At 35.7% G+C, this 129866-nt stretch overlaps 1 protein-coding gene across 1 annotated transcript; it reads left to right on the top strand.

Annotated features, from left to right (window-relative positions):
* Positions 1 to 14389: 14389 nt before the first annotated feature.
* On the top strand, positions 14390 to 90263 carry LOC132553446 (acetylcholine receptor subunit alpha-1-B-like). The gene is made up of 8 exons (XM_060217691.1): positions 14390 to 14801; positions 48085 to 48311; positions 62538 to 62647; positions 63105 to 63562; positions 74349 to 74435; positions 78251 to 78369; positions 84786 to 85206; positions 88695 to 90263. Exons 1-8 carry the CDS (start codon positions 14744 to 14746, stop codon positions 88739 to 88741), a joined length of 1527 nt encoding a protein of 508 aa, XP_060073674.1. The 5' UTR covers positions 14390 to 14743; the 3' UTR covers positions 88742 to 90263.
* The last annotated feature ends 39603 nt before the right edge of the window (positions 90264 to 129866 follow it).

The following is a 129866-nucleotide window of genomic DNA, read 5'->3' on the forward strand; positions in this document are numbered from 1 at the left end:
ACTGAACTGTACTATTCTGTATTGTGCTGTACTGCTCTTCGCTACTCTTTACTGTACTGTACTGTTCTGTACTGCACTGTACTGCACTGTACTGTACTGAACTATACTGAACTGTACTATACTGTACTATACTGTCCTGCACTGTACTGCATTGTTCTATACTGTACTATACTGCACTGTACTGTACTGTACTGAACTATACTGTACTATACTATACTGTGCTGTGCTGTACTTTCCTGTACTGTGCTTTACTATACTGTAATGTACTTTGCTCTACCTGCATCTACATTGCTTTACTGTTATGTACTCTACTTTGATATAGCAGGCTATGTTACGCTATGTTGGACAATACTTTAGCATTTCATTATATGATATGCTACATTCCATTACCCTTATACTGTACTGTACTATACTCATTGGTTTCCAATCACTATCTTTTCCATTGAAAACGATCTTTCACAATGGCGAGTTTGTGTCGATTACGAAAATCGCGAAAGCAAATCGCATTCGAAAGAAAGGAATACAAAATAAGTTAGTGTACAGTATATTGGTGCTTTGTTTATGTACAGTCTTTGTTATGCGTTTCGGAGCTTGATAATTTCCGTCCATAAACCTTGTACTTCATGAATAAGTTCCAGATTAATATTTTCTTTGACTACAGAATCCAAACCGAGGCCTTGTCCTCATTTCGGGAGCTTTCAAGTCCTAGATATATGAGAGCACTAGTGCTGGCTTTGCTCTTTTACAGACATCTTATTTAACATTAATCAGAAGAAAGGAAATCCGGAAAAAAGATGGTTGTTTTTATTTTATATTTAGCTTCTTTTTCGATTGAGATCGCGCGGTGAAGAGGGTTTGAGTGCATTCTTTGGACCAATACAGATGACTGTAACGGTAAGTAAACCTCCATTAAATGATCGAATTTCCGGCGGAAGTGCTGGTCGCGTCACTAGAATCAGACAGATGGAAGAAATGGTCGATTTCTTCATAGCAGGCATTAACGTTTAGTTACCAGGCCTGGCTTGGATAGAAAGTCTTCTGTAAATTGTTGGGTATACATACTTGGCATAGCACTTTCTTTCCGACAAAATCCTTATTCGGTTCTTAAAGAATTCTACATTCTACTAAAGACTCTAAAATAATTAGCCCCATGATGTCGTTTTGTAACTTTGATATATTAGATCAATTATATGTTTAATATGGACAAAAATTAAATTGAAAATCCAAACTGGTAGGTAGAAATAATTTAATCAGCCTAAACAAACCAAGATTTACATGTCGGGTGTCGTCTATGAAGAGGAAGACGCTGGCTCTTCCGGGATACATGATCTTGTTTTCCTTATATTCTATCTGTCTTGTATCCACGATTTGCTCAAGATAAATCGAAGTTCACTTTAAGTGATTATTTTGCTTACTCAGTTAGGTGTTTTCTCGTTAGAACCAATCGGAATAGCCAGAATGAAAATAAAACTTACATCAAAAAATGAGATTTTCCTTTCCATTTTTTATTTCGACCATAAAATAAAATATAATTGAAATGTAACTTGTATCACTTTATCAGAAACTGATTTGACGTTTTTTTTTTATTGCTACAGCTAATTTGTTACCAACAGTCCACAACCTGATAATTTTCTTACAAATTTTTCACATTTTTGATGATTCACAAGTATTACACAATGGCGTTAAACCCCGGTTTTTCAATACCTGTTAGGATTTCAAAAGTTTTCTATATGTAAACCGTTAACGATATTTTACAGGTGCGAAACCAATTAAATCAACCTATATCATTCCTACTTCAAGCCCTTGTGCATCTCTCCTCTGGTTATGTCATCGTGCCATCTTGTTTTCTGACCGGTAACCACTGGTCAGCTGATACGTACATCAGTCATATGTACTACGGCGACAGGTGACCGTTTATTCTAAATCCACGAGTAATAATCAGATCTACATACTTACTAGTAGCGTCATTGATACATATGTACTGTACAGTCAGCCAATTGACATGGATAATGCCCTGTCGAAAGGCATTCTAGGCATGTAGTAATGATGTTTATAAATGAGACTAAAAACAACAAAAAGGAGGGTATATTGTTGTTATCTATGAAAACACTTGTTTATAAATCGTCTTGATGGGAAAACGACAAAAATCATAATTGGTGACATTTGCTTGTCTGATATATTGGTTGGTTTGAAATCAATGATAAAGCAGTCGCTCTCTACACATACAATACACTTCTTCGTCCTAGAGATCAATAAGCTGATGGCATTGCTGCATCGCCCCGTCTAGATTTTGACTTTTTTTTATCACTTTGAATTTTACTGAGTCACCTCATAGGCTTTCAAAATTTAGACCCTTATCACCACTGACGAGTCCTAGAAGGACGAAACAGCTGTGTGATGCATCACCACTGACGAGTCCTAGAAGGACGAAACAGCTGTGTGATGCAACACCACTGACGAGTCCTAGAAGGACGAAACAGCTGTGTGATGCATCACCACTGACGAGTCCTAGAAGGACGAAACAGCTGTGTGATGCATCACCACTGACGAGTCCTAGAAGGACGAAACAGCTGTGTGATGCATCACCACTGACGAGTCCTAGAAGGACGAAACAGCTGTGTGATGCATCACCACTGACGAGTCCTAGAAGGACGAAACAGCTGTGTGATGCATCACCACTGACGAGTCCTAGAAGGACGAAACAGCTGTGTGATGCAGCTTAATTCGTTGTTTGGCTCTACTGTATCTTACTCTAAATTATGAAAAAGTGCTTTTCACTTGTGTGTCGTTTGTACAATCTCTTATAGCTACTCTTACAGGTATTTTTACAAGCAGTACTACATCAGTCGAAATCGTTGAAGAACATTGTAACGTTACTGTTTCAATTGTGTGGGAGTAAAGAATGTTTGAAAATCCTAATCGTAAATCAATGGGGTATTCAAGGGAAATCCCCGTGATTAAATGTTAATTCAAAAATAATTTTATCATAATTGATATGTTTTATGAAAATAAATATTACACAACATGCCTAGTGGCCTTAACGGCCACCTGAGATAAGCAACATTTATTATAAAGGTTAAATTGTAAGTAGCTTTCAAGTGTCATGAAAGAGAAATTGTGACATTGATGATAGTAAGCCAGAGTAGATACTGGCATACTATAAAAACTGTCATCCTATACTAATATTTTTTAAAAGTTATTTCAATGGGAAATAAACAATGTTATGCTCAAAAATGTCTTTTTTCTGTAAAAAATACATTTAACTGCCTCCCTAGGAAGAAATGTGAGACTGATTTTGGTAATTGAAGCATCCATCCACGAAGAACATTTGATTCTACCATACCTGGGTATTGAGAAGAAGATTTTTGAGGTTTAAGTCAATCTGACCCTTTCACCCCGCCCCCTCAGGCCCTGCGGGGTAGAACCGTACAATTCACTATTTTGGTTCATCTTAGGGTAGAAAAGGTTCTGCAAAGTTTCATTGAAATCGGTTCAGAGGTCTTTGAGAAGAAGTAAAAATATTAAATTGTTTACAGAGGCACGTCGCACGACTCTAGAAGTGATTGTCATACATCACAATTCTCAGGTGACCTAACAAGCAGGCAAATTTCTAAATACCCATCTGTGAAAAATATTTGTTTGAATGGAGGATATATTTTATACAAACAAACAAACAAACAAACAAACAAATAACCAACGTAACATCACTTAAAGAAAAAAAAAGAGGATCAAGTGACCAAACATCACGTGATACACGAGTTTTGTTGTGTTTACATGAAATACAGTGTGTTTGGCGGCCCTTGTTACGGATTTCTCAGCGTGGTTTTTATTACAGACCTAGACGGTCACTTCGTCGATACTCCTGATTGTACTGTCATTCGGTAATATTCACACTCAATCATCTGGAATGGAAACAATATCTATTTCAATTGAATAGGTCTCGATGGCTCACAAAACAATATCCATTTACGGTGTTTTCGTAATTACTTCACCCGATCAAATAGCAAGTTATGTAATGTAAGTGTTGGTACTATTCAGAGCCGTTTACAGATACGCCTGATGCGTGACTACACCCTAAAATATTGCCAGGATGCCGACATCGTGCTATGCGGAAAAGGTCTCTTGTTCATAAGTACATGCTTAACACGTCCATATTTCTGTGTAACGATCACCTTTATATCGATATTCATGTCCTGAAATAGACGCTGGGATGAAAACCAGATTTTTGATATTCATGGTCAAATACCTATCTGACCAAACGCATTTGATACACTTCAGTCGGTATAGTAGCCAGAGGTTCTGGTATGGGATGCCAATAATAAGGGTTGATAGCTGATAGTCCCTCTGCTGCCAACTCACTCTGCATGTACGGCGAAATGAGGTTAAATGGTAGGTGTTGGCGTATGCACCGCACCAGAACCTAACAACATGTGTAAGATAATTGTCATACAGATGCTTTCCAGAATTCATTAAGTTTCCAAAAGGAAAGTGTCTTTTGTTATTACATCAGTTACACAAACATTATTTGCAATGCGCAAAGGACCATGTTACACGTACTTTTAAATGCACTATTTGTCAAAAAGATACATTTTTGCTGACTAATAGATATTAACGCATTGTATTATTAATTTGCAAGTGTAGAAATCCAGAAAAGAAAGTACAGACGAAAAATGGATATAGAAGGTTTCCATAACATAGTCTTACTAACAGAGTTACGCTAAATCAATACTCATCAGAATGAAATTTACACTACATCACCTTAGGCTAGTGGAATTCACGAAATCTCTTCGTCATAAAACTACCAAAATTATACCAAAGTTTCCCGTTAACGTTTTCTTCAAAGCATACTTTGAATGCCTTCATATGCTTTTCACTTCATAAAATGACCTGTTACATACAAAGACAAGGCGTATGTTTATAAGTGAGGTTTGAATTATCAGACAAGTTGTAGCACTTTGTTAAAATTTCTCGTGTGTGTCATGCATAAGCCTCAGCATGATAGTAAATAATCAAAGGATATGAAAACTAGACATTTCATAAAAAAAAGTCAAATATGGTAGATTTTGATCTAGTGCCAAGATTTCTTTATTTTTCGGGAAACATTTTGTAAATTATGTAAGTGGTATACCCCACGCTGTAATTCGGTCGAATAAATGTACGGTTTACAATCTACACATGTACTAGATAGTCTTTTTTTTTAATCGGATATGAAAGTTACGAAATTTATAGAAGTATTGGACTTTTGCACCACCCAACCTTATTCTTTTCTTTGATAACTTGTGATTTTTACGAGTCCCCTCTTAGGCATCAAAATTTAGGCCCTTAGCATCACACGAGTCCTTGAAGGATGAAACTGCTGTATGATGTAACATCACTGACGAGTTCTAGAAGGATGAAACAGCTGTATGATGTAACATCATTGACGAGTTCTTAAAGGACGAAACAGCTGTATGATGTAGCATCACTGACGAGTCCTAGAAGGACGAAACAGCTGTATGATGTAGCATCACTGCCGAGTCCTAGAAGGACGAAACAGCTGTATGATGTAGCATCACTGACGAGTCCTAGAAGGACGAAACAGCTGTATGATGTATCATCATTGACGAGTTCTTAAAGGACGAAACAGCTGTATGATGTAACATTGACGAGTCCTTAAAGGACGAAACAGCTGTATGATGTAGCATCATTGACGAGTCCTTAAAGGATGAAACAGCTGTATGATGTAACATTATTGACGAGTCCTTAAAGGACGAAACAGCTGTATGATGTCACATTGGCGAGTCTTTAAATGACGAAACAGCTGTATGATGTCACATTGGCGAATCCTTAAATGACGAAACAGCTGTATGATGTCACATTGGCGAGTCCTTAAATGATGAAACAGCTGTATGATGCAACATTGACGAGTCCTTAAATGACGAAACAGCTGTATGATGTCACATTGGCGAGTTCTTAAAGGACGAAACAGCTGTATGATGTCACATTGGCGAGTCCTTAAATGACGAAACAGCTGTATGATGTCACATTGGCGAGTCCTTAAATGACGAAACAGCTGTATGATGTCACATTGGCGAGTCCTTAAATGACGAAACAGCTGTATGATGTCACATTGGCGAGTCCTTAAATGACGAAACAGCTGTATGATGTCACATTGACGAGTCCTTAAATGACGAAACAGCTGAATGATGTCACATTGGCGAGTCCTTAAATGACGAAACAGCTGTATGATGTCACATTGGCGAGTCTTTAAATGACGAAACAGCTGTATGATGTCACATTGGCGAGTCCTTAAATGACGAAACAGCTGTATGATGTCACATTGGCGAGTCCTTAAATGACGAAACAGCTGTATGATGTCACATTGGCGAGTCCTTAAATGACGAAACAGCTGTATGATGTCACATTGGCGAGTCCTTAAATGACGAAACAGCTGTATCGTTCAGATAAATTCATTGTTTGGCTCTATTGTTTCTAATTCTTAATGTGTATCAAGAGGTGCTATTTACTTTAACTTATGTCCATTTAATGAAATATTCAGGACACACACATCCTCACTATATAAATGCCCAATATTTAAAACACCAAGTCAAAATGCACTTATTACAAAATCAATTATTACAACGTAGCTAGAATACGGGAAAACATCCGACACCCCACAACCCATTCCACGGTGGCCATCTTTAATGTTTGACCCCAAGAACGTTAGGGCGACTTAATAAAAAAAAGTACACATGAACTGAAAGAAAAAGCTATGATAAGCCAATCAGACTTTTTAACTTACACTTACAGAGAGGACATTAACAGATGAATCAATTCTAGGTGTTTATCTGTCTCCTGAATTCAGGGAAGTATTCACATCTAAGTAATAGTTTAGAGACTGTTCCACATACAGGTGCCAGAATATGAGAAAAACTTCTTACCTGATGGAGACTGTTATGTGCCTCCTGAAATTATAAACATATTATTCAAGTTTAACTTTGTATTGTAAACATGCAGGAGAGATCTTGTGTAACATTAAAAAAAATCACAGTACACATCATGAAATAAAGCGGTATTTGTGGACATCAAAAGCTGATTAAAAGATGAAACATAATCACCATCAACAAATTGCAATGCACGCTCCTACATTATCCGTTTTTCTTGTGCTTTCAAACTCGTAATATTCCAAACGATTCAGCAAAGTTAAAAACCGGACATAATCAGAGAATTTTTAACGTTATTCCTATTCCAATAATCAGAAATACTTTCAATTACATGGTATGCAGCTACTCGTTGTGTAATAACAACGGTTAATATAATGATGTTACATTAAGCGTTGTTACAACATTAAGAGTTGAAACAGTGGTACCGTTGTGGTTAGTTGCTGCACGAACCACTAATTATTTGGTGTGTATGCATGTCTTAAAACGTCTGTGGTGATTAACAGATTGAATACCATTGTCAGTGTTTCAATGTTTGCCTCTAGTCTACATGCATCTTCATTCCTATCACCTGGTACACAAGAACAACACCAGCGAGGAGTTTGCTGTAATTGATCACGTTACTCATTATCCCCTTTACATAATCTAATGAACAAAGGAAGGGCGCTCAGGAACATTTTCTAACCAAGAAATAATATTTGATTTATGTTACACTAGAAATCACGTTATTTTAAATAATTACCAGTTTTTCTTTGTCTTTTCTTTTTTTGTTTGAATATTTTTGTCAAAATTATTTCGAATAATGTAGTCTTATTTTTTTGTACTTTTAAGAGGAACACTCAATATCGAGCAAAAAGAAAGGGTCTTTAATTAGCTTTTGTTTTTTTTATTTCATCTGTGATTTTATGATATGTTTTATTCTTGCGAGCTTTAGCGAGACGAGTGTCATAAAATCTCAAACGAAATGAAACTAGATTTAAGATTCTTTTTTATCACATTAACTCGGAAAATAACATTTCGACGGGCTTAAATAGTGTGTAGGAAAAAACCGATCGGAGGCATCCATTTTGTTGGACCACTTTTAATTAATGGCAAAACGTCATTTTCAATATTATGACGTCACAATCGCTGTCTGTCTGTCTCATGGAATGAAAAACGCTAAAGGGTATATAACACTAGTGAAATCTATACAAATCTTATATGCAAATAAAAGCACTGGGATATTTTGTTATAAAATATGTAATCCCAAATCCGACAAAATATAAATACTAAAAAGTTACACAGAGGGTCTGAGAATTACCAGGCAAGGTTATCGGTTCGAGCAAGGCAAGCTCATGTGCTCAAAGAGCAAAGTATGTGATAATTTTCAATATCTAATATTCAAAACATCATTTTCCCCATACACTTGCAAGATTATGGACAAATTTAATAAATCATGTCATTCTTAGTTTCTAGACTTTATATGATTGATTGTGTCGTACATTAACTGGTAGGGATTGGTGATATTCTAGCTGTTTCAAAGACTTAAAAACTCTATTTAGATAATCATACAAGCAAATATAGTTTTGCCATGAACTAAGGAAACAATCACTTTTACTTATCCGTAGTCGGAATATTATAGGTGGGTGCACTGTTATTATCAAGGAAAGGAAATTTCATAATCACACATCATGAACACATTATGTAGTTGACCGATCTTTGTTGGCATATCCAATAAAAAATTCGAAATTAATGAAACACTTTTGTCATAAATTTACAAAATAACATTTGTTAACTGAACATTTTTTGACATTTTGAAAATTTGAATTTTTGCAAAAAAATTTTAAGTAAATAACATAGATGTGTAACGAGATCTTCGTTATCGTATCATTTGCCAAAATATAATAGATTCTTTTTCATCCGCCTTCTGCTCTTGTTCTTTATGATGTGCTGAAATCGCATTTCTTGGTATAATTACATTTATATTTATATATCGACAGCCAGTAAATCGTTGATGTGGGTTTCCTGTTCGTTGCCTAGTGGGATACATAACCGTCCTTCTTTCGAATACAGATATCCAATATATACGCAATGATACAGACATTATATGTTTAAATCCTCAAATATATGTTTTATACCGACCTGCAGCTGAATAAAAATTCCATGTGAACAACCGGCCTTCACCGTAATTATCTGAATACCGGTGGCTTCTCTTGGGGACACCGGTGTAAAAGGTTAATAAGATTCCCTGATAAGGTATCTCCGAACAAGATTTGAATTTTTGGTTGTTGGTGTTGAACGAAATTCTCAGTGGTGAGCTAAAACAGCAATGCTATCTTTCTTAAACTTCAGTTTTTGTGTAAACACTAGTTCCATGGCTTCCATTAAGTGATGTCATCTCGGCAAGACAAGACAGTGCTCACAAGCGAGTATTAGTCTAAAATGAATGTTGCTTTCATTATTACTTTGAAATGCGGTTTAATACAATACTGCCATTGACATATAGAAATTAATAACTATTTGAGAACGTATCGTTACTGACTTGGGTTTACCACTCTTATCGAAGAAGCCGAGGACGCGTTCCCTTCCGGAACAAATGGTCTTATTCTCCTTGTTCTTTTTCATTTTCTTTCGTTTGGTATACTTAGCATTTTCTTTTAACGTGAACTGCTATGATATTGAATGTAGCTTTATAAAATAAGAACTTTGAAAAAACCTTCCTCGAGGTTTAAGTCGATACCATATAGTACGAGCCATCACAGAAGGACGATACAGTATGTCGAAGAAAAAGTTCTATTCCTTCCATGTAAGAAATTTTCTATACTATACTATACTATACTATACAATGACGTTCTATTAACCTTTACGACAAAAGAACATTTAACGAAAAATCCAAGTGTCGAAATAAGAAGGTTTCAATGTTTATGTCGAACTGGATGGTACATCTAAATACAAGAAACAACCACAAAAAAACATGACATTTTGTTATCACTGATTCATCCGACAATTTGCTCCAATGAGTTAAGGTGGCTTAAACAATTGTGCTTTCGGGTTTTTTCTCGGCTGCTTGGAACCGAAATCAGGACTATTTGTTTTAAAAACAAAATTCATAAAAATGAATATTAGTTGGAACTGCTTCAAATTGATTACTAAAACGTTGTAGAGAATGGAATAATCCACAATCATTTAAAGTGATCTTTCTATGTTACCTGATGCTTTAAATACTGTTTGCTGTTTTCTTCACAGTGCTTTTGAGAGAGAGAGAGAGAGAGAGAGAGAGAGAGAGAGAGAGAGAGAGAGAGAGAGAGAGAGAGAGAGAGAGAGAGAGAGAGAGAGAGAGAGAGAGAGAGATACATATGCGAATACGTGTATGAAAAGAAGTCACTAATACGTCGAAGTCAGTTAAAATGTTTGATCGCAACTTTAAAACGGTTAGCATGATGATATAACGCCCATAAAGAAAAATCAACTAAAAGGTATGATATCCCGAGTTTAGCCTTAATGATTTTATGCTAAAAATTATTTGTCTATCTCTCATACTCATAATCTGATTTTGCAACTGTATCTATTTAATTTGGTTTCAGATCGTGGTTGATTTATATGAATATGAGGCAATGCTATATGGTGTCATCTTACGGTTCATTTTTTCAGTAAACGATTAAACAAAATTTGGTAATAAAATATAATCAAAATTGTATAGAGAAGTATCATTATGTGAATATATATCACCGGTTTTCTAAAGACATTTAAATCTTTATTAAAAAAAGATCAAGAATAAGAGAAATAGACTGTAGGTGTAATTTTGATGGAAAGTATACACTCAGCGATAAAGGTAATTTTCTGCAGTTGTTTGCCTTTATGTCAATAGTCATAAGGAACCATTCAAATCGAGTGTTCCGGAATCCACTTAACACTTGAATTACTTGAAGAACAAACGGATTTATGTGCGGTAGTTTTGCTTTTGTTGTAGGAATGCTCTTAAGGGTCACAACTGTTGACTTTGATTTTGTGGTCCTAAATCATCGCTACTGCAAGATGCGGAACAAATTTTGTTAGTATGTATGTATCCGTATAAAGTGTAAAGACAATGCTAATTCACAATTATTAATACACTGCAATAAGAATTTGCGTGATCACCTTTTAAACAATATTTGCTATCTGATTAACTACACAACTCTAGAAAGTATCAGCATGGCAACATAATCATAATTCAAACTCAAATTCAATAAAGATAGGGCTAAATATGAACAAAAGAAAGATTTACACGGAGACTCATGAAAAAGTACAAGGAAAATAAAAGCAGGTGTTTCGGAAAAGTCTACATGTAAATAGAACCAATATAGAATTACAGATTTAGGAAGATCATATAGACTCTCTGCAACATCTGCTAACAACAACGTTTATACAATTCAATATCAAACATAACGGTTTTATCATAATTTGGACATGAAAGATTCATTAATTTAACTCAAGTCCCGGTTCTGACCTCATTTTATGTGATTGTATTAGATAAATATCATTCATTTAGATTTAGATATGATTTCTGTCCTTTGAGTTTGTTTGAAAATTAACAATATTCCGAGTTGATGTCATCATGTGCCATCACGTCAAACTTTTATTTATACACAATAATTATACATGTATATACGTTTCGCCTTTCTTTAGAGAAGCCAATGAACAAAAAACATCTACGAAACAGACCAAAATGTTACCGAGGAGGACCAAGCATTGGCGAGAAGCTATCCCATAATTTCGATTACTGAATCTAGACCAGGTTGATTTGATGAAACATGATTTTATTTCACTCTCCACTACGCTTCCCTACCAACTCAGCTTAAAACCAAATAAAAAAACGAGTTTTCGTCAGGAGAGGAAGATTACAAAGATTGAAATTGAACCAAAACTCAAGGGAGAACATTAAACTGGAGATAATCTTGTTGCTCTCTCAATATAGACTTGTTCGACAAGACTTGTTCCCTTTGACCCAATCACAAGATCGTAAGAGACGAGGAAACATAAAAAAATCTTTGTAGTTTCTCTTTTCATGGACTATTTTGTATTTCGTTTTATTTTGCTCCTTGAATAAAGCATTCGACTAAGTACAGTAGGCTTTGGGTCCTGTTCCAAAGCTTTGACAAACCGAAGTTATTACAAATATCATTGAGGTGTTCTCGTCAGCCCGTTGCCAATATGATATAGCAGAAAGGGTTTGATGTATCTTGTCGAAGCTATGAAATCCCTGTGATCGTTCACTGTTAAGAGCCCGCTAGTAACCCAATATCCATGGACACCGGTAAATGCATGATATTTGCGTTTTCTTTAAAAAATGACCAGACATTTATTGGTTCAGGTAAAGTAATCCTCAGCTATTTTCCAGGCGAAGAAACTGCGAGTTGTTGCTAAAAAATCAAATATTGTAAATCTAATCAACTAACATCCAACAGCTTTTTAAAAAATTTGTTATGACAGACACGCCTTCTATTTTAAAGTGATTATGTCTTTGATAAAGACAGGTGCCAGATCATCATCAGCATGTCTGAGTGAGTCTTGTGGCCAAAGAAACCAAAAATGCAGTGTGGTTGACGTCTTTTGCATCTTGTTTCGTGCTAACACGCTTTTTATTGGCATTTCTATTAGTTTTATTCGAAAGTTGAAGTTTGGAATCTACTCACGTCTAGAGCACACCGCCGTATAATTTAAGGCACTACAATTCTTTTCTGAATTCAAAATAACCTATGAATCATTATTCTAAAACTGGAAAGACTTTTGACTTGCTTATTTCAGTATAATGTCGGAAACAAACATTATACAAAAGACATACATATGAACAGTACCTTCCAATACAAATTATGAATAAGAACAGCAACACGTAGATGTCTCTTCCTTCTGGGACTCTTGTGAGGCCTAAATTAGCCGAAATAAATGTTAAACAAACAAGATGTAGAATCACACTAATTCCAAAGACATTTCGTAGTAGTCAAAATAGAAATCAAACGAACGTCAAGTACATTTGTATTTTCTAAGCTCTGACACTATTCTAATAAATGAAACGCTGAATGCAAGTTACGGCAAGCTGCGGGACTAAAAGTCTACTAGCAGTGTCTATCATCTGCAAACTGTTCGCTATAGCCATTCTAAATAATATAAGTCCAGTGGTTTCGCAGCATTTAAAACACATAATGTACTATGGGAACATATTTTGGTCCCGTCACTCAGCCCCCTGTGACATCCTAGGGTCAGCCACTAGCAACGTTTAGATTATGATTCCTTGTGGTAGGGACGATCGCTGTTAAGTTATTTTTGGTAACGTCATGGGCGTTTTAAAACATTTTATATCACGATCTGCCGAAGTTTAGGTTTGACATTTCTTAACTTAATACTTAATTCTTGGTATTATCTTTCATTTTCTAATAACTCGATCAATGATGTTATCTCCTTTTTTATTTCCTCCCTTACTCCCCTCCCTCTCCCCACCCCCACCCCACCCTCCCCCACCCCCTTACTCCGTTCGAATATGAATTTCTATCAAAATCTTATTTTTAGAATATTATATATTCATGCTTAAAAATTAAGTTGCTTACTGAGTAGACGAAGAATGACCCAAATTAGCACATCTCCATTAAACGTGTTTATAATCAGCATAATTTACATTGTACAGTGATGTAGGGTATTTGCTATATTTCCGTCTTTAAAAATAAATGACAGCCGCAAATCCAGTTTTTGTTTATTTCTAAACTGATATCTTGTTTGAATTATTGACCATTGACGTTTCACACTGTACGAGACATATCTGGGTTGGATGAATACACCCTCATGGAATATTCAATAGAAAGCACTGTTTTAAAATGCTTGACTGCATATCTCTATATCAAATTCAACAACCAAGACATATTCATAATTGTGTATTGTGTCTGTGTATGCTTAAGCGCTAAAATTGTGTCTTTGACTGTGATCTGTGATTATAATATGGATTGATATAACATCGGTAAGTAGTAGTGTAAATGTCAATTAAATGAGATTAATCAGTACAGATAAGTTTGCGGTTTATCAATCTGATGTTTTAAACTAATTTGTGTTTTAGTAATCGATGTTGCAATACTATAGAAGGTGTTTCAGAAGCTTCAACGGATAGAAGACAATATTTGAATGGTTAAGAATAACTTTACAACAATAGATTCGACGGTTTGGACGCTGAAGGCGTTTTGTGCTACTCCTGGGAGCGCATGCCAGAAAGCAGACGACCAAATCCGTCTAGATCCGTGTTCCGATTGGGCCATTTGAAGTCGTCATGATGCTGCCAAAATACGATGCCAACCAGTGAGAATGAAGGCGTAATACAATAAAATTGTATATCGCTACCGTGAAGGTAGCTTAAGCATTACCAGGGAGGAGTAAGCACTGCCAGTGAAGGTTTCTGTGTAAATTTCTTATACCGGATCGGTGTATTATTAATATATATTATCTGACCTTTGATGAGTAGAAACTCGATACAGACAAATGTGTCTATTGTGACGCTTTTCATTTTGTGTTCAACCTTAGCTTTTCTGGAAAAGACACGTGTTACGGTCAATTAAAGCACCTAGGCATTAGTACATAGCAAGATAGAGTCGATTTTTCGTAGGAACACCAGCAACCAATGAAAGCGAGATTCCTGTGAACACTACGGGAAACAGCCATAGCTGCCTGGCTCTATACCTTGTATGCTGCCTCACCTAACTAGAGGCATGGCAGTAAACCTTTAATATTTCAGTAGCTCTGCTTGCTACATACTCTAAGCATGCGTTAAGAAAAAGAACATGTGGCATATAAAGCGAGTTTCCGGGTGTTAGTGTGAAAAACTGAGAATGCCTTCAATATGTGGCATCGACTGGAGTGTCTTCAATCTTCTTCTTTTCCTGATCGGTAAGTTTGACTTTTCTCAACTTTTAATATTTGCAGTATTACGATATTTTGAAATATCTATACTTTTAGTGACATCGAAACAAACTATATACGTTTTTATTCATGCTCTACTTTAAGCAGTTTCCTACACACTGATGGCTATTATTGCTGTGAATCACAACTACTTTATCTTGGTCTCATTAGCCAGCTATTTGTTTTTATCTTCAATAACGCAATATTGATTAATTGGACTTTGAAGTCTGTGAAATGATAATATTTTCTACAGTTCTGCTCGACATCCTCGTCTCATGCGAGAGAACTAGGGTCGTTACCAATATAGCAATATACAGCGGCAAACCACAAAGGATTTTATCAGTAGAAAAATGAATATTTTACGTCTGTCTTCATGAAAACAATGAAGGTGCACGTGTTTAACCGAAATGTATTTCACAAAAGATAGGTTTATTACCTCGAAGAATGAAACTTTATTTATTGGAAAATATGATTTAATAGTTGTCCGGAATCGAGATGGGAAACGTTACGCTGCAATAAACTGGCACTGCCTCAGTAATATACAGACTACAGTGAGTAAGAGATCGGTGTAATTACATTCTACATTAACTCGAAACTCCTATCGGTCAAGGCCTGTGTGCAGATCCTGGCTATTATATAGACGGGAAACACCCGAATTTGAACTAGATACTCTACGAATCAATATATTGAACGGTAGATTTAACCTACTGTGCTCCGTGTTTATTGCTCCGATTGTTCTACTCTTTCAATGAGCAAAACCACCAATTTAATACATTGTGTGAAACAGAGCCATTTCACGTCGCTACGGATGCAGGCATTCAATGAAACTGACATCAGTCATTAGTTTCCAATGTGTCTGTATCCTACATTCATTGAGAACACATAATGTTTACGTTACACCATCCCTATTTACCTTATCAAGTAAAGGAACACAACAGTAAAATATAATTCAAGGTCTGGATTAAACTCTAGGACTACTCTCATCTAATTCAGTGTATAAATTACGCGTGCTGTATAAGGAAAACATCAATGACAGGGGCGGGATGCACTTTGTCCGTTTAATTTTGACCTTTGGTGGCTGTGTCTCGTTTAATGGTGATGCATATGTCTTATCTGTGGAATACTACCTTTGTTAGAGCCATTAATGATGGGAAGGCATTTTATTTGTTAATGCAGTTCGCTTCTCAACGTAACGTCAGCGGTCACAATTACACAGAGGGAGAAAATCTTTGAAATGTCGGTCGCGCATTTGCGTGACTGTTATTCGACTGCATGTGATTTTCTCGTTCACAGATTCTGTTAACTTGATCTTAGATATCAAAATCCCAATAAAACATTCCCTTTTTTATCGCATTGTTCTCCAACAATAAAAATAAACATGAAAACAAACCATTTTAGAGCAATATTTACAACTCTGGAAACAGAATCCCGTAGAGAACAATCGCCGACTTCCTATATAATAGCCGACAAGGTTTTACAAAACGAACGTGATTTGAAGTTTTCAACAATACCAAAATACGTCATAAAATGTCAAACTATTTTTTAAAGATCTTTTAAAGTCTTTGACGTCTTATGATATTCGAAATGTATTTCCTGTGGTTTCTAAAGTTAATACCATATGTAAATACACTTAAACAGACAACAGTTGTATTTGACAAAGAACAGATAAGACAAGGTACTTGTTCAGTTAGATGGAATGGCAATTCACTAAATTTAAACATCTGGACAGATAATATTTATCACATTTTGATGAACCTAATTGGACCCAATCATAGGGAAATATGTGATCAATATAATTATATATCTTCAAACATGAAATAATTCAACACAAAATAAATTATCTTATTGAATCGCAGAATTATGTGAATCCAAACAACAAACTTACTTTAAACATTTAAGAAGATAAGTTATCTTGAAATGAAAATAGTTCCAAATAATTTCAAAATGTTAAAGAGTGTTATACCGAACACTTTGCCGTTATGACTATGAATATCATGATCCGACAGATTCAATATATATAGGATCTGAACATCGGATTTGATTCACAACATATGACCTAGTAATATCAGTTCTTTACTCAAAAATATTGACTACTTGGAAAATCAGGGTGTTATACTGCTGGTTTGCTATACAGTAAAATCCCGATAAATCGAACTCCTTAATTCGCGTAATGTAAGGTATTCGAGTAATCTAAGGTTAGCAATTAAACCCTCAGGTAATCCTCACCTTTGGAGTTGATCAAATGTAGTCACTTTTAAAAATATGTTTATGAAAATATTTAGGTTTAATCTAGATTTGTTATTGATAGCAAGCAAATGTACTTGGAAAACGTGAAAATGTGAGCTCTCCCTTCTTAATTTTGAAACTGACCTAATTAGAAACAAACAAGAATAAAAACAATTAACATGCAGTGTGACTTTTATTCAAATCATATCATTAGAAGTCAGATACATAAGGGAACTCTTTTTTCATAACGCTACAGATAAATTTAAACAAAAAACTTAGATATTCAACCATCCTCTACATTGATGAATGTCATTTTGGAAAAAAATAAGTCAAACACTACAAAGTTTCATCATGTCACTTCCAAAATTTTATTCCCGTAGTCATTTTCATTGCTGGAGAGAAATAAACTCCAAACTGATTTACACATAATTTCAACAAGGACATCTGCTTTATACATCTGAAGTGAAGAAAGTGTTAGTGTTAGAAAGTATTCTGTATTGAGGACCATGTAACTGATATAAAAGCATTAGTATATCAAACTGTACACAAATTAAAAATTGACCTTATAGACGTAGGATATAAAAGATGGAATTCCATCAACACAGTGCTTTATCGGTAAAGCGGCGTTAGTTGAACTGATGTAAACACAACATTATTATTTATGTATCTGCACACTACGCCCAGAAACGACACAACAATGAATATGAATGAAAAAGGCCACCCTTACAGAGAGGGTGACTTTGTATTTATTTATGAAATTAAAAACATTTCTTACAGTTACATAAACTATAAAATTAACAAAAAATTTTATTTTTTTGGTAGTTATGATAAAAATCCAATGTGGACAAAAAAAAAAAAAAAAAAAAACAACCGCCACAATTGCTTATGACAAATAACGTTACTATAGAACAGATAATAGGGTGAAAGCGGGTTGGTAAATTTGCATAACAAATGCAAATCCACTCCACTAAATGAAATACGTGTTGCTACAATTAAAGATGGCTGCTTAATCAGAGGGGTCTCAACATCCCCGCGAAAGTAACTGGCCAATCAGATGACCGATGGCCCTCTAATTCAAGGGACAGAACTCTTAGTTATTTTTGGAAAGAAATAAAGGGAAATAACTAGTGTTTCTGATACATAAATAAATCTAATGCCTTAGCTGCCTTTTATGTATCTGCACACTACGACAAGAAACGACACAACAATGAGTATGAATGAAAAAGGCCACCCTTACAGAGAGGGTGACTTTATTTATGGAAATTAAAAAACATATCTTGCAGTTACATAAACCATAAAGTAAGCAAAAAACATTTTTTTACAGTAGTTAAAATAAAAAGCCAATGTGGGGTTAACAAAAAACCGCCACAAAGACATGACAAAATGTCTTCCCCGCAAAGACACAACGGTATTATTTACATCGGCGCATGCAGCAACATATGTCAGTGATTATAAGCATATGGTAACCAGATATGAAGAGGCCCTGCTGATTAGAATTACTTCAGTCGAAAATAAACTAAATCTTATTTATAACATATGTAGATCATAACGATGAAGGTCACTGATTGCCATCTTGTTTAACTGATGTAGTTTCAATAAAAATTATCCACGCATTCCAAGCATCAAGACCGCATTTTATTTCATATCTGATGATTTGTTTCCACTAACTGTTGAACGAACTACTCGCACTGTCATACATATGTATTAAATATGGTCGTAATCAAGCATGACGCATAAAAACGCCATAGGCGATAGTACTATCGCTTTGCACTAAGACTAAGTAACACCAATACATATCCAGATCAGCGTGTTCAATAATTTATTTCGAACCGTACGAGTTGAGTTAATTAGGACTCATCCGATGTGAAATACATGATTTTGATGTAATTATACATAATGATTGATCTACGCACACACGGAGTTATAGCTTATCGCGTAGGTTATTGGCCTTGAACAAAACGGTCGCGGTTCGAATACCTAGTAGGACATAGAAAGAGAACTACAAGCCAGACCGCGTTGTTACATCCTAGTAATTCTTCCTCATTACGATCCCCGATGGATTGATCTGTTTTTTTATATATATTTACATTTAGAGTACGCGAAAAATAGTTGCCTACATAGAACAAATCTGAATATTGATCAAATCTCAGCGCATCACTATTATATGAATTAAACACTTGATTTGATATTCGATATGTGCATGTATTAACCGATGTATTAGGATAACCATAATACCTTTCTTTATTGAAACTACCATAAGTAACATGTTTTACGTTCTTTACAATATAAAGATTAATCTTACAAAAACTGTCCGAGATATAAATGATCTTATCCAACATTTACGACAAGGCTAATATGATAAGTAATCACATTCCATTTTCATCATATAAATTACCAGCATTTTATTCAAAAGCTACATGTGTTGTATCATTTCCCCAGACACGGAGTCAGGTTTGCAGTCTCTAGACTATGACGTCACAATTTGGGTGTGAAGCTTATTCGGAACTATCCGCAGTCACTGGCCCCGATTACACTAAGCTTAAGGCTGGCTAGCAACAATTACACGTTATAACCAATACAGACCGCATACCCTTTACAAAACCGTAAATGGCAACTTGCCTACTTTTTGCCTTGACTAGCCATCAAGTACAGACAAAGAACCATCTCACTATGAATTATACAACTTCTGAGCAGTGAAACCTTGACTACTAAGATATTTGGCATCCGACACGCCGAGGTTAATCGTTATTTTCCATAATAAGGATATTTCTATGTGTGGTTGAAAGGTCATTCGTTGTTACACTATGATATTCGTATAACACATCACCTGACTGGCCTTGCAATGAAAGTTAACCTAACTGAATTAGCATTTTTATTGTTATCTATGCATGAAAGACCTCTTCAAAGCTACACCGAACATTTTCCTATGAGAACATGTCCGTACAGATGGTTACAGACACCAATATGTTAATGAAGTTATTGTCATTAATTTTAAATTCCAATTGTTCGTCGAGTCCTCTATGGTACTAAATTTATAGATTATTTTTGTAGAGTCTTCTGTGTATAAGATAATTGTACATATTGCGTGTTCAGAAATGTATTAGATATCATTAAGAGCTACTTAGCAATATAAAATAGCAGAGAACACTTTAGGTACAAAAACATATATATGAAAAACAATACAAGTACACACAAATGAAAAGCACCTTTCAATACTTAGTATATGATAAAATATAGCCAAACAATAAATGGTACTGCTTAAGAATGCTGCTCCGGCCTTCAGGAACTCCTTAGTAATCAACAGCACTCATTCAACACAATCAAACACGCACTACAAAATAGCGATAGAAATATTAATGGCTAAAAATGAAATATGAACAAAGCGATTTCATCAATAAAAAGGTATATATATGAGCAAATAGATATATAAAGCATATTAATCGGACAGAAAGTATCAATTTAAACATAGACTGTGTATATAAAAATCAATCAATATTTTTGTCGCCACGAATGGTCCAAATGTAATTCAAATATAAATCTGTGAAATTTTTGGATATATCAGAAAGCTTTGAAACTTTTAATACACGGTACAGCTCATTCACCCTCCTTCGCACTTCCCGCGCATGCTCTAATATCAATACTTACCTATATGAGATAATCCATTTAAAATTCAATGCTAACTTCGAATATATTTTATTGACGAGCTGACGATAATGGAAATCAACTTCAAAAGTGGAAACACTTGACATATGGCATTTTGGTATATCATCATAACCTTTTGTGCAACTGTATGTTACAGAAATACGTCAAAGGTGAAAATTATTTGAACAAATACTTTCGCTCGTACAAATATATACATATTTGACGATATTGTCAAAAGTGCTATCAGATCCTGGCTGCTGTACTTGTACATTACAAGTACACAGACGATTCATCTCTATATCTTTGTTATAATTTGGTTCAGAATCGGATTAATTCAATTTTGTAAAACGGATAGCCTGAAGCGGATCGTTAACTTGTTTTTAAACATTTCATAAATAATAACATATAATATCTTCATTGATTTTTGTTCTCTTCGCAATATTGTGATTACAGATGAAGACAAACGAGGTTTAACAGTCCTATAAAGCAAATATCCTAGTCATTTATCTGCGTTGTGTTGAAGAATATGTAACATGACAAATATCACGATCCTAATGACTTACCCAAACATCATACATCACCAGCAATTTAGCTGTACATAGACCAGAAAATAAAACTTAAATGCGTTAGATAAGATAAATAGAGATTGGTTAATTCGTTGTAGTAGACATGATAAATTATTTGACAGTTTCGGTGTTAAAACATATCAAATGAATCTCTTTGTTCTAAAACAGAGTTATGAACGTGTTAGGAGTTAGAATAACATTGGAAATGTCACATACAAAGTACTACATATATATAACATTTACTATATACTATCAGAGACATACGTCTCTGATACTATATATATGTGTGATATTTGGACAATATAAGACAACTGACCAAGAAAATACAACGTCTGTCCTATATGGACCTCGAACTCATGCTCTACGTCTACAACAGCTTGAAACCACACCACCCTGATATCTCTCAAGAAGGATTTGTGATATTGTGAATGTCAAACAATAGATTTAACACAAAGGCACATCTTTTCTGATTTTGATATCAAGTTGATCACGCAATCCGAACCCATTTCTCATAAAGGAAAGCGCTGTGAGGTTACTAAGTTTTCTGTGGTGTATTTTCGATATTTTTTGTGCATAATCTTATTCATCGAATATACAAAAAAAGACATGACAGTTATTTAAAAATATATGAGATGAGAGTCACACGATCATTATTTTACAGTATGTTGGCAACTGGCAACAACATATTACTAGAGCTGATACTATAAAAAGTGGTATCTTTCTATTCTTTTCATAATATAGGGTAAACAAATGGATAATGATATATTGATGTGTTGCGCAATTCTAATAAAATAGGTCACCAGTATCAATCATAAGAAAACATATTGTAAAGACAAAATCTTATCCAATCATTGTTATGTTATGAATTCAATATCGATTAAATGCTTATTTATATTTCAATTTGAGGTAACAGGGTTGAGAAAAAAAAAATAGACAGGAAGTTCATAATATGACAGATGAAAAGATTAATTATTGCAATAAAATATGAATTTCCTGATGATTCAGAAAACATGTTTTTTCTTTTTTAAAAAAAATCATTCTTTGTGTGATCAGTTTGAATCATTACCCGTATAACACATTTTTTTTTTGTGTCTTGAGACAAAGATTGAATTTTACCATCAAGCTGACAGAGCTTCGCGCAGTTGATTTTAACCTGTTATTTATCATGTATCAAATAAACCATCAAATACTCTAATTAGCTTCAAATATTACTTTTAATACCAAATTCATGTGCAAATATTGGATATGAAGATTTATCTGAAAATACTGTTTATTTTGAGGAGTAATTTATCTCATGAAATTTCACAGAATGGAATACATTTGCAACACGTATTGACAATAAATGGCTCTTCGCCCACACGTTACGTCAGTGGAAAATAACTGTCTCTAGAGTAGTCTAAACTGCTAGTGTACACTTAACAAGTTATTTCGCTATCAGCTCACGATCATGATATGATACACACCATCCATGATATACAAAGAGCCCGTGTTCACTTTAGATATGCTATCTCTTCGTGCGAAACAAATTTGTAGATAACCTTTCGAGTTAGCTAAGAGACAGAAGGCAAAATATTGTAAAACATAAACGTTTTAATCCCTTTGACCTTATCATTTTTGGCGGACTTCATAGAATTTCTAGAATAAAACCTTCTCCCAGAGATGAGCCATGATAATCAAGATTACAGGAAAAATGAACACTCTGAGCATAGTTGAAGTGATTTTAAAACACACACCTAGATAAGGGTATGCCAAACTTTGTTCCTGCTTATATCGTCGTTATATCAAAACCAATGACTAAACCAGTATTTTCGTCTTCCATGGATTCTGTTGGATGATATGCCAATTGTCCCTTTTTTTAAATGTACTTGAACTCTTATTTCTTTATTTTTCTTGGTTTGATGGATTTATTCAAACGATGTTTTCGCAATAAATTGTCTAATGACGTACCGTTTGTGAGTGGCCATAGTTATCTAAATTACGTAACAAAGGCGACATGAACAGTGAACAAATAGATATCACTTCGAATCAACAGAAAACTGAGCAAATATCACCACGAATCAACAGAAAACAGCAAATAGATATCACCACGAATCTACGGAAAACTGAGCAAATATCACCACGAATCAACAGAAATCTGAGCAAATAGATATCACCATGAATCAACAGAATGTTTTCCTCAAATCGGAAAGGAAACAAAAAGAAACATTATTTAAAAACAAACCATTTGATCAAACTTCACACGATACTTGAAGTGCAATAATTTCATATCATATCAAACTTTTTATAAAAGACTATTAAGATTGAGTGTTTTTATCGTTTCTTGATCAAAGTGTATCTTAATTACTTCATCACCTTGATAAGTCTTAAAACAATACTGTCTTACTTTGAAAACTATGACGTCATGATGATATCTTGATTATGTCGTTTCGTGTTTGTATCTTATAGGACAAAACTCTAAAATTAATCAGAATAGTTGATATCTGTCCTCCTTATCAACACATAAAACATCTTAAACACATACACATTAACTATTCTGTATTTACCATGCCTACAAGTATTGCTATATATAACATTGAACCTACCCGAATTACAACATCTGTTAAGGAATTACAGGTAAGAACACACCACATATAGTCCAATGACAACCTTTTGTTAAAGGGTCATTTGTATTAAAAGACAGACAACATTTAGAATTTTCTGCTAGTAAGATACCATCTTTAGTAAATTTGCAACTGCAACAAGATAAAACTTTGTAAGGAGTGACGATTTTTATGATGATATTCCACTGTTGGCCTTTACGAAGAGCAAAACCGTATCAAGAGAGAAGTGCCTATTTTTAAACACCTTTATTTAGAAACCACCTTTGTTTTGAACCCAACTTTATTTTAAAATCAGCTTGATTAAAATTTCGCTTTATGATTATATAGAGTAAACAATGGTAACAGACCACGTGCAGAGACAGAACAAGTGAATCGGGGGATCACATATTTTAACACAAAAACTGTATAACAAGGCAACGCCACCCGTATTTAGAAACCGTTTTGAAAACACAATCGTGTACCTCTTCAACATACATGTGAGCTGAAATCTAATGTTAGACCGAAGAGTGCATTAAGAAAATAATACTTTTTTTACAACACAAAGAAAATATGTATTTTGAAATAAAAATGACTTCCTTCAATCCAGACGTGATCTATAGACTTCGGCTCAATCTACAAAACACAAAATACAATAACGCTCTAATACCAATTTCTATAGCAAGATTGGTCTGTCAGGCGAGACCTATGAGTAATATTTTCGCCTGATTTAGTGAATAACGCCTGATCGGATATAGTGTTGTATTACAGCAGTTCACAGAGGTCACGAAGTCATAAAGTATCTCATTCGGACACATACAAGTGAGGAAATCGTGTTGCTTCATATGTTCTTGGAAGAAAGGGATAATGCATGTTTCAATTCTGACATTGGAGAAGTTATTTACAGTCCATCAGTTACATGACCGAGATGAAACAGAATGTTATTGAGTTAATATCTATTTGTAGACATGTTTATGTACGAAATTCATATCGTGTATTTCACCATTGGTAAAATCTTTCTTTGTTCTAAATGATAATAAAACATTTGCATTTTTTAGAAATATGAGTATTAGAATGTCCAAACGGCATATCTATTTATAATCAACTTTCTTTCCTCAAAACGCTTTTGAAATTGTGTTGATATTTTCACTGTCATTCACACTGTTTTCTCCACTTACAGCTTTCCTCTGTACTTATCGGAACAAGCACCGACATTTTCTCGTTCCACATATGCAGCGCCATTTCGTAGACGACACTTCTTATATCCTCTCGAAACAAGAACCGATTTTACCTCTTACCTCATTCACACTACCTCACCCACCAACGATCTTCCTCGTTTTTTACCTGAATATAAACAGGTGTTTACTCGTACCCCATTCACACTGCCCCGCAACTAACGACTTTCTCGTATCTTATCGGCATATATGTATCGATATTTCCCCGTACCTCATTCACAATGGCCCCTACTAACCATTGTCCGCGTATCTTATCGGCACATATATCGATATTTCCTCGTACCTCATTTAAAATGGCCCCTACTAACGATTGTCCACGTATCTTATCGGCACATATATCGATATTTCCTCGTGCTTCATTCACAATGGCCCCTTCTAACAACATTCCGCGTATCTTATCGAACAATATATCGACATTTCCAAGTACCTCATTCATACTGACCTGTCTACTCACGTTCTTCGTATCTTATCGGGTCATGTATCAATATTTCCTCGTACCCCATTCACACTGGTCCCCTACTAAGGACTTTCTTATTATCTTATAGGGTCATGTATCGATATTCCTCAATCACATTGGCTTTCTTACAAACGACTTTCCTCCTATTTGATCTTAAACGCCCCGGTTTCTCTTGTAAAAATCCCAACCTTAAGAATCTTTCTCTTCATTCTCCTACTTTTTGTTTGTTTGTGATATAAGGAGGCGGTTGTTAAAGAATGTAAATATTTGTGAATGGTCATTTGTCCATCTTTGACAGTTATGAGGGATAGGGGTGGAAATCAAAAAGGTATGCTATTAAGACAATACTGAGTCACATGAAGCATCATTCGGTGTGCAGTTACATATCTTAGAAACAAATAATTGTGTACCTATTACCAATTCGTCCTTCCTACTCACTCGAAATTATTTTAATTTAGAAAACAGACCTTATAGATAACCTTAACCTGACATTGTGAATGAAGGATGTCCCAGACGTGATTCCAGCTTTATAAGTCTGTCCATCTGTCAACATACCGTGTTTTCATCACGACAATATAGACTAATCACGTCAAAGTCTCTAGGAGTTATATATTCTTGAAATAAAGTATTTCGATCTGTTCCATAATTGATCGACGTCAGTTAAATTGGATTCTTTTTGTTTTCTACCTACATTAGGCGTCCTTATGTTCAACAATCTGTCTTGCCTTCCATCAGGTTTTTAGATTCATGTGGCCTTAAGTTTCTTTCTCTCCCCACCATACAATATTGCCAGTCAGGACATTTGTGACACAATGGAACACTTGATGTGAAAAGAAATATAGGTCCACACGCTTTAAATCAACCTGCACAGCATATATATATATACTTTTACAACACTGTTTTGATATAACTTTCTTTCAAACCCAAATTAAGGAAGACTATTTACTGGAAAGCCTGAATGAGCACCAATAAAGAAATGAAATCAAGTCTGAAGATTGGTCGTTACCTTTTTAATGATATACAGTAATATATCTCACTTGAAGAATTTCTAACACACATGGGAAATATAGAGCTGGTTTTCTTTCAAGTTTCCTAATTACAGATGTATCAGGAACCATAAACCTCCAAGTGGAAAAGATATAAAATAGCGAGACTTTGAGTTTTCAATATACATTGCTTATCTGCTTGTTAGGTCCCAGAGCAGACATCACTGTATAACTCGTCTTCGTAAACTTAATCGATTCTATTGAATTATACTTGACGTATCAAATCTTACTGTAATTCAGATTAATGACTCGATAAACTTCCAAATTTCTATAATATTTCAGAGTATGTCTGCTTTGGTGAGGTGGTGTTTAGAGGCTTGACGCCATGGCGTTGAGCCTAAGAATCATACGTACATTCTATATCCCCACGGCACCATCCTTCATTCTAGCGTCACTGTCGATAGTTCCTCGATAAAACATTCTCGTTGTTTCTTCAAACGTGCACCACATTACAGGAGGATTGTTTGTTGTATAATTTCGCAGCTAAATCCCACATTTTAAACCCCTGTAATTCAGTTTCCCAAGAGTAACTATTTCGCTGCGACTCTCTGGCTTTGCTTGCAAATCTCTTCTATTCTCCCTCTTTTGTCTTCCATAGGAAATATGAAAAATAAATAACAGAAAAAATTATGTGTTCCTTAGTATATAATTATTTTCAACTTCTTTTGTGAGTGGAAGGTGGATAATAGTCAGATAAGTTAACTAGACATATCTAAACCGAAGTGTTTTTTTTTGTATTTTTCATTTTTTTAGATACCGTACTTGCCACTGATAGTGGGAAAACACCTTCATTAAATACGTCATTAGAAAAGACTATACCAATTTAATATATAAATAGATTTTTTGTAAATCCCATCGCCCCACATTATTACTTTGTGCAATATGACGTCACTACACATTTCTATTGTAAAATCAATTATTTTGGAGGAGTTCTATCTTAACTTTTTAAATGTTGACATCGATTATAGCACTAGTGATTTTCGCGATTTATTTATGAAAAAGTGCCAACGTGAAAAACTACGAAATTTTAGTCCCACTAAAAGATATAATTTAACAGTATGTAGAAGTCTTGTTTTTAGTTTATTTCGACAAAGATGTTGTCAACAACATTTATTTGAATCTTAAGTCACAGTTATCTTTGAAATAAGTGTATGTTGAGCGTTTCTATAGAAAGTATTACAGATGTGATATTGATCCTTCAGTTACTGGGTTGCCAGTTGGTACATGTATTAATGTACCCTTTTCGTGCAGAGAGCTATTAAGTACAATATATGTACAGCGATAAGTGATGAACCGTAACAGCAGAGATATTAGGAACATCATCATTTACAATCTATTTTATATTCATGTTACGTCCTCCATCGCTCACCAAATGTAGATTTGGTTTGAATATACAAATATATGCCCAAACAGAAAGTAAGATATCAAGCATGATTAAGTATATACACAGAGTACTCCCCAAGGAGTCGGTTTATGCGTGTGATGTGCATCTTATCTCTGATAGCTAAGTGATTTGATGCAAGACTCGCTGTCATTTTCACAATCTAGCCAGTATCAATTGATATATGGTTTAATTCGTTTTGAAATTTCTTTTCTGAAAGTCTTCATCTTTCATAAATCTTGTCAACCAACGAAATATCGACCGGCAGATTTCTCTATCCGTTCTTTATCCATATGTATCTTTCCTTCTCCTCCTCGGTGTCTTTGTTCCTCTTTGTCCTTCTCTTTGGTTTTGGATCTCTCATTCCCCATTTTTGTCTTTATCTCGTTTTTCCTTCTTCCTCCAGTTTTTTCTGTCTCCGTTTCACTCTGCTCCACTCTGTCTGTCTGTCTATCTGTCTGTCTGTCTGTGTCTGTCGGTCTATCTGTATTTGTCTCTGCTTCACTTTATCTGCCTCTATCTATCTTTATTTGTCTATTTGTCTACCAAATTTTATCAGTCTTCTGTCTATCATTGTTTCTCTCCCTACTTGGCTCTCAGTCTACTGCGCTCTCACTTTCCCCTTCTCTGTCTTTATCTCTACTTCCCTGTCTTATTTTGGTATATAATACTTTGTCTGAACGATCTTTTGTACAAATATTTATAAGCCGGAACGTTGTATTTACATTATTAATAAGACGAAATGAGCTCAACTAAATCATTATTTATATGCTAAATGTCTGTTAACACACGTCGCGTGCTATTGGGCCATCGATATTAGCAACACCAGCCGATACGGTGTATTGTTGAGGCTATCTGTCCCCGGAACACACTCCCCCACTGAAAACAACCTAATTGGAATTAAACGTAAAATACATTACCTTACCGTGGTGAAGGAAGATTCCCGCCAAATTTTCGATTATGTTCCTGACAAATGATGTGTTTCCACCAAACAGCACCACGTGCTTTGCTTGAGAAACCATACATATCTCTCAGGTATTTGACATTTAAAGCACTTTTCATAGGCACCTACCACTGTTATCAATTAAATCATACTTAACAGCTGATACTTGTATATGTACCCTAGTTTAAACCATACCTGATGGAAGCTGAAAGGGGTATGGTCTTTAGATCCCAACTGTTCATTACTTCATCACTAAGATTTTTTTAACAGTGTTACCGATACCACTCATCAGAAACACGTTGTAATTCTTTAACCACAATAAGTGACTACTAATATCTCGGCAAATTTGAGAACATACGCCAAGGAAACTAGACTCGTGAAAATAAGTTATATAATCAACAAAAAATGCCATTAATTTTCCCACATGTATTTTACAAACGACACGTCGTATTTCAGAACCCGGTGTCCTACTTAGAATGAATGTAAGAGCGTAAAAGAGCTTTAAACAAAGTACTTAAGTTATATTCTTTGGCGATAAAAGGAAGAAAGGTTCCGACCTAGCGTGCTCGTTCGAGCGATCCATGCCCATGGGTCGAAGAAAAATTCCCAACACTGCCCAAGAATATTTATTATCTTTCAGAAGCAATATGCATCCAGTAGACAAATGTATTTTTTTATTGTGTCATTGAATCTATCATCTGAGGATTTGAATGTCTTCACGACCAAAGCAATAAACTTCCCTGTCCCCGTGAGGCCTGTGGTGCCTTGTTTCTGTATGTTGGTATGGTTCTTCGTCTTTCTTACAGATGAGGTTGTATGAAGACTCAGATAACACATAAGAGAAATCATCTTCATCTTTGTATCGGGAACTAGTTGTCGGGTCTCTGACATCCCTATGGAAAAAGTCAAGACCAAAACTATAGAATTTTTCAAGTCTTACATTAGTTGCCTCAAAAGGAAATACCGTGTTATCATTGATCAGGCAACATGGAACACGTACATGCATGTCCTTGTCACGTCTCATTTAGTCCATGCTGATAATTCACATCTATCCACAATAGAGAGAACAGAATTATTGACCTTGTCAAAAAAAACGGGAACACTACTATTGAAAGTTTTTTTTATATCAACCCGCAAAAATATCAGCCATTTTGCTAGTATGATATTTTTTGCCGGAATACTGACGGACTAATTTCGTAATTGCTTTCTCCTCCAGAAAAAAACTTTAGAGACCTATAATTGCATACGCTTGTCTTTCAAATACAACTATTTCCGTAATTATACTTTTAACATGTAGAATAAAACAAACTACGCCCTGTACTAGCGCAAGCTCAGTCTACTTTCAATACCGACAATAAAATGACAGAATTGCCAAACGAGCCAATTGGAACATTTATTGTATCGTTACTGAAAACCTCACATTGCAATGTTATTACATACTAATGGTGTGCAGTATGAATAGACACAAAGAGCCAACTACCATGATTGTCATAAGATACTGTTTCTTTCACGAGTCTCAACATCCCACGTAATTAATACCTTTTCGTTTGTGTATTTGTTACCAGACTACACTAGAAAAATGTCTGTATGAAATATAAAGGAAAGTTGGACTCGTTAGCTTGGTACAAAGCGCTGCGATTGCTTCAGAACCAGAAGACGATACAATCAAACTCTATCGACCTTTGATTTTGTCGTGCTACAAAGAAACCATGTCAGGAGAATGATAATGTAGACCTGCCCATGGTTAAGACGCTGTTATTGCGTTCATCTTCGGCGCTGACAAGCGATATAACTATCTCATTAGATCTAATCAGTAATTACAAAATCTTATGTTCATACATTTGATGTCAGGGATACTATATTTATCAGATATTCGAATTTATGCTTGATGTTTTACCGTGATATAGTGTCTCTTGGTAAAGCACGTATATATATATATATATATATATATAAACATTATTTCTTGTTTTTAGGTTTTTTTTTTTTTTTAATCTTAATAGTCATTTACGTCATCAAAATCGCTCTTTCTTGATCCTCATTTTGGCAGGATATTATGGACTTGTGTACAGGTTCAAACGCAATATCTGATTGATATCAAACCAAAATTTTAGATAAACAGTGTAATTTATATACCGAAACTAATTAAAGCTGTCAATTTCCTTTACACTTATTGCCAGTGAATTTCCACTTTAGATTTTCTACAAAAACACCGGTCTTTGAAGTTAATTGTATAACATTCTATTTGTGTGTAAAATTTTCACGATTCTATGATATTTCTGATTCTCCGTAAATGCTAGATTCATTTCTTCAAGAAATGCATCGAGCGAAAGCTTCTTGTGTTTGTTCAGGTAGAAAAAATAACCCACCCATGTATTTTCATTTCTGTAATTGTGATTTTATAGTGAGCCGTGCAATAATTTACGGGCGACTTGAAATGGATATATAATGTTGTATTGTGTATGAATGTCCCTGAACGCCAGGTTTAAGTAGCGGTGCAGGTACCCCCATTGATAATAACTTCTCGCATATCTTCATAGCTATAATATGCTCGCGGGTATTCCAATATCTGAAAATGAAATATTTCCGTTAAAAATTTTGATGCCAGTAGCAATATGGCAACTGCATATTTTAAATAAGATGAAAAAAAAAAAATGAAATCCGCCATTTCTTATCGAAACTGCTATACTATAGTGTAAATGTTAACGCGAACAAACTTCGCAAAGAGAATGATCAAATTACATGTTGGATCAAGATCGTTTTGGTAGAAACTCATGCAATATGCGAGCACTCCAAATAAGGACTTAACACATGATATGAACTTACGTCACTTGAGTTTGTTTGGTCCGAATTCGATTGTATCTACATTTTGGTCATAAACGTCGTCTCAGTTTATAGATTAATACGTTTTCAGAATTATATAAACAGTTACGGTTTCAAACTTTCATGTTCAGTGTTCGGTATTTCAGTGCAGAAACACAAGATATGTATAAGCCCACTCAATTAGCATTCTCCTATCACCGACATCGTCTTCAAAGAACCTTGAATGTTTGAACTGATGAACAATCAACAATTACATGTATCCGTGCCTGGTAATCGTCAGATATTGATGTATTTTGTGTCTGTACTTAAACAAAATGTTTTCAACACGAAACACTATATTAAGAACAAGAAACTCTTTAAAACGGTTCTTTGGATTAGTCATGCATAATCTGGCCTTGCTGAAATCATTACATTCATACTGCAGTCTAAAAGTACTCGCATCTGTTGTGACGTCACCAATATATGTGAAGTACATATGACGTCATTGAAGAATAAAAAAATGACATGATGAACTAATTTCACAATTACTGAAAACAGACAAAATATTTTTTGTTATACGAATTGTCATTACGATGACAGTAAAACTGATATCATCTTCTGTGTTCAAAAAATAGGATTTCGATGTGATATAACTGTGGAAGCGATCATTACATCATTTTCATAAGTTACTGGGTTCATCTTGCTCATGGAATCTCTCATACAACAAAGACAGTAAGCTCAGCCAGAGTACATTTAATTAACTTTCACTGTACCATTTCCATGAAATGGCATATCTACAAAGTTTTACCTACTTTGAAAAAGTAACCCCACAAATAAGCAGACAACATGAAAACATTGATGAGCCTACAGTACTTCGTTATAGATCAGGAACCTGTGGGCCAGACTAATGAAGAATTCTACATCCGATTTCAAGACGTTAAGCGAGGTCTGGTATCATTGGAATGGACGTTTAATGAAAAATGGACGTCCTGTGCCAATATCCAATATATATCTTCCATTTAAATATACTGCTGTCAAATAAACTTAATTTAACTATGATTCGCCAAGATATTACCATTTCTCCTCTTCCGTATCGGAAAATTGATCTTAATGAAATCAGTGAACATCCACGTATAAATGATCCGGAGTTAATTTGATCAGAAAATTCGGCGCCTTTCAGCAAGCATGTTAGATTTTTTTTTTATCTTTTTTTTTTTTTTGTTTTTTGTTTGCTTTTTTCGCCGTCTTCCATTTTGCAAACTACAATACTTCCGGTGGCCTATAACTGCCTTTGCATCTCTGTTCTTCGTCATTGTAGGACAGATTCTGCGCCGTTATAATTTCCGTTTCAGTTTTTATTATATGCCTTGTCATGAATGTGATATAAAAATCGATGAACTGTTAGCGAAGATCCGACATATCCTCGAGGTGTATACCAAAGTGTTGTTTATAGTTATTTAGGCTTGGTTACGTATCGGTTACTAAATAAGCCACCATTTGTGGTGATTAGCGGAATCAGACGAGCGATAGACAGAGTATTCCACCGATGGCCAAGTGGTGCTACAACTCATGTCTCCAGTCATCGGTCAAGCGAAGATGACCCAAGCAATTAACATCCCTTGGGAGACCGTCATCCAAGCTTCCGGTAGCCATGGCATTTCCATATGTACCAGGGTTCGTGACAATCTGATATGTCCGATATTTGATGGAGAAATTCTTATCACTTATGTTAGCAAAGAACAACTGTAAAATCATATATTAAGTTTTAAATCTATACTTATACATACATATTGAACTACCCAACGTAGACAAATTGTGTGCACTAAAAATGATCAACGGATCGTATATATTTAATTGTGTTTGTAAATCTAACACATTCCTCAGAGGAGATCAGTATCAACAAAATTGGTGAAATTTGGCCTTGTAACCTTGTGCAGGAAACAAATGTACTCTCTCTACTGGTATAGAAACCCACCAATAACAGACTACCATTTAACTCTCCCTGATTCATGCTGCAAAAGAGATCACAGTACTTTAGTGAGATAGTTCCCCGTCAATGGGATTCGAAGTATTTGTGTTAAAAGCGATCCGGGGACTCGCGATCGGATTTATTTTTCAATTTTCTTGAAGTTTAACTTCACATAAATACATTTATATAGTGAACGCTAGATATATCGGGATAGATATCAGCTTTGAACATCTCTGTAACCTTTGTAGAAATGCGCACAATGCGCCATCTTTGTCGGAGAGTCGCCAACATCTCTCCACAGCTGTTAATTGAACTTTTATCACTCAACATTGCGGAATGTTGATATGTCCCTAGAACACCGAGCTTCCTGTGGACCGGCATGTATAGGTAATGGTTAATTAGATATAAGACATATTACGTCTCCCAGTATTTCCATTAGGAGTCATACATTCCCGGAACACCTTTAGCATACACAATGAAAAAAACATCCAATATCACATTTCCCGAGCAAATCCATTACATGTATGTTAATATTTCATTCGTTTTGCTGTTGATGTATAAAGCAGGAAACATACAGTGAAATAACTACTGAAATATTAAGTGAATCTACAGACAGGTTGACCGTCAAACGTGTTAAAAACGCCATGACACGGCACACAAATCAATAATAAAGATGACTTGACAATTTAAGTTGTGAAATAAAAAAAATGATGATGATGAATAGATAAAGAATAATTACATATACATTTGTATCATATTTAACGTCACATGATGTGTCACGTGTATACGCAGTGCTCTGATATGGTAGGTCGAAAAGCTTTCGTACTTCTGAACATCATACGACTGAACGCATTACTAGACGAACAGAAATAACAAAAGAGCGATAGGATACATTATTTAGATAGCTCCCGTTACTTATTCATCTTAACAACGATACTTAATGGACACATAATCTATAATTCAGTATTATTTATCTGACTAAACTAAAGACACTGAATTTCTACGCTAGCAACATTTGTTAGCATTGGTGTGTAACAAATAAAAATTTTCGTACAGAGGTCGATCAGGAACATTATTCGAAAACCCTAGGATATCAAGTAAATATATATCTAACGTGATGGTCCATCTACTGGTTCAAGTGACTGAAGTCAGTGGTCGGTGTCCCCTATGTCCATGGATTATCAGTTAGTGTGTATAATTAGCCCAATATGTCGATTTTTGTGTGAATAAGTAGATAATGAACTATAAGCTGTGTCTGTATATACCAGTATTCACATTCAAACAGTCATATGTACGGAAGGATTACAATTCTAAAATTAACTTGAGACCATATTAAAGAATCAGGCCTATTTAAGCATAACTCTAGATGTTCCCACTAATGAATGGTTCTATTAGCTTCAAACAGTATCCCTTATCCATTTGAAGCAAATGTTTTGGAAACGTTGAACTACCGAAGCTTGTAAAACATCCCAACTTGTTCTGTTTTTAAAATCAACCGAATACTCGTTAATGCATTAAAAGGATATCTCACAACAGTGTATGCCATAAACACAATTTTGCTTGATAAAGAACTTTGAAAGACTCCATTAAGTTTAATGATTCGGCTCGAGAATGCAGTATTACACCGAGTTTGAGCAGTCTTCATCAGATACTGTTCGAGGCTAATGCCCGTGTAGCCATACAAGGTCGATAGTTTTGAAACACATGTAAACGAGAAACAAGGTAACACACAGCTCTTCGTTCGACCATACCATCGTATGCTACAGGTTTAGAGTATGCATATTAATACGTCCACAGCTACGATAAAATGGAATGCTTATCAGTAAACAAATTAATACTTCATATCATATTATTCTACCAGCAGTGTATATGTGGTTCTGGACCATTATGCTTTCAGTTTAAACACAAACATTATATATTTATTTGACAAGGAGAAAATCCCATCGGGCTTATCATGAAAGCATTACACCTGGTACTCGTCAAAATTAGCACGTCATTCTCCAAACTACATCTCTGTTATATTGTTGTCAATAATAGATTATAAATATTTAATCATTGTTAACTATACCTGTGGACCATCAAAAGCGAACTCGTCTCGGACCTGATCAGAAAAGCTGAGTGAAATATACAAGTTGTATGTTTGTGGGAGCGTATATTTTTATTACCATGGTTTAGAAATATGAAAAGACGTAGTTATTATGAAAAACTGCCACTTGTCGGAGTAATGGTAAGATTTCGTCTTCGACAATCGAAGGATGTTTTTTCTGTTGCATAACAGACACAGTTCAATTCTAGTCACATTGGGGAAATATGAAGAAGGCCTTTATGCGACAGTCGAAAGGCATTTGCATTTCGAAAAAAAGTGTGTAGTTTGGGATAAAATTGCGTTATGTCTTAGTTCTTAAGAACATGAACAGTTCAAGTTTTGTATACAAATTCTATAAATGATCGGTCTAAGTTTTCGTTACCAGACATTTTGATGTCAACAATTTTCTTAGGATTAAAAGATTATCAAAAAAATAAATAAATAAATAAATAAAAATAAACCTTCATAAATACTTATACTTTCCATAAGGTTTTGACAAAATACATTTAGATAGCCATTTCACTATCAGTAACTACAGAAATTTTCGTGAATGGTTTTATTTTCACATTATCTGCCATTTCCTTGTCATGTTAACAATAAGAATTAACATTAATTCTAGAACGAGTAGATTCCGAGAGTACGAATTTTGCTTTGTTTGTTTGTTAACTCTGTTTGCATGTTTATTTGCTTTTGAAAAACTGCTGAATTTAAATCCCCACAAGATGTCAGATTTTACAGTAATCAGAAGTAAAAACACAAAAGTGGAGATTTATTAACATCACAATTCAATCAATGTGGCATTTGTTTTCTTTGGATATTTGAATAATTCAAAGAATACTCATGAAAGCGGAGGCATGTTGGAATACTATTACTCTTAGTATTTATAATTTCTCAATTAATCAAAATTAATTATGTCAATTTGCAGCGCAGTAAAACCACCCCTACAGACGATAGCGTTTATTCCTACAGGAATAATCATAGCTTCTACATGGCCCTAACTACACTCATAGAAGGCAGACAACGAGCTATTTTCCTGGAACCACGGCCGTGTAGTTTATATGACCAACTTTGCCCAATTACGTATAAAGATGTTGTTTTCCAACGAGTTTTCCACGCGAATTCCCTAGAAATGTATGGTTGTACACATCCCCCAAGACGAAATTGCACCAATAAGACTTGTAGCACGCTGTCTCCTCTTTTAAAAAGCCTGAAATTAAGACATCATTTGACATAAGAGATACTAGGAAGCTTTGTATCTTTTCAAGCATGAGAGGATCGATTCCAAATTTCAGCATGACGGAGCCATTATGGATAATCAGCCATTCATTTCTGTTACAAAGATGCACCAAATTGTTAATATAGAAAAACATTTTGTCAGTAAACGCTGTCCAGTGGGGTCCCAATGAAGCTTAGTGATACCAATGGAGAGAAAATTGCTTGGCTCACTCGCCTCTAAACGCAATTTTCGTAGATAGGCTTGCTTTATAAGTCAGTCACCTTTCGTCGTCTTTCACTGACTGTCATTTCCTTTCGAGTGGTATTCAGGGTTTGTCCTGATTAATACGCCTTAATTGAGGCTTGGTAGATTCCCGTACAAGCCAGACTTCTGTGTTTTTTTGTATTATCCCGTCTCAGCATCACATTCGTGGTGAGAATTTCATCTTCTTTCAGCAGACTATCAGAATTTGCTCCATCACATTTCTCCGTCTAATTACCGCCTTCCTCAATATATGAAGCTGTTGTGAATAGACATATTTATCATGCGTCCGCACCTTGTCCTCTTCTCTAAAACCACTTACCTGCATCTTATCGGCCGTAATTATTTTCTGGTCTAGTGAGGTTCCTTTCCTTGCAGGAATGCATGTAGAATCTAGATCGTCATTATTATTTCGTGTTGTCCTTGATACTTGTAAAAATCTCTGTACGTTGACAGAATTACAAAAAAGGATATCTTTTCTGAAAGCACTATCTGTTCACAGTTATGGATTTGGCGTATTTACAACATGGCGGTGTGTGACTGAGGATAATTAACTTAATTACGGCTTCCATTGTGAAGATAAGGCTCTCGCTATACGCCAGATATCAGATCTCGCGATAACTTACGACAAAAGTCATAATACGTTTTTTTCTTTTGAAACTATTATGAAATCTTGCTACGGCAATGAAATAATCACTTTCGCTGCTTCACAAATCGATAGACATATTGCAAAGAATTACTACAAACGATATGTTTATGGACTTGATGCTATTATTGCGATGCAGTCTGATGTACGGTGTAAGAAAGCAATGCAGATATATCCCAAACGTTTTGTAATTAAACTCAGAAACTGCTCTGCTGAGAATGCAGTTTTGATTCCTTGCACGCCATACATTTAACTTCTGTTTGATATTGTACATCTCTCCCGTTCTCTTGATACTCCATGATTTTGGTTCATGAAGAATTGTAGCGGTATATCGGTTTTGTCACGAACAAATGTTTCCGCCATAAATAATTGGCCTAAAGATATTGATATTATACCATTGGGCTTGTATTAATGTAATACTACTGACAACATAATTTTTTATGTGGTGACACTTATTGGAGCTGTAATTGACTGAAGGTTTTGATTGTTTTCGTTGTGACGTTATAACCTTATGATGTCATATGTAGTATGACGTCACTAAGGAATATATATTGACCGAAAATGCGTCCAATTTATACTATATACCTGTTAACTCAAAATCTACGATCCTTTGATAGTTCAGTTCTTAATTTTCTGATGCGCTATATTTAGACGGTTTAATTTTCGTATTTACTTGACCAATGTCGTCTGACCAAAGTGACCACAGTGAAGATATTTTTATGCTAAAAATAGTTTTGAAATTCATTAGAATAAGTTCTTAAATGGTACAGAACAGCCAAAATTTGGTTTTCTTTGTGGAATATCCCTATAATATTTCCAAAATGAGATGGACTTGGCGTTGATCTTATAGTACATAGTATGACTGTGTATGTAGTCCATTTTAAAGTAAGGCAGGTAGGCCGTTTTATAAGAAAATAAACATGTATAGCGATATTCGTTTCACATCGCGGTTACTCAAACAGGTATAAATGATATAAGTGTCACTTATCAACTTTATGTCGAATGTTTTTATGTTACTTATTTACATCGCTTGTAGAATATATAACACAGCTCGTAAAAGATTGGAGTGTGACGATGACTACACGGTCACCTTCATCTTATATCACAGTCAGTAGAAGATTGGAGTGTGACGATGACTACACGGTCACCTTCATCTTATATCACAGTCAGTAGAAGATTGGAGTGTCACGATGACTACACGGTCACCTTCATCTTATATCACAGTCAGTAGAAGATTGGAGTGTCACGATGACGACACTGTCACCTTCATCTTATAACACAACCAGTGGACGATTTGAGTGTGAAGTTTCCATGTCTACACTGTCACCTTCCTCTTATAACACAGCCAGTAGACGATTGGAGCGTGACGATGACTACGCGGTCACCTTCATCTTATAACACAGCCAGTAGACGATTTGAGTGTGAAGTTTCCATGTCTACACTGTCACCTTCATCTTATAACACAGCCAGTAGACGATTGGAGTGTGACGATGACTACGCGGTCACCTTCATCTTATAACACAGCCAGTAGACGATTTGAGTGTGAAGTTTCCATGTCTACACTGTCACCTTCATCTTATAACACAGCCAGTAGACGATTTGACTGTGAAGTTTCCACGTCTACACTGTCACCTTCATCTTATAACACAGCCAGTAGAAGATTAGAATGTGACGTTTCGATGACTACGTGGTCACCTTCATCTGAAAAATGACAAATGTGGAGCTTCTAGCACTGACGTACGTAGTGTACGGCTGTTATTGTATTGCAATCCTTTGTACACTAAGGTCGAAAAAGCTGTGACGAGATGGTGAACAGATTATAGAGGGCAACAACGTTCTGTTGACAATTCGGCTACTCATTTGTACACCATCTCGTACGCTACGTACGCGAGTGCTAGAGCGATCCACATTGGTCGTTTTTCTGATGAAGGTTACCATGTGGTCACCCGAAACGAGACAGTCTAATATTCTACTTGTTGTGTTATAAGAACTTTTATTCTATTGACATTACCAACCTGACGAAAATGTAAAAAAAAAACCTCACTTATTTCGCTTGGTCTAACTTGAGTAGGGAGCATTCTGGGTATAATGCCATATTGTTTCCGGAAGACGGAAGATACGTGTAGATAAAATATATGTAATTGCTTCTTGCATGAAAATACCGACAATAAACACCAAGAAACACATCATCATGAGACATGACGTCAGCAATATTGTTTTATTATTGTTATCATATTACATGACGCATACCAAAAGAAAAAGTAACCTTTACGTAAGATTCATAATAAGTATTTGATATTTGAACCCCTTTTATGAATTTTATGAACCTGGCGTTTACAGTGAATATTACCTGAAATGTAAATCGGTTCTTTTTCAAGACATCATTAGCAGCTAATTGCTTTTTGTGTTTTTAATATTACGCAATATTTATGAGTTTGTGCCATAACGTGACGCCAATTTACTGCGTAAGCGGAGTTCTGCGACAATATATCATTACTTCTGACTTTACATAGTAAAAAAACTGACATTTACATCAAAATACCAGTCATTGTTTCTATGCAATTATGAAACCTTTTTATGAAGCCGGACAACGCCATATTTAAAGACAAAAATCACGTTGTCAACACATCAATGAATCTATGATGTTCTTTCTTTCAAACGTTCAATATTACAGATATCGTTCTACCTGTATTGAAATTGACATTGCCAGCCCTGAAAGGTAAACCTATATGTTTTTTTCTGGGGTCAAGACGATGGATGGGCATATCAACGTAAGGTACTAGTTTATGAATGGAGGCCGCCATGTCTGTTTGCTATACGAGTGTCTACTTGGGACACCCATACTCTAATGTAACACTGACATTAAGCCTTCTCGGTGTTACGTTTCACAGGATCAATATCCCTACGATTGATTCTACATAAAGTATATAACATTGTCGGTCGCTCTGTCTAAACACTCTCATAACAGATAAGTATGTCGTGTGATGATACACTCCCAGATATATGTTGTAATTGGTTATAAAGCGATATCGTATATGCATTCAGAACTCCAATATATAAAGCGAAACTGGTACACTTGTGTTGTCATGTTGCATTGCATTCAAGCGTGCGATGTGATCGTGATCTTCCTACAAAGTAAGACTTTAAAGATTCATTAATGCCATGGATTGCAGAAGTTTAAAGCTGTAAATGAATGAATTGTTTATATCTATAATGTAAGGTCTTGTATCAGTAACTTAGTGGTGATAAATTCGTATTCATAAATATAGTATATAAAATGTGGCTTGACATGTCAAAATGATTGAAAAACATTAGATTACGTGTAAAGTGGATGTTTATGATAAATTTGTACAGGACAATAACTCACAACTCAAAAACACTTGATCTTCAATGAGACTACTGTTTAACATCCGTTGTTGCCATGGTACTCTTCGAATACGTTTGCCATATAACCTGTGGCAGTTGTAGATCTGTGCTGTCGTTGTTGTATCCTTGGACACGACACATTGCCTTAATTGCTGTGGACGGTATACGACAGGCCTCCCGTAAGTTGATCAGTGAGGTAGTCACCAGATTCCACCATTATACCCCGCCTCAAAATGATCTTGCTGTTCACGGAACTATAAAAACTGACAAAGAAACAAGCAAACCTCGTCATATAACGATAGCGAGCTGCAAGTACTCACCTAGCAGGATATGACGTCATTTGCTCAACACTCTAGAATACCAAACCAGCTACTAGTGATCAGGGAACTAAAAACCAAACTCACCGGATAAAAATAGACCTCACATAATGAAGAGTTACGCCCACGAATATTGTGCGCTTAACCAGTAATAAGTTCCTAAATAAGGACTTTTGGGGACTCATGAATCCATAACACTTACAGGATAAGGGATTTTAACTACGCATGAATCCAGTTCCTGACTTGATATAGAAATGCGAGGACTCACAAATCCAGTACCTGACAGGATATACATGACGAGGACTCACAGATCCAGGACTTGACCGGATATAGATGTACGAGGACTCCCAAATCCAGTTCCTGACCGAATAAAGATGTATGAGGATTTCCAAATCCAGAACATCTTATAGGATATAGAAATGGAAGGACTCACAGAACCAGTACCTGACCGAATAAAAATGAGCGAGAACTCACATATCCTGTACCTGACCGGATATAGATTTACGAAGACGAACATATTCAGAACACTTAACTGGATACAGAAGCACGAAGACTCACATGTGCAGTACACGTAACCGAATATTTGGAAAGACAAAGGCCATGAATACAGCATGCCTTATCGGATAAAAGATCGGATCGCGACAACTAGTCCAAAAAGAGATCAGTAAAAATAAGGAGACCGCTCAATCATTGTTATCTAATATAAATGTCGGAAAAATTCACAAACGCAATGGCTGTCCTTGGCTTCAGAGTTTGGCAATATTTCAGTGCACGAGTGTCGAAAACAGTGCTCGCATCATCAACAATACCGATGCAGAATATAACAGATTGGTATCCCGGCGCATTCGCAATGACAGTCTTAAAATCATCTTTTATTTTAGTTAATAAAAAAATTCCAAGAACAAATAACCTGAACCTTATAATAACTTCACTGGAGAAAGAAAGATATTTTAAAGGGATTTCAAAACTATTTTTTCATGTTTTTTTCCTTTAGTACCTAAGGTTAATATTAATATTTATGAACATGTGTCGTGTCATTTGTTGCAACACATTTTCGTGAAGTGAACTCTAAACCTGTTGAAACCGGTGGAATAGCGTCAATTACTGCATACGATCATATTTTAGGAAAATTCAATATATCTTTTCTTTGTTATAGGTGACATGAACTTATTATTGTATGCAAAATCGTGCCGCTTGTTTATTTTGATATCGTGTCTATCGGAGTGTGTCATCAGAGATAAATATAGGTCTGACGTTTGAAATACCACAATCACCGTCTTTGTTTGGAAACAACTGTCAGCGGTTCGTTTGTTCATTCATGGCTTCGCGAATAAACGGCATGATTTCTGCCGTTGGTGTGTACCACTGTGGATGATTGAAGCATCATTCGCATGCCTAGGCTGTCTCCTACTTGTTTTGTCAATATTCTGGCCGTAAGAACATTTTGCTCTGTGCAACGAAACCTCTTTGTTGTGTTTTAGCTCATTCAAATCTTTCCACGAGCCAGTTGCTATCTTCCAAACCCTAAACACATTTTAGCAAAAGCCTGCAGAGATATTACAAAAGATTCGTTTTCTTTCATTAATCACCTTTAAACCTTATTCATGCAATGTTAAACTATAAACACGGTCTAAACTGAATTTGGATTAGGCGGATCGTAGCCAATCTCCACTTCCTGAAGGTCGCGGTGTACTTTCCCGTGTTTTATCGCTATGTAGAGATATGGTATCATCCACCTCTTTATTTGATAAACATTAATATAAGGCAGAAAGTAAGCATGCAGCTTAGTGATAAAAACAACCACATTCAGACAAAACATGTTAGCTCTTCGATAAAGAGCAAGATTTTTAGTTATCTTTTAAAGTGTAAAAAAGTATTGACAACAATAGGATTAGAATATATAATGCCCTGCAGTGCACGCCAGTGAGTCACTCAGTGAACAGAAAGGTTCGGACAGGATGGATCCTCAAAGCTAGTTGACTTTTGGGATTTTGAAAAGCAGTTACGACAAAAAAAAAGTTACACAGAGAAATATATGCTTTAATGTATTCATCGTAATTTGCTGAAAATGTATTTTAAATCTGAATATTACTTTTATATACAATCTAAATATAGGCACTAAAGATAACTAGTGGGCTCATCATATATTAAAAAATTATGTATATCTTTTCATTTCAAGTCGATCGGGGAATCGAACCCCGGTCGCCTAGATAAAAGACAGTTGCGTTGCCATCCAGCAATCCATTATTCACACTAAGACTAAGTGAAAACTATGTTAATATATAACGCAGTTACTCAAATACCATCGAATCAGACATCATGCTTCTGACGACAAGACAGGAATTCATGCCATATGTGAATATGGAATATGTGAAGGAAACATGATGCTAAATGAGCAGGTTTAAAATTATATTGGCTTGTTTGTTTATTTCTTATTCTCTCAAAATATGGTAATAAAGCGCTAATCCTTATAAAGATTATCAGAGAATAAATTGCCCCGAAAAAAGAAAAATTCGAAGGGTTATTCATACATAGACCAAAATAGTGATGATACCGTAAACCATTTTATAAGCTGTTGGCAATTAAAATGATAATTGTTGCTATAGGAAACGTTATTTACGTATCTTACATACTAACTGTATATTTACTATGAGCGAGACATACGACATATTGAAACTCTTCAAGACTGTAAGTAAATTGATAAATGTCATTACATCATTTATATCAATCATTTGAACTGCCACCTAGTATTCAAATCTTCCTTAGTGTCACTCTTAATATGTACACAGTGCCGTACAAGGTGTATCGCTCTCTTATCTCGCCTTCAGTCATTGGACATTTAAATCGTGCTTGTTGTTGTAACGACATTTATCATGGTACTGCCACCTGGTGTCAATATTCGTAAGTACAACAAACATTCGATATTCAAAATAACTATCAATCAACGGTGCTAAAATACGAGGGTGATAACGCCGCCTGGCGGTAATTGTGGCAAAAGAGTTATCTTCCGAATGTGTTTAAAACCAACAGTCTCCCGCTCATCTCATGTAACAGGTATAGAACCTGTATCATTGCCTACAAACAATCCAATTGTCCGATCATTTTACATGTCGTTCCTATGCTATTTCCACTAAAAAAGAAATTAATTCTTTCTGATGTCCCTCACTCCCGCCTAATTTGCTACTTTTGCATTACTTTATAAGGTGCGCGTATTTTTATCAGATTATATCGAGCTTCACAATTCCATTAGGCTCTGTTTGCACGACTGTCCCAATGGTTTGTTGTCATAGTGCTCGCCCAACAATATCGCCTAGCTGTCTGTCTTCAAGTCAGGTTCGGACTGGTAAAGTACATCATAGATTGTTCAGAATCTCAATTTTGGTTTGTACCATGAAAGTCCGTCTCACAAAGATATGGCGATCTTGACAGTTCCGGATTACTCTAGACGTAAGGGGAGGGTTTGTTCACGAGGCGCTTACACGTAAAACTACTCGTTTGCCACACCAAAAGAAACATGACGCATTCTTTTTTTCCATGAAATACAATTACGGAACAGACAACTGTAAATGAAATTTCTTTGACAGATTCACGTTTGTAATTATAAACTTTCCGTAAAGGAGCACTGTGATCGCGGAATCCATTATAATTGCTGTTTCAATAACAAAAGTATATTGTAATTAGCGCAAATATATTTTAGCGTCATATTTTCAGTCAGAAAAGCATTAAAATAAGATAACTATTAAAAGATATACATTTAGAATTATGGAAAGCAAAAGCAATACATTTTTTGAAAATAATCAACAAAGAAGACAAACAGACATGCCAACAGAATGTTAATTAAAACTAGAAGTTGATTAAATGAAAGGAAAGCGAGGAAAAAAGAAAAATCGTCAAAAAAGTATAACGAAAATGAAATCATGTAAACCATACGTTCCAGAATGGTTAGCGTCTTTTGCTTTATCGAAAAAAAATTGTTTTAAAAAAAGTCTTGGTTAATCCAAATAAGTAATGTCATGTTCCCAAAAGAAAACAAGGTTAATCACCAAGCGTACCAATGTCTTACTTACTTTTGCAAAAACAAAATCGAATACTTCCAACTAAAATCATTGCGACGGTCATAAAGACCCGTGATCTTCATCAATTGCACCTTTCAAAGTTTTTATAGTATCGGCTGTCGACATCTACGAAATTCTGAGATAAGTAAGTGAACAGGGAACACAGCGCCATTTTATTGCTTCCTGTATATTTTCCTTCCAAGTGACACGATTTCAAAGAATTAGTGCAAAAATATCGTGGGAGCTGTACCGAAAATACTGAATCTTTGATATTGCAAGTGGTAGGCAATTCTTGTGGTCTTTTAATCCACAAGGTTTTCCGTATACAACATGTATATGTTCTTGATATACATGTGTTTGATGCTTTTCAGAAATATATGTGACAATTACAAAATCAATAGAATCATGTGGATGGTGAACCTGTACATCTATATATTGACATTTCTTTCGATCGATTCTGATTTTCCTCAGATGTCGCCAAGCCATAGAAGGACGAAACAGCCGTACATGTATCATGCAAATTAATTCAGTTTTGACCTGACTTTACCTTATTCTGAATTTATATTGAAAGGTTTTATTCACTTGTGTGTCTTCAGATTGTAAATGCTATATCAATATTCGAAATAAAGTGAATATGTTAGTACTTGACATGTGTCTGTGTACGTGTAATTTCTATTTGCGTGTGCTTTGCTCGTTTTAAACCATTGTCAGAATTTTCGCTTTCGCACGTCAGATAAAAATTTGAAACAAACATACACTGTATTACACAACGGGAGTAACTATAAAAACAATCAATCAGTGTCCTTTTCATTTATTCTACAAGGTTTAGATACATGGTAACAAATTTCTCTCCACATCGTTATTCCCCGAACCAAGATATTTTTTTATCGCTGAAATATGCAGGATCTCTCCATCCGCTGGAAAGTATGCTGATGCAGTAGATTACACGGAGTTGCCTTCGTAGCTCTTTGGCGCTGTCTAAAACAACATATGCCATTTTGTCAACTAGGTAGGCTTAGTTTTACAGCCGTCGGCACTTCCTTGCCTGCATGGTTAATCTTTTTACGTAATCCTGACCGCTGTATCATGTCGTTTTATAGCGAGACATCACCGAAACCGGCACACACAAACTAAATTATCCCCAAAGGTGAAATTGTTCTTTTAAATTCGCCAATTAAAAGATACAACAGGAGAAGGGAGCTCCTATGAGGGAAAGTTCTAGCAAATATCAAAGTGCCGTTAAATGGAGATGTCTGTTCTTCTCAGTTTCCTCCAGCTTAAGGCAAAATGACGTTAGGTTTTAAATTATTGCATTGACGCATTTCGGTAGTCTTTTAGGACGAGTTTCAAGTGTGTTTTTATATCTTGCTAGGAAAATGTTGGTGAGAGTTGTCACACCATATATGGATGAAAAAGAGATTAAGAAACCCTATAGTTTATTTATATCTGTAACGCCACAAGACCTGTCTACGTTCCTGACAAATTCATTTCCTTCACGAACCTTGGACATAACGTAATATACTGCATATAATTGATAAAAAAACTAAACTTTAATCATATTTCATGAATAATTTCTCAGCATTTTTGATATTGTATCGATTAAGTGAACCACAATTTTAACGCCAAATTGTGTTAGAAGAAGTCGATGTGTTGTAGCAGGATAATGGCCACATCGAAATGTCAGGTGGATTTTCTCACCACTACTGTCATTAGGTGCCAATTTCAGAGTCCGTAACCTTTACCGGCCACTGTCTCATTATACTTAAGATCGTTATGTTTTGAACTCGGCAGACGATACAAAGTGAACGTGTCTGTTTCATTGTATTTTTGTACTTTCCTATCCTTTCTCTCAAAAACAATTTTTATATCGCTTCAACATTTTGTATAACGTGTGTCGCCCACATATCTTCATCTATCAATCATTTTATTCAGAATGTATAATGTAATTTAATTACTTTTGAAATGATAAGATGTGTTTGTATTGGTAAATATATGTACAATTCGACACCAACACGCCCTAGTGATATTTGTACGCTAGTAAACACGTTTCTAGAACTAGGTACCCTTACGCTAGTAAACACGTTTCTAGAACTAGTTACCCGTACGCTTGTAAACACGTTTCTAGAACTAGTTACCCGTACGCTAGTAAATACGTTCCTAGAACTAGGTACCCGTACGCTAGTAAACACGTTCCTAGAACTAGTTACCCGTACGCTTGTAAACACGTTTCTAGAACTAGTTACCCGTACGCTTGTAAACACGTTTCTAGAACTAGGTACCCGTACGCTAGTAAATACGTTCCTAGAACTAGGTACCCGTACGCTAGTAAACACGTTCCTAGAACTAGGTACTTATTGTACAAGTAAAGCTACTTTATTTTTCCTAACATGTGATTCTGTTATATTCGATGTGATATTTCTGGTTGTAAAAAGTAGGAAGACTCTTGATTTGATTTCTTATCTGCATTTCATGTATATTTTTCAGTTGGTATCACTGGATCAGTAAGAGCTGACACATCCAAGGTTTATATGTCCAAAGAGAAACAGCTCATCAAGAAGCTGTTGGACCGATATGAAAGGTATGGACGAGTTGGAAGACCAGTGGTCAACACGAGCGATAGCATCCTTGTCCACTTTGGGATGTCCCTCATCCAGATCCTCAATGTAGATGAGAAGAACCAGGTGTTGGAGACAAATGTCTGGTTCACCTATGTAAGTAGTCCACTGGTCATTAATTTTGAATTTCTTTGTCTTTTTTTTTTTAATTTAAAGCGGTCACGTGATTATCACGTGTTATAAATTTTGTTATTAGATTGACCTTCTCTGTATTTGGTAAAACAACAGGAAGATACCAACATTTTAACATGATGATAATTTAAACTGAAATTAAATTAAACAAGTGAAAAATATGAACAAATGGAAAGTTTAAATTGAGAGTACCGAAAAAGTACAAGGATGGTAAGACCAGGTGTTCCGGTAAACTTAGCGTTTTCTGCTTTATTGACGTCGCCTGCCATGTAAAGCTTGGTCAATTCAAGTGAGTAAAACCACAATACGATGAGAACTAGGTATACAACAACGGCACCAGTAGGCAAACTAGTGAGCGTCCAAATTTTCAGCTTCATATCACACAAAGCGTAGTAACTTAATTAGAACTTGATAGTCACGTGATGTTCATGCGTAAGCTTTAAAAAGCCAAAGCCAGATTTTTTTTCTGAACTCCTAGATACGTAAAATGTTTTAGTCGTAGCTGATCATATTTAGTTTTTGAGACAGACACAAACAAAATATATACATAATTATCGCACATACATTTCACATGCGGCAGATTTTTTTTTAATATACATAAAACATTTCATATTTTAGTCGGCAATTTCCAATATGGCGGTATCTTTATCAATGATTTAAAGTAATCGGACGCCAACTAAGCTAGAACATATGTCATAAGTAGTATTTTAAAGCGTTCACTTTTAAGAATGAATTACAAGTACTTTAACGTCGAATATTTTCAAAGGGGGTGTAGAAACGGGGGAAGTGGTGCTGGTGGTGCGGGTTCATGATGTTTACTTTTGTTCGTTCTCCGATCCATTTCATTATCATTGTATGTAGAATTTGTGTTGCGATTATTTTCCTGCAACACATCATTGTATGTACATCTTATCAACATCATTCGCAAGTTATAAAATGATAGTTAATAATTCACTGACACAGTCGAACCTCGTTATTTCTAATGCGTATAACTCGAAGACCCCGTTTAATTCGAAGTATTTCGTCGGTTCCTGCTTAACTTTACATAACACTCTTACTTAACTCACTTAAATCGAATACTCCGTTATCTCGAAGTTTTCCCACGCTCCAGCCGGGTTCGAGATAACGAAGTTCGACTGCCAATCACATTTACGATGTTTGCACTCTTTAAGTGTAATTCATTTCGTCTTCTAAGCAAATCATTAGATATACCGCGCCTGGTAAAAAATCATCATTCGATTAGTGTGTCTATATACCATACACATATCAAGACAGGAATATCTTATATGTCAGTCTCTTTCTGGTCAGAACCAGAAGCTTGTTTGCTTCCGTCCTCCATTAAATCTGACTTTAATAAAAAAAAAAAAAAAAAAAATAGCAAAGTATAGAATTGTTGTTGAAATATTTATTCATTAATGAGATAAGTATTTAAACACAAGTACACACTTTTGTTCACAAAAGGGTATAAATTACTTTTCACCAAAATCCATCTTGGATGTGGAAAAGCGGCAAGTTCGGATAAATTATTGGCATGTCAGGATGAAAAAACTGAGAAAAAACTCGGGAAGATCTGGATAAAATCTCATGAAAACTTGTGATTCAAAACTGAAAAATGGCAAGAATGAAGATTTAACTGGTCGCCCCCCTTCCCCCCTCCCCCGCCTTTTTTTATATAAGGGAATGACAATGTCTTTCCTCATTTTTTCTTTTTTTTTTAAATGATAGGTAAATACATAATTTTAAAATCTTTTTGAACTTTTGAGTGAGTTCATACACAACTTGAAATATGTAAGTTACGATTGAAATTCAAACATACACCTAAAATACGTGTTCTTAGCACACAAATTAATAAAAGTATAATAAATATAGATAGAAGTTTAATTAAAAATCATCACTACTGACGCTTTTCCTAAACTGAATTAAACTTAATACGAATGTGCCAAATGTAGTTCCAATATACTGTTATATATTTGAGTGGATTTTTACATTCTCAAAGTTGAGGCTTTCTCTGTGCCATGTTAAACGTGTTTATAGTGCGATAACCATGATATGGTAGAATGACACCCTAATTGACCGCAATAAACAGAAAACTGAGCTACCCAAATCTTATGGTTATCTCATTTGGTTGAACCATGTGTTGGTGACAAAATTAAGTCACAAAAAAGAGTATTAACTACCAATTCCATCCACGTTGGCGAGTTTCAATCATGAATTATAGTCCATAACCTTACTCGCCTACATGTAAATGAACTTTCAATAGAGTAAAAGACGAGTTTTCGCTGCGGGAGATAGATTTCAATTTTAGTTACCTCTTACGATCATGTAATGGGGAAAGCAGGTACAGTGCATTCCGGATCCGGGAGCAAAAAAAAGGATGCTTACGTGGAGTTTGTAAATATTGTCTAGGTTCTTCAGTTTCTACGGCTGGCTTAGTGGAAACAATATCGGCATTGATGTACACGTTAGTTTTGAAACTACCATCCGAGCTATGCTTGCAATATGTTTTGTGGCAGAAAGTTGCCGAGTCCTCGATTAAGCGGTTTTACTTTGGTATTTGCTGACATTTTGATTACCCTGACGATTGATGGTATGAATGACGAGATTGTTTACATGTCCCATTGGTTGTGACAACACAAAAACCGATATGATGGAGGACTGGGAGAAAACCGTTCACGACTACATTGTAGGACAACCGCGCTATGTCACCGTTGGTTCCTTTCATCGAAAGGGACGCTGCTATTCTCGGTAAATCAAATCGTCATTACTTAAAAACACTTATGCAATAGGATTTATAGCATAACATCTCAGATAACCTTCTTGCCTCACTATTGTCCGATCACTATCTCTAGCATTGCACGTTTGATAAGTGGAAAGCTGTTTACGGACACCAGACCACTATCGCTTAGAAATGAAATTGAATGTGTTGTTTTTGTTTTGGTAATGTATTTTCTTACGATCAATAGAAATTCCATTAGATACACGGTGGTGATGTCTTTGCCTGAAATACGTGCTGCCCCAAAGCGGCAGGTCGTAGGGAGATGTTAGGCCAACCCGGAGACTCGCCACGCCTGTCAGATAACCTGCATCCGACTCCGCCTAGATAAGCCTGCTATCGTCCCGCCCAACATGAAGCTGTTCTCATGGTAGAACTGTTATTACGGACATACCTGGTCTAGCTATACATTGATTTATAACCAATGGACTCGCCATCGTGCCTCACATGATAAAATAAAGTCTTACAATAAGGGCGAGAGAAACACCATAGTCAGTGTAGTGACATAATGGGCTATTTCCAAGTCTGCTACACTCTCCCATGGGCGCTCTCAACTTGTTTTTCCCCTCGCAATCTTTAAAATGTCCATCCATCACTTACACACGAAAATGTGTTTATGTTGCAGAAATATTCTCTGGGGAATGTGCACGTTTGCTAACACTCTCCAGAAAACCTGTCCCGAAGAAAAACGGCTTTATTCACTTTACAATTATCCTTTAACTTTTATTGTTAAAAACCAAAATGCTGTTCTCAATATGTGTAATAGCGTTTAGGATATGGATACTCAATGTGAAATCACTAGACGGACGAGGTGTATGCTAATCGCACGAAATATGAAAGAAACAGACTTGGCAATGGTACTAGATCTCAGTATCATATTTAAACCTATTAAATCAAGAAATCAGAATAGATTCATAGCGACGGAAGCATGCGTCCTGTCCTATATCGAATTTGCTTCAATTTGATAAATGCGTTTCCGATATGACCTCGGTGACTCTCCAAGGACGGTATGCTTGGGTGCTTAACAAGGCTGTACATGTATAACTTATTGATACGTTTCACGATGGTATACGTGTTTATTGCAGACCGCTTTCTCATGTCAAAGTGTCACTCCCACAAAATTACGTCTATAATTCACAAATCTCTCTAACATTGTCTCTAAATGAATGACCTTGACCTTACGAAGTCCAATTTCGTAAAATGGATTGTTACCTATCCTTTATGTGCGTTAACTTGTTCAGAAAGGATTTTATTACTTGATGGCTTGGGAAATCAAGAAAGCAAATGTGATAAAGATTAATCTGACAACAACTATCATTGTCATTCTAAAATATGCAGTTCACAAGGAATGCTGCCTGAAGACATCGTGAGAGCAATTTCTCTGCCACGGGAATACAGAAAGGCTCTCCTGCTTATATTGATGCTTCCTGTAATAGTAAACGTGTTATTTGTACACGTTTTAAGAAGGTTGATTTTTTTCGTTTAAATATGAAAATTCGACAAAAATGTGAAATAGAAGAAGCACCACGGGAAAAACACCTACAAATCATCTATTTTGAACAGTTTAGTGAAACTTATTAAAACAAATTATCTGGAACTACTGATAAATCGAAACATTATTCCATATACCACGAATCATAGCGAGAAACCAAAACATACATATAGGCGCTTTAACCTACTATGTTTATCTATAATATCCTGTTTAGCATAATTTCTTCCCTAAGTAAAACATGTATATCAATTTATCTCTCCTGCTAATGGTAGTGCAGTTGTCGGAATATACCTGCCACATATATTTTGCTGTATTTGGCAGTGACGAAAAACAGCTGTATTTTAGCACATGCGTTAATTCGATAAAATTACTCTCAGAATTAACTTAAATATTATGTTTAGAATTATAAATAGTTGCCGAAATAAGTAATTTTACATATTGTAATGAAGAAATTGATTAATGAAAAATCTTAAAATCGATGTTATATTAGATGAAGTTTGGAACTATGTTTCCTTGTGGAGCAGTTATTTTGGCGTCCGTCATGAGACAAAATTCAATGTAGCGTCAATGTCAGGTAAACACAGATTGAACACCAAAACTGTTTAAGTTTCAATAGTCTGATTATGAATGAATGCTGCAGGATAAATAAAATACATGCTCAGTGCATTTTAAACTGTATTTTTGCTATGGGACAAAAGGACAAAAGTGGCTCTCGAGAGGCTCATCACTTTTGTCTTTCTTCACCCTCGCCTAAATACAGCTTATATTTTAAGACACTGACTATGTATTCTCAATGCACACTAACCAAATACTTAAGGCAAGCAACGTAAATAAATAGTCCTTTTCTTTACCCGTTTACTTACTTACTTACATTTTATAGCATTGCGGTGTAATTTGGAACAATTTCCTAAAAAAAAAAATACGAAAATAAAGTTAGAGATTAGTTTTAATGTCGTGTTGCTGAATAAACTGTCTTAGTTAATTTTAGTGCACATTTCCTCAGTTACCACTTAAAGTTAGTTAAAATATTTATGTCGCATTAGCTGCCGCCATGTTACTGTCGGTCATAAAGTAGGATAAAAATAGTCGCCATTACGATCTCCCAGCACCCGCGACACAGTGCAGGCGATGATGGCAGGGAGAGGGAAGGCTCTCGGTAGGGTCATTACTGCAAGAAAGCAGTCGGTCTGATGGAGTATTCCAGCATAATATTAACACATTAATTGTCGAAAGGATAACAAAGGGATTAGCGACGAGTCATAAAATGGCTTCCATAAAGGGTTTGTAATCCAAAGGGACCTCACGAAAGGAAAAATATTCTGACTGCTACCTATGCGGGAGTTCGGTATTGCAGCAGGATACAAACGTGCAAGAACTACTATGATAAATAGAACTATGTACATAAAATGGAATCCGTCCATGTAAAAACAGACTGAACTGGAGGAAGACTCGACATGATAGACGGAAAATAAAAGAAAATACATTCATAAAAGAGTATAAAAGGATAACAATAAGGATGCATTTAGACTGACAATTTAAATTACAAGAAATAAAAATTATATAAAAAAAATTCAAGTGAAATTCATTTTAACTCACAATAAATGTCCCTTTAGTAAGATGTCAATAGTGGTGAAGGAGAATTCTGAAATTTTGTTTCTTTTGTAATGGTAATCAATTCTTATCCAGATATTTTGAAATGAAATATATTCATAAAAATGGTGAGACTGTGATAGTTTCTACAATTCATGCCTTGGAGACATTTCATTGAATCGTATTTAATATCAGCATGATATAAAAGGTTTGAACAACTGTCGCCGCAAAACATAAAAGTTATTATTTCTCCTGTCTGCTTAAGTCAGTACACAAATTAAGAACACATTATCCTATTTTTCGAAATCTAAGATATTAAGTACATGTAACATTTTCTTTGTGTGTTTTGTGCGTTCAAAATACTGGTCAATAAATTAAGTACGGACCTACCTTGTTTGTATTGGATTCCTAAATTTGATGAAATAAACCCAAACAAGCAAACAAACAACCCGTCTGACTTCAACTTTTACACCGATCGAATCAGATCTTCGGCCGTTCGTCAGACATTTTCCATAAATATACTATTTCCTTGTCGTTAGTTAGAACCAAATTGTACGTTCCCAGTTTTAGAATGTCGATTTCTGACACACACATTCACACACACACACACACACACACACCTTTAACATGGTTTCGAAATAAGAGTTTCAAAGAATATGGATTTTCAGTCTTCATAATTCCAATCAGAAATTGTTTTATTTTCAACTAGTCCTTATCAACATAACGATTAAAACTTGAAAATAGATCATCACGCTTTGATAGACCTTGATTTTGTAAGCTCTTAAACTGCTAGTAAAATGATCTTAATGAAAATAACATATCTTAATATAACTGCACTCGTTTTAACATTTTTTTGTTAAGCAATATCGCGGATATCCAAACATACAAGAATCAGTGCATGTAACTGTAACTCGAAAAAAATTAGTTTGTTTCAGAATCTGCAGAGGCAGACGCACGAGATATATGTTCTATCTTTGTGTATTAACTTGTCAGGACCGAAATGGTGATTTGATTACAATGAGCATTAATCTTTGATGACGGTTCAAGGTGGAACAAGGAATGTGTCTGATCATTTTGCATTTAAATGGCAAATCCGTCGTAATGGGAAAACACTAATCAAATGCCTCATGCTTCAAAAGGATTAGAATTGATCTCATATCGTTCCTGTCTTCCATGTTTTTACCCCATTGGCTTTGTTTTTCCGTGATTGTCTCTTCTTATTTCATGTATGTATCGACAATTGCTCCGTTGGGAGCTAACCTCGGCTCAAGGGTCTGGCAAATATTCGTATTGCCGGTCGTGGGTGATTCAGTGCGAATTTTGTTTTGTGGTGTCAATACATGTACCATGCCCACAATTAGGTTGCGATGTACGAATTCCTCCTTGCTACTGCATATTTCATTCACGCTACCGAAACAGGGATTGCCTTTTCTTCATGTGTGCGTTCTGTGAGACGACTTTCCAAATCACAATGCACAGTTTCGGTAGATTTTTGATTGCTCCCTAAACTTGCGGTCGTATGTGTCTTGCATTACTGTCTTCGATTTGACTTTTTTTGACATCAGACAAGATTTGATACCTTATGGCATGCTTTTTTGTTGTTTTCCACGCGTAATTCAAAGTGCATAGCCTAGCTCTAACTTTCGAAAATCCATTCGCTATTAAATATTTCACCGAATTTTTATTTCCCGGTTTTTTTTTATTTAATGAATGGTGCCATCACATTAAAAATTGATCAACAAGATTTCTTTCAAATTGATATATAAATATATAAATGTATTAAAAACTTCAAGTTCTACGAAAAAGTGGATTTTAAGAATAATGTTCGAGAAGTTATCTTCATCATATACGCTTTCCTGTAAAGTCGTCGACAAGTATAGAGGTAGATACGAGAAGCTTAACTCGAAAAGGATAAAAGAACTTAATGCGATTTTCGTACTTGATGTTTAAAAAAGTAATATACCGACATGCCATAAGGATAAAACAATGAAATCAATTGACGTTTAATAATTAATCTGGATTGAACAGTGAAATTTTCATGAAAGACAATTGAGAGGCAGAGAAAAATTCTTCTAAAGGAGAGAGCAAAAAGGAAAGAAAAACTACATAATCTTCATTATGTAAGCCAACAATAAAACCTGAGAATTTTTGTTTTGTTTCAAAGTTAGCTGTATATATTGACATTGCACATACGTGGTAATAATTAAGAATTAATATTTGTTAAACGGATCACTTATCTTGATAGACATGCAACATTTACGTGAGATATTCGATTCGTAAATAAAGACATCCCCGATATGGTTCAAAGTGAGTTTTCATTTCTATTGTGGCATTTTTGCCCCACTCTTACAATCTATGGGTTACGTATGATTTTATAATATGTCGGCTCATATATACATCATCTGTTAATATGTCGACATAGATTACAAATAATTTTCATTCTTCTCGATTTTACTTTGCGTCTGGTATACCAAAGGGAACATTTTTGCCGGTGTCAAATCTCTGAATGTCATTTTGCTTCAATAATACAATAGTATTTTTTTCTATACTATAATTTCTCGTGTGATTTAAAGCTGAATAGAAAAATCAATTTTTGGTCGTAGAATGCGGGAGCATATGGAATTGTTTTGACGTTTAATGCAAGGTACATCAACATAAGTTAAAATTTAACGATGCTTGCCCTAAAGTTAAATGAAAACGTTATGAAAGTCAAGATCAGAGTTCTAACCTTTCGGGGCAGACCTTTATCGTGTTTATCGTTTCCATGGATAGAACTGATCCGCATCTTTTGGACGCTTGCTCTAACTTGTGTTTATTATGTAAAAAATAACGGCACCCACCCATTCAAGAAATATCTTTTTGACATGCGCCGTATCCTGTATTAATGATTAAATACTCCATATTTTTCCAACCTGCTATAGGCACAATAACGATTGCGTCATCTAAATAATACATGTAGGTCAGCATGCAGGCAGTTTTTTCTGTTACGAGTAATCTTTACTTAATATCCATCAGTACCAAAAACTAGTGCATGTCCTAATCTAATCAGTGGGGGATCGCAATCGATCAGGGAACCATTTCCATTTTTCCTTAAATACCAAATTCCTACGATATGGTCCTCATACAAAATGCCAGTCGAAATGCTGATTCTGTATTTAAAACAAAATCAGTCAGAAATAACCGGAAGTAGAAAAAAAATTTCACATGAAAGACAGATTCTTAACCATGGGCGCCTTCAACAATCATGGTTCTATAATATACATTTGCAATAGAAATTTCAGTTCCTTGTGCAGAATGAAGTTTTTTGTTATTCTCTATCAATGAGCATTTTATGGTTCCATTGTCTATCTCCGATATCATCCTAAGCAGTTGAAATAAAGGGAATTCTAAATCAATGAAAAATAAAGGTGATGCGAAACAAAGATTTTGAAATCTTAACTCGTACAAGATATCGCAGTTTTCGTATGTCTTGGACAATGAAGAATATCGTTTCGATTCGATATTACTATGAATAAGAAATGAGATTTGAACTGATTCAAACACGAAATATGTCTTGGTCGGTCAGCAGTAGATGTATATAGAAGTTAAAAGAAAATGCTGATATTATATATGAAGCTTAGAATGGCTTGTTAACAATTAAATTTACAAATGTACTTTTTCGAACAGAATCGTATGACGTGATTAATTTCATTTTTGATAAAATTAAACGGAAAATGAAAATCAGAATTAGCTTTTCGCTTTTTGTATTGATTTTGAAGAACTGAAGAACAGGCAAATGTGAACGCCGAGAAACGTTTTCTAATATAGATTTACGAATAAAGTAATGCGAAACATAACTTTCTTTAAACGTTCCGAAAACAGTTCGTCGAGGTAGTGTTTGACATTTAATTTGTTACCTTCTGTTTTATTTCCGGAGAACTGTGTTAACACAAGCAGTGTAACCATATAGGTCTCAGTGACCCATCCTTAATTCTCGTGTCAGATTAATACAACGGGTGTCTGCCTCGCGTGGCAATCACTGCCTGTATCTCTCTAACATCCGACCTTATCAACCTATTTAATAGTATTCTTCCGCCACCAGAATACCTGCGTCCGACGTTATTTTAGGTGTTTATGGGTTCTTTAACCTTTTCGACCAGTTCATCCAACAATTGTGCAATAGAGAAGTGATTTGGAGTATAAAGTAGTCAATCAAGAGCTGAGAAGTTATTGCTGGCCTGTATTGTCAATACCTCTGCGAAGCCTTATCCAGCTTATATCTACCACCAACAGGTTATGTGACAAGCATCAGCAAAATAATTATCCACATTACATTTTCTTTACAAACAGAAACGAGATTTGTCCCAAAGAATTACAAGTGAGTAACACCGTTTAATAACAAAATGTAGTGAAAAGATATAGTAGAGCCAAACATTGAGACATTGGTTAAACCTGCATCATGCAGCTGTTTCGTCCCCCTTCGAGTCCTCACTTGTGCTAAGGACCTGGAGTTGAAGTCTTGGAGGCGACTGACAAAATATAAAGCCAAATTCTAGATGGGAAGATGGACAAGTCCCATAACTCAATAAATTTCTTAATCTATGTATATCTTATCATTTTGAATAAGGCCAAACACTAGCTAGAGCTGCATGATAGATATGTATAAACTACAATTAATGTCTTAGAGAAAAAACACATCATAGGAAACTGCATGGTGCCTGATGGCAACAACTGATTACATATCAATATTGAAATGTAGGTTTTGTATCCCTGTGGTCATAATGCAAAATGATCATTGTGTTAACTGATAGTATATAAAGACGTATTTCCGAAGCAGAAGGAATACATTTAAATGAGTCATCATGAAAGCTTTCAAATTACGTTTTTATTATAACATTATTTTTCAGTATAAAGCGATCTTTTCTTGATTAATCAAATCAACTTTTACAGTGTAGATGATTTATCTTGTCCTCATATCCACCAATCACCAGGAAACACCGTCAACTGGCCCACGGAGAATAAGGTAGACTCGAGAGAATGAAAACCATACCCTTTTAAGCTATATAATTCAATATGTTACAGTGAAACTTCCGCAAAGATAACTAAAGACCACATGGAAATCTAAATCTACCCTTGCATGTTCAAAAAATTGTTCAATTTTATTTTTTTAGTACTTTTCCATAGAGACTGTAATATAATGGATTCTCCAGTAACAACTTTTGTTCCACGCCACATTTTTCTCTCGACATTACATCTGATTAGATTAGGTACCAGGGAGATTCACACCGTGTCCCGAATTCACGTTAAACATCGACCTATTTCGCAGACACTTTCATATTCGTCCCAACAGAGATACATCTATATCACGTTTAAAGCAGATGATCTGCAATGCAATCCTAATGTGCTTAAAATATAAAAGCATTTGATCCCTGTCTAAAACGATCCCAAACCGCCTGCGAACTTTCGTGAAACCTCAATTTCTTTGAAATTAACATTTTTATTCTAACTCCAACTGGCATAAACATTGTCAACGAGTCATACATTTTCTGTGCCTTTCGAACACGCATCTTTTTTAGTGTCAAAAGACCACTTCCAATTCAATTATATCTGATTAATTGTTTAGTTCACGAGATCATTTCATGGTTTGACTGCACTGTTTTGGCAAAGGGGAATATTCTGAAGAAAATATATCGGGTTTGTAATATTCTGCTTTTACACATGTGAAAACAATGTAGGTAAGATCCTATTCATAAGGGAGTCTTGTTAATGCTTGTTCCTGGTGCAGCCAATATACATGCATCTGAACACTAGCTACACTTTAACGTTTATGTATTACCTTCCTCTTCATGTCTTCACTTAGGTGTTACGAGTGACAGAGCTATATTGATTTCATATTTTCGTCTCTGAAAATGAATTGCAAGTTTAATCTTGGATGACTGGTGTCATTCTTATGGACGATGAATAACAGCCCGATTTGTCTTGTAAACTTTCATAAAGGCAGGGCAAAGAATTGGTGACGATATATCAATCTCGTTACTAGGATAACGGGTCAAAATCAGGAAAAAATCCTGCTGATGGCTTATGTATTTCTTAAGAAGGCCATACATTTTATGAAAAGCATGTGACGCTGTCAGCTTCAGTATTTCATTAATGCTTTATTGTGTGTCACAGTTATGTAAAGTAATCTAGTATCATTTTAGCACTAACTAGTTAATCTCATCGTTTGAAATTTTATTCCTTTTTTATCTGATAGTGGAATTGAAATATCAATGCTTGGTTTGTGGTCTTCAGCTTTTGATTTATACATCTAATAGCTCAACGTACAAGTAAGGTGCGCACAATATATGAGGATAATGGGGACGTCACTTTTACATGCGTATTGCTTCATAATGAAGTGGCAAAGCCTTGATGTGGTAGAGATTCACCCTCATGGTCACTGTATACTAAAATATTTAAAGTTAAGATTTATTCTAAGTTGAATACATTATATGTTCAAGAATTTATATTTTGTGCAAATAACTGAAGCGAAAAGTTTCACAGAGGCTGTCAAAGAACAAGTCTCTCCCTCACCTTTTCTAACCGTCATAGACATGTGCTTATGACTGACATAACAGGGTGAAACATTATTACATTTAGAACGAAAAATATTAGCCAAAATGACTTGTTATGAATATATTTACGTGTTTTAATACAATGACCAAAAGTTGTACAACTAAACTAAAACATGATACAAATCATATTCTGCCAGAATTGATGATCATACTCAATTGCATGTATCGTGTATTGAACTATATTTATAGGTATTTGGGTCATCTTAGATATCGTGTATCAGGGTAGGATGAAATATAAAAATGGAAAATGACATAAAAGGGCACGTGGGGTAACCAATCGGTCTCTGTCTGATATTGAGTACATAATCTACACCGCTAAAGGCCAAATCGAGTCTATAACCTTCAACACTAACGCCAAAATCGAAACACTAACGACGACAAAATTATGTATCTAGTCACTTTTTGCAAAAGAACAACAGGTGCGGTATACACAAGCATACGACTTAGCCAGTTTAGCTTTTCAAAAGCAGATTTACCGACAATTCAATTCGATGTTAATCTCCAGGATTTTGTTATATGCGCTTCCTAGCTGCTAACGCGAATGACAAAAGATAACAGACGATTTTCATATTTTTCGAAACAAATTAATATGCTGCAAGCATATATGTTTTTGCGGTATTCTTATTTAGCACTTATAGCGGTGGGAGAATAAAAATATGATTACGCTAATTGTACTTCTGTATATTGGTGATATTGCAATTACTGTGGATGTATTGCGTTCATTTTTTTATAGAGTGACAATGCGCCAAATTTTCTTGGCGACATATAAAGTGCTTTTCCTTAAATGTGACTTTTTAATAAAGAAAAAATATAGCAAAATTAGTTTCTGAAGATTATTGCGTGATCCAAATGGTAATATTAATTTTGAACAAAATACACGAACTTGTTATAGTAACATAACGGTCATAAAACTTTTGTTAAATTTGAAATAAAGCTTTTATTATTAATATTCGGTTGTTTTATTAATAAAGCTTCAGGCTTATACGAAACGTTATGTAGCGAAAGGGATAAACAATGTAACTGAATCCTATGAAACCCTGAATTTATATTAGATTAATAGGATTATGACCTAATGTGTTCTTTAAGCTTCAGTAAAATCCAACTACAAGTACAAATATAATCTAGTCGTACTCATTATATTGGCATTTGATGAAATGAAGTGATGTTTCAGAAGTACAATCTAAGGCAGAATGCGGAATTCTAATGGTGAGATATGGTAGATATTTGCTAAACGTACAGCCGAACAGTGCCACAGGCATTAACTCTTTCTAACAGCCGTTAATCAAACTTAAAACCATCACATAAAATGATTCATTCTTTTTCTAGCTTTAGATGTTTTTGTCTCATTTTCAAACATCCGTGCTTCAATCAAGAACAGTACAGAACATAAATAAGTCTTTGGAGCGAGATTAAATATCTTGGACGATATAAAGTTCGATGTGTTTGGTGCTCATTAGAAGGCATTGTGGTTCTCTTGTTGTTTATCTTGTTTTCACTTGGGACACTTGGTAAAGTGATACATGGTTGAAGTAAAAAACGCAAACCCTTTCGCATACCTTGTCTTATTGAACTGTTCATACTCTCAACTAGCTTCAACGAGTTTGAGATTGAATATCGTTAACTTGTTGGTATTTTCTTTACATTTTTTGTTTCTAAGAACTTGTGTAGTTTTTTGTGTAAGTAATTTTATGTGCAGTATTGTGCTGGTTTAAAAACAAGAAAACATTTTCAAATATTTTTTTCAGACATGGAAAGACGTTATGCTGACTTGGAACGCATCGGAACATGAAAATATCCAAACAGTACATGTTCCTCACGACCGTGTATGGTTACCGGATATAGTTCTTTATAACTTGTGAGTAGAAGTCTCGGAAACACCATATTAACGTCTGGAGTATATATCAATAAAAAGCTTCGCTTCTACCAATTAAGGCTATTAATCATTTCAAGAAAATCCCACATAGTTCATTTATCCCTTATTTTCCCTATAAAAACGTTCCAAACTTCAATCGTTCAAATTTTAGATATCCATATATTATATGTGGTTTGCGTATAGTTACCTAGGAAATATTGCCATCTTTCTTCCACTAACAATATACAATGGATCCTTATTATAAGATAATTTTTCAACTGATTTCTTTGTCAAATTTCTTACGAACGTTCGACAATGGCATCGGTGTAGATCCTTTTTCATACTTTGTTTTACATCATTACCTTACCAAACAATGTTGCTTTGTCTAACAACGTCTCTCAATACACCTTGGCAATTTCTGACAATTCGTTACGGAAGCCATTCCATTCTATCATTGTAGTGCCGACCCTCGGCTGAAGGAGCAAAGGGAAGCGCTAGTTGTGGTGGAGTCCACAGGAGACGTACTGTGGATGCCCCAGGCAATCTTAAGGAGCTCGTGTCAATTTGATACGACATATTTCCCTTTCGACGAACAGAAGTGTATTCTCAAATTTGGCTCATGGACGTATGATGGCAAGAAATTAGGTTTGCAGTTCCAAGACAATCTGAAAAAATTCTCACTAGCTGATTATATGAAGGGAACAGAATGGACCATAACAGAAAATTATGCGGTCCGGAGCGAGAAATTTTACGAGTGTTGCCCTGATACACCATATCCTGATTTGACGTTCAAATTAAGCATCAAGCGAAAGGTGGCTTTTTACAGCTTCATCCTCATACTTCCATGTGCTCTGCTCTCAACTTTAACGCTGGTTATTTTCTGGGTCCCTCCGGAGTCCCCGGCCAAACTAGTTTTAGGTAAGTTAAATCTAGTCACATTTGGTAAGTATAAAAATGGCTGGTTTGACCCCTAATGTATTTGCCGGTTTCCAAGAAAAGTTGATACCACTGTGTTCAATCAATCATTTTATGTGCGATGAATTATTAGTAAAAATTAGTAAAATAATCTATCAGTGTGTACATATAACAAGGACATAAGGTTAAGTATGAATTAGGCTAACCACATTACTCATTACCCAATTCACTCATTGATTTCCAATACATCGATATGTGAGATCACGACAGCTGTGTCTAAGTTTATTTTGCAACCTGAGATGAAGATGTGCAGTTTGATTGCATTCTTGGTTATTTTGTGTTACCCATGAAGCTTACCTTTTGGGCGGCTGTCCTGAGTTGTTATGACTTTGTCCTTAGCAAGACACTCAAACCCAACTGGCATATAGCGGGCCTCTCGCATGCGATTCATTGAGGTAGTCAGCAGGTTACTACAATGACAACTGTTTCAAATTAACCACCTACTCACAGGCCGATTAATCAAACAAATAAACAAAAGTTAATATGAGAGACCTAAGACCCGATGGCTTAAATGGTTCGCATGAACACGCTATTGATTGAATAGTATTGTATCCTATCACATCGACTGCTATATATCTTATCTTAAAGTACAATGCCGCAATAGAAAGAAAATCCTACACAAAAGAAAAATAAAAAAAACCATGGAAACAACAAACTGTTTAGAGCAAATATTTGTAAGGTAGAGACAGACGTTATGTAAAACCGTTCCATAAAACAGACAGGTAAATTTAATACAATCAATCATCGGTACAATGATATGTTACGCAAGATTGATTACAGAGCATAAGTCAAACGTTGTTAACCTGTCTTTTGTTGATCTTTATCATGCGATGTGCGATTTGAAGCAAGTTTTACCAATACTGAAATGGTTATTGTGAAAATAGAGGTAGACATTTGTATTTTTGATAGATAGGGATAAAAGTATAATGTATAGTCTGTTATTTTCGCGGTGATGGTATTTTCGCTATTCGCGGCACAGTAACGCAATCGCGTAAAAAGTACCAGTAATTGAAATGCTGACGCATTTGCAAGTTGTAAATATTACAAATATTCCATAAACTTATGTTCATATGATTTTTGTATGAGGTCATGCAACATGTCTTATTGTCGTTAGAATCGTGACTAAAGCTACTGGATGACATTGAACGATTTCTAATGGTAGGATAGAAAAAGCATATATACGGACACGTTGTCATGGTGATTCTCTCAGCATGACATGAAACAACTTTAAAGCGTGTCGTTCCACCAGGAGAGTGCGCTTATCCTCTTCAGTCTGTGAAGGGAATATGATTTCAATTTGACCTTGGTTGTATCGATGAAGGACAGGGACTGATAAGCTTCATATCAACTACACTTACTTTAATGTATAGAATATAGAACCGGGATAGGTGTATCAATTTCCACGGCCATTAATGAATCGTAATATGTGAATATGAAAGTCCGTTATGCAGCGGTTTTACCAAATAGTCGGATATCGACCATGTTATCATTGAACACCAAGTGCATGTTGTGACTGAGATATACACGTAGGGTGATACGGCTAGATTTCTCCCATCAGAAAGTTTCCACTGCAGTCTGGGTTAACCGTAGGCAGGTAATTATCGTTATTTGGACAAGAAAATAGCCAGTTTGTGTGACCTGTGATACACCAATTGTGAGAGGAATGAGTAGGGCATGTTCGTCTGACGTTAAAAATCTCCAAAATCAATTAAAATACCGTCATATACTAAATAAACTTCTCCCACCTGGTTTGGACTTGAATATGCAATACTATACAAATATAGAAATAAATGATGTAAAGTCTAATCATGAACTAGGCTGCAAACTGGAGATGTTTCACCTATGTAGGATTCGTAAGTGATGTTACCTGAATTGTTGAAATATAGGAACCATTTGACTTAAGAACTTCATGCTTCAAAACAAATCGTCGTTTACTTTGTCATTGTTCTACTCTTCATGCACTCATCAATTCCTTTTGTAGTATGAAAGGATCAAGACTAAATAGAGTCCCTGACAGAAACGGTTATATAAACCACATCAAATGCTTCAGAAGTCTAGTTTTTACAACTATTCAATGATTTATAAATCTAGTTTTTACAATTCAATGCTTTAGAAGTCCAGATTTTACAGCGATTCAATGCTTTAGAAGTCTAGTTTTTACAACAATTCAACGCTTTAGAAGTCTAGTTTTTATAGCGATTCAACGCTTTAGAAGTCTAGTTTTTACAACGATTCAATGATTTATAAATCTAGTTTTTACAATTCAATGCTTTAGAAGTCTAGTTTTTTACAATGCTTTAGAAGTCTAGTTTTTACAACTATTCAATGCTTTAGAAGTTTCTAGTTTTTACAGTCCCCGATTCAATGCTTTAGAAGTCGCTTTAGAAGTCTAGTTTTTATGCTTTAGAAGTCTAGTTTTTACAGGAATTCAACGCTTTAGAAGTCTAGTTTTTACAATTCAATGCTTTAGAAGTCCAGATTTTACAACGATTCAATGCTTTAGAAGTCTAGTTTTTACAACGATTCAACGCTTTAGAAGTCCCCTTTTTACAACGATTCAATGATTTATAAATCTAGTTTTTATAGCGACTCAATGCTTAAGAAGTCTAGTTTTTACCGCGATCCAATTATTTAGAGGTCTTGTTTTTACAGGGATTCAATGCTTTAGAAGTCTAGGTTGTGAAGCGATTCAATGCTTTAGAAGTCTAGATTTTACAGCGATTCAATGCTTTAGAAGTCTAGTTTTTACAGCGATTCAATGCTTTAGAAGTCTAGTTTTTACAACGATTCAACGCTTTAGAAATCTAGTTTTTACAACGATTCAATGATTTATAAATCAAGTTTTTACAATTCAATGCTTTAGAAGTCTAGTTTTTACAACGATTCAACGCTTTAGAAGTCTAGTTTTTACAACGATTCAAAGCTTTAGAAGTCCCCTTTTTACAACGATTCAATGATTTATAAATCTAGTTTTTACAATTCAATGCTTTAGAAGTCTAGTTTTTACAACGATTCAACGCTTTAGAAGTCCCCTTTTTACAACGATTCAATGATTTATAAATCTAGTTTTTACAATTCAATGCTTTAGAAGTCTAGTTTTTACAACGATTCAATGCTTTAGAAGTCTAGTTTTTACAACGATTCAACGCTTTAGAAGTCTAGTTTTTACAGCGATTCAACGCTTTAGAAGTCTAGTTTTTACAGGAATTCAATGCTTTAGAAGTCTAGTTTTTCAACGCTTTAGAAGTCTAGTTTTTACAGGAATTCAATGCTTTAGAAGTCTAGTTTTTACAGCGATTCAATGATTTAGAAGCCTAGTTTTAATAGCGACTCAATGCTTTAGAAGTCTAGTTTTTACAGCGATTCAATGATTTAGAAGCCTAGTTTTAATAGCGACTCAATGCTTTAGAAGTCTAGTTTTTACAGCGATTCAATGCTTTAGAAGTCTAGTTTTTACAACGATTCAACGCTTTAGAAGTCTAGTTTTTACAACGATTCAATGATTTATAAATCTAGTTTTTATAGCGACTCAATGCTTAAGAAGTCTAGTTTTTACCGCGATCCAATTATTTAGAGGTCTTGTTTTTACAGAGATTCAATGCTTTAGAAGTCTAGGTTGTGAAGCGATTCAATGCTTTAGAAGTCTAGATTTTACAGCGATTCAATGCTTTAGAAGTCTAGTTTTTACAGCGATTCAATGCTTTAGAAGTCTAGTTTTTACAACGATTCAACGCTTTAGAAATCTAGTTTTTACAACGATTCAATGATTTATAAATCTAGTTTTTACAATTCAATGCTTTAGAAGTCTAGTTTTTACAACGATTCAACGCTTTAGAAGTCTCCTTTTTACAGCGATTCAATGCTTTAGAAGTCTAGTTTTTACAATTCAATGCTTTAGAAGTCTAGTTTTTACAACGATTCAACGCTTTAGAAATCTAGTTTTTACAACGATTCAACGCTTTAGAAGTCCCCTTTTTACAACGATTCAATTATTTATAAATCTAGTTTTTACAATTCAATGCTTTAGAAGTCTAGTTTTTACAACGATTCAACGCTTTAGAAGTCCCCTTTTTACAACGATTCAATGATTTATAAATCTAGTTTTTACAACGATTCAATGCTTTAGAAGTCTAGTTTTTATAGCGACTCAATGCTTTAGAAGTCTAGTTTTTACAGCGATTCAATGATTTATAAATCTAGTTTTTATAGCGATTCAATGCTTTAGAAGTCTAGTTTTTACAGGAATTCAACGCTTTAGAAGTCTAGTTTTTACAGGAATTCAACGCTTTAGAAGTCTAGTTTTTACAACGATTCAATGATTTAGAAATCTAGTTTTTATAGCGACTCAATGCTTAAGAAGGCTAGTTTTTACCGCGATCCAATTATTTAGAGGTCTTGTTTTTACAGCAATTCAATGCTTTAGAAATCTAGTTTTTACAGGAATTCAACGCTTTAGAAGTCTAGTTTTTACAACGATTCAACGCTTTAGAAATCTAGTTTTTATAGCGACTCAATGATTTATAAATCTAGTTTTTATAGCGAATCAGTGCTTAAGAAGTCTAGTTTTTACCGCGATCCAATTATTTAGAGGTCTTGTTTTTACAGCAATTCAATGCTTTAGAAGTCTAGGTTGTGCAGCGATTCAATGCTTTAGAAGTCTAGTTTTTATAACGATGCAATGATTTAGAAGTCCCGTTTTTACAACGATTCAATGAGTTATAAATCTAGTTTTTATAGCGATTCAACGCTTTAGAAGTCTAGTTTTTACAGCGATTCAATGCTTTAGAAGTCTAGTTTATACAGCGATTCAATGCTTTAGAAGTCTAGTTTTTACAACGATTCAACGCTTTAGAAGTCCCCTTTTCACAACGATTCAATGATTTATAAATCTAGTTTTTACAATTCAATGCTTTAGAAGTCTAGTTTTTCAATGCTTTAGAAGTCTAGTTTTTACAGCGATTCAATGCTTTAGAAGTCTAGTTTTTACAACGATTCAACGCTTTAGAAATCTAGTTTTTATAGCGACTCAGTGATTTAGAAGTCTAGTTTTTACAACGATTCAATGATTTATAAATCTAGTTTTTACAATTCAATGCTTTAGAAGTCTAGTTTTTACAACGATTCAACGCTTTAGAAGTCTCCTTTTTACAGCGATTCAATGCTTTAGAAGTCCCCTTTTTACAACGATTCAATGCTTTAGAAGTCTAGTTTTTATAGCGACTCAACGCTTTAGAAGTCTAGTTTTTATAGCGATTCAATGATTTATAAATCTAGTTTTTATAGCGACTCAATGCTTAAGAAGTCTAGTTTTTACAGGAATTCAACGCTTTAGAAGTCTAGTTTTTACAGGAATTCAACGCTTTAGAAGTCCCCTTTTTACAACAATTCAATGATTTATAAATCTAGTTTTTATAACGATTCAATGCTTTAGAAGTCTAGTTTTTACAGGAATTCAACGCTTTAGAAGTCTAGTTTTTACAGGAATTCAACGCTTTAGAAGTCTAGTTTTTACAACGATTCAACGCTTTAGAAATCTAGTTTTTATAGCGACTCAATGATTTATAAATCTAGTTTTTATAGCGATTCAATGCTTTAGAAGTCTAGTTTTTACAGCAATTCAATGCTTTAGAAATCTAGTTTTTATAGCGAATCAGTGCTTAAGAAGTCTAGTTTTTACCGCGATCCAATTATTTAGAGGTCTTGTTTTTACAGAGATTCAATGCTTTAGAAGTCCAGATTTTACAGCAATTCAATGCTTTAGAAATCTAGTTTTTATAGCGACTCAATGCTTAAAAAGTCTAGTTTTTACCGCGATCCAATTATTCAGAGGTCTTGTTTTTACAGAGATTCAATGCTTTAGAAGTCTAGGTTGTGCAGCGATTCAATGCTTTAGAAGTCTAATTTTTATAACGATGCAATGATTTAGAAGTCTAGTTTTTACAGGAATTCAACGCTTTAGAAGTCTAGTTTTTACAGGAATTCAACGCTTTAGAAGTCTAGTTTTTACAACGATTCAATGATTTATAAATCTAGTTTTTATAGCGACTCAATGCTTAAGAAGTCTAGTTTTTACCGCGATCCAATTATTTAGAGGTCTTGTTTTTACAGAGATTCAATGCTTTAGAAGTCTAGGTTGTGAAGCGATTCAATGCTTTAGAAGTCCCCTTTTTACAACAATTCAATGATTTATAAATCTAGTTTTTATAACGACTCAATGCTTAAGAAGTCTAGTTTTTACCGCGATCCAATTATTTAGAGGTCTTGTTTTTACAGAGATTCAATGCTTTAGAAGTCTAGGTTGTGAAGCGATTCAATGCTTTAGAAGTCTAGTTTTTATAACGATTCAATGATTTAGAAGTCCCGTTTTTAGAACGATTCAATGATTTATAAATCTAGTTTTTACAATTCAATGCTTTAGAAGTCTAGTTTTTACAGGAATTCAACGCTTTAGAAGTCTAGTTTTTACAACGATTTAACGCTTTAGAAATCTAGTTTTTATAGCGATTCAATGCTTTAGAAGTCTAGTTTTTACAGCAATTCAATGCTTTAGAAATCTAGTTTTTATAGCGAATCAGTGCTTAAGAAGTCTAGTTTTTACCGCGATCCAATTATTTAGAGGTCTTTTTTTACAGAGATTCAATGCTTTAGAAGTTACAGGATTTGTGCAGCAGCAATTCAATGCTTTAGAAGTCTAGTTTTTATAACGATGCAATGATTTAGAAGTCCCGTTTTTACAACGATTCAATGAGTTATAAATCTAGTTTTTATAGCGACTCAGTGCTTAAGAAGTCTAGTTTTTACAGCGATTCAATGCTTTAGAAGTCTAGTTTTTACAGCGATTCAATGCTTTAGAAGTCTAGTTTTTACAGCAATTCAATGCTTTAGAAATCTAGTTTTTATAGCGACTCAGTGCTTAAGAAGTCTAGTTTTTACCGCGATCCAATTATTTAGAGGTCTTGTTTTTACAGAGATTCAATGCTTTAGAAATCTAGTTTTTACAACGATTCAACGCTTTAGAAGTCTAGTTTTAATAACGACTCAATGTTTTAGAAGTCTAGTTTTTATAACGACTCAATGCTTTAGAAGTCTAGTTTTTATAACGAATCAATGCTTTAGAAGTCTAGTTTTCACAACGACCCAAATAATTTGACTATACGTAAAAGAGAACGAGAGATATTATGCCTGATTTCACAAAATTATTCGATACAGTTAACACAAAGCTTTTTAAAAAAACAATGAGATTCACTTCCGGTTTTTAAAATTTTTACGGTGTCTGTAACCATCCTCTATGTATCTTTTCTCCTTTGCTTTCTTTACCATAAACATTTACGCTAAGTTAATGCAATTCGTAATGACCTCATTTCACAATATAGACCAAAGAAGCAAAATAACTCAATTTACCTTATCAATATTTAGGGAACTAATTAGTTCCTAGTTCAAATGGTGTACATTTTTGCCTTCGGTGGTAGTTTTGTCATTTAAAAGTAACTCCCAAAGGCTTGCTATCTTCACGTGAAATCTCCCAGGATACATGCTATGGTAATTACTACAGATGATTGGGAATATTCTAATGAAACATACACATTTGAACACGTGTAATGTATATGAACAATAGAAGATAACAAAATGTATATTAGAAAATGCAAATGGGATCAAGATTGTTATGCAAAGCTTCAAATAAAAACCTGACAGCCTCCCTACTAATGTGTTTCATCAATGTTTTATTGGTGCGTTAGCGTGGTTGGTTCTGATACAATGGTTTTCTGTTTGTGTTCTTTTTCCTGTTCGCTGTCAGAAGGGAAAACAGGGGTCTCCAATTGTACAGATAATCGTTATACGATATTACAATCAAACAAGTAAGAACAAATTATGAACAACTGAAATGTGTACAAGGAAATTCTTGAAAATTCATCGGACGGGGTATTTTATTGCCAATACTCATATACACCTAGACAGAATCCAACAAATGCAACGTTGTCGAAGAGAAGATCGAGACAAGATCATGCAAACAATATGGCCGTCCTGACTCTATTTTTATTTTTCTTTTTTGTTCAGAAAGGACAGCCCTTAAACTTCCTCTTTCAAAACTCAGTTCCAACAATGACAACCCCTTCACAATGTCTTGGTTGAATTCTAAACCGAACAATAATTTCGATTAAATTAGAGTAATGATTCAGGCTTATATTATTATCGTTAATATACTAGTATTTCATTGTCGTACCCGATACTGAATGATGACAAGAAATCTAGGCATTGTCTTATATTCGGCACAAATAGTTATTATTCTTCTCAAGTATATGTACAGCATTTTTGATAATTCAATTATCCGTAATAAACTAGTGTGGTACTTTCATGGCCTTCGGTTTCTGATGCTGAAGAACACTACTGAATATGGATTTGTCCCTAGAATATTACATTTTGGCTGATTTCGTGTGCACGATGCGCGTCTCAAACATCGAATTCACATAAAACGTCCATTTCAAATGTCATCTTCTACAACTGCAAAGCTTCAACTTTAACCACGATACTCGTGTACAGAAATTTGTCTACAATTATATGCAAATTCCACTCATGCTTACCATGTAGTTCTTCCTTAACTTAATCACAGCCAACAGGAAACAGCGACTAATTGTTGACAAAATTCCGTGAAAATATTTCGGAATTAGATCAAAGAAGAATTCATCGAAAGGTTTTTGCGTCGACCCTAATTTGAATCCGATCGAGAGATGCATACTTCGTAAATCAAGTTACTTGGGAAATCACGCAACATGCACATTACTGCAGGTGTAATTAAAGCCACTTCAGCCAACAGAGAGCGTTTCTCTTACGTCATTGATTTCCATATGACCAAGCTGGGCTATGTCATATATCTTTCGCGTTTGCGGTAACGGAATTATCGTTAAAGACCATTTTTAAAATTTTTAATCCAATCCACCATTCTTTAACTATGCTTTACGCCAAACATTAAAAATATGTGGGTTGCGTATGGGGACCTCGCAACACCATTATTTTACCATTTAAATATCAATAACCAGCTGTACGATGAGTTTGACAATTCTATATATCAAAGCACGCACAATATTTTTTACGGACCAACAGATCATTAATGTATACTGGTATTTCACATTGTTATTCTTGGTCGTGCATTAACTTTTTTTGTGGTTACAATGTGCGGAAATGTAAGTCATAAAATCATGATACGAAATACTGTCTTTTGACCTGTCTAAATACACAACGGTAAAGTTAAACGACATAGCAGCGTGTATCGCAATAAACATCGTAAGCCATGATGCGTGCTCACGTGCAATTCGAAAATGTCCTAAAATTTAAATTGGGATAGTTATTACTAGTTCTAACTTTTAAATTGCACATAAAACGCAATTTATAGAAAGTGCTTTGGATTTATTGCTTCGGTTAAAAGAAATACTAATTTACTTAGTCCGACGGAATTACTGTTCATTTTATCATTCTGTCTCAAGTGTGTGAAATATCTTGAATTAAGAATTGTAGCTTCAAACAAAACACAGATGTATAGGCTATCTGCATATGCACGTCATGAACTGGCTTTTCTAGAAGAGTAAACGTCTACCGCTTCATCGCCGAGACCCGCAATATAAATCTTGGTCAATCCAAGCAAGTGATGTCACGTTCCCCAAATGAGAACAAGGGAAAGGTATACAACGGAACCAACAGGCAAACTAACGAACATTAAAGGCGTCTAGCTGTATATCACGCAGAGACATAGAGTATTTCATAATGAGACCACTATAACGTCTCCATGATTTTCATTTCGAAACCCTGTTTTATTATTGGTTTTCTCAGTTGTCGATATCTTTCACGAAAATGGTGATGTTGGAAACAGTCCCTTGAATATCAAATAAACACCGACATGCAAACAACATTGGTTTGGAAGGCAAAGTTGTTGCTCTACAGAAATGGAAAATTCACTCAAGGAAAATTAAAGCCATCATGCTTATTATGCAGCCTGGTGGAAAGCTGTCCAGGTCGGTTTAAGCGGCTGATGTAGAATAGTATGTCGCATCCTTTATTTCCAATTCTGGTGGATATATACCATGGACGTTGTAAAGAAATTTCTTAATATTTAACGGCAAGACGTTATTAATACATTTGAAAGTGAAATTAAAGGTCTTTGCGAAAATCTTTGAAAGATCTGTTTTGATAAGTTCTTTGTTTAATTCAGCTTCATGCAAGGACAAATAGTCAACTTAACATAGGTGAGACGGGTGCAGTGTATATATACCCTTGAACAATATAAGGTGTAATCAGGCATTGGTAGCAGGGATCATAATACGCATTCGATATACAATATACATTTGTTGTATAGGCATCAACGGAAGCGACGCATTTTACGAGTTCCATGTACGATTGATATAGAAGATAAAATGTATAGATATCGATGCTGATAAATAGCTGCCCTCGTCGATTCCCCCTCCCTTAATTGTATTCTTTTAATGTCCGAAACTGTCCTGTAATTTCCATAGAGGATACTTTCATAAACAGTGGAATTAATGTTGGAACACGGCCTTTACTTTGAACGTTAGTGAAATGTTTATAGCCAAATTTTGTTAATTATTTTTTAACAAAAAATCTCACTTTATTTGACAGCCTCATCAGAGATATGATAAAAAAACTAATTTTTTCTTAATTTGCTGCTACATTCGATTTAATTATGGTTTTATTTTTACATACATACATATTTTGTTGACAGGAATGAACGTATTTGTTGCCTTTTTCGTGCTGCTGTTGTTGCTTGCTGACTCCACCCCAAAGGCTGCTGACTCCATCCCCCTCATAGGTACGTATTACCTGGACGCACTGCATCAATTCACACAGAACTTTACAAATGAAGACAAGTCGTCAACTTTTATTCTTTGAAGATGCTCAAATGCGGTAACTTTTGTTAATCACAAGTGCTGGTCTTGAAAGAGTATCATTAAAACAATCTCGGGTCCATATCGTCAGGCAAGTAACCCCATTTGTTCCTATGTCCGACTCGGAAGTCAAACTCGGATTTTGTCAGTGACTAATACTTTATCAACTCTGTCTGAGCGCGACCTGACATCACACACGTTAATGAAACATCGCCTCTCTTTACAAGTTGACGTAACATAAGGACAAGCAACTTTATCATATATCTGTTCACTCATGAGTGGCATTGTTGAAGAGCAATTTATCCTGTTCATTCGGGTAATTTGATAACATTGTGAATCTAAGCCATTTTTTTCTTGCAAATAATGTAGGTAAAATCGTGGAGTTATTTCAAGCCGTTTCCAGCAGTATACATAGTATCTGACGCTCGATAAGTACTTTATCGGTAACATGTCGCAGGTTGTCAGCCCAACCCGTAGTCCCATGCTGACAATATACACAGAACTCACACACACTTCAATTATTTGTTGTTTTCCTTCCACATCTTTTTTATCAATTACGTTCCATCTCTAACAGACACCGGCGTTCACTATCCCTCTGGTCTCTCTTCCCTGAGAATTATCTGAAAATATGTCTTAAAATCAATAGCTAGTTGTCTCTCTACCTATTATACGAAAATACCACTTCTTAAATGACGATGAACTTTAGCTATAATTAGACAAAGAGTGCGTTTGTTTTGGTAAACCCGCACACCATCGCCATCGCCACCACCACAGGGACACCCTCTATCGTCCTATATATAGTAAAATACATGGTACTGCACTTCTAATGAATGATCACGGGGATTCAATGCACTCTGACTATCAGTGCAATCCAACGATGACATGACGTATTGCATAGACTGAGTGTTACACAATGAAACAGAGGTGTGGTGCACTTATATTCTGTGTAAAATGTCTGCCGGTGAAACCGTGTTGTAGGTTTATTTCGTCTCAAATTTGAAATATACAGATATACGTGTTTTGATAGTTTTGATGGTTTTACGCAATCTAGCCTCAGTTTTATCGCATTCCCTAATGTACCACCTTGACTCCATGTTACGATGTAAGATTAAAGACAGTAAAATATATTACGCCTCGTTACTAAACTAACATATTTCGTTCTACTGAGATATCAGGAACTGCACATTTTATTATATTACAACGAACGTGAATCATAAGGTCATGCACAGTGGAATATATGAAATCCTTTCCCTTGTTACTGACTGACAAGGCGCGCAATTCTGGTATTGAACACGACTGCGATTGTTAAGCAAACTCCATTCTGTAAATAGGCTGTCTAGAGGACCTGTAAATCATACGTCGAGGGCGTTTTTGATGGGGAATTGATCAGCAATATTCCTTATTAAGTACTATTCACTTCCGTAAGTGATATTACTGGAGAACTGACCGGACGTCTGATGAGTTCAGTGCTTGGTGATACGTCAGATGGAAAGATCGCTTGTGTGCCCGACATATATATCGCCGCACTTTCGTACATTGTTACCGTGTATCGTTATTTTTTTTATATAGTCGCCCTTTCGTACATTATTTCCCTGTATTGTTGTTTTCTTTATTGAACCAAAACCTTTGATAGACGAACGTCATACCAGAGGGAATAAGACATGGGAAAAGATGATAAGAAATAGGAGTCTATGGATTGACGGTTATGAAGAATGTAGAATATGTGTTATACAAGGGTGTGCATATCATAGCTCGTGAAATGAAAGAACAGAGCTAATATTTAAACTGGTCAATATATACACTCGAATTACTATAATGTCAAGCAGGATAGAGAGACGAGCAATGATCGAGGACAAAATGGCAGATAATGCAACAGCATGTAAGGATTTGTTGTCTGGGTGAAAAACAGGAAACAAATATAATGTTATTGATCCATGCTTTTGGGTGTCTACGATATATGCCGAGATTAAGCGAAAAGCAACTGCCAGCATTACTTAAGATAACCCGTAACACTACAGCATTGCGACTATAGGCGTGTCACCAGACAACTGGTGTGCATGCACAGGGGTTAATGTGTAAATATAAGCAAGGCTGTCGTGTAATATCGGTAAAAGTACGCCAACAGAATTACGACAGCTCAGCTAACGATTCATTCTTATAGGTCAATAATGGATACGGAACACATTGCATAGCACTGTACGTGTATACAGGCTGTTGTATATGTCTGTAGGAGGAATCGTCTCTGTATATGCTCATAACAATCGAGGACCATAGAAACTAACCCTTGATAAGGGCTGTATGGTCAAGTGGTCTATACCAACTGCTGGCTGTATAAACCAATATTTTGGTCGTACAATGTACAAACGGACCATCTTTCATACGAACTACTTGTGTAAGCCTATGGTTAAGTGGCAAACAATTTTTTCAACACGACCACACGTTCGGGCTGGAAAGCATAGGTTGTAAAAAGTACGAAATACTGCATAGAAGGCACGAAATAACCCATACTACATCAGGAGCGAAAACACACATTCTGGGACTTCAAATAACTGTGGGCAATGAGGGAGGTCGTAGTAGGATATTTCTGACTTTTACGGTTCTGTTGTATATGTACACACCGGCCCGTAGGAAGTAACAAACTATAATCTAGACAGATTACCAGACAATACCTCCGAGCCCTCATGCTTCAATCATATAGAACAATTTCATGACTACACCTAATATGCGTCCAAATAGCCGTAACACGTAAACTCCAAGGCTACCAAAAGTCTATGAAGGAAAAAATTGCAGCAAAGTAATTTTACTCTTTCTGGACACTGTCGACAGCTCTGGTGCATAGGAAAGCACAGTTCATTGACATATAAGTGTTGTAACACAGCTGATTATTAAACTTCTTTTAGTAGAAATTGGTTCAAAATATTTCAGACGTAACATGACAGGAAATGTTTTACTAATTTTCCTACCATCCTGCTTTCTCAACTTCGCAATTTGTGTATATAACTGTTTGACCGTTATAATTACAACCTCTTCATTGAAGTGATAAGACAGTTAGAAATATGTACATCTAGTTTTCTTTCTAAGATTATAAACCCAGATTGTATATTTAAATCGTGCAATTGCCATCAGTTACGGTCTACTTTCAGAAATCAGATGTCGCGCTTTTTTGGTTTTTGTATTTCTTTTTTTTCTCCATTAAAACAATTATCACCAAACAACTAGTTTCCCCGGACATATAATTTCTTTGATCGACTCAAGAAACAAATTAATAACAGTTTATTTATTGGAGGAATTATGAAAAAGGGGATTCAAAGTAACATCGATAAAGACAAAACCCCACGGAAATGAATTATTCATAGTATGCGCAATCAATGAATTTAGGGACTCAGATCTTTGAGTCCTGGGATCATGCTTTTCCTGTGGGACTCACTCAAATTGTGAGGATCAACCATCTCTCTCAAACCGTTTGAAATGGATTTCTGAATTTGCCTGAAAAAATCTTGCACAACATATTGACATCTCTTAGAATCGCAAAGTTGACATTTAAAGATTACTGTAACCCGTTTATGATGATAATTGATAAAGATATATCTACATGTTTTGGTGATGCAGGTGCATATTTATACCTTAGTTTAATAATAACAAAGATAACCTAATGTTATTTGTGTATGTTACAGGTGTATAATTGAACCTTAGTATAGTAATAACGAAGATATGCTAATATTATTTGTTTATGTTACAGGTGCATATTTCTGCTTGAGTATGGTGATGATTACGATGTCCACTGTGCTCTCTACAATTGTGGCAAATATGTTTTTCCGTGGTGTGAGGATAAACAGGGCTCCCGCCTGGCTAAGAAAGGTTAGTATACACAATATAACATCAGGTTTGTCATGTAACTTACCAATATAAAAATAACTGGCGTACACGGAGGAAAAATCAAATATCAAATCGAGATTTGATTTGATTTTCAAAAGACGATTGTTATAAAATAGATAAAGGAAGGTCAAATGAACATCTCCATTATCATGTTATCACATATCTCCAATATAAAGTCGAAACTCAGGATAAAATAGATTTCAGGAGAAAAATACTTTAAAAATGTTATATAGGTCCAGGCGTCATAGGTTTGATTGTAATTCCGACATGCATCTTTCAAGACTGCAAATTGCAAATGCTCAAAACAAGTATGTTTTTGTCTTAGTTTTGTATTACTACCAATGGTACAAAGGATATATTGACAATGAGTTGACACACTTGGTATGTTTGAATCTATACCAACGGAGGCAGATATTACATTTTGTAATTGAAAGTTGCTGAATTTATCTGTCTTAATATTTTTTAACATTTTGCTCTCCACATTCACAATACATAATTATATACGTCAGATAGCAAAAACATTGTTACAACCGGCACGTAACTCTTTGACATTGCTTTGTACAATGTTTCTTAACTCTGTCGACTCTCCCAGCATACTTCTGGATTTCCCTAGACATTTTGTCAGTTAATACAGAACACCACATATACAAATATATACGTCGAAACCCTCACTACCCACATATTTACTGAAATCAAACTTAAGAATCATCTCCCTAGCCTGAAAAGCAACACAACTTGTACTTTCACGACAACAGGGTAAGATCAATACATAAAATGTGGTGCGTTATCTCACTTTCCACTTTTTATAACATGACGAGTTCGTGTATTCTTTCTATTATGTTTTAAACTTTAGATACATGAATCACGTTCAGGGGAAAATCTTACAGAGATTAAAAAAAACTATACACACAATTCTTCTATTTGAATTCTTGTTCGTTACATCGTGGTAGTTTATATGTTGGTTCCATGATTTTATACCCTGTTCTCATTTGAGAACGTGACATTACTTACAAGGCCTGACCACGATTGACATTGCGAGTGACGTGGTCGTTGATGGAGCAAAGACGCTTCCACTTCTGGAACACCTGGTCTTGTACATTTTTATGAGTTTACGACTAAAATCTTTCTTTTGTTAATAGTTTGCCCTAGTTTTAATGAACATGGGTTTGAATGATGTATATGTTCTTGTTTTGTCTACCATGAAAAAATATTTCTTCAGAGGTCACGTGTAAATTTCCATATGATAGTGTTCTGATTATATACGGCTTCGTTTTACGTAATTCGTTTATTAAATATCAAAAAGTTTCTCCTAACTTTTACCAATGACACTTCAAGTGTAAACGCCTCCTCAAATATTTTGATCTACCCTACACACAATGTTTTACTAAATTTTGATATAACTTACGGGTAATCTCCCTTGCTTGGAACGCAGCAGCGTAGGTCAATCAACGTATTATTCCCAACAACACTTATTACAAGTTTGAACAAATGCCGTATCCTGTTCTGTACATGGATCACGCGATCGATTTCCCAATTAGGGAATCAGGTAGTGTATATAGTCATATTTAATGTTTTCCAATGAAATTCAATTTCATTCCAATGCAGATAATTTGTGCATGTTGTAAACCAATCGTGAGTCCAAAGTCCCAAATGAGTTACAGTATTTATTGAAACGATGCAGAAAAACGTGTGATATACATATTAACCTTGAGTTTTTTATATGTAAAAAATACTGACCACAGTAGGCATCACTTTAGCATATACACGAGCATCATCTAGACCATCTTCGATACTCCAGGGGTTACAATCACGGTAGTTATTTGCACCTCTGGAACATATCATGGCAAAATTAAAGGTTCCGTGTGTGACACCTTTTGAACAAGACGAAAAGACTAATTTTGACCTTTGATATGCATTAAACGAATCTTGAGATCGCATAACGGTACATTGTAATGGATTTGAAGTTGTAATCTTCAAAAGGAACGTAGCAGCTTGTGATTGGTCAGTTTTTTTTTCTTCTGTAAGCAATCAAATCACTTAGCTTGTGCCTTCAATTTTGCCCTGACATGGTTAAGGGGTGCAGAGAGCGAAAGTGATCGTAACCCCTGCAGTACCGAGGATGAATCTAACCATTATAGATTTACGTTCCTGGCCAATTTTAATGGTGCTAGTTGACTAAATAACACCATTAAACGAAGAAGAGAATTGTCATTAAAACCATAGATACAGATCATGAAGTGATACTGTCTCATTCTATTTTGCCTTGATTTTCTCGCCTTTAGGAGTTTGTTGCTAATCACTTCAGCGTATCGAACACCTCTCTTCAACCCGTTTTCCACACCTCTCCCCCGCTTAATCGCCAGCGAGCTTGTGCAAGAAGCCTGTACTGGTACACGTCACAGCGCGAGCTGCCAGGACGTGACGAGACGTCACCTATACCGTGCCATGGGAGGTGTCACCGTACCTTACACCGTCTAATTACTTAACACTCTGCCCTAGTTTTTTTTCTTTCTTTCTTCAAGAACTGAGAATTTAAATGTAATTAGTTCACGTGTTACTTGATTTCTACTACATAGCTGGCTGTGGTTAGCAACTATGTTTTTTTCCTCTGTAGTAGTAATGATAACGATTCCTGGAAAAGCTTGGTTCGCAGCGACCTGCCGTTGAATGTATCTGATTCGTCTATCGAATGATTATTGTGCCATTCACTTGTGTGTCTTTTGTGCAATCCTTTGATCATGTTGCGTTCCCCAGATTTCGGATTCTTGTTTTATGACGTTATCCAACTATTATGGGATGCGATCGTCGGGGCCGTGTGTCTAGACAATGCCATGTGGTTAATACTGTAGCCAGTGGTGAAGTGTAGCATGCCTCGCCACGATATGCCAATACACACATCAATTTTCACGATCTTACATAGTAATTTGGTGTGTGTGTTGCGAAGCAGTGTCAGAATACCAATATACACTGGTATATTGGGTTATATAAACTCAGCGACGCACATTGATGTTTCCTACTTGCGTGATATATATGTGAATTTCTTACTTTATATCAGATTCTGATATTTTATGGAAAACATATTGTAAATATTGTGAAAATACGACTGTTTTGGTTATGATAAATAATAATTTATTGGTTATATGATCTCCTAGTTACATTCACCCACCGTGTTGATTCGAAACCTCTTTGTTACATCAATTGGATATAACTTTTCTTAGAAATATAGAATTCCTCAATATTTCAAGTACTTTGTATGCATTAGAGTACTGTCATCATATAGTTTTACTCATTGACGAAGAAAAATTGGAATTTATCTTGAAAACAATAGAAATATGGGCATTTTCCTCTCAACTGGTAATCATTTTAAAAAATATTTCTCATGAAAAAATCTTATTGTGATATGTTTCTATATGTAAACACGAAACTACTTCCTACACAAATCGTTCTATTTCCGGTGCGTTGACCTCACGGATATGAAATTGGTCATATGTCTTTATCTCATACACAATGGAAAGTTGTAAATTCATACATTTTCGTGGAGCTCAAATTTCACGGTTTATCAATCCTAATTTTTTTTTCTTAGACACCTTATTTCGCGGACACTTCATTTTGTGGGTAATTATAGTAAAATCAATCTACTTATATGAATGATTGAGAGTACCCACGAAAGCAACGAAAATACAACCCACCACGAAAATTAAAAATTGTACAGTACATTATCTCCTTAGTATTGTAGTAAAGAAAATTACCGATCTGATATCGCCTGTTCAGTCTTGTGTTATTTTAAAGTGTATTTTTATTATCATTTTTTATATAAGCATATTTTATTGAACAATTTCAACTAATATCAAGCCCTTTCCCTATAAATTTTGACAAGACCAAACGACATGTTTAAATACAAAATTACACGGAGAGAGAGAGAGAGAGAGAGAGAGAGAGAGAGAGAGAGAGAGAGAGAGAGAGAGAGAGAGAGATTTTTACAATTTATTTTTAATTGTAAAACAGTCTCTCCTAAAGCGGACAGCACTAATATTAGTTACACTATACACTTTTCAATAAAGACTGTTTTTGTTTTGTTCTGCACACCTTGTGTAATCATGTCCGTCCTTATCATAGTAATCTTTTTAGCACTGCCTAGTAATGTCTTTCTTCAAATGATGCCAGTATAACACCATTTTTGCAATATCAAAAAGATTTTTAAAATCTAGTGATTTTTTTTTTTTTTTTTTTTTGTCTTTTTTATCAAATTATATATTCTTCTGACATATGAATTATGCTGAATCTGTTTACTCTTAATATTAAAAGAATCGAAATGCGTTTTCACGACACCAATACCTCCAAATGATTTATTTTAACACAAAAGTTATCAGGCAAGTGCATGTCTTCAGTCTCAAAACCGTTGACCAATTTATCTTTTCACGTAGTATTTGTTTATTATCGAATCTCCATTTGTTAAAGCTGAAATTCGCATTACAAAGTCATGCGTTTATAGAAACAACTATGTTTGTAACTAACGACTTCATAATAATATTATCTGGGTATGAAAAGTATTGTATCAATGATATTTTCACATTACTTGTGAGCTAATGACATTTGCTGCCACCCATCAACGTTGTATGGCTTTTGTGACCAAGCTAATGTGTTTTGTCCCTTGTAAACATCAGTTCTGCTTGGTAACTGCTAGCACGTCGAAACACACCAAACACTGTTTAGATTACGCTTCAAGACAACTGTACGTTAGAAAGACATTACTGGTAAAAAGTGCCGTTATGTTTTGGTGTAAGGGCCAAAATGATACGTCTTTTTCCGAGAAAAATTGCCACATAACTTCGCCATTTACTGAGTTACAACCAGCTGGAATATTTACGGGGTCCCACAGGCAGCCTTAGGAGTATACAAGACGGCGTAACTCTGGAATATAGAAATCACATCTTCATTTCTGTGTACGAGATGTGATCATCGATTTTCAAACAGCGGAGTCTTTATGGTATAATAGTAATTTACTGCTTAAAAACATATTCATAAACGTAAAGTACCTAAGTATTTGTACATTTAATAGAGAAATAGAGAGAAGAGGGGAAAAGGAGAAAGATAGAGCGAGGGAAAGAGAGAAATATGGACGGTGGAACACCGCTATTCTGTATTCCAAAACGCTCCCTTTATGTCTGGTAAAAAAACACCAGCATCTTTAATTCTAGGGGCTCGTATTTGATTAAAAGGGCTGCACAGTATTGCTGGTACTGTGCCAATCTACTGCCTGCACGGGCGGTGTTTTCGATTCCCACTAACGCATTGATGTACACTGTGGCTTCGGCCTTGAGCAGGCCATTTTATCGTCGTAACCATTGTTCACATTCGCAGAACGTTGTTTGATATGGCCAAATATATTTTGAGTCGACAATACGAGCTGTTCAAGATACACTTTATAAGCCAGACACCTCTAGAACCCCAAGATATGGTCATGAATACCAGTTGACTAAAAGGCGATGATACCGGGAGATGTGCTTGTATAAGACAGTTAAACCTACATATATATATCTATATTTTTTAATCGCTGTTCTTGTGGACCCACGTGGTCCTTTTAAAATGCAAAAATCATATTTAAAAAATCAAAATAGCAATATAGACCAGAAACGTGTGTAAATCATCCGATATTTACTCAAATGTATAAAAACTACTTATCATACGATCGACCATTTTTACATCAATGTAAGATTTTTATGCATAGGTCACCATTGTTATATATCCTCGAGCGTATATCATTGTTTGCGCCTGTCATAGTTGAAACGGATGCCACAAAATGTCTGCCTCCTTTTGACATTATAAACGACAGTTTTGATTAAAAGACCTGTCAAACTAGATTTCTGGAGTAATGTGATAAAAAAGTATATGGTGTTATTTTCATATTGTATAGGATTTTATGATATTGGTCTTGGAGTTTGAGATTTGGTCGCAAAGTCTCGCAAATTGCTTTTTTAAAAAAAGTGATATAGAGCTAATGAAATATGAAATTTTGTTTTTAAAAATGAAACTAGGACAAAAGTTATCATCGGGTCTTGTGTACTTGTGATTTTGTTTATACGTAAGAAAATGCTCTTTGTGTCAATACGATCAAGACTCCTTAAGGACGTACAATGACTTGCATGTGATGCGATAAAAAAACCAACTCAATTCGGAAATATATGAAAAACAAACACGTCTTGCCTTATCGGGATGTGTTTACTTATTATATTTATTGTTTTATTTTTTTTTGTTGCAGCCACCCGGATGTTTTGTACTGCTACAATTCCCTTGAAAGAGGAATTCAGTGCCTTTTTTTCCTCTCAGAATAAACATCAATTAGTAACGTTAATATCAATATGTATATATAACCTATATGTTTTGTTTATTTTTTTCAGTTCATGATTGACATTGTCGCCAGAGCATTCATGATCCGAGACAAACTGATCGAAAAGCAAGCGGAACCACCACAAAAGAACAGCTGGAACATTAAGTACACGGGTGGCGCCACGTCTAAACTTCCGGAAACGGAAATGAAATTCGCCAAAGTAAGATTACTGGACGAAGGAAAAGAAGACGGTTATGAACAAAACAACAAAGATTGTAATATAGAGAGACTTAATATCATTCGCTCAAGTCTCTCCGAGGATATCAGGATCATTCGGGAGATTCTCGAAGCCTACCGAGACAAGAAGGCCAAAGCAGAACAGAAAGAGAAATTCATCCGCGAGTGGAAGGTCATCTGTTGTATAACTGACCGCTTGTTCTTTTTGATGTACTTGGTCGTCAATGTTATTGGTATCGTTATAATTTTCTTCGGTAAGTAAATGGACGCGCTGTGGTCAAGGAATTACAGTGATGCTAGGAGACATTTTTATATAATTTGGTCTATTGGTTCGGACAGACGGGACGAGACGGCGAAGTCTCTTTTTTCTATCTATTAACATGTTTATTCTACTTCCTTCCGATAGTTTCTAACAGTCTCTACGATCCTTATAGACGGCTAGTAACATTAGAAATTAATTTGGTAAGGTCGTACCATAAATACGTTTCGCGAACATTGTAAACCGTAAAACATCCTTAATCTTATATAGTGGAATGGTAACACGCATGCCAGAAAATTAACACAAACTAAATTTAGTATGGTTGCGCGACGTTGCTTTATGATTGCAAAAACAACTTTCGTACCGTAAACTAGCAATTCGGTACTTTCTTATACTGGGTATTTTAACAGCATTATTATCTGTCTCGCCATGTCACAGAAACACGATCTTGCGGGTCAATTTACTAATACGTCTATATCATATCACATTTGATCTGCGTTATTTATCTCTCTATGTGATCATCTTGGTTTTTTTTACCGTAAATCATACACTGAACTACTATATCTTATCGAAACCATACATACGAACCAGAATGTTACAAGTCTTCCCGAACCAAAGTTAGGTACTTCACGAATATGGACCGTCAGAAATGTATTTTGGGCCGAAATCTGATGTATCATATGCATAGCTTTTGTGTGGAGAAACAGAGACGTAACACATATTCCTGGACAATTATCACTGAGGGTGAGATAGTCACAAATATGTCTGGACTAAAATGAAATCCGTCACAGCTCTGTATGGAACATTTTCAGGGAGAATCCGATAGTTACTTTTTTTCTGGACTGAATCAAAAACCGTCAAAAATTTGTATGGATCATTATCACCGAGCGGCAGAGAGCCACAAATCTGTCTGGACTTAAGAAAATAACCGTCACAAATCTGATACCGCAATAGATGCGTCATAAGTCTGTCTTGTTAAACCACATGCAGATATGTCACATCTCTTTCTGGACAGAAACTAAATTTCTCATGAAGCTGACTGAACTAAAACTAGATACGTCACAAGCGTGACTAACTACCTGGTTGGATCAAGATCATCACCGCGAACCAGATAGACACCAATCTATGTGGATCATCACCGCGAACTAGATAGACACCAATCTATGTGGATCATCACCGCGAAGCAGATAGACACCAATCTATATGGATCATCACCGCGAACCAGATAGACACCAATCTATGTGGATCATCACCGCGAACCAGATAGACACCAATCTATGTGGATCATCACCGCGAACCAGATAGACACCAATCTATATGGATCATCACCGCGAACCAGATAGACACCAATCTATATGGATCATCACCGCGAACCAGATGGGTCACAATTTATGTGGAGCAAGAACCGGATATCATCAGTTATCTGGATCATCACCATAAACATATCCGGACACTAACCTGAGAACTTAACATATCAAAAGCTTGTCAGCAACAAATTCTGGCATTGCATATGTTCGTCGTCTTGTTAAAACTAATAAATACGCATACGTTTTTTTCCCTTCTGGTTTCAGGTTAAACAAAACTAGACAATCGTCACCAATCTCACTAAAGCTCTTTCGAAGTTAAGTTGGTGTATGTTCTACTAGTACTAGCAGACATGTCTGACGCTTAAATTTCTTTGTGTAGCCTTTTGGTTGTTGTATACGCGATACCATTTACTTGTATTTTTAAGATATATATATGTAAGTACATATATATATATACAAAGACTTAAATCATTCTTACCCTATGTTTTGTGTGTGTATATATTATAACATCCGTGTACTAACTACGGAAACGCACGTTCAAACATTTTGTTAACAGACGAAGCTTGGAATGAAGTTTAGATTGGATTCAAAAACAAATAACAATCGTGATTCTTTCAAAAGTGAAACATGGATCAGAGTAATGTATCTTGCTTTTGTCCCCGCCCTGCATGTGCGTGACTATGTAACATTCTATGTCCATAATGTGATAGCAAACGCTAGCGCTATAGAAAATGTTAGGAGAGCACTGGAAGGCTGCTGGAACCTTTGTATAACCAATATTATTGCTGCTCTCAGTGGCCTTCTCTTTGCTTAGCATTGCAGAAAAGCTTGGCTGACTCTCAAAATTGAGGACTTTGGCTAGAAATGTTACATAGCAATATGTCTTTTTGCTCTCCAGAGAGCAAAGAGCGTTTCCTTTGGGAGGTTATCGCGCAATTGTTTCATTATATTCGAAAAGGACTTGGCAGTGGAATGTGATGACTGATGGCTTAGCACCCAAGTTGGAAAGCAGTAGAATCAAGGCTGTCGCCCTTCTCCCTCGATACCTTCATCCACTCCATATTTCAACATATTGCATAACAAATTAAGCGAATGCTTGTCTCTCACGGTTTACGTACTAATTCGTTGTTGTTTTTCTGCCATCCGGGGATGGCTTTTTTTCGTTGGAAAGGACTTGTAGCCATGCAAATGTTGGACCCTGAGAACCAGTGAAGACTTGTTGTGCCCTTGCAACGCATACCGCACGCGAACACTTCCATGAACGTTAAGCTGCTGACGTCATGATATCGAATAAGTCTTCCTGCTGAGACGTCATCAGATATGCTCACGTGCAGGCTCGTACCGACGAAACATTTTTTTGTTTTTATAAAAATTTCTTTTCTGTTGATTTTAAGACTCCAGCGGCGGATCAAAATAGATATTTCTATTTCACAAGAAACCTTCAATCCATCTAGAGTTCGTTTGAATCTGAAATATTCCAAATCTTGTCCCGTTAAGAATTTTTGCCATTCATAAAAGAATCGGACACCGACCTCAATTTTGTCTATGGATCCGCCACTGGACTCTAAGCATGCTGAATAATGCTACATTTCTAATCACAATAGAGAATGAGTAGTGTTTTCTTCTACTGACATGAGGGTTTGCCGTCTGCGTAGATGAACGGTGGTTCTTTATATCTTAATTTGTATTAACATTTAACTTAAACGTGACAGTGAAATAGAAATTTTATCATTATATTGTATCCGTATACTTGTATGCGAATCAAAGTTTTGTATGTATTTATAAAAGAATATTGTTAGGTATTAGTATTTTCAAATATAATTTCAACGTCATTTTCTTCATTGTAAATAATCATTGGCATGCACAATCATTTAGAAACCTCCTATTTATTTTAAAGGCATTGTTGATTAACGATAGTTTTTTGTCACGTCGTTCATGATGCATCATACACATGTTTTCTTGTCCCGACCAATTCCCTGGTTAGTCTTTAAGAATCTCAACTTTCTCCTTTATGATATTCTTCCAATTAATTTTCAATTCTGAAGGGTTGTTTAAATCTTTTAATGTTTTGCTTGCACCCAGAGTTAAATCCGAGGTGATTTTCATATTACGGTATTCTAGCGACACTTGTTGTGTATGTATAGATGTTATTTATATGTATGTCCGTTTGTTCCAGCGTCCGACCTGTACATACCTGAAAAGACCTCGCCAACACAACGGTGAAGTAAATAACGAGGACGCTTCTGATTGGATGAATCAGGAAAATAATCACGAATGTCATTGTCATTGATTTCGAGCAGAAAAAAAAATATATGTAATCATTACAAATTTAATTCACATGTGTGATAATTGATCGCTAAACAGCTGCCAAAAGTCCATTTTGAATTTAAAGGAAATAGATGTTTACAACGTTTCCATGGAAACAACACTTCTATGAATATCCCAGACAGCCATTGACAAAGATGAATGGTTTCCTTCGAGATAACCGAGATAACCATAATACGAGATATCAATCATATAGATGTCATCTGTCCACAGCTTGGAGGAGTCGTCCATAAGTTCATATCGAAGAGATGGCGTTCACAAAAACATGAACTGCAACTTCTGGGATATTATAAAGAGGATTTCTCGTCACGGAGAGTAAACTATTCAAAGATATATATATATATATACATCTATATAAATATACATACATACATATATAATACGTACATAAAATAATGTTGTAATGTATTTTAGATATATATTCTTTTACTTTGCTGCTGATAAAAAGTCCGTTGTATCTTAGTGATGTAGGTAAGTAGATGTAACAAAGGGAAGTTAAGATGCTTTTAGATGCACATTGCCCTGAAATAATGTTATATAAGGAAGCGCACAGAAGGCGCCAAAGTTAACACGTAAGGCGCATGATAGGCGCCCGGATTATACTGACCGCTGCAGGAGGAGGCAGTATAGTATCCATGACAACGAATACCTATGTTAGAGCGAGCTACAAAGTGTAGGTTGAGGTCATAAGTACCCGGGTTTCCGATCCCACAACATACACTTTTACACCTATATATGTGTATACCCAAATACAACAGATACCCGTCTACCCCTTAAGTCAAATAATACACTATTATGAGAATTAAATATTTGTGGATTGGTGTCAGATGCTTTCTAATGAAATCTAACGATCTTTTCTAAATTCGGTAAAACCTATGATTAAAAATCCATATAAATGTTGTGAAATGTACTGGCTGAATATTTTCAATTTATATTCCAAACAATTGATATGACAGCTTCTAACCAGAACCGACGTACAGTTACATAATACCAGCGTCACTTGTATGTCTTTTAAGTACAAACGGCTAATCATTGTTTTGAACACAAGTTGTTTTTTTGTACATAGGCACCCAAGCAAATAACTAAAAAAAAAAAGCTACTTATAAAATGAAAACAATTTAGCAGCACTTTTAATATCATGTATACAGTTAGAAGTTGCCGAACAGCATAACTATTAGAATTTCTTTATCATCGGTAACTAGGGCATCAGCCGAAATTGAGATGCTTGAAGAAAATATCACTTTACTCTATGCAGATGTCATAACCCTGTATGTTATTTTCTGTGCAGGTATTTTTTACCGTTTTTGATCCGCTAGTACATGCACCGCTCTCTGTCTGTTACGTCATTCCCTTGTAATGCAGTAGCCACCGTATCATACCATATAAGGAATCAACGAATAAACACAATTCACTGTTTGTTGTTCTGAGTCATTTTTATTTGTGTTCGTCTGTCTTTGATCGTAAAGAAATATTATATAGATTTTGCACAACTTTGTTGTGAACTGTTTGATCAAAACTGGTCACTTTGTTGGTTAGACCGACAATCAGTGCATTTCGCACCAGATCGATATTTTTTTGACGGATACTGTTTTGACGATTTACCAGGAGTTTCGACTGTATTCGTCTTGACAGATATGCCAGGGTACAAGTATTTTTCTCACTGAACCAGGATATCTACCTTTGGTCATCATTGGGATCGTCATACAAATTAAGGTGAGATAATTAAACTGTCGATGGCGACAATACTTGAATGTGTATATGCATACTTTATAGTGCAATGTTTGTGTCATCACAACTTTTGTTAACATCTTGTCTTCCATGTATATCTAATATTAATCATAGAGGTAGTCATTTAATTTATTTCAATATCAAATATTGAAGCTCCGATATCCTTAACAAACTAAACATTTACATGACAGGTACAATTTTATGGCTAAGGTTGAATAGGTACAGGTAACATATTCATTATTAGTTTCTAATATTAGCATATTATCATAACCATCTTATTTCACGAATGACTGAATTCATATTTGATCTTTCTGGAACATTTACGCATCGCTGTCATACTTGTATTTCATAGTTGGTCTTACTTCCTGTAAGAGCGGTTTTGGGTTCTGTCCGTAATAGACACACAAGAGCTTTACAAATAGGAGATGATATTTTAAGTTTAAAAGACACTTATCATATCCCTATATCTGCCGACAGTCCAGATTTTATTATTTCCCTCGAAAAGATTTAGAAATGTAGTGCGACATTTAAAACAGTCACATAATGTGTGACCCTTAATACACTTAATACTGAAAGATGTAGATTTTAGAACAGGGCCCTTTCATTACTTTATATTTACCATAGATATAGATGTGAGAACAGTGTCCTTTCATTTGTTGTATCTACCATAGATATAGATGTGAGAACAGGGCCCTTTCATTACTTTATATTTACCATAGATATAGATGTGAGAACAGGGTCCTTTCATTTGTTGTATATAACATAGATATAGATGTGAGAACAGGGCCCTTTCTTTATATTTACATAGATATTTATATTTACCATAGATATAGATGTGAGAACAGGGCCCTTTCATTTGTTGTATCTAAGATAGATATAGATGTGAGAACAGAGTCCTTTCATTTGTTGTATATACCATAGATATAGATGTGAGAACAGGGCCCTTTCATTTTTTGTATCTACCATAGATATAGATGTGAGAACAGGGCCCTTTCATTTTTGTATATACCATAGATATAGATGTGAGAACAGGGCCCTTTCATTTGTTGTATCTAAGATAGATATAGATGTGAGAACAGGGCCCTTTCATTACTTTATATTTACCATAGATATAGATGTGAGAACAGTGCCCTTTCATTTGTTGTATCTACCATAGATATAGATCTGAGAACAGGGCCCTTTCATTTGTTGTATCTACCATAGATATAGATGTGAGAACAGGGCCCTTTCATTACTTTATATTTACCATAGATATAGATGTGAGAACAGGGCCCTTTCATTTGTTGTATCTACCATAGATATAGATGTGCGAACAGGGCCCTTTCATTACTTTATATTTACCATAGATATAGATGTGAGAACAGTGCCCTTTCATTTGTTGTATCTACCATAGATATAGATGTGAGAACAGGGCCCTTTCATTTGTTGTATCTACCATAGATATAGATGTTCGAACAGGGCCCTTTCATTACTTTATATTTACCATAGATATAGATGTGAGAACAGGGTCCTTTCATTTGTTGTATCTACCATATATATAGATGTGAGAACAGGGTCCTTTCATTTGTTGTTTCTACCATAGATATAGATGTGAGAACAGGGTCCTTTCATTTGTTGTTTCTACCATAGATATTGATCTGAGAACAGGGCCCTTTCATTTTTTGTATCTACCATAGATATAGATGTGAGAACAGGGTCCTTTCATTTGTTGTATCTGCCATAGATATAGATGTGAGAACAGGGCCCTTTCATTTGTTGTATCTACCATAGATATAGATGTGAGAACAGGGTCCTTTCATTTGTTGTATCTACCATAGATATAGATGTGAGAACAGGGCCCTTTCATTTTTTGTATCTACCATAGATATAGATGTGAGAACAGGGTCCTTTCATTTGTTGTATCTACCATAGATATAGATGTGAGAACAGGGTCCTTTCATTTTTTGTATCTACCATAGATATAGATGTGAGAACAGGGTCCTTTCATTTGTTGTATCTACCATAGATATAGATGTGAGAACAGGGTCCTTTCATTTTTTGTATCTACCATAGATATAGATGTGAGAACAGGGTCCTTTCATTGTTGTATCTACCATAGATATAGATGTGAGAACAGGGTCCTTTCATTGTTGTATCTACCATAGATATAGATGTGAGAACAGGGCCCTTTCATTTGTTGTATCTACCATAGATATAGATGTGAGAACAGGGCCCTTTCATTTGTTGTATCTACCATAGATATAGATGTGAGAACAGGGCCCTTTCATTTTTTGTATATACCATAGATATTGATCTGAGAACAGGGCCCTTTCATTTGTTGTATCTACCATAGATATGGCCATCATGCATCGGTATTCAAATGTTCGTTATCATTTCTTCTGTATTTAGAATTATGTATCAGTAATTCTAAATCAATATACAAATAATTAAGATAAACTAACGATCATTTCGAATGAGTTATACACAATTGTCATTATTCATCTGATACCTATAATCATTTTACATATCCCTTAAATTTTTTTTTATTTATTTATTTATTTTTTTTTTTTTTTTATCTTTTTTTTTATTATTATTATTTTCTTTCTAAATGGAAAGCAACATAAGTAATGTTATGCCAAATCGAGTAAAAAAAGAAAATTTCTAGAAGAAAGAAGAAGAAAAAAATTACTGAGAAAGAAATAGATACACGGACTATAGCATTGTTAATATTCAAATGTTGGACGGATTTTCCCAGGACAGGCGAAACGCGGAAACGTTATCGTCGGAGACAGGTCTAGCTGGACAAGATTCCATCAGCGATCTCGGGGGACTTCACACTTGCTCTTTATTTGTCTGCAGTCAATTGTCAAATGTCATAGTTTAAACAGAGGGAAAATATCAGGATGGTTTCAGGATTACATTTAAAACACACACGTTATTATTCAATGCATTCCCTAGGGAATACTTAAAACCGAATATTTTTACCAATTCCAATTTCTTAGAATGAATAAACAAATACATTATAAACACAAGCGATATCGAAATATCCTTTGTTCTAAGAATACATATGTAGATAACAGTTAAGAAAATGCATTATATCAATTGTTAGTATGACGATATATGTGACATAGCATTCAAACTTCAAAATAAATATAAACATCTGTTTGTGTTAAAAATATGTCTCTCCTTCATAAGCATATATGTAAATATAATAAGATAAAAAAAACCCACCAGAATACAGACCAGCAAACCAAATGTCTACATAAAGAGGCTAACTGTACGAAAAACTCTTGTAGTCTCACAATACACAGAAGTTAAGCCTGCATATTGTTTTACCACTTGCACACAATTTGAACAGAAAAACATATTTATTTATTTGATATTATGGTGCCCTACATCTGCTTGTAACATGCCCTCAGACGATAATAATGGACATACATTAAGTCTATTACACAGTGACTATACATGTTAAATAGTACAACATTACGCAGACATAAGATTTATTTGAGTGAGTACATGTATGAAGATAAATCTTGTCACTGAATGAAGCTGCCAGTCTGCCGAGCTGCAATTCTCTCTGAACTCTAGAAATAACATTTATCTTCGGAACACCAAATACCGGTGAAGCCAGTAGTGAGATGGCACGTCATGGGCTCGAACGCACTAAACAACAGAATCCCTTGGGCTCCATACTTTTGGAATAAACACATCCTTTATCGAGAACATATACGTGTATTTACAATGTTCCACCATAAATATTGAGGGGGTAGGTCTAACAATGATTGATGATGATGTACCAACAAATAACAATCACAGAATGCACGCAACAACATTTGCATTTCGGCAACATGCAATTCTACAACGTTGTCTTGAATGGAATGAAATAGCATAATTTATAAAAAAAAAAAGATCTCAGTATATATATGGATATTTGTATTTAGTTAATATCGGACTATAGCATTCCTTTATCTTGATATATTGGTTTTAATTTGTCTTTATTTGTTTTACAATTGGATTTTAATATATCAATATATATAAATTCAGGCCAAGACAAACGGTAAGATCACACATATAACACACCACAATGACGGTAAGATCACACATATAACACCCCACAATGATGGTAAGATCTCAAATATAACACTCCACAATGACGGTGAGATCACACATATAACACTCCACAATGACGGTAAGATCACACATATAACACTCCACAATGACGGTAAGATCACACATATAACACTCCACAATGACGGTAAGATCACACATATAACACTCCACAATGACGGTAAGATCACACATATAACACTCCACAATGACGGGAAGATCACACATATAACACTCCACAATGACGGGAAGATCACACATATAACACTCCACAATGACGGTAAGATCACACATATAACACTCCACAATGACGGTAAGATCACACATATAACACTCCACAATGACGGGAAGATCACACATATAACACTCCACAATGACGGGAAGATCACACACATAACACTCCACAATGACGGGAAGATCATACATATAACACTCCACAATGACGGTAAGATCACACATATAACACTCCACAATGACGGTAAGATCACACATATAACACTCCAAAATGACGGTAAGATCATGCATATAGCACTCCACAACGAGGGTAAGATAATACATATAACACTCCACAATGACGGTAAAATCACACATATAACATTCCACAATAACGGTAAAATCACACATATAACACTCCACAATGACGGTAAGATCACACATATAACACTCCACAATGACGGTAAGATCATACATATAACACCCCACAATGACTGTAAGATCACACATATAACACTCTACAATGACGGTAAGATCACACATATAACACTCCACAATGACGGTAAGATCACACATATAACACTCCACAATGACGGTAAGATCACACATATAACACTCCACAATGACGGTAAGATCATACATATAACACTCCACAATGACGGTAACATCACACATATAACACTCCAACGTGACGGTAAGATTGCACATACAACACTCCACAATGACGGTGAGATCACACATATAACACTCCACAATGACGGTAAGATCATACATATAACACTCCACAATGACGGTAAGATCACACATATAACACTCCACAATGACGGTAAGATCACACATATAACACTCCACAATGACGGTAAGATCACACATATAACACTCCACAATGACGGTAAGATCACACATATAACACTCCACAATGACGGTGAGATCATAAGATCATACATACATATAACACTCCACAATGACGGTAAGATCACACATATAACACTCCACTATGACGGTAAGATCATACATACAACATATAACATTCATATAACATTTCACAATGACGGTGAGATCACACATATAACACTCCACAATGACGGTAAGATCACACATACAACACTCCACAATGACGGTAAGATCACACATACAACACTCCACGATGACGGTAAGATCATACATATAACACTCCACAATGACGGTAAGATCACACATATAACACTCCACAATGACGGTAAGATCATACATATAACACTCCACAATGACGGTAAGATCATACATATAACACACCACAATGACGGTAAGATCACACATATAACACTCCACAATGACGGTAAGATCACACATATAACACTCGGTAAGATCACACATATAACACTCCACACAATGACATGTAAGATCATACATATAACACTCCACAATGACGGTAAGATCACACATACAACACTCCACAATGACGGTAAGATCACACATATAACACTCCACAATGACGGTAAGATCACACATATAACACTCCACAATGACGGTAAGATCACACATATAACACTCCACAATGACGGTAAGATCACACATATAACACTCCACAATGACGGTAAGATCACACATATAACACTCCACAATGACGGTAACATCACACATATAACACCCCACAATGACGGTAACATCACACATATAACACTCCACAATGACGGTAAGATCACACATATAACACTCCACAATGACGGTAAGATCACACATATAACACTCCACAATGACGGTAAGATCACACATATAACACTCCACAATGACGGTAAGATCACACATATAACACTCCACAATGACGGTAAGATCACACATATAACACTCCACAATGACGGTAAGATCACACATATAACACTCCACAATGACGGTAAGATCACACATATAACACTCCACAATGACGGTAAGATCACACATATAACACACCACAATGACGGTAAGATCACACATATAACACTCCACAATGACGGTAAGATCACACATATAACACTCCACAATGACGGTAAGATCACACATATAACACTCCACAATGACGGGAAGATCACACATATAACACTCCACAATGACGGTAAGATCACACATATAACACTCCACAATGACGGTAAGATCACACATATAACACTCCACAATGACGGTAAGATCACACATATAACACTCCACAATGACGGTAAGATCACACATATAACACTCCACAATGACGGTAAGATCACACATATAACACTCCACAATGACGGTAAGATCACACATATAACACTCCACAATGACGGTAAGATCATACATATAACACTCCACAATGACGGTAAGATCATACATATAACACTCCACAATGACGGTAAGATCACACATATAACACCCCACAATGACGGTAAGATCACACACATAACACTCCACAATGACGGAAAGATCACACATATAACACCCCACAATGACGGGAAGATCACACATATAACACTCCACAATGACGGTAAGATCACACATATAACACTCCACAATGACGGTAAGATCACACATATAACACACCACAATGACGAGATCACACATATAACACTCCACAATGAGATCACACATATAACACTCCACAATGACGGTAACATCACACTTATAACACTCCACAATGACGGTAAGATCACACATATAACACTCCACAATGACGGTAAGATCACACATATAACACTCCACAATGACGGTAAGATCACACATATAACACTCCACAATGACGGTAAAATCACACATATAACACTCCACAATGACGGTAAAATCACACATATAACATTCCACAATAACGGTAAAATCACACATATAACATTCCACAATGACCGTTAGATCACACATATAACACTCCACAATGACGGTAAGATCACACATATAACACTCCACAATGACGGTAAGATCACACATATAACACACCACAATGACGGTAAGATCACACATATAACACACCACAATGACGGTAAGATCACACATATAACACTCCACAATGACGGTAAGATCACACATATAACACTCCACAATGACGGTAAGATCACACATATAACACCTCACAATGACGGGAAGATAGCATATACAACGCGGTAATAATACACGAATAACATACATGTAATAATATAAGAAAAGAACAATAAATGTTTAGCATACAATGATGTTTTATTGTAATTAACATAATATTTGTCAACTTAAACGATACCTTTGATCAATGAATTGTCACCAGATTGCAGTTAATATTAGATACAGAATATCATATATTACAATCTGGTATGTTAATAGTTAAATATATCACAGAATCCAAATACAATTTTAAAAATGAGATTATAAACATAAACGTTATGAAACTATAGCAGACCATCAAAGAGATGGAGGGTTCGTTCTTGTAATATAAATTTTCTCCTAACACTTTTGATTTCGCACGATATACAAGAAACACACTGCGATGTAGTTATATACACCTTTACTTCACGGCGGATCGAATGCTGTTTTCAGAATAACACAAACAACTCAGTGATTAAGGCTACATTTTGTATTCGTTTTATCAATGAATCATTAAGTATCCGACAGAGAGGGTGTCATACACCGCTACCTCTCTACGTACAGAACCATACACTGTTGGAATAAATGCTGTCGATGAATTGATTATTTACATATCTAATACTTGCGAGCTTTCTCTGTCTATTTTCCGTCAGCAATTGCACATTTTCATTGATTAGTCTGTGTTATTTTGCCTTTTCAAACAAATGTGTCTGTGTATGAAGAAAAGTTATGTGGGTAATGGCGACATTGAATTTCATCGGCATTGTCGATTTGTCCATTTCGTTTCCTATTTGAATAACATCATCTGGATGTTTGTTATTTAAGCTGAGTAGAACAAATTGATACATTTACACCTGGGATGATGATATCCGCCAGGCAATGCTTTATTTCAACATTTTTCTCCCATTTGGTGATATCTCAGATTCATGAAAAAAGTGATAATTATTTGACCGATCACTGTCGATATTCCAGGAATTACAATCAGTTTCGCTATCTGTACCCTGGACCATGTCGTGGCAAAATTGCAGGCACAAGCGAAGTAATTTGAATGGTCCCAGAAGAAAAAAAAATACCAATCATAGGCTGTTCCGCTCTTTTTGAAGATTACAAAGGAGCGACAGCCAACTTCTAAGTCATTACAATATACCGTTCTCCGACCATCAAATGATCAAACTAGTCTTGTCCACAAGGTGTCGTACATGGAACCTTCAATTTTGCCATGACATGTTCCAGGAGTGCAGCGAGCGAAAGTGATCGTAACCCCTGGAGTATCGAGGATATTTACAGATGACGTCATAAGTAATATTTGATTACATAGATTTTTTTTAAATGGTAAAAGTTATTGAAACAAATAAGCCTTTAAATTTCATTTAATGACGGCACATCCCTATTGAAATGAGTCTTTTGAAATGTAAACTTATTAAACTATGTGATAAAATATGATCCACGGTATCTTGTTTAAAAGACAGAAGTATCTCTTAGCTCGTACTAACATTATAATACAATATGTTCCCATCTAATTACCCCTTGGGATTATTTTGTAGGCACATTCACCGACCAAAGCCTTCAAAATTATTTCTGTAACTTCATAATAAGAGCTTCAGAATAACTCCGGTTTTTACCATCGCAATACATGCTGCATGACGTTATTGTAGCGATGTAAACAAGCTGCCCCTTGGGAAATTACATCGCTGAAGCATATACGTAATTATTTTCTTTTTTTTTTCGAAAGTCCTGAAAGAAGTATAATAAAAAAATCTTACAACACAGTACCCACATCCCAGAAGAAGTAATTTCCCTAAAGAGATTAGATTAACAATTTTGTCCAAGTAAAATATGGATTTGCAGATTTCTGTTGTTCGGTTACAGTTTTGCAGGAGAGATATTTTTTCCCAAATAGATAACGCACCAGTGTTGAAAATAGAACAAATCGGCACATAGCTACCACCGGTGGTGTTTGAGGACTGGTATTTACTATTAAGCAAAAAGCGCACTTTTACGTCATGTTAACATAATTTAATTTACCGAATATATAATTGAAAAGGATAACGGACAATAGGCGTTATGCTACCGTGCTTGTAATAAAATCGATGTCGATATTTTCTTCAAACGTAAGCAAATTTAGGTTTACCTATACAATAAAACCGCAAGCTTATTTTCGGAATGGGCTTTTGTTTTGGAATATTTGTGTCTTAGGCTATAAAGCTTAAAGGATATATTTAATTAAATAATTTCGCAATATGAAATATTCAAAAAATTTTCTTTTGTGATGTGAGAAGAAATTTGAAGATGGTGTTAATTGCACCTAACAAACGTAATAGGCAACTGCATATTAAGATATTCAAGGTTAAAACGCTTCGCAATAGATGAGGTCGTACGATGACAGTTATCTAGGAGAATACCTTGAAAGGTGAAGAACAATACTAAAACGGGTACAACTGGCGAATCTTCATGGTTCCAAAGTCACTAAAACAGATGACAGTGTAGAAGGTAATGAGTTAGGCAGTAAACATTTACTATTAGAAACAGCAAATCTATTCTTTACATCTATCCAGCTTTTCATTTACATATAAATGATATTCCACTAATAATTTTTCTCTTGCTCAAATTTTCGCGAATGGTTTTTCGATGGAAGTTGAGAAACGAAAAATAGTTCTTTTTCCTTTTTTCTTCCGCGATATTAATCCACCCCGAAAATGCGAAAAACAAAACACATCGAAAATAACACCCTTTGCAGTAACATCATACTCGCTACTCCAGGGGCCACGTAGAGAACGAAAGTGATTACAACCCCTGGAGTATCAAGGATGGTATAATATAAAGCCAACTCATGTTTTAAAGAAATGGAATATTAGGATGTATTCTCTGTAGGAAGGGAGATAACTCAAAGAAAATACTGTTCTACCAACATTTTGTGCGTGTCTAGCCTGTCTAACCACATTTATATGTGGTGGACTTTAAATCATACATATCAAAGGACAAGCATAAACAATATTAGGTTTATCAATAATTCTGAAGACAAATTCCCGCCACTTTTGTTACCTGCTGAATCCAGAATACCGGGATATTTACAAAACCAACATGGCTGAATAGATGATTTTATATAATTTCATTCGGTTGAACAGAAATCAAACCCCACTCATCCTGGGGAAAGGTTATAGTGTTACACACAGCGTCATCCGACAAAAAAATGATGCAAATTGTAGGTAAAACACGAACGTTGTTCAATGAAAGGAAATGCTGACGCAGTCTGCCCTAAGCAATATATTCTACATTTCCTTTTCAAAGACGGAATCAGTATTTTATATAGCCCTGTTTTAGCATTATTTGAGTTCTTCATCTCTTGTCCTTTGAGATTCCGAAAACATGTCTTGATTCATTTATTTCTATACGAGATCGTTTATACCAGAGATAATCCGATTTGGGAGTTTTTATCTTGTCTATCCACTGTTGATAAAAATAAGTCCCGGATCTATGTCACGTGACTACCATTTTGGTGAAAAGATAAACGATCATGATGGATTCGAGGCTTTGCTTTAAGTACACATGGACGCGGAAGATGTTTGTCATCCGTGCAGAAGTGCTGAGGGTCGAGCATGGAGTTTATTAGAGTGTAATGATACTCGTAACTCCAGAACATTCACTGCATGAAGTTCTAACCTGTTCACAACAGATAAGGTCCTAGGTATGTCACAAAGATATATATCACCTTCCACACAAAATATATTTTCGCTTGCAGGTCTGTCTACAATACAATACAGGTACATTTATGCGTCAATCCTCCCACCCCCTTTCTCCGGCCGGAATTCTAACCTGTTGACAAATATACATTTATAGGTATCACAAAAACACATCCGAACTTTTAGGAAAACATATTTCTTCGTTCTTTAGAGTACATGAGTTAGCGTCACCCTTGCACTTTAGCATAGCAGTATCGATGTTAGAAATATACACATTGAGAGAGAATATATGATGTGATCCACATGAGATCTTTCAAATTATCTCAAATATTTTATTTCACCCTTTTCATTTTTATAAAGATATAAAAACAAATATCAAAATATAGAAAACACATCCTCAAACGAATTTCCTTTCATTATTAGCTGAAAATATTTTTAAACATGATTTTTTTAAATTAATCGTCATCGTCAATTCAATGTTTAAGGTCGAAAGGTCGAAAGATATATCCTATCCTGTTACATTGTTAAAACATGTCGAAAATTCTTACCATCTCTGCTGGTGAATGTCTTGTTTATAAATTACAACCTGGCATCCATTTCGCCTGTCTATATATATATAAATTCACCGTTTTATCGGTAGGTGTGCTGATCTATCATCCCTAAAATATTCGGAACAAAACCTGATTATTCAATTAATATTTCTTATATAAATTCATCATTGATCCCCCATCCGTTGGGCAACCATACAGGTGAAACCCTTTGTATAGAAGGTACTGTTGTGATTGGTCGGACTGATTTTTATCAGGAGTAAACCCAGATTTAGAAGTTGGTAAAACATGTTGATGGGCAATTTGCTGTTTCAGGATTAAAATGCAATCTTCATTTTACTGGACAGCATGCAATCGTCATTGATTCAGTATGCATAATTAACGTTCCTAGCATCATCGGGAAAAAAACCCTAAAGACGAATCAGCTGTATGATGTAATGTACTTCCTTGTTCCTTTCACAAATACCGTTATTGCTTTGTAAATAGGATAATTTTAGGTGTTCCAACGATCGCATGAAATCACACGTACGAAAACAAAAACAAAAAAACTTTATCCGTTTAAGCATGGCAATGCGTGGATACGTCAATACTTTCTTTTCCGCATCATTCTTCAGGTGTTTTCATTCCTAGGTAGAACTGTTTATGGTATCACGTAATTTAAAAAGGTTCAACAATTCGGTCAAAATTATCTGGCACATCCCTTTATTCAAATTTGTAATCATTCGTGTAAATATGTCCGTAGGACAAACATACCGAACGTTTGTCAAAAAGATACTATTTTTTCTCTGCATGCATGCTAAAGCCATTCGCAAAACCAGATGGTAATTAGTCAAAAACAAAGCATGTTGTGTATACAGTATTATTAGAATGTATAGACAATATCTGTCTCTTTAAACATTGTATTTATTTGAATTAATAACTTGTTTGTAATCAACAGTAAAAAGCATTTTTGTGAAAATTCATTGATGTAACATGAAAATGAGGAAACAAGTGTATTTTAAAACAATTCTTTTCTGAGTTATATAATACTGATATTATTGCCATTCGTGTCCTTTACAGCCATATATATTCATTGCAATATAATAATAAAGTTTTATTTTCCCAGTAATACAGGATACTGAAATAAAAAAGATATTTGTCGCAACGTATTCTTTCATTCATTGACATCTCACCGACACAGGAATTTTTATCATAAATAAAGAATATTTACAATTGATTATTCGTACAGAAAGTGCTTATACACAATTCTGTTTATTTTTTTCTTTCTACTTATAGTCGTATTTCAAATATTTCAAAAAAACAATCTGTAATATTTTTAACGGTCAAACGTTGAATCGACGTGAATAAGTTTGACCAAAATCAAAATGGAAAGTCAAAAACAAGATATTTCTACATGGATGACTCTCGGACGATATGAGGTAGAAGACATGCCATCACACATATTGTGTGAAACAGACTTCAAGCGTTTTTAAACAATGTTTTTTATTTAATAATTGGCGGCTTAATGAACATGTGCAGATCCTTCAATACAACTGTGTCATCTCCCACGTGTTCAAGTAGTGACATTGTTGATATTTGTCAAACAGTTTCTCCCTAAATATTTCTGAATCTTTAGATGACGATAGACAGAAATCCACTTCTGGCTTACAATGTGAGTACACGTGTATTAGTTAAGGGACGTACGCTTTCGTTTTTAGATTGTGAAGCCGATCTATTACATTGTATTTAAAAGATTTAAGATTCACCATAGTTTTAAGTCTTAATTATTTTTCATTTGTAAAATAAGGAATTTTAAGTCAACATCACGTTATAACTGTCTATGTTTTATTGATTTCAGATCCGTTATCCGAAACATAATGGAATTAATTCAGTTGATTTTTTAAGTAAAGGGAAACTACTCTTATATAGTTAGTAAGAATCTTTCCTATTCTCTCTGGGAATCTTAAATAGAACATATATAACATTATATAAATATTATATTATATTATATTATATTATATTATATTATATTATATTATATTATATGAATATAAATAAAAGATGATTGATGAGATAACCGGCTGTCGGTTTGATTGGATAACATACAATACAGACACACAATCACACAAACTCGTAATGGACATACTCACAATTTATATTACGATGACTGTAGACAAAACATTTTTAATATCTTTATATAATAAAAACACATCTATATGTTAAATGTATTTCCTGGCAATTTTCAACATTTCTGTTGTCGGATTATTATTTTTCGTCAGTTACCTCCTTGGTTTCAACTCATTCGTGACCCTTAGCGTCACTGCCTTTGATGTCGTCTGCTCAGCAGAGATCCATATTGTTTTAAATAGATTCGAAAACCAGAAGAGGAGATGAACTAATCCCGAAATTCAACACATTTCATAATTTTCAGTATTGAATATTAACGGACATATAAGACAATAATAAGCGACTTCGCTGTATTTTCTCTCTTGTGTCATTTTTATGTCATCATTAAATGTTCATACCACAAATCACCCCTGTTTGCAGACAATCAGCTGTTCTTGAAATGAAACTGATGTTGTTGTAGACAATATATTTCGCCTGGAAAGGGTATACATTTTTCTATTTCGGAGAGTGTTTTTTCCTACTTCTTTCGGTTCTTTTCCTAGTTTACATGTGACAATGGAATGTTTCCAATTATTCCTAATTCTCATTTTAGACCTACAGTATGCGAGAAAACTTACTTCATAGTTCATAAGAAACAACTCGTTAGCTGACGTTAGAATAAAGATATGCGTGTATATTATCATATTGTTGGTTTTTTTCTTTTTTGTTTTTTGTTTGTTTGTTTTGTTTGTTTGTTGTTTTTTTCTTTTTCTTTTTTTTTTAGCCTTTAACCGAAGTTAACATCAAACAAAGATTAGCAGTTTTATATTGGTAGGAAAAATCCTGACTTATACGATCATGTAGTTGACTTAGTGAGAATATCGTTAAAAATGTTAAGGACATTAGATTCTTCACGCGTGTATTTAAATACAACTAAAAGACTGAGATGTTTTATGTATTGCATAATTTTCATTAGGATTAAAGAATTAAACATTTATTAAAGAAAGTATGGAAATCCGGCAAGAGTACAATATGTTTCCAGCGGTTAGCTCCCCTGTCGCACAGACTGCATTCATTCTATAAAAATAATTTCTTGACCGTCAGTGAGCACGCGCGTATGGAGGCACGTGGATGAGAACAAGCATGTTTAAACATTACGAGCTGTAAAATGTGTGTTCTTGGGGGGAAAAGTGCATTTCTCTCATGGAAACCGTCCCACAGATGTTTAATTAAAACTTATTTATAAATTGTCAAGAGTGATAGTTACGTTCGTGAAGATGGAAAATCCAGAATAACCACAAACATACTTCATGTAACATTTATTTAAGACAAAATGTATATTGTCATATCTGATTTGGAATCATATAAGGTACATGTCATTTTAAACATCCGTCTAATTGATTAACGTAAACAGTATGGGGAGATGCTGGCGATTAAAAATGTAAGTTTCGAGACGAGGTTAACCCTTTGAGAACCTTAATTTGAAAAGTAAACTCTACATCAAACAAGGAAGGCGTAGGATATTTCTTTATCAGGAAATGTCTGATATCAGACTAAGCTATGAATGTGATCCTGCAAATAAGCCTTGTTTGAAATATATATAGTGAAGCACTGCTTTAAAATCAAGACTTATGCTGGACAGACATTTTCGATATTGCTTGAAAAACAATAAGAAAATACCAACGTGTCAACATAATCTTAATCCATATTAAGATTCAGTAAAACGATGGTAATATATGAAAAGAAGAAAGATTGACACGTAGACTCCTGCAAAAGGACCAGGAGAATAAGACCAGTTACTCCGGAAAAGTTAGCGTCTTCTGCTTCTTCGACGTCAACCGCCATGTAAATCTTGGTCCATCCAAATATAAGTAATGTCACGTTCTCAAACGGAAAGAAAGCATACAACAACCGAACCGAGAAGCAAGCTAACGAACAGCAAACACGTCAAGCTTTATATTAATGACATCACTATGACGACATGAAACTTTGTCATTTTAATCAACCTGCACTGATGGTGGATTTTGAGTCCCCGAGGTTTGCCGTAACCTGCATGCCATGTTTTTATTCATTCGAATAGTGGCCCCGTTTAGAATTTACAAATGTACTCTGTTCTAAAATTATCTGATATATGAAAATTACAAAATTTATTGAATTATTGGGCTGCGGCACCGCCCCGTCTAGATTTAGAATTCCGATCGCTTTGAATTTTCCTAAGTTGCCTCCTACGCTTCAACATTTAGGCCCTTAGCATCACTGAAGAGTCATTACTGACGAGTCCTTGAAGGGACGGAACAGCTGTTTCATGCAGTTTGGCTCTACCATATTTAACTCTAAATTATTAAAAGGTGCTACTCACCTGTATGACGTTTGTAGAACCTTTTGAAACTTTGTGTTAAAAATTGACGACTTCTTAAACAACAATCGTGATAATGGGAACGGTCTTTTATCGAATCAACTGCAAAATGTAATAGCTATATGCTGGGGATGAAGGTATGCTATCAAGAAATGGAATGTTCCCAACAGGGAAATTAAACTCATCAAGCTGGTCATACAGCTTGGTGGGAACTTGTCAATGTTGGTTTCGCTGTTGGAAAAGATCGAGATAAGCGGCAGATGTAAAAGAGCCTGCAGTGTCCTTGATTTTCAAATCTGGTCGGTATATATGATGATCATGGTTAATAACTCTCTTGTTATTTAAAGACAAGACGTTATCAATATATCTTCAAGTGAAATTAAATGACTTTTCAAGGTCTTTGTGACCTGTTTTCATGAGCTTTTCCATAAATTTAGCCTCGTATGAAAACGAAAAACAAGACAGCCATCAGAAAGGCATAGTTAGTTCCCATAGATATGCCAAGAGTCTGTTTGAAGTTATTGCAACCAAACTCGACGAAGATGTTGTCAACCAGAAATTCGATCATTTTTATGATTTCGTCCTTCAGATATTTCATCTTTGATTTGAACGAATACAACAGGAAATGCACTCCGGTATAGTTCACAACCTTATATGTGTCCCACCTATTCTTTTTCTTGGAAATCAAAACAAGAGAAAGAAGGAAATTCGTAGCGTACGAAGTGGAGAAAAATCAAATCTATTTTAGAAGAAATGTTTTAGAAGAGGTTGTTGAAGATTGATCAAAAGCTCTTTGGTGTTTTTAAAAATCCACATAATACTAATTCAATTTCTTGGGAAACATGATCACAATAAGACTATAACCCAGGTTTGATACTAATTGGAATGGTAGTAAGTAGTTTGGACAAATGTTTGGTTCAACAGGTAGACGAGCCAGCAATAAAACGCTGTTTGTATGGATTCTTGTGAAGTTTAGAAATCCAGTATAAACGGAGGAGGTCCGTATCTTTAGCATTAATAGGCAATTTAATGATTGTAACAATGGATCGTTTTTGTATTTAAACTTTAAAAAGCTTGCATAATGTATAAGTCAGGGTCTCTTTCTCACAATCTTAAGTTATTGTTTCAAAAAGTCATTATGGTTGTGCGATCAAATTCCTTGAATGCTCTGATTCAGTTAGTTATATGCCTTTTGTACATTTAACGTACTGTACACAATATTTCGTTAAGATATTCATACATTTATAAGACAAACACATTAAGTGCACAATTCAAGTCTTTTTCCTAAGATATAAAAAAGCAAAAATACTGACATTTCAACAAAATCTTCGTTCAAACACATATTTGATTAAACTAGGCCAACATATTTACATGTAGACTCCTGAAAAAGTACATGAAGAATGTTCATGTTCAGTAAGGAAAAGCGTCTTCAGCTTTACCGTGGATACTCGTTATGTAAACATTGGTCAATGCAACTAAGGCTTCACATCGTACAAAGTAATATAATTTCAATGAGATCAATATGACGACCGTATAACTTCCAAATAATCTTCATTAACCATCATCTCTCGAAACCTTGTGTTGTCAGTTTGTCTGTCGGTTGCCGACATCTTGCACGAAAATCGTGATATTTCCAACAGACATTGAATCAACTGTTTTGATCTTTGCCGATATGGATTTTTTGTTGTATTTCCAAATGTGACAGTTTCGGTCCATTTTTCATTTTAATTCAAAGACACTTAAGAGACTGACATCATAGTTTTAAAAAAAATTGGTTGTCACTCATTCAAACAGGGTTAAAATGAAGGGCAGATATTTGTGAATTGCCAGTTATAGCTACAATGACGAATTCATTAAGCCACAAAATATTTTTTATGCAATTTTAATTTCCAAAGCATACTAGTAACAAATATGATCGTCAGTAATAAAAAAATCACATACCCCGCAACTGTATGTTTCTCTATGGCACTCATACCTACACTAACTACCTAGGTGGGTGTGTGTTTCTCTCTGGCACTCATACCTACCTTAGCTTTCTAGGCCACTGTGTGTTGCACTATGGCACTCATACCTACCCTGGTTTTCTAGGTGACTGTGTGTCTCTGTGGCACTCATACCTACCCTAGCTTTCTAGGTCACTGTGTCTCTATGTCATTCATACCTACCCTAGCTTACTAGGTGACTGTCTGTCTCTATGTCACTCATACCTACCCTAGCTTTCTAGGTCACTGTGTCTCTATAGCATTCATACCTACCCTAGCTTTCTAGCTGGTTATGTGTCTCAATGGCATTCATAACTACCCTAGCTTTCTAGGTCACTGTGTCTCTATGGCACTCATACCTACCCTAGCTTTCTAGGTGACTGTGTGTCTCTATGGCACTCATACCTACCCTAGCTTTCTAGGTGACTGTCTGTCTCTATGACACTCATACCTACCCTAACTTTCTAGGTCACTGTGTCTCTATAGCATTCATACCTACCCTAGCTTTCTAGCTGGTTATGTGTCTCAGAGGCATTCATACCTACCCTAGCTTTCTAGGTGACTGTGTGTTTCGCTATGGCTCTCATACCTACCCTAGCTTTTTAGATCACTGTGTGTCTCTATGGCACTCATACCTAAACTAGTTTTCTAGGTGACTGTGTGTCTCTATGGCACTCATACCTACCCTAGCTTTCTAGGTGACTGTCTGTCTCTATGCCACTCATACCTACCCTAGTTTTCTAGGTGACTGTGTGTCTCAATGGCACTCATACCTACCCTAGCTTTCTAGGTGACTTTGTTTCTCTATGACATTCATACCTACCCTAGCTTTCTAGGTGACTGTGTGTCTCAATGACACTCATACCTTCCCTAGCTTTCTAGGTGACTGTGTGTCTCAATGACACTCATACCTACCCTAGATTTCTAGGTGACTGTATGTGGCTCTGTGGCATTCATACCTTCTCTAGCTTTCTAGGTGACTGACTGTCTCTTTGACATTCATACCTACCCTAGCTTTCTAGGTGACTGTCTGTATCTATGGCACTCATACCTACCCTAGCTTTCTAGGTGACTGTCTGTATCTATGGCACTCATACCTACCCTAGCTTTCTAGGTGACTTTGTTTCTCTATGACATTCATACCTACCCTAGCTTTCTAGATGACAGTGTGTCTCTATGGCATTCATACCTATCCTAGTTATCTAGGTGACTTTCTGTATCTATAGCACTCATACCTACCTTAGCTTTCTAGGTCACTGTGTCTCTATGGCACTCATACCTACCCTAGCTTTCTAGGTCACTATGTCTCTATAGCATTCATACCTACCCTAGCTTTCTAGCTGGTTATGTGTCTCAATGGCATTCATACCTACCCTAGCTTTCTAGGTGACTGTGTGTTTCTCTCTGGCACTCATACCTACCCTGGCTTTCTAGGTGACTGTGTGTCTCTGTGGCACTCATACCTACCCTAGCTTTCTAGGTGACTGTGTGTTTCGCTATGGCACTCATACCTACCCTATCTTTCTAGGTGACTGTGTGTCTCTATGACACTCATACCTACCCTAGCTTTCTAGGTCACTGTGTCTCTATAGCATTCATACCTACCCTAGCTTTCTAGCTGGTTATGTGTCTCAATGGCATTCATACCTACCCTAGCTTTCTAGGTGACTTTGTCTCTATGCCACTCATACCTACCCTAGTTTTCTAGGTGACTGTGTATCTCGATGGAATTCATACCTACTCTAGCTTTCTAGGTGACTGTGCGTCTCAATGACACTCATACCTTCCCTAGCTTTCTAGGTGACTGTCTGTATCTATGGCACTCATACCTACCCTAGCTTTCTAGGTGACTGTATGTGGCTCTATGGCTTTCATACCTACCCTAGCTTTCTAGGTGACTGTATGTGGCTCTATGGCATTCATACCTTCTCTAGCTTTCTAGGTCACTGTGTCTCTATGTCATTCATACCTACCCTAGCTTACTAGGTGACTGTCTGTCTCTATGTCACTCATACCTACCCTAGCTTTCTAGGTGACTTTGTTTCTCTATGACATCCATACCTACCCTAGCTTTCTAGGTGACTGTATGTGGCTCTATGGCTTTCATACCTACCCTAGCTTTCTAGGTGACTGTATGTGGTTCTATGGCATTCATACCTTCTCTAGCTTTCTAGGTGACTGACTGTCTCTATGGCACTCATGCCTACCCTAGCTTTCTAGGTGACTGTCTGTATCTATGGCACTCATACCTACCCTAGCTTTCTAGGTGACTTTGTTTCTCTATGACATCCATACCTACCCTAGCTTTCTAGATGACAGTGTGTCTCTATGGCATTCATACCTATCCTAGTTATCTAGGTGACTTTCTGTATCTATAGCACTCATACCTACCTTAGCTTTCTAGGTTACTGTGTGTCTCTATGGACTTCATGCCTACCCTAGCTTTCTAGGTGACTGTCTGTCTCTATGGCATTCATACCTACCCTAGCTTTCTAGGTGACTGTGTGTGGCTCTATGGCACTCATACCTACTCTATCTTTCTAGGTGACTGTCTGTCTCTATGGCATTCATACCTACTGTAGCTTTCTAGGTGACTGTGTGTCTCTATGGCACTCATACCTACCCTAGCTTTCTAGCCATTCTACCATGTCAGCATCTTGTCATTCCTGTGGGATAAAACTGTAAAATAGTTCTCGGGAGAGTCCGTCATGAATGAATCCAACTTACTTACACTGATATTCTGAACTAATAAACTAACTCACAGCAAAGCTTTATCAAGTCCCACTGACTACAGTGTCTAGCAAAATTTCACGAAGTATTCGTGATGTTTAGCATCCGTCATACAGTGTACATATCGTGTACAGTTTATTAATCAGAGACTGAAAGCAACAGCTGAAGCCTCTAAGCAACGTCGTCTAAAAATGACGTTGTGAGGCCATAGACTCTTAATGCATATTGAAAAGAAAATATCTGTAGACTTCGGGCGGTATCAGTCCTACATACAGACTCACAAGAGAAACTAATAATAATAAAATTGTATCATGTGCATGTTTTTTATGGGAAAATCGTTTAGATGGATAACATCTAGTGCTGAAATAGTGCGATTTCTGTCGGACATTGACCTAAATATTACAACTAGTCAACACAATTACAACAAAGATAGCCCGACCTTGTTCATTGTGTTGACGTATATTGTCGGGTTTGCTCTTTGCCAACAATATAAAAATAGAAAAATATAGTTATCTCCCAAACATCAACATAAAAGCAACATTTTTATTATCTTTTTTTGCGTTGTGGTTTTGAGGGAATAGTTATGGTCTATATTTATCATTCTCAGATGAAGACAAACGGCTTTAGCATCAAACATTATGTCTAACTTACGCATTTAATACTTTAGGCGTTGACGATCTGATTACATATGTACTTTAACTTGCCATAGTCAAGTTCAAGGAAACTTTGATATATGTCATGGTTTTAGATTTCTGACACTTACAGGTTTTGAAATTTTGCTCGTGGTTCTTGTTTCATATAGAACGTCGCACTTCTTTGATTTGGCATAAAACTGTTCGTATCATGTAATTACTTAACATGTGTGTTTTTGTGGGGTTCATCGCCCGAGTAACAACCACAGTCATATTAAGAGAGGGCCTCCTTGTAGTGCTGAGCTGATTAAAACTAATTCCTTTTTTATCAAATATTGCGATTTCAATTTATTTTCACTTTTTACGAAGACATTTTAGAAACCGATCTCTCCATTATTCTTTATGAATTTGTTCTCACACTTTCAAATGACACTAACGCATGGGAAGTGGTTTATTAACTTCCAGTAAGAGCAACAATGACTCATAAATTTTGTTTTTAATCAAATCTTTCTTTATGCAGACTTCTTTCCCCAAGCATACCGATATTGAATACAGTCTTCACCGCCCAAACATACCGATATCAAATACAGTCTTCACCGCCCAAACATACCAATATCAAATACAGTCTTCACCGTCCAACCATACCAATATCAAATATAGTCTTCACCATCCAAACATACCGATATCAAATATAGTCTTCACCGCCCAAACATACCAATATCAATTACAGTCTTCACCGCCCAAAAGTACAGTCTTCACCGCCCAAGCATACCGATATCAAATATAGTCTTCACCGCCCAAACATACCAATATCAAATACAGTCTTCACCGCCCAAGCATACCAATATCAAATATAGTCTTCACCGCCCAAACATACCAATATCAAATATAGTCTTCACCGCTCAAATATACCAATATCAAATATAGTCTTCACCGTCCAACCATACCAATATCAATTACAGTCTTCACCGCCCAAACATACCAATATCAAATGCAGCCTTCACCGTCCAAACATACCAATATCAAATACAGTCTTCACCGCCCAAACATACCAATATCAAATACAGTCTTCACCGTCCAACCATACCAATATCAAATACAGTCACTACCGCCCAAACATACCAATACCAAATACAGTCTTCACCGCCCAACCATACAAATACCAAATACAGTCTTCACCGCCCAAACATACCAATATCAAATGCAGCCTTCACCGTCCAAACATACCAATATCAAATACAGTCTTCACCGCCCAAACATACCAATATCAAATACAGTCTTCACCGCCCAAACATACCAATATCCAATACAGTCTTCACCGCCCAAACATACCAATATCAAATACAGTCTTCACCGCCCAAACATACCAATATCAAATACAGTCTTCACCGTCCAAACATACCAATATCAAATACAGTCTTCACCGCCCAAACATACCAATATCAAATATAGTCTTCACCGCCCAACCATACCAATATCAAATATAGTCTTCACCATCCAAACATACCGATATCAAATACAGTCTTCACCGTCCAAACATACCAATATCAAATACAGTCTTCACCGCCCAAACATACCAATATCAAATATAGTCTTCACCGCCCAAACATACCAATATCAAATACAGTCTTCACCGCCCAAACATACCAATATCAAATATAGTCTTCACCGCCCAAACATACCAATATCAAATAGTCTTCACCATCTAAACATACCAATATCAAACTCAGTCTTCACCGCCTAAACATACCAATATCAAATACAGTCTTCACCGCCCAAACATACCAATATCAATTACAGTCTTCACCGCCCAAACATACCAATATCAATTACAGTCTTCACCGCCCAAACATACCAATATCAAATACAGTCTTCACCGCCCAAACATACCAATATCAAATAGTCTTCACCGTCCAAACATACCAATATCAAATATAGTCTTCACCGCCCAAACATACCAATATCAAATACAGTCTTCACCGCCCAAACATACCAATATCAAATACAGTCTTCACCGCCCAAACATACCAATATCCAATACAGTCTTCACCGCCCAAACATACCAATATCCAATACAGTCTTCACCGTCCAAACATACCAATATCCAATACAGTCTTCACCGCCCAAACATACCAATATCAAATACAGTCTTCACCGTCCAAACATACCAATATCAAATATAGTCTTCACCATCCAAACATACCGATATCAAATACAGTCTTCACCGCCCAAACATACCAATATCAAATACAGTCTTCACCGCCCAAACATACCAATATCAAATACAGTCTTCACCGTCCAACCATACCAATATCAAATACAGTCTTCACCGTCTAAACATACCAATATCAAATATAGTCTTCACCGCCTAAACATACCAATATCAAATATAGTCTTCACCGCCCAAACATACCAATATCAAATAAACATACCAATATCAAATATAGTCTTCACCGCCCAACCATACCAATATCAAATACAGTCTTCATCGCCCAACCATACAAATACCAAATACAGTCTTCACCGTCCAAACATACCAATATCAAATAGTCTTCACCGTCCAAACATACCAATATCAAATACAGTCTTCACCGTCCAACCATACCAATATCAAATACAGTCACTACCGCCCAAACATACCAATACCAAATACAGTCTTCACCGCCCAACCATACAAATACCAAATACAGTCTTCACCGCCCAAACATACCAATATCAAATGCAGCCTTCACCGTCCAAACATACCTATATCAAATACAGTCTTCACCGCCCAAACATACCGATATCAAATACAGTCTTCACCGCTCAAACATACCAATATCACATACCGTCTTCACCGCCCAAACATACCAATATCAAATACAGTCTTCACCGCCCAAACATACCAATATCAAATGCAGCCTTCACCGTCCAAACATACCAATATCAAATACAGTCTTCACCGCCCAAACATACCAATATCAAATATAGTCTTCACCGCCCAACCATACCAATATCAAATATAGTCTTCACCATCCAAACATACCGATATCAAATATAGTCTTCACCGCCCAAACATACCAATATCAATTACAGTCTTCACCGCCCAAAAGTACAGTCTTCACCAATATCAATTACATAGCCCAAACATACCAATATCAAATACAGTCTTCACCGCCCAACCATACAAATACCAAATACAGTCTTCACCGCCCAAACATACCAATATCAAATGCAGCCTTCACCGTCCAAACATACCTATATCAAATACAGTCTTCACCGCCCAAACATACCGATATCAAATACAGTCTTCACCGCTCAAACATACCAATATCAAATACAGTCTTCACCGCCCAAACATACCAATATCAAATACAGTCTTCACCGCCCAAACATACCAATATCAAATGCAGCCTTCACCGTCCAAACATACCAATATCAAATACAGTCTTCACCGCCCAAACATACCAATATCAAATACAGTCTTCACCATCCAAACATACCAATATCAAATACAGTCTTCACCCCCCCAAACATACCGATATCAAATACAGTCTTCACCGCCCAAACATACCAATATCAAATGCAGCCTTCACCGTCCAAACATACCGATATCAAATACAGTCTTCACCGCTCAAACATACCAATATCACATACCGTCTTCACCGCCCAAACATACCTATATCAAATACAGTCTTCACCCCCCCATACATACCGATATCAAATACAGTCTTCACCGCCCAAACATACCAATATCAAATGCAGCCTTCACCGTCCAAACATACCAATATCAAATACAGTCTTCACCGCCGAAACATACCAATATCAAATACAGTCTTCACCGTCCAAACATACCAATATCAAATACAGTCTTCATCGCCCAAGCATACCAATATTAAGTACAGTCTTCACCGCCCAAACATACCAATATCAAATACAGTCTTCACCGCCCAACCATACAAATACCAAATACCGTCTTCACCGCCCAAACATACCAATATCAAATAGTCTTCACCGTCCAAACATACCGATATCAAATAGTCTTCACCGTCCAAACATACCAATATCCAATACAGTCTTCATCGCCCAAGCATACCAATATTAAGTACAGTGTTCACCGCTCAAACATACCAATATCAAATATAGTCTTCACCATCCAAACATACCAATATCAAATACAGTCTTCACCATCTAAACATACCAATATCAAATACAGTCTTCACCGTCCAAACATACCAATATCAAATACAGTCTTCACCATCTAAACATACCAATATCAAATATAGTCTTCACCGCCCAAACATACCAATATCCAATACTGTCTTCATCGCCCAAACATACCAATATCCAATACTGTTCACCATCCAAACATACCAATATCAAATACAGTCTTCACCATCCAAACATACCAATATCAAATACCGTCTTCACCATCCAAACATACCAATATCAAATATAGTCTTCACCATCCAACCATACCAATATCAAATACAGTCTTCACCATCTAAACATACCAATATCAAACTCAGTCTTCACCATCCAAACATACCAATATCAAATACCGTCTTCATCGCCCAAGCATACCAATATCCAATATAGTCTTCACCATCCAAACATACCAATATCAAATACAGTCTTCATCGCCCAAACATACCAATATCAAATACAGTCTTCACCATCCAAACATACCAATATCAAATACCGTCTTCACCATCCAAACATACCAATATCAAATATAGTCTTCACCGTCCAAACATACCAATATCAAATATAGTCTTCACCATCCAAACATACCAATATCAAATAGTCTTCACCGTCCAAACATACCAATATTAAGTACAGTGTTCACCGCTCAAACATACCAATATCAAATATAGTCTTCACCGCCCAAACATATCAATATCAAATACAGTCTTCATTGCCCAAGCATACCAATATTAAGTACAGTCTTCACCGCCCAAACATACCAATATCAAATACAGTCTTCACCGCCCAAACATACCAATATCAAATACAGTCTTCACCATCCAAACATACCAATATCAAATACAGTCTTCACCGTCCAAACATACCAATATCCAATACAGTCTTCACCGTCCAAACATACCAATATCAAATACAGTCTTCACCGTCCAACCATACCAATATCAAATATAGTCTTCACCGTCCAACCATACCAATATCAAATATAGTCTTCACCATCCAAACATACCAATATCAAATACAGTCTTCACCGTCCAACCATACCAATATCAAATATAGTCTTCACCGCCCAAACATACCAATACCACATACCGTCTTCACCGCCCAAACATACCAATATCAAATACAGTCTTCACCGCTCAAACATACCAATATCAAATACAGTCTTCACCGCCCAAACATACCAATATCAAATACAGTCTTCACCGCCCAAACATACCAATATCAAATATAGTCTTCACCGCCCAACCATACAAATACCAAATACAGTCTTCACCGTCCAACCATACCAATATCAAATACAGTCTTCACCGCCCAAACATACCAATATCAAATACAGTCTTCACCGTCCAACCATACCAATATCAAATACAGTCTTCACCGCTCAAACATACCAATATCAAATACAGTCTTCACCGTCCAAACATACCAATATCAAATACAGTCTTCACCGCCCAAACATACCAATATCAAATACAGTCTTCACCGTCCAAACATACCAATATCAAATACAGTCTTCACCGTCCAAACATACCAATATCACATACCGTCTTCACCGTCCAAACATACCAATATCAAATATAGTCTTCACCGCCCAAACATACCAATATTACATACCGTCTTCACAGCCCAAGCATACCATCATCAAATACCGTCTTCACCATCCAAACATACCAATATCAAATACAGTCTTCACCGCCCAACCATACCAATATTAAGTACAGTCTTCACCGCCCAACCATACCAATATCAAATACAGTCTTCACCGCCCAAACATACCAATATTACATACCGTCTTCACCGTCCAAACATACCAATATCAAATATAGTCTTCACCATCCAAACATACCGATATCAAATACAGTCTTCACCGCCCAAACATACCAATATCAAATATAGTCTTCACCATCCAAACATACCAATATCAAATACAGTCTTCACCGTCCAACCATACCAATATCAAATACAGTCTTCACCATCCAAACATACCAATATCAAATACAGTCTTCACCGCTCAAACATACCAATATCAAATACAGTCTTCACCGTCCAACCATACCAATATCAAATATAGTCTTCACCGCCCAAACATACCAATATCAAATACAGTCTTCACCGCCCAAACATACCAATATCACATACCGTCTTCACCGTCCAAACATACCAATATCAAATATAGTCTTCACCGCCCAAACATACCAATATCAAATATTCTTCACCGTCCAAACATACCAATATCAAATATTCTTCACCGTCCAAACATACCAATATCAAATACAGTCTTCACCATCCAAACATACCGATATCAAATATAGTCTTCACCGTCCAACCATACCAATATCAAATATAGTCTTCACCATCCAAACATACCAATATCAAATATTCTTCACCGTCCAAACATACCAATATCAAATACAGTCTTCACCATCCAAACATACCGATATCAAATATAGTCTTCACCATCCAAACATACCGATATCAAATATAGTCTTCACCGTCCAACCATACCAATATCAAATATAGTCTTCACCATCCAAACATACCAATATCAAATATAGTCTTCACCATCCAAACATACCGATATCAAATATAGTCTTCACCGCCCAAACATACCAATATCAAATATAGTCTTCACCGCCCAAACATACCAATATCAAATATAGTCTTCACCGCCCAACCATACCAATATCAAATATAGTCTTCACCGTCCAACCATACCAATATCAAATATAGTCTTCACCATCCAAACATACCGATATCAAATAGTCTTCACCGTCCAAACATACCAATATTAAGTACAATCTTCACCGCTCAAACATACCAATATCAAATACAGTCTTCACCGTCCAAACATACCAATATCAAATACAGTCTTCACCATCCAAACATACCGATATCAAATAGTCTTCACCGTCCAAACATACCAATATTAAGTACAATCTTCACCGCTCAAACATACCAATATCAAATACAGTCTTCACCGCCCAAACATACCAATATCAAATACAGTCTTCACCGTCCAAACATACCAATATCAAATATAGTCTTCACCGCCCAAACATACCAATACCACATACCGTCTTCACTGCCCAAACATACCAATATCAAATACAGTCTTCACCGCCCAAACATACCAATATCAAATGCAGCCTTCACCGTCCAAACATACCAATATCAAATACAGTCACTACCGCCCAAACATACCAATATCAAATACAGTCTTCACCGCCCAAACATACCAATATCAAATACAGTCACTACCGCCCAAACATACCAATATCAAATACAGTCTTCACCGCCCAAGCATACCATCATCAAATACAGTCTTCACCGCCGAAACATACCAATATCAAATACAGTCTTCACCGCCCAAACATACCAATATCAAATATAGTCTTCACCGCCCAACCATACCAATATCAAATACAGTCTTCACCATCCAAACATACCAATATCAAATACAGTCTTCACCGTCCAAGCATACCAATATCAAACAATAACAGAATATATATTAAACCGATATTTGGAGACTTTTATCATCGTTTTTTCTAGTTAAACATATTGTTCTGTCGTTTGTACATTTCGAATTAAAGTCGGCATGTTAGTGAGCCCCGTTAGTAAACTAGATGAGTAAACATGCAAATTGAATGGATGCTATCTTTTGTTGAATCGACACATCTTATAAAAAAACTAAATCCTAAATGTTTACATGGCCTTTGTCAGCATCCAATTTCATTCTCCTGCACTTTTTCAACTGTTTCTTTTGTTCATACTTTGCCCTCGTTTCTTTAGATTTTGAAATGACATCGAAATATTCCTAGATTTATTGTCCATTACTAAGGAGCCAAACTAAGTGCATACTTAATGCTACAGTTTTAATTTACAGATAATTTACTTTTCCGTATCAAGTCTAAATTAAATTCCCCTTTTTGTTCTTTCTATGCTATCAGTATAAATCATTAAATATATATTAGATATGATTTATTGTCAAATTTTTTTTTTTCTTTTTTTTTCGGTCAGACTTCATGCAGGGTTAATTCCGTGATGCAGCAAGTTTTTGTTTGGACTATGTTTTATTTGATCGGTGAAGGTCAAAGTTACCTTTTGTATTTTCTACAAATTTGTCTGTTTAATTGTTCAGTGCGTACGTTTTTTTCCCGGTAAGTACAATGTATTCCTACGCCACTTAAACATGGTTAGTTATAGGCATCAAATCAACAATATAACATTAATTCTGTAAATTACATGTGTTCATTACCTTTATATTTCTCAAAAGACCTAACAAATTCGATTAGTCTTGTTAAATACCAAAAACAGCGGAGAGAAATCAAATCATAGTGAAGGCAAATGATTGAATTGTGATTGTAACACTACAGGCAATGAGAACAACGCGATAGCCATAAATTTGGTCGTTATTGGTACCCCGTGGAGACTGGCTTCAGAGACTGACGGAGAAAAAGTTTATGAAGGACATGAAATCTGTTCTCCCAGGAACCGTTATCGGTACCATTATACTGTTCTCGTACAGAGGTTATCCAATAGACTGGAGATAGCACAAATTGCCCGGTTGATTCGAGGATACTGGGAGACCGGCCATACAGGAAGCCGTGTGGCGCCACCTACCGCCCACCGACTCTGTCATATCAGCATTAATACTGTTTATTAGAAACAAGAATAAAATCACGTTGATGCTGAGAGTTATAAATGACCCAATGTAATTGTACTTTAAATTTAAATTCATGAAAACATAAATCAGTATTTGAACTAGAAATATCTATCATTATTCCGCGATTTAACGTCGCCAAAGAACTGAGGGTAGATAAAAAATATGATGTCGATGAAAATATCAGTAATGCATTTCTCTGTTTTGCGTTTTGCATGCCACATCAACTGAATTTTTTTCGGTAATCATAATTGATTTCAATTTTTATATAAAGATAATTTAAAATTCTAGATTTCACGAGTTCTTTCATTTTGTTTCTTTATTAGTTTATTTACAATCGATTTGCTTAAATTAAAATGTCTTGTGATAGAAGTACTGCATCTCGAAAACACGCTCCCCATATGCCAATTCATTCATTTCAAGTACATGTCCTATTAATTTCAACAGCCATGCATGATCACGCTTTTCACTCGCGAATTTCCTCTACGCGCTTGCCGGACGAAAAAAAAGTATGCCCATTGGCACGTTTGCCTTCGGCCTAGTTTCTTACTCTAGTTTCCTCGCGCGTGTTTCACAGAAAAAAAACATTCATATTGATACCTCCCCGAACCCCCATCCCCTGACACCATCATTACACTTGGGTTTTAGCATACTTTTACCACGGTTTTTGTGTACGGTACGCATTACAAAGTTTATTCTTGACATGAAAACAATCTAGATTCATCACATACTTATTCCGGAACTTAACACGTTACAGATGACATGTTGTCTATCATTAGGGTTTTCGGACACGCCAATTGAACAGCTGAATTCACTTGGGATTTTATAAAAATTCCTTACGCATCTCAAAATGTTCATTAAACAAAGTGCTACGAATTATTTTTTTATAAAATCGGGCGAACACGTCATCTGCAATACTTTGTCTTTATATCGTTTACGCAAACCGTGTGGTATCTGTGCAGCCTGCGGTATGCAACAGTTGTGTCTAAAACACCGCCTAAGACTATACCTGTGCTGAGCCTCAATTTTCCATCCAAGCAAACTGCAATATTTACGTAAACCATAAACAATGAAGAATGTGCCGAATTCGTTTGTTTTATATTTCCCAGAGGTTTGTTTTGTTTTGAGGGATGTTATATTCCCTGGCATGATATTGATTCCGTTCTGAAGCATGACGTTTACCTACAGCGAGGTGAACGTACTGTAGACTGCAATATAAACCATTGATACATGTACAGCTCCCAATATTTTGAATGTCTTGAACTTCGTCTAAATAAACTGGTTATGAATTCAATATAGCTTCAAAACTCATTCCCATGTGACAAATAACCTTTTTTAAAATCTGCAATCATTGCAAACTAATAAGTAAAATAGACGAGACTATGCAAATCATACTAATATCCTGCAACTGGCTCTGCCATTGTCGGAATACACCTGCCACATATACTTTGATGTATTCGGCAGTGATGGAAAACGGTTGTATTTTAGCACGTGCGGTAATTCGACAGAATTGCTTTTTAAATTAACTTTAAAAGTACGTTTAATAATAATATAAATAACTGTTGAAATAAGTTATATTATATGCTGTAATGAACAAGTTTATTTACAAATATTGATAAAATCAATGTCATTATCCGTTTGGAACTACATTTCTTCGCAAAGCAATTATTTTTGGCGTACTTCTTCAGGTCAGATTCAGCGTAACGTCAACAAAGATTGAACAACAAAACTGTTGAAGTTTTGATGGTTTGGTCTAATTTTCAATCAATGCAGGTTAAATTCAATACATGGTCGGTGTCTTTAAATATTAGCTGCATTTTTACTCGGAACAGAAATCTTCACCATCGCCAGAATACAGCTGATATTTTAAGACGCGGACCAGGTATTCTGTTTAATATCATAAGCTTTAGAATTAAAATGACGGAAGGACGGTTAAAATGTTACCTCGGAGAATTTTTTTCTTATGACCGTAGTACAAGGGTCGCGAATATGGGATCGAAAGTGTTGCCTCTGGTTTTCAGTCACAAAGGTCTACTTACAAAAACCTTACGTTCCAAATTCATGTCCTCAAAATATGTCTTACTAAATATCAACCTAATAAAAAAAAATAAAAAAACTCCTGTCTTTTATAAATTCACATAACTAGAAAAACAGTAAGAATATCCAAACATGTCAACATAATCTTATTACAAACTCAAATTCAATAAAACAAGGGCAAAATGTAAACAAAAGAAAGATTTCATTTGAGACTCTTGAAAAAGTCCGGAAGAGAAAGCGTCTTCTGCTTCATCGAGGATTCCTGCCATGTAAACCTTAGTAAATCCAAGTAGGTAATGGCACGTTCCCAAATGAGAACAGTGTTTTCAACAACGGAGCCAACCGGCAGACTATTGAGGATCAAACACAATCAATCGTTAATATTTTTATCGTTACGAATTGGCTTAGTGTTGTAGTAGTCAAATAACAATTCGACAAGTTTTACAGTTGCTAATTAACTGAGAAATAAAGCGTGTGGAGATATCAATAACGATTTTCCTGGAGTGGGAATTACGAGAGTCGTTTATAAACTTAATGTCATTTTATCAATTTTAGAACTCACATAATGCGACATCTTTATTCTCTTTTAAATTTAATTGATATTTGCCCGGCTAGAAACTTAAAGGTATGACAGCCGAGTCAGGAAAGAGAGAATCTTCTACGAGCAATCAATCTTTTTATCTTGGGGAGTTGACATTTTAATTTTTTATTTCCTTAATTATTTTGATTTTTTTCCAGATATCTAAAAGAAAATTTTAAAGGAGAATTATTGATTATAGTCACTGCTCTTCATTTTGTCTTCAATAGCTTTGTGGTTGAACAGGAAGTTCATACTTTTGAATATTCAATCTTGAGCAACGTTTTTGGAAACTGAATTAAACCTTGAACTTATATTTGCCCAAAGTTTCCAAATTGATATTGCTTTAACAAATTGTTAAGACCTAAATTCTTCGTGAATTAATCCAACAGTGTAAAAACTTCTTTATATTCCTTTCACAAACGACAAATTACATTGAAAGAATAAGTGCTGAGTCTTAAGGGCGCATATTTCGGCGAATAAGATAGGAATTGAAACGAAGGTGTTCTTTACAATCCCGTGTATTAATTTAAATGCCTGTTACATTATTGATCCAAAAAGTTACTTTACAATCTGAGTTGAATATAACACAATTGATATTGAGTAGAACGGTTCTCGTGCGGGAGAACGAATGACGTCATGTCGCTTTTCCATATATTCATAAAGAGTCGTAGCGAGTCAAACAAATCCGGATTTACTGCATATGATGTTAGTTTGTTCTCAGAAGATGGCAACTGACTCCCCCTTCGTTCTGGCCAGGGGGTAGGCACGAGGCGGTCGACAAACTCACTTCGGAACATCATAAAACGTAGGATAATCAATTTGCGCGCGCGGACCTATGACAGGTTTATGGTATATCGGCAGTGTGAAAATCTCCGATGTCAGGTTTGGCGTCGTAAGTTACTGCCACAAGGCTCTCTCGCTGTACCACGCTAGACCTCAGATGCTGTGTTTCTGCAATAACTTGCCGATTTATTCATTCTTGATATGAAAATGCGTCCAATGAATATTGGCTGAACACAGAATGAATCAACCGAAGAGTTGTGGAGAAAGGTGTGGTAGTTATTACCGGGGAGAATTACACACCCATTGGTCAAATGGAAATGTAAACATGTGCAGGGGCTAATAGTGCCATAATAGGTTGATGGTCATGCAATAAATCGATATATATGTGAGAAAATGGTAAATATTTAGAGTAATGTCAACACCTCCTCTCTTACCCGACATCAATCGCAAACAAAAATTGGCGATTGTTGTCCAAGGTTGCTTTGTCTATCGCCCTCCCAGACTAATTCCCTCTGCAGTTTCCGTAAACGTAACATATAATCACGGAAATGAACGAACATCCCAGATTATATGTGGTGGGGTGGCTTTCGCTAATGATTGGATAAAATGAGCTTTCCTTATCTACGGACACTGTAACTGGACTCTTAATTTTTTTTAATGTATATGAAATCCTATTAGTAACAACACATCTGAATTGCAGGATTTCGTAATAATGTTTAGCAAGATTATGTGTCGCTAATTGTACACGGATTGTGGACAGTAATCACAGCTTCTATTAATCATCAATACTGATATAGTGTTAAAGTATTATTAGTGAGTTCGTATGTTGCCCGTTTCTCATAATTAATGAGTAAGGCCCTATTAGAATATTCCGTTATGTGTTTTTTTTTCAAGAGAAAATAGAAGGAAGAGACGTGAATATAGCTAACAATTTTTGTCACACGTGAAAAAAGTCAATAATACCGAGTGGAAAAAATATAGTGTATGTTATGAATAATTTAAGCACTGTCTTCCGGCAGGTAATGCAAGGCCTTATAGCTAGTGTTCGCTCTATAATATCAGCAATATTGCGACAAGTTTCTAAAGAGGATTTGCTACTGCAAAATTTCTTATTTTTAGGGTGATCTATTTTCGCGGATTTTTATTAGGGTACAATAATATCGCGAACACTGATACATAGAAAATAAAAAAAAAAACTAACAGATAATGCCATACACTGTTTGATGAATTCCATTCAAAAATGCATTATTTTACAGCAATCGTTTGGTAAAACCGCATGGGAATAAATGAACTATAGAGAAAAATTTAACAGCATCTTGGCGATATTAACGTGACTACGGATTTCCAATAAAGACATTTCATATGGGCATATCATCATTAAGTGCTTCTAATAAGGCTTTCGTATGCAGGCAATATCATCACATGCATGTTGATAAGGATTTGTTATGATACAGTACGTTGGCGTGTGTTTTTTGTGAGAGGAGACAATATTGGCATGTTTGCCCTGCTTTTCCACAAGGTTTAGTTGAATAATTATCATTTGCTTCTAAGAAAGAGTAGCTTTAGTCAGTAATACTGACTTTTGCACCGATCAACGAGACACCATGTATGTTCATTTCGCAGGATACTAGCTAACACAGGAACTGTGTGAAGTTAGTGAGAGAGACAACTGGTTGAAGTCAAGAATTTGTCATGTCGGATAGACAAAAGAGAAACAAGCTTTCCATTTTGATTGGTAGGAACAGAATCACGTGACCCTTACAAAGCCTATGAAATTATCATTATAGCACATTATCGTAATGTAATGTAATCTTGATTCTTAAGGCTTTGATCAAGACTGCGTCATCAATATATTCATATCACGTGCTTTACCTCATGACCGTATGAGTATTGTGACAAAATTCGGTTCAGTGAAGCACGAACTCACATCTGAACTGTAGAAGTATTCAACTACATTTATGTACAAGAATCATTTTCTCACACAAGATTGTATTTATATATTAAACTATTCTTTTATATATTTATCTAATGGGTTCTGGGCTCAATGTAATGACCTTTCAATAGACGAGAAAAAGAAGGAAAATGAGAAAATGGGTCAAAAGAGTGAAAGTAGCTAGTGAGGGATGGAGGATGAGACAGACACGGAGTCGACTGTTCCCGTGTTCCTGTATTTGAGACGTCGACTCCATAGCCTGGTATTGTCATGTCTTACCTCTGACCACAGGCATCTAGCTACAACTAGATGACATACTCGCATGAGAAAAAGGGACGATTCAATTGTTTCTTTGAACCTGTCTTAATTCCAACATACGTTAACCTGGCCTCTGTGCCGGCGTGAACACGCCTTCTCATCATCAGCATTACTCAAACGGACCATTATCGTGCGAGTTGGACATAACTACACGGGACACCATTTTAAGTCCCGTCTGACGGACTGAATATTATTGATTAGAGTGATCGTGCTATGATTGATCATTTTGGCGTACATATGTTAATCAGCACCCAATAGCTGTCTGCCGCTATGTGAACTCTCGTATGAGTTTGATGAAATGTCATTTTCAACAGAAAGTTGGTGATATTACAAGGACGACGAACTCCAAAGATGGAACATAAAGTGATGAAGAACACATTTTAGAGATATTCCGGAAGCTAGTCGCCAGTTAGGTTTTATTGTGAATATGGCGATGAATTTACAGGGAATAGTGAATTGACCAAAATAAATTGACCAGTTAGATATTTAGATCGTAATTACAGACGCCGTGTGCTTGACAGAACTGTTGGATATCTAATGGGTCATGGTCAGTAATTAGCTATCATTTTAGAGATGTGGGGTTGCTGTTGTTAATGTATCATAATTGATGTATTTTTATCAAGGATTTATCGATTATAGAACAAGACTAGTTGACGCCCAAACAAGCGGAAGTACTACAAGCACTAATCTACACTTGATAGTATTTTTTTAACAATTACTTAAGATGGAATTTGATAATAATGATATCCATTGTTTATAGACTATTGGTTATTTATCAGGAGATAAAAAAATTAGAAAACATGACGTAAGAGTCCAAAAGGAGGCGATCGTCAACAATGGGTTCATAGATTAGGAAATCAAAGGGACAAGGATTCAACATGGGCATTAAAGATCAGGAGTATCATACATATTAGTGCACGAGATCAGAAAGTCCACTCGGTAGAATTATAAGAGATTAAAGCGTACAGGTGATCAGAGATTCCAGTCAGTAGAGGTATGAGAGATCAAAGCGTACAAGTAATCAGAGATTCCAGTCAGTAGAGGTATGAGAGATCAAAGCGTACAAGTAATCAGAGATTCCAGTCAGTACAGGTATGAGAGATCAAAGCGTACAAGTGATCAGAGATTCCAGTCAGTACAGGTTTGAGAGATCAGATTAAAGCGTACAGGTGAACAGGGAGTCCAATTAGTACAGGTATGAGAGATTAAAGCGTACAGGTGAACAGAGTTTCTAATCAGTAGAGGTGTAAGAAATCAAAGCGTACAGGTGAACAGAGATTCCAGTCAGTAGAGGTATGAGAGATCAAAGCGTACAAGTGATCAGAGATTCCAGTCAGCAGAGGTATGAGAGATCAAAGCGCACAACTGATCAGAGATTCCAGTCAGTACAGGTATGAGAGATCAAAGCGTACAGGTGATCAGAGATTCCAATCAGTAGAGGTATGAGAGATCAAAGCGTACAAGTAATCAGAGATTCCAGTCAGCAGAGATTTGAGAGATCAAAGCGTACAAGAGATCAGATATTCCAGTCAGTACAGGTTTGAGAGATCAGATTAAAGCGTACAGGTGAACAGGGAGTCCATTCAGTACAGGTATGAGAGATTAAAGCGTGCAGGTGAACAGGGAGTCCAATCAGTACAGGTATGAGAGATTAAAGCGTACAGGTGACAAGAGAGTCCAATCAGTAGAGGTGTAAGAAATTAAAGCGTACAGGTGAACAGAGATTCCAGTCAGTAGAGGTATGAGAGATCAAAGCGTACAAGTAATCAGAGATTCCAGTCAGTACAGGTATGAGAGATCAAAGCGTACAAGTGATCAGAGATTCCAGTCAGTGCAGGTTTGAGAGATCAGATTAAAGCGTACAGGTGATCAGAGATTCCAATCAGTAGAGGTATGAGAGATCAAAACGTACAGGTGAATAGAGATTACAGTCAGTAGAGGTATGAGAGATCAAAGCGTACAAGTGATCAGAGATTCCAGTCAGCAGAGGTATGAGAGATCAAAGCGCACAACTGATCAGAGATTCCAGTCAGTACAGGTATGAGAGATCAAAGCGTACAGGTGATCAGAGATTCCAATCAGTAGAGGTATGAGAGATCAAAGCGTACAAGTAATCAGAGATTCCAGTCAGCAGAGATTTGAGAGATCAAAGCGTACAAGAGATCAGATATTCCAGTCAGTACAGGTTTGAGAGATCAGATTAAAGCGTACAGGTGAACAGGGAGTCCATTCAGTACAGGTATGAGAGATTAAAGCGTGCAGGTGAACAGGGAGTCCAATCAGTACAGGTATGAGAGATTAAAGCGTACAGGTGACAAGAGAGTCCAATCAGTAGAGGTATGAGAGATCAAAGCGTACAGGTGAACAGAGATTCCAGTCAGTAGAGGTATGAGAGATCAAAGCGTACAAGTAATCAGAGATTCCAGTCAGTACAGGTATGAGAGATCAAAGCGTACAAGTGATCAGAGATTCCAGTCAGTGCAGGTTTGAGAGATCAGATTAAAGCGTACAGGTGATCAGAGATTCCAATCAGTAGAGGTATGAGAGATCAAAACGTACAGGTGAATAGAGATTACAGTCAGTAGAGGTATGAGAGATCAAAGCGTACAAGTGATCAGAGATTCCAGTCAGCAGAGGTATGAGAGATCAAACCGTACAAGTAATCAGAGATTCCAGTCAGTACAGGTATGAGAGATCAAAGCGTACAGGTGATCAGAGATTCCAATCAGTAGAGGTATGAGAGATCAAAGCGTACAAGTAATCAGAGATTCCAGTCAGTACAGGTATGAGAGAGCAAAGCGTACAGGTGATCAGATATTCCAGTCAGTAGAGGTATGAGAGATCAAAGCGTACAGGTGATCAGAGATTCCAGTCAGTAGAGGTATGAGAGATCAAAGCGTACAAGTGACCAGAGATTCCAATCAGTAGAGGTATGAGAGATCAAAGTGAAAAAGTGATCAGAGTCCATGAATTAGAGGCACCAATTGTGAGAAATTTCACAAATTAGAGGGAGTGATTTCAGAGTTCACATATCACATAGCGTTAGTAATCAGTTGTTTGAGAAATCACATAACAGAGGGCGGTAGTGGTCAGAGAGGAACGACAGTTATTTGAGAAATCACATAACAGAGGGCGGTAGTGATCAGAGAGGAACGACAGTTATCGGAGATATTACATAACAGAGAGCGGTAATTATACGTGAAAAAATATAAAGGACAGTGATCGGAGATTTCAACTATCGAAGGATTGTTGTGATCAAAGTGGAATGATTAAGGTCGAAAAATTTACAGATAAAAGAGCGGTAGTGATCAATAAGAACGATAGAGGTCGGAGGGTTTACATATTAGAGAACGGCAGTGACCAGACAGTACGATAGAGGTCGGAGGGTTTACATATTAGAGAACGGCAGTGATCAGACAGTACGATAGAGGTCGGAGGGTTTACATATTAGAGAACGGTA

This window comes from Ylistrum balloti, unplaced genomic scaffold (assembly GCF_031769215.1).
Source record: "Ylistrum balloti isolate Yb309-2 unplaced genomic scaffold, AGI_CSIRO_Ybal_v1 Utg370328, whole genome shotgun sequence".
Taxonomy (NCBI): Eukaryota; Metazoa; Mollusca; class Bivalvia; order Pectinida; family Pectinidae; genus Ylistrum; species Ylistrum balloti.

What these genes read in the sequence shown, in the direction of transcription:
- LOC132553446 (XM_060217691.1), top strand. Translation starts at nt 14,744, where the DNA reads ATGCCTTCAATATGTGGCATCGACTGGAGTGTCTTCAATCTTCTTCTT. An exon ending in TCTTCTTCTTTTCCTGATCG is followed by an intron (nt 14,802 to 48,084) that starts GTAAGTTTGACT and finishes TATATTTTTCAG; the next exon opens with TTGGTATCACTGGATCAGTA. An exon ending in TGACTCCATCCCCCTCATAG is followed by an intron (nt 74,436 to 78,250) that starts GTACGTATTACC and finishes TTTATGTTACAG; the next exon opens with GTGCATATTTCTGCTTGAGT.